The following is a 144,179-nucleotide window of genomic DNA, read 5'->3' as shown; positions in this document are numbered from 1 at the left end:
TTCCACTCGCAGAAGGCCTAATGAAATGAAAACAGTAATTGCCATGCCAAAAATATTGGTAAGTGTTAAAATTGACACCGGGAAAATGAAACACTTTGCTTAATTTTTGATAACAGTACATGTTGAGACATGACATGCCTGGCATTTCGATCGACACAAAACCTTGTGTTTTGGGTTTCTTTTTTTTTGTTTTTTGTTTTTTGGTTTTTTTTAGCTCAAACACATTTCCTGTGTTCGCACTCTGCTTTGCAATGTGATTTCCTGAAGTTTGGCCTGGCTCCAGCTGATTGCAGAGGACCACAGGCCCAAGTTCTTTTCCTTTCTTCCTGTACGTCGCCTGAACTCCAGAGTTTTGCTTTGTTGGTGTCTCTCCTTTTAAATGCGCGCCTAATACCGTGATGCGGAATCCCATTGCTGAAAAAATGTCAGCTCTCTTCCCAAGAGAATCAACCTGCCACGCACAGAAAGACTCAGGACCCACAGAGATCTGTTAAGCCACGTGTTACACTGTTGTTCCTATGATATCTGACCCTGCATGAGGCAAATGTGAAGTGGGGACCGTTTTACATTTTGTCTGATGTTTTTGGGCAATCAAAACATTGCCTAGTCGAAGGGCTTACAATTTCTATTTTAATACACCCCACCCCCCGTAATATATTCACTTTTCTGCAAACAAAAGGAACGGCACAGATTTCAGCAGGTCGACATTCTGAAAGGGCCCTCTCCTCAGAGCGCTGAAATCAGCACCATTTGAACAAAGCAGGCTGTCCTTTTAAGAAAAATCCCTCTATAGAAATGCTGTAATTTCCCTGTTACAAAGGAGCCTTTTTCCAAGCACGTAAAGTGCCAGTTTGTTCAGTGTGACCTCTGCTTTCATTCTATCAAGGTTGTATCTGATTACAATATAAGACAGATGAAGGGGATGCCGTTCCAGGCAAAGAAGAAGAAAAAGTTTTAGTCTTGGGTCACTTGCGGAAGTGGTTCATCACTTTTTTTGGCCATGTTTTCAGTGACGTTCTGGGCTGGTGCTCCTAGGTCAGTCCAAAAGGTCCGTCTGGGATGTATTTGCAGGTGCTTTGATGTGCTTATTGGAAGCTGACCCACATGGCCGAATGCTGGGTTGCACGGCTGCTTCCCTTCTGGGACACAGGCTGGTACACTCGGCTTGCGCCTCTGGGTCATTTGGTTGCCTAAGCCTGCGCTGGCCCAGAGACCAAACCCCGCAGGAGGTGCTGTGGCTTCTGAGGGAGCTTCATAAACTGTAGAGGACAGCACAAATCTTTTTTACGTATCCCTGGAGACAGAAAACCATGTTGGTTTTAAACCTCAGAGCCACGTTTTAAAATCTGGCCCCATCACATAGTCATTCTTGCTAGCATCCTGTATTCATCGCATTAATGTGGGCTAATGAGTTCCTCAGCCTGTTCCGTCATCCACCTCCCAGCGCTGTCGAGGGTTAAATGAGATGATGTGCGTCATTCTCCAGGCAAGGTGCCCAGGACGTAGCAAGTGCTCAAGAAACGTCAGGCATGCTTATTATTCTTAGTTGCGGTGCTTTTAAGAAGGAGACAAAGCCCTGAGAGTTCTTGCCTCCCTGAGAACCGTGGGAGAGACTATGGCATGCAGTAATAGAGATGACGGGGACAGTGGAGTTAGACTTGTATCCTGTTCCCAGTTCTGAGACCTTGGCCAGAGCCCCTTATCTTTCTGTCATCGAGTTTCCCAAGTATTGAAATAGAGATAATACTTTCTGCTTCCTTGTGCCTGGCCTATAGGATGATCCGTAAATGTTTTGCGAGTGCGGGGATGAGATAACAAATGGAAAGCACACGGAATGGAGCAGATGCTTTAAAAATGTCATATTGTGCTCAGGGGCTGGATTATTCCCATCTCAATGGGAGATGGGGATCGCCTCAGCTCTACCTCGAAAGCACAACCCAGCCTCACTGCTGTACCTCTCGCCCAAACCCTCAGCCCCTGTTGGGAACAGCCCATGCCTCTCCAGCGTCCCTGCGGGCATTCAGCTCCACCAGCCATTCCCTGTCCAGCAGTCTAGAAGGATCTTTCTAAAAATATGGAGTAAATCATGTTACTGCCCTGCTTGAACTCTCCAGTAGCTTCTCACCGTCCTCAGAATGAAGCCATGGTCCCCACACCATCCTGGTCCCACTCCTTCTCATCTGGCAACATTGCTGTTCTTGCTGTGCCACTACCTCATCAAGGACCCGGCTGTTTCCTCTCCCTGAACTTTTCTTCACCCAGACCTTTCCCTCTCTCTTCATTCAGGATTCAGCCTTCTTCCTTTGTTTTTTTATTTATTTATTTTGAGGGAGACAGTGAGCAAGGGGAGGAAAGAGAGAGGGAGAGAGAGAATCCCAAGCAGGCTCCCCATTATCAGCACCGAGCCTAACGTGGGGCTCGATCCCACAAACTGTGAGATCATGACCTGAGCTGAAACCAAGAGTTGGATGTTTAACCGACGGAGCCACCAAGACGTCCCTCTTCCTTCCGGTTTCAATTCTCAAATCCTCCCTCAGCGAGGCTCCCTGACCACCTCACTTCCCCTCTGTCCCTGTTCAACTTTGGACCGCCACCACCTTGTTTTCTCCATGGCAGTAGTTGCGCCCTCCCCTCTCCTCCTTGTTACCTTCATTCTTGTCTATCTCCCATGAATTCAACCTCTCTGAGATCAGGTGCCTTGTGGTCACCTTTGTGTTAGAGAGCTTAGTACAGGTCTTGGTATACAGTAAGTGCTCAATCAATGTTGGCATAATGAGTACAGATTGCTTACTCTGTGGCAGGCACTGTTTAAGCTGTCTGCAATTCAGAGATGAATGGCTGTTTTATTCCCCAAACAGATAAATATTGCGAGAGAAATAAGCATAGGATATCATGGAGAACAAAGGAAAGACAAAATCATCTAAATAAGTTGGGGTGGTGGGGGCATGGCACAATCTTCACAGGGTGGCCAAACCCCTGGATCTTGAAGACTATGTGCCAGAAGATAATGCCCCACTCCCCACCAGGTGCAAATAGATTACCTATGAAACACTGTGCTCCTTTCTTTTCTTTCCCTGTGCAAAGAAAGCCCTGAACCTTCCACCTCTAACCCCAGGCCTTTGAATTCAGGAGGAGACCATGGGTGGTGGGTTTGAAGGAACAGAGAGGTCGGCTGGGGGGCCAGCGCCTCGGGATTAACTATTTTTGCCATGAGGGGATGACCCCCATGTCAGAGCCCACCAGCCTCATAGCACTGCCAGGAGGGGGACGCTTGGTGAGAGGCTCTCACAGCAAACATCAGAAATCTTGCTGTGAAAAACACTGTGACAAGTTTTATGAAGCACTGAGGGATATTCCTGAGTTTCTCAAGAGAGACAATTGTTCCCATAGTCATCAAAGCGCCTTGGCAAGCAAGGACAGTAAATGTCATAAAAGGGGAGCAGTTTGTTGGAGCTCATAAAGGAGAAGGGTGATTATCTGGATACAGTCCTTCGTAAAACCCTTCAACAAGTAGAGGGAGGGAAACAGGGTCAGCAGAAGATGGCTCCATCATGCTTGCTAACCTAGACAAGATCAGTAGGCTGAGGGACAACAGGACTATGTCTCTGTTCTAGTGACTAAAGGAAGGCCCTGGGGGAGTGTCTCTCAATTTAGAGTCATCCCAAGACAAATTCCACGAATGGAAAACTTACTGGACTAGGGTCAAGAGATCTGGTTCTCTGGGTCTGGGTTTTTTATTTTTGCTTTTGTTTTTGTTTTTATTTGAGTTACTGCCGTGTGGCTTGAAATAATATTCAATGCATTAGTCAGGGTACTTAACTCTAGATGCTATAACAAACAGTTTCCATAATCTTGGCTTCCTAACACATTCAATGTTTGTCTCTCCGACATCACCATGCCACGTGGGTCAGCAGAGGACTTTCTCCCTATGGTCATTCAGGGACCCAGGCTAATGGGCGTACTATTCCTAGTACATGATTCTCAAGGTCATCCTAGGTATTAATCTCCAACCACAGTTGGGAAAGAAAGGACATAGAAGACCACGTGAGATATGAGGGATCTCGGAACGTATGAACTAAAATTACACACTATGTCTTTCCCCTGATGTATAATGGTGGAATAGGGACAGAACCTCCACAGTAAAATTTCCCATTCCCAAAAGGAGGGGAAAGGAGGCACATAATAGTGGCTGATCCATACCAAAGTAGAAATCCTGTAGAGTAGACATTGTGAGCCTTCCTTGCCCTAGCAGAGGAAGAGATTCCCAAGACTTTTATTCTGCTCTTTGGGCAGAACCAACATGTCCATTTTCCTCAGTGGCCCTAGCTTTAAACCTCTGGGGGAATCTTTCCTTCTTCATCTTCTTCTGTGAGCACTTTTAAAGTAGGTGCTGAGGAGAAGCTGTCCTTGGGGCCGCACAGTTTTTGGAGGCTGCTGTTAGCTCATGGAAAGAGAGAGGACTGAAGGTTGTTTTAAGTTTCAAATCGTCAGCGATCTTTTTAGTCTGAAATTGTGGTTTCTTTGGCAATATAATCCTCCCCAAACCGTAGCAGACTTCTGATCTTTTGGCTTCCAGTCAGTCCCGCGAGCCAATAACAATATCCCAAAATGTTTCCTGATCATACTTTTTAAAAAAATTTTTTTAATGTTTATTTATTTTTGAGAAGAGAAAGACAGAGCATGAGCGGGGGGAGGAGAGAAAGAGGGAGACACAGAATCCGAAACAGGCTCCAGGCTCTGAGCTGTCAGCACAGAGCCTGACGCGGGGCTCGAACTCACGGACCGCAAGATCATGACCTGAGCCGAAGTCAGATGCTTAACCGACTGAGCCACCCAGGAGCCCCTCCTGAGCATATTTTTCAAATCTACTTCATTTTTTTGCTTCTTCATCCCCATGCCTTTCTCTCTCAGCTTCATGGTACCTGAGGCCGTTGGGGTTAAGCGGGAAGACTCCATTCTTAATCTCATCTTTGTTGCAAGGGTTTGCTTATTTAGATACAAGGCTTTCTAAATCTCTCTTTCTACCATCTGGAACCTAGAGTCAGTCAGCTTTTCTGATCCTCCAAGGTCCCGCATTTTGGACTCTCTCTATTCTCTTTTATTTTTGCTTATAAACCAGCTAATGGTCCCCTGAGTACATCTTGTTTTTGTAATGCCTTGTCAAGCAGCCAATATTTGCCAAGCACTCCCAACATTCGATTTTCCACCGGAGATGAGGCCATTACTACCTTCAGATATAATCCATGTCCGACATCCTGTTCCTGGGATCCATCCCCGCAGCACATACTGAGGTAGGGTATGCTTCAGAGAAAGATAAATCCTTCCAGGTGTTCTGAGCAGGAGGGGATTTAATACAGGCAATTAGAATCTGGCTGAGTCATTGCAAGTGCTAGGGAGGAAAGGTCAGGGAATCCACTACACCCTCACCCAAACCCTAGGAGGGGGAGACAGGCAGTAAATTGCAATTGTATTTATTTATTTACAATTACGATGCACATCATCTAAGGAGTTCTGGAGTGCTCTGACAGTGTACTGCTGGGTAACCTACTGTAATCTGAGACATGAGGAATACACTCCTCTTATTTCCTTTGCTCAGGCTTCAGTGGGAGAAGAGACTAGCATTCTACATTTTCCCAACACAAGGGTATTGTGAAGATTGGCTCTTGTAAGCCATACTGATTAGATAGATTCTGGGTAGCAAGAATTCCAGATAACAACAAAGGATTTTGATTAAAGTACAGTATCTGGGCTCCAAACTAATCAATAGGATGTTTTATCCTCCATTACTTCCAAGATAAAATCTGAACTCTTTAGCATGACACACGAGGGTGTTCATGATCTGACTTCTTACCTCTTGTCTCTTCTGTTGTTGGGTACCACGCCCACATTCTGGAACTGTCCTACAAAGTTAATCTTCATTCTATGAACTTGGCACATGTTCTCCCTCCTCCTTGCTAGGCTGTGTCCTTGACTCAGAATGTCCTCCTGTGGATTTCCCCTCTAATCTGAAGAGATATTTAAAAATATTTTGAACAAAGTCAAGTTGGACATCAAACTTATAAAAAATTGTTTGATGTAGTAAAAATAGTGCTGTGGGATCAATTTATTTCACTGGCTTCACTGGTGAATTCTACAAACATTTAAGGAAAAAAATGATACTAATTCTTCATAATCTCCTCTAGAAAATAAAGCAGAGAGGGGCTCCCACGTGGCTCAGTCAGTTAAGTGTCCGACTTTGTACCAGGTCATGATTTCACAGTTTGTGGGTTCAAGTCCCGCATCAGGCTGTATGCTGACAGCTTGGAGCCTGGAGCCTGCTTTGGATTCTGTGTCTCCCTCTCCCTCTGCCCCTCCCCTGCTCATGCTCTGTCTCTCTCTGTCTTTCAAAAATAAATAAATGTTAAAAAATTTTAAAGAAAGCAGAGAGAACATTCCTAACTCATTCTACAAGGGCAAAACTACCCTAATGCCAAAATCAATTTAAGAAATTACAACGAAAGAGAGCTGTAGCTCAATATCTCTCATGAACATAGATATAAAAATCTTCAACAACATATTAGCAAACAGTATCCCATAATGTATGAACAGAATTATATACCACGACCAAGTGGGATTTCTTTCAGGTTTTACGTCTCAAAAACAATCAATGTCAACCACCATACCACCAGGCTAAAGGTGAAAACTCATATGACCACATTAATTTATGCAGGAAAAGCTTTTGATGGTACCCATTCGTGATGAAAACTCTCAGCGATCTAGGAACAAAATGGAACTTCCTCAACTCGATCATGAACGACTGCAAACACCTACAGCTAACATTTTACATAATGGTGTGAAACTAGATGCTTCTTCTCTAGATTGGGAACAAGGCAAGCCAGCCTCTCTTGCCTCTCCCATTCAGCCTCACACCAGACTTGCTAGAGCTGGCAGTGCAGGCTAGTGCAATAAGACAAAACAGATGGGAAGAAAAGGAAATCGAAGGTACACAGATTGAGAAGGAAGAAATAAAACTGGCTTTGTTCACGGATACCATGTTCGTTGATGTAGAAACTGTTTAAAATAGCAAAAAAAAAAAAAAAAATCCTGGAAATAATAAGTGATTGCAGCAAGCTTGCAGGATACAGATTAATATAAAAAGTGAATGGCTTTCCTACGTACTAACATTGACCAATGGGAATTTATAATTGAAAAGATTAGGATTTATAGTAGCAACAGCAGAATGAGGTACCGGGGTATGTACAAAACCTGTGTGTGGAAAACTACGAAACGGTGATGAAAGAAATCAAAGAAGATCTAAATAAATGGAGAGATATTCCATATTCGTAGGGAAGACTCAATATTAACATGTTAACGCAATGTTAAGATGTCAATTCTTTACAACTTGTTCTGTAGATCAACACAACCTAATAAAAATGTCAGTAAGATATTTTGTAGATTGTCAATGAAATGATTCCAACGTTGATGTGGAAAGGCAACAGACCAAAAATAGCCAACAAAATACTCAAGACAAAGAGAAAAGATGGTGGACAAAGAATACCCAATTTCAAGACAAACTACAAAGCTGCAGTGATCAAAGAGCAAGGTATTGGTGAAAGGTTGACACGTTAGTCAACAGAACAGAGTAGAGCCAGAAATGCACCAACACAAATGTAGTTAACTGATCTTTGACAAAGGAGCAAGGGGAAATCAATGGAGACGGGATAATCGTTTCGAGAAATGGTGCTGGAAAAACTGGATGTTTACATGCAACAGAATAATAACAACATACAAATAGGTCTTACATCTTTCATAAAAATAAACTCAAAATGGATCATAGAACTAAATGTAAATGCAAAACTATAAAACTTCTAGAAGGACGTATGGGAATCTACATTTACTTTGCTCTGTGGAAGACACCGTTAAGATTTTGAAAAGCCAAGCCATGTACTTATAAAGCACCTAATGAATAAAGGATTTATATCCAAAACATACAAATAACTCATAACTCAACAATGCAAAAACAAACAACTTAATGAATGGGCAAACGACCCAATAGCTAAAGAACAAACAACCCAATTAAAAAAACGGACAAAGGATTTGAGTAGACATTTCTCCAAAGAAGGTATACAAATGGCCAACCAGCACATAAAAAGATGACCCACATCATTAATCATTAGGGAAATATAAATCAAAACCATAGTGACGTACCATCTCACACTTGTTAGGATGGGTACTATCAACAAATGGAAAATAACAAGTATTGGACAGCATGTGGAGATATTGGAACCCTTGTGCACTGTTGACGGACATGTAAAGTGGTGCAGTCAGTATGAAAAACAGTATGGAAGCTCCTTACTATATAAAATATAGAATTACCATATGATCTAGCAATTCCACTTCTGGGTATATACCCCAAAATATTGGAAGCAGAGACTTGAAGAGATATACACTCATGTTTATTAAAGCATTATCTGCAATAGCCAAAAGGTGGAAGCAATCCAAATGCCCATTAATAGATGAATGGGTTAAAAAAAAATAGTACAGACACGAAATGAAATATTATTCAGCCTTAAAGAGGAAAGAAATTCTGACATACGTTACACTATGTATTAACCTTAAAGACTTATGCTTTATTAACCTTAGTTTCTGCTGAGTGACATAAGCTAGACATAAAAATACATACAAGGATATTCTATGGTTCCACATATATGTGGTTCCTGAAATAGTCAAATTCACAGAGACAGAAAATAGATTGATGGTGACTGGAGGCTGTGGGGAGGAGGGATTGCAGAGATACTGTTAAATGGGTGAAGAGCTTTGTTTTGGGTGGTGAAAAATGTTTTGGAGATGGATATTGGTAATGGCTGCACAAGAATGTGAATGTACACTGAAAAAAGTGGTTAAGATAGTAAACTTTATGTCGTGCATATTTTATCACGGTTCTTAAAAAGGGCAAAAGATCTGAACGTACTTCACCAAAGAAGATACACAGAAGGCGAATAAACACGTGGGAAAATTGTCAACGTCATCTGTCATTAGCAAATTACAAATCAAATCAATAAGCAGACACTATTACACACCTATTAGAGCGATTAAAACTGAAAACTATAGGGTAGTACTAACCAGTATACCTACCACCTGATCTTGGCTGCTAAGACCATTGTCTAGTTAAAGGAACCAAGGTTCCCCAGGGCAAGAGGTGATTCTAAGACTGGAGCGTGAGATATACAAGACAAGCTTTGTAGTGCCATGAAGTGTTTCTTGAAAAGTCACAACGATGGAGGGGATTCTATCAAAAGGACATAGGAGCCAACCGAAGGAACTCCCAATGGCCAAAGCTGGGGCAATTCAAGCAAAAAATTAAAGTGCCATTGGGATTAAAACCCAAATTGCAAATTAAATATTCATGGGTCATACTGATATAAATAAATGGTTGAATAAATAAATAAGTGGGGGAGAATAGACAATTCTTCAGTGCAAACGAATTCCAAATAATTTATGTAGATACTCTGCCCTCAAGGAGTAGAGCGCAGTGCCTCCCTCCTTAAATGGCTTTCTTCTTAAAAGCACAAAATGGAAAGGAGGAAAAGAGAGTAACTTTGCAGTTGTAAGCCTGACAAACACTAGCTCAGCCAGAAGATCAAGGTTAACATTAAAAGTGATGTCATGTTGCTAGTGTGTAACCTTGATATAATATAAAATTGGCACTTTTCCTCTTTAGCATTTCTTCCAAAAACCCATAACCAAGATGTAATCATAGGAAAAATATCAAACAAATTCCAGTTAAAAGAATCCTACAAAATACCTGATCAGTATTCATCAAAACTGTCATGGTCATTAAAGACAAGGAACATCCAAGAAACTGTCACAGCCAAGAGGTGCCTCAGGAGACATGATGAGCAAAAGTAATGTGGGATCCTGCGTGCGATCCTGGAAGAGAAAAAGTTCATTAGGTCAGACCCACAATTATGTGGTCAATTAATCTTCAACAAAACAGGAAGGGATATCCAAGGAGAAAAAGACAGCCTCTTCAACAGATGATATGGGGAAAACTGGACGGTGACACCACACACACAAGTAAATTCAAAATGGATGAAGGACCTAAATGTGAGACCCAAAACCATCCTAGAGAAGAGCACAGGCAGTAACTTTTTTGACATTGGCCATAGCAACTTCTTTCTAGATTATGTCTCTGATGGCAAGGAAAACAAAGGCAAAAATAAACTATTGGGACTTCATCAAATAAAAATCTTCTTCACAGTGAAGGAAATAATCAACAAAATTAAAAGGCAATCTACGGAATGGGAGAAGATATTTGCAAATGACATATTTGATAAAGGGTTAGCATCTAAAATATGTAAAAATCTTATACAACTCAACACTCAAAAACACAAATAACCCCCCCCCCCCCAAAATGGGAAGACAACATGAACAGGCATTTCTCCTAAGAAGACATCCAGATGGCCAACAGACACGTGAAAAGATGCTCAACATCACTAGTGGTCAGGGAAATGCAAATCAAAGCTGCAAAGAAATATCACCTCACACCCGTCAGAATGGCTAAGATCAACAACACAAGAAACAACAGGTGTTGGCGAGGAGTGGACAAAATGGAACACTCAGGCACTGTTTGGCAGGGATGGAAATTCATGCAGCCACTATGGAAGACAGTAGGGAGAGTACTCAAAAAGTTAAAATGAGAATGATCCACGGGGCACCTGAGTGGCTCAGTTGATTGAATGTCTGACTCTTGATTTTTGACTCGGGTCATGATCTCACAGTTTGTGGGATCGGCCCCTGTGTATGCCTCTGCCCCGACAGCATGGAGCCTGCTTGGGATTTTCTCTCCCTCTCTCTCTGCCCCTCTCCCACTTGTGCATACATTCTTGCTCTCTCTGTCTCTCTGTCTCTCTCTCTCAAAATAGATAAACATTTAAAAAAAATCAAAAAATGATCCAGCAATTGTATTACTGGGTATCTATCCAAAGAATACAGGAACATTAATTCAAAGGGATATTTGCACCCCTCTGTTTACAGCAGCATTATTTACAATAGCCAAACTATGGAAGTAACCCGGTGTCCATCAACAGATGAATGGATAAAGAAAAGGTGGTGTATGTACATATGTATGTATGTATGTATATTTGTACATATGTATATATACAATGAAATATTATTCGGCCATAAAAAAGAATGAAATCTTGCCATTTGCCATGACATGGATGGAGTTAGACAGTATTATGCTAAGTGAAATAAGTCACTCAGAGAAAGACAAATATCATATTATTTCACTCATATGTGGAATTTAAGAAACAAAACAAACATGTAAAGGGAAAAAGGAAGAGACTGAGAAATCAAGAAACAGACTCTTAACTATAGACAAACTGAGGTTGGGGAGGGAATGGGTAATATAGGTGATAGGGACTACCTCACTTGTGATGAGCAGCGGGTGATGAATGAAATTGCTGAATCACTATATTGTACACCTGAAACTAATATAACACTGTGTGTTAAATAACTGGAATTAAAATAAGAACTTAAATAAACACCACACGAAATGATTATTGATACAGTGGCAAAAAAAAAAAAAACCCTAAGAAATCTAAATAAGGTGTGGACTTTAGTCAATGACAATGTAAAAACATTGGTTTAATTGTAACAAATGTAATATTACTAATGTAATGCATTAGTAGTAGGGAAATTGAATGTAGGGTATGTGGGAACTTTCCATATTATCTTCACAATTTTTCTGTAAATCTAAAAGTGTTCTAAATTTAAAATTGTAATTAAAATGGGAAAAATGCGGGTTCCTGGCTTGCTCAGTCGGTTGAGACTCCTGATTGGGCTCAGGTCATGATTTCGGGGTCATAGGATAGAGCCCCCATGTTACATTCTGCACTGGGCACAGAGCCTACTTAAGACTCCCTCTCCATCTTTCTCTCTGCTACTCTGTCACTTGTTCTCTGTCTGTCTCTCACAAAAACTTTCAAAAAATAAAAAGGGAAAAGTAGCTTATATTTGACAAGTTACACAATAAATAAAGTTGAAGACAATCAAATTGCTGGAATAGATTACTATAAATATTTTCGTGAACATTCGGAAAACAGAAAGATCTTTTGTTTAATCATTTAGAAAACCAAGAAGTATAATAGAAAAATGGGCAGAATAGGAGAAACACATATGGCCAGAAAACACATAGAAAAATACTCAACTTCTCTAACTACTGAAGAAGTTCAAATGGAAATGAGTTAACATTTTTCACCTCTCAGTTTGGCAAAGATGAAAGATTGATAAATCCTGGGCTGGGAAGATATATGGAGAGACGCGCTTTCATACATTGTTGATGGGGGATGAGTTGGTTAAGACTTTTTAGAAGGAAATGGGACAATAGCCATCAAACTTTAAAATGTCCCCTTGGCTTAAGAATTCTGCTTCTCTGAAAACATTCCAAATAGAGATTCATTCTTGGGCACAAATATGTGAATTCTAGATATTAACTAGAAATTTATTTTTAACGTTGGAAAGTGGAAACAACCTAAATGCCCGATCAAAGGGAAGTGGTTGTCTCATATGAGGACTTTAAGAGACGAAACAGATGAACATAAGGGAAGGGAAACAAAAATAATATAAATAATAAATAATATAAAATATTATAAATAAAATAAATAAAATAATATAATAAAATAAATATAATAAAATAATAAAATAAATAAAATAATATAAAATAATAATAAATAAAATAATAAAATAATATGAAATAATAAATAATATAAAAACAGGGAGGGGGACAAAACAGAAGAGACTCTTAAATATGGAGAACAAACAGAGGGTTCCTGGACGGGTTGTGGGAGGGGGGATGGGCTAAATGGGGAAGGGGCATTAAGGAATCTGAAATCATTGTTGCACTAGATGCTAACTAATTCAGGGGTACATTTAAAAAAATTAAATTAAAAAAATAAAAATAAAAATAAAACACACATACACACACTCACACACACACACACGCAAAGGGAAGTTGTTCTACAAACCATGGCATGTTCGAGAAAAACTCTGCATCTGAGAAAAAGGAGTCAGGCACTGCATGGAACTATGGCTAAGTCTTATTTTAAGACAGCAATTTATAGAGTGACAACTATGTTGTTATCTCCTGTGTATGCACACACAGATTGTGGGTGTTTGAGGGCCAGGAGAAAGACTTCGAGAACATACAACAACACCCGGGGAGGGAACAGGGTCCAAGGGACTTTCTTGCCCTTTGCTATGTATTTTCGTATGGCTGGACATTCCCCCAATGAAAATGTACTCATGTTTCTCGTGATACTAAGAATAAAGACAAACGAGAAGAAAGACGAAAAGCACGTAGGCCAGACCATGGTGATTTCATTCTGTCTGAAGTTACCTGGAAGCCTCTCCTATTCCCCCAGACCTTCCTGCCCCAGGTTTTAGAAGCCACCAAGGTCTGAAGCACAGCCTACCTTTGTTATCATGGCTTACTGGGAGGGTTGACCGTTCAGCTCTCAAAAGTGTATCTCGGGGACCAATAGCGATAACCCCCGTATAAAGCCAGTGTCGCTCAAGATCCAGAGATTTGTACATATGGGAGCTCACACGCCCATACACACATTCAGAGGAACCCACAAGATATATGCATTATTAACATACCTCCTGCTGATGACACGCCTCGGCGTGCTAGCAACGGTAACACAAACCACAGCGGACTGTCAGAGCTTTCAGAAGATCCACAATTATCAAGAGACTGTTTACGGGACAAGTTTTCTTTCTGCCCACACAGGATTTGTTGACGGCTTCCTTCTGTTACAGCTCATTGTATTAACAGAGTGATTTTTCTACGGTGCCATGTGGGATGTATCAGTCAGCTAATGCTACAAAATAACGCCACCCCACCCCATAGCTCTGTGGCTTAAAACTACAGGCGCTGATGTTTCCCACGAGCCTGTGGATCAGCCGGGCCGTTCTGCTAACCCAGCCAGGCTTGGCTGATCTTGGCTGGGCTCACTCCTGTGTCTGCGGTCAGCGGACCGGTCCCACGGAGACGGCGGATTTAGGATAGAGAAGCCAGTTTTTGCAACTGAAAGTACAGGTAACTCGCTTACAGGAGCAACCGATAATCTTTTGGTATAAATTGTGTTCCAAGCAATTACTTGGCCCATGCAATCCTAACCTACAAGGTTTTCAGGTAGAATGATCTAGCTCTGCTCATTTTTCTTACATCCCTCCAGAGAGCCAGCTGGCAGAAACAGGAGCCTTTGCCCGAACAAAGTTTTCCAACATCCCAAGGGCCATAGAAAGTCACGTGGATGTGCCCTTCTTTGAGAATGGGAGGGAGCCGCAAGTTACCGGGCAAAGGTCGTAGACAGAGGGAGGTCGTTACACAGGCCTTGGATGCTGCAGAAACATAGGATTCGCAGGAACTTCTCCCAAGGATTCGGGAGATAATCCTGGAGAACAGCTCTGTCTCCGATCACCTGCAAAGTCTAAGTGAAACAGGCTTTACTACCCAGCGCAGAGCCTGCTACGGAGAAAGGCATAGATAAATGTTTGTGACTTGAACTTAAGGCTGAGTCTAAATAGGGTCTGTTTGGGGGCCAAGTGTGTGTGTGTGTTTTTTTTTAATTTGAAAAAGATGCATAAAAGAAGCATCCAGGAATATATGCACACCCCCACAGCGCTCAGTGTCTGTGCAGCGGAGATGGGTGTAGGAAGGGTCTAGACTGGTGTGTCAAGTCTTACTGCCCAAAGGCGATCTCCATCTTTCCAGCCACTTGCCAAGCTGGTTTTCCCCTTACCAGTCCGCGTGCTCTTTGACAAGTCGCAGGACCTCTCAGGGAGGTCCTTTTAGTCTGTAAAACGAGGTGTGTGGAAAGGACCGAAGGCTCCCCAAGTTCACTGCAAAACACTTCTGTGACACTTTGTTCCCTGCAAAACACTTTGTTCGCTGCAAAACACTTTCTGTGACAAACGTTTGCATGAAAGGAATTAAAATATTGCTCTGCTCAGATCAAGTGGTCCTTGAGAAAACTTGGTGGATTCCGGCTGCTCCTCAAAGCATTCCAATGCCTGGAAGTATCTGGACCAGATGGTGTTTATATGCTCTCGGAACACTGAGAATTACAGAAATGACATGCTAGATCGGACTCTTATCTGCAAGTTTACCTCCTACAAAAATTTCTGCTGACCTGCAGGGAAATGAGAAAATCAGGGCCAAATCAGGATAGTTCTTACGAATGGCACTCCCAACCCTGAAGTTGTGCAGCGCACAACCTGTACAGTCATTCACGGCTGTTCTCAATGGGTTGCGCATTTGTCTAAGGCCTTCCCCTTGCCTGTTTTGCAGGGAGCATCCTTTATCTGATGTTGAGGTCTTTCTACTTTGGGAGGCTTTTGAGAGAATGCCGAAATAGGCTTTCTCTGTGATATTGTATGGAAGAGTTTTTTAACTGTTTTTTTTTTTAATGTTCTCAATTTACAAAACACAGAATTGGCCACCCTATGTTTGTCTTCAAAATATTCTCCAAAAGTTTACTGATACATTGAATTCCAAATTCTGGGAACCGATGGGTGGGAAATGGGACTCCTTCCTTTCCACGGTGTCCCTAGTGGAGGGTGCTCAGGCTACAGACGCCTGGACTGTGAAGTGGCTGTAAGTGGAACAGGAACCAGACTGGCTCTTGTCTGTACTTCCAGAACAATCGTGGGGTGGGGATATATTTAGAGTAAAAAGATCTTTACCCTGAAGGGCGGAGTCTTGATTCTGATTCTAGCCTTGCCACTTAGTAGGTCATGTAACTGGTCCTCAGTTTACAAACCAAAACAGGAAAAGACCAGCTTCTACTACACAGGTATGGTGAGGGTCAAACTGATGAATGTAAGTGCCCGTTGAAACTTAAAACATCCTAGAAATGTGAGTTAAGACCCAACTGTTAAAAATAGCAATGCTGATAGTGTTGAGATCGTTACTATTTGGGTCCTTGCTGTGGGCTCCAGTGTCACCTGCGGCGGGAGGCCCCTGGGGAGCCGCTCTCCACTGAGCCATATCTGTCTCCGAGACCCACTCTGTGCCCTTGTACCTCCTTCTGCAAAGTCAAATGTTAATATGCCCGGCTCCTTTGTGCTCCTTGTTAATAGAAGTCCTTGTCTTTCAACAGTGGCCTTGCTCGCTGTCATCAGAAAGGGACATGCGGGGCCGTTTTGCATTACTCCGAGTGACAGGCGGAAAGCACGTCCCTCCCCTCCCTAGCCTTGGATTTGAGTGGGAAGAGCTCAAAACATGAGCTTCAGGACCTGTCCCCGCAGCTCCATCCTGCATCTCATGATGGCCCAGGACGCGTATGCCAGACAAATGAATGAAACGAATGATGGTGGTGGTAATGACCAAGACCGCTTTGTGCTGGGAGTTCTCTGCTAATTCACTTACTTCTTACCCCAGCTCTATGAGGCAGGAACTTCATTATCCCCATGTTACAGGTGAGGAAATGAGATGCCATGAGATCCAAAGCTAAGAAGCTTTGGAGCTGAGATTTCAACACAAACATTCTCTGGGTCCCAAATGTGAGCATTCGGAGCCATTCAACTATGATGCTGCCTCATTAAAAGAGAGAGAGAGAGAGAGAGAGAGAGCAAGGATTTTGAAGTGGATGGATTGCACGTCCCCTCTCTTAATCCCGATCCTGCCTCATCAAATATCTCACAGTACCCTGAACGTATTTCCTCCCTCACACCCCCTAGTCTTTGTACATTCCTTTCCCTTCGTCCGGAGATCAGTCCAATTTCACTTGGGTGAATTCTGACCCTTTTCATGACTCAGCTCAAAGGTCCTTTCCTCCAGAGAACCAGAACAGCCTTCCAAGAACACTTCCTCCCCTGGGTGCCCACATCCTCCTGAGATTTGGGTCTTACAGCTCAACACAGCACCCTGTCATGCCTGCTCCTATATCCGGGGGATGTTTGTCATTCCCAGACTTGGAGCCAGGCTCCCTGGAATCACATCCTGGCTCTACCACCTGCTGGCAGTGTGACCTTGGGGAGCTGACCTGAACTCCTTTGCCTCAGTGTTTTTATCTGTGAAATGGGGCTGATAACGTTCTGAGACGTAGATGAGCCCATTTCACTAAAGGACTTGAAACAGCGTCTGGAACATCGCAAGGGTTTCACACCTCTTCACCACTAAACTCCCAACTCTTTAGAGCTGAAACCACATCTTTTTCTTCAGTCCCCAGTGTTGGCATAGTATCTGGCATCTAGGCACTCAGTGAATATTTGTGGACTAACTGAATAACGTAGCAGCTCTTGGGAGAAGGCACGGGGACTCACGGGCACAACTACCAGACCGAGATAAAATTCCTCCCCAAAGGCAGGAAAGGGTGCAGAGTTCACACGTCCCTGTGGAATGCCAGGCAAGTGGGGCGGGGTGGGAAAGAGTAGTGGGCGACGTCATGGAAGAGAGTAACGATACTACACGTTCTTACAGGTAAAGTGATGGCGGCCGGAAAGAATGGGTATAGCTGCTGAAGTCCAATATGGTGTGGGGGGAGGGGGTCCGGGTCTGGGGGGAGGGAGGCCTGGGTGGCTGGAGGCGAGCTTATGACCCTAAGGAATTAGCAGTTGTTAGAGACGGATTACTTGTGTCTCTCCAAGACTCGTGTAGTGAAACCCCAGCTCCCAATTCGATGGTGTTTGGGAGTGGGTGGGGCCTTTGGGAGGTGATTGGGTCATGACCAGGGGCCCTGGTCTGATGGGATCGGAGCCCCAGGAAGGGCACGTGAGGGTACAGTGAGGAGGAAGGTGTCTACAAGCCAGGAAGAGAGTTCTCACTAGAGCCTGACACGCTGGCCTCTGATCTCAGACTTCCAGCCTCCAGAACGGTGAGAAAGCTCTGTGTTACGTCTGCTACCCGGTCTCTGGTATTTTGTTAGGCAGCCTGACCTGGCTAAAGCAGCAGCCCGGTCTCTTTTGTCTTCCTGTACCATGCTTTTCTTCTCTCAGCAGCATGGACTGCAAGAACATAAGTCATTGATTCAGTCCCTTGGGGAAGGACAGTTAGGGAGTTTCCAGTGCGCTTGCTTTTACAAAACCCGTGACAACGGACTTCTATGTGTGTCTTCTATGCCCACACTGAAGTGTTTCTCTGGAGAGCACACCCTTGAGGGGATGGCTGGGAGTGGCTTATGCCTATGCCTTATTAGCCGTTGCCAAATGTCTCCGCAAAGTTGGTGGCACCGATGTGCACTCCCAAGCTGGGAGGTTTTTCCTGTGTCTTTGAACGCCGATGTTCTGTGAATTTAGCATCTCCTCCCTTCCCCGTAAATGTCCTGCATTCTCCTAGAAGGAGGCAAAGCACCTTGGGACGTGGGGAGGATGCAGCTGTACATTAAAAGTCGGGCTGTTTACCACAGTCCGGAGAAGGACGGTCAAGGCTAACGAAAAAGTTTTGTTTCTAGCCCCGTTCCTTTGGGCAGGTCCTCACCTCTCAGTGCCTGGGCAAGTTGGGCAGTCTGGTTTGAATTAAGTACTGGGGGCCGTATGAGATGCAAGGAGTTGCTGGCCGGTGGACCACATAGCCACTGACTCTCTGCCACGTGCCAGCAGCTCCACAGAGCAATGGGGACACACAGGTGACACCATCCCTGACCCCTCTCTCTAGCAGTTGAAGAGCAGTTAGACAAACCCTAGAGGTAGGTGATTGCTATTGTGGGCTTGGTGGTTCAGAGAGGCTCCCAGAAACTCCAGGCTCCCTTACTTTTCCATCCCATCATGAGTCTGTTCATTTTCATGCTTGTCACCTCATGGTTGCAAAGTGGCTGATGCACCTCCAGGCATCACACCATGTTTAAGGCAACAAAAAGGGAGCAGTAGCAATTCCAAATGGTGATGTCCTCTTCATCAGGAAAGCAAAAGCTTTTTTTTAGACGTGCCCAGCAGTCTTCCCTCTGTATTCTGTCGGACGGCACCACATCTCATTGTCACTCCTAGCTGCAAGAGAGGCTGGGAAAGTATCTGGCTCTCCAGCCTCCACAGTGGAGGATGGTAAGAAAAAGCAGTAAGGGAGGGCGTGGAGCACAGATAGGAACAGCTATTAGGCTGGCCGGAGCACACTGCCCGGCGTATATGGTGTGATAGCATCTGAACTTTTTCTCTGCAGCAATTACTACAACGGAATTTAGAGATGACTGTATTGCATTTTAAGAAGCCGGATGCTTCTCTATGTTTTAATACTGGATAATCCACGAGGGTAAGACTGTCTCTGCACTCCCATATACCCTAGCTCAGTCCGTGCCCCAAATTATGTGGTTAACGAATGTCTTCTCTGAGTTACGGGGCACCTCTTACCTTCTGTCCACTCTTTTTCAGATCCCACACCCACTAAGTTCTCCTTAGCTCTCTCTTGAGGCCTCATCCCAGGTGTATACACCACCCTTGTCCCCGCTCCCATCGACTCTTTGCTCCAGGCTACCTTCTAAGAACAGTCACCTATGACCCTTTAATGGGGAGGGAGAGTGGACTGTGGCCGGCCCACATACTACCTGAGAAGCTAGAAGGCGATTTGGTTTCCCTAACTTTGACTTAGTCAAGGGCAAGCTGGGAGCCTGCAGGGGACAGTGGAGAGGTGATGTCTGCAGTCCGGGAGAGCGCAGACTCACCTGTCCCTGGGGTGTGGAGAGAAGAGGTTGTCAGAGTTGAGGATCTTGGCCGTGATTGAGGAGCCGTGAGTTTAAGTCCAGCAGGAGACCAAGTTTAAGAGCAATCTGGTCATAAATAGGCTAGAGGTATGGGCACTTGTCCAGAACACTGTCTCTACTTTGCAGGCCAGGATTGCTTGGAACAAGAGGGAATCAAGCTGGGTTAGAGGGCCAGGAACAGCTCAGAGGACACTTTACATGGTCTCTGCTCTCATGAGGCTTAAGGTAAATGAGAAAAAGGCTGAACAATGCTAATCGTGCAAGGAGGGCCATATAGTGTGCTATGGGCACCCATGGTAGTGAGATCCTTTAGCACTGGTATTTTCTCCTTGGACAGAGGGAGCGGGAAGGGCAGGCTTTCTGAGAACTTGGGGACCAGTGACTCTACGAGGAGAATTCAAGGTGAGGAACCTCACATCATCAGAGTGGAGCCCCATCCACTCAGGTTTCTCTGAGCAGTTTTGCCAGAGTAAGAGCTCGTCTTGGCTCAGGTGGAGGGTTCTGGTCAGGCTCTGTCATGCACCCCTTCCACGTCTTGACCTGAATCGTCATCTCTGTCCAGAGACATTAATAACTGTGGCAAAGCCTCAGTAAAATTGATGAGTAGCAGAAATTGATGAGCCGATCCTAAAATGCCCACGGAAAGGCCAAGTTTCCAGAATAGCCAGAACAATCTAAGACGGAAAATGAATGTCTACGAAGGACTTTCCACTTACTCACTGGAAATCTATGGCAATAGAGGGAGCGTGCCCATACCTCTAGCCTATTTTTAACCAGATTGCTCTTAAACTTGGTCTCCTGCTGCACTTAAACTCATGGCTCCTCAATCACGGCCAAGATCCTCAACTCTGACAACCTCTTCTCTCCACACCCCAGGGACAGGTGAGTCTGCGCTCTCCCGGACTGCAGACATCACCTCTCCACTGTCCCCTGCAGGCTCCCAGCTTGCCCTTGACTAAGTCAAAGTTAGGGAAACCAGATCGCCTTCTAGCTTCTCAGGCAGTATGTGGGCCGGCCACAGTCCACTCTCCCTCCCCATTAAAGGGTCTATTCCATATAGATCAGTGGGATAGAACTGAAAGTAGAAAAATAATCCTCTATATTTACGGTTAACTGATTTGTGACAAGAAAGCCAAAACAATTCCATGGGAGAAAGAATAGTCTTTCAAAAACCAAATGGCACTGAGACAACTGGCTACCCATATACAAAAGAATGAATTTGGACCCCCTACCTCACACAATATATAAAAATCAACTCAAAATGAATCATAGACTGAAAACGAATCACAGATCAAACAGTAAAAGCTCAAACTGTAAAGCTTTTAGAGGAAAACATAGGGGTAAATCTTTGCGATCTTGGAATAGGCAATGGTTTCTTAGACAAAGGCACAGTGGGGAAAAAAAAAAAGAAAAAAATAGAAACATTAGACTTAATTAAAATTAAAAACTCATGCAAAGGACACTGCCAAGAAAGAAAATTCCACGCGCAGAAAGGAAAAATATTGCAAATTATAAAACTGCTAAGAATCTAGTGTTCAGAATACATAAACAACTCTTATAACTCTTACATCATGACAGATACCTGGTTTTTTGTTTTGTTTTGTTTTGTTTTGTTTTGTTTTGTTTTGTTTTTTGTTTTTTTAATGGACAGGGGCTCCCAGGTGGTTCAGTTGTTTAAAACATCCTACTTTTAATTTTGGATCAGGTCATGATCTCACAATTAATGAGATTAAGCCCCCATCAGGCTCTGTGCTGACAGCATGGAGCCTGATTGGGATTCTCTCTCCTTCTCTCTCTGCCCCGTCTCCACTCACACTTGCTGTGGTCTCTCTTAAAATAAAAAAAAATAAATAAAAAATAAACTTTAAAATGGACAAAGGATTTAAATGGACAGTTCTGCAAAGAAGATATACAAATGATCAATAAACAGATGAGAGGTGCCTGGGTGGCTCAGTTGGTTAAGCATCCGACCTTGGCCCAGGTCATGATCTCATGGTTCATGGTTTTAAGCCTCGCATCAGGCTCTGTCAGGCTGTATGCTGACAGCTCAGAGCCTGGAGCCTGCTTCGGAATCTGTGTCTCTCTCCCTCTCTGCCCCTCCTCCGTTTGTGCTGTGTTCCTGTCTCTCAAGGATAAGTACATGTTAAGAAAAAATTAAACGTATGAAAAGATGCTTCCCATCATCAGCCATTAGGGAAATGCAAATCAAATCACAATGCAATTTCACTGCACACCCTGTAGTGTGCTGTTGTGAACTGAATGCTTGTGTTCCCCCTAAATTGATAGGTTGAAGCCCAATCCCCAGTTGGATGGTATTATGAGGTGAGGCTTTTGGAGATAATTAAGTTAATCACGAGGGTGGAGCTCTCATGAGCGGGATTAGTGTCCTTATAAGAAGAGACACGAAGACATGATCTCTCTCTTTACCATGTAAGGGCACAAGAAAGCAGCTGTCTGCAAACCAGGAAGAGAACCCTCTCCAGACACTGAATCTGTTAGCACCTTGATCTTAGACTTTGCAGCAACTAGAACGAAGAGAAATAAATGTGTGTTGCTTAAGACCCAAGCCTATGGTGTTTTTGATGTAGCAGCCCTCCTGAACTAAAGCAGATGGGCCAAAATACACAGACAACAAGTGTTGAGAACGTAGAGAAATTGCTAGTGAGAAAATAAAATGGTGCATCCACTTTGTAAAGCAATGTGGCAATGCTTCATATAGTCAAACACAGACTTACCATGTGACCCAGCAATTCTATTCTTAGGCAGATACTCAAAAGAATTAAAACAAGTGTCCAAACAAAAATTTGTACATGAACGTTCACAGCACTGTTGCTCGTAATAGCCAAAAAGTGGAAACAACCCAACTAGTGAGTGGATAAACAAATGTGGTATGTCCATACAAAGGAATAATGTTCAGCCATAGAAAGGAACATAGTAAGGGCACAATGTAGACGAGCCTGGAAAGCATTATACGAATTGAAAGAAGTCAGACCCCAAGGTCCTCATGTTTTATGCTTCCATTTATACAAAATGTTCGGAATAGGCAAATCTATAGAACCAGAAAGCAGATGAGTGATTGTCAGGGGAAGAGGGAGGGAGAATTGTAGACTGACTGCTCATAGGTGCCACATTTTTTACAGAGTGGTGGCAATATTCTCGAATTAGATAATGGTGATGGGTGCACCATTCCATGAATGTGCTAAAACCCACTGAATTGTACAACTTAAAGGGATGCGTTTTATGGTATGTGAATTATATCTTTATAACAACAACAGGAAGAATACAAAGACAGAATAGGCCAGAGGTTCCCTGAAGCCTGGATTTGTTCAATTTTCAATGTTTCAAAAGAATTTGGGGTCCGAGGAGGTTTGCCACTTAAAGGAATTTTTACTAAATAAGATGTTAAATGAAAAACAAACAAACTCTGCTACCTACTGCCACACTAATTTTGTTTTGGGAAGAATATTCTGATTTCCCACATCAGAGAGTGAGAAGGACATAGTCTTAGAATAAAGCTCGGTTCTTTAAATTGACTCAACTTGGCTTTACAAAAAACATGCTACATTCATGTATTCATTCCAAAAATGCTGGTGGAGAATTTAGCCTGCATCAGGCACCACGCTCGGCTTTGGGCAGGGCTGATCTCCCGCTGGAACCCACTGGTACCTGGTCAGCGGACTGACCATCATCCACTCTGAACGGGCAGTGACCTGCCGTACCATAGTTTGAAAGTCATCCCTCACGCGGCACCTGCAGCGGAGAACCAAACAAACACACTTCTGCCCTCGTGGAAAATATAGGCTTGTAGGGAGCCGTGCACAGAAATTTAAAATTAAATATTTGGACGGATGCTCTGAAGGGCAGGAAGCGGAATAATGGAGGATACGCTCATGGTGTCACGGGTGCTTTTTCTCATTTCACCTTGGGCTGGTGAAAGCCCCACGGATCTGCACCGATCGGGTTCCGGGAAACACGGGCGCCGGGGACAGGGCTCCCTGAGAAACGTGTGAGGTGACAAGTGTTAGATGAGAAGGTAGGGTGCCGGCGGAAGTTGTTCGCACGGCGGCGCGGAGGTGTCTCCGTCCGGTGCCGCCTGCTTGGGCAAACTTTCAACGTGAGAAGCCAATCTGGTGGGAACAGTTGGACAAGAAGGTGTGATCTGTGAGCTTGTTACATTACTTGTCACTCTCCCAGGGAAGCCAAGAGACCTTGCATAACAGCCTTCCTTTTTATCCAGCCGGAATCTTCCAGGCAGCCATGTGTTCCTCCAGAGACAGTGGGAGGCAGAGGAAGAGGGAGAGAAAGGGATGTGGGCAGGTCGCCTCCCGGGTCAGGTGCCCCACCAGCACCTCTCCCGAGCACGACTCCCCGAGCTCCTTCTGATGGCCTCGGAGAGTAGGCTGGGCTGGGCTGGGCTACGGAGCCGTAAAGAGATTGATTTGGCTTCCTTGTGGGAGCCTAGGCCTGGGGCTGCTTCGCGAGCCAAGAGGAAAGCTAAGAGCTGAAAGAGTGAACGAAGGCCAGGTCTGCGAGGCGAGCCAAGTTTCCAGTTTTTGGTTAAGCACAGAGGGACACCACTTTCTTGTAGGTGGGCGTGTCAGAGGCTGAACCAAGGGTCAGGTGGATAGGTCTCGTTCTCATTTTATAGATGATTCAATAAATTGACCCTCTACCCAGTCATCTTTGCAGATCTGATACAATCCAGCAAAAAAAAAAAAAAAAAAAAAAAAAAAAAAAAAAATTGGTTGACACTGTAAAAAAAAAAAACCATAAAACACAAATAACCAAACTTGAATGTTTGTCCAAATTAAAAAGAGAGTTCCTTGGGCCAGGGGTGGGGGGTGGGTAACCGTGTCCTTTGGACCAAATCCAACCCACAGACTATTTTGTAGAGTGTGTGACTGGAGCCCAGGCGACTATGTGGCCTTTTGCAGCATGAGTTTGCAGAGCCTTCTGCTCTAGGCCTTTGGTCCACTTAACTTCATCCAACTAGACATCTTCATCCATTCCAGCAACAAATGCCGATACGAAGCGTGCCGGGGCCTGGGAAGGGAGAGCCGGAGGATCCCATTCTTCCCTCCGGAGGGCTCTCGCTTTTGCTGGGTAGGTGGGAGTTCCCATGGAAATGGTCGGCGGGACAAGCTTCTGGATGGAGGTGCCAGCAGGGTGCCTGCGCAGGTGAGCTGCGGCGGGAGGTCGAGGGGGAGTTCAGGCAGAGGAAACCCCAGCCGTCGTCAAGGTGAGAGGTCAGGAACGTGGCCGGACATGGCGGGCGAAATCAGGGGCGGGGAGCCTCGAGGACCCGGACAGGGCAAGGCGAGGAGGGGCGGGATGAGCGTCACCAGCAAAACCCCAGGAGCGTCAGAGGGCCCGTGCGACGTCCAGGGATGGCACGCGGGGATGTGGGGAGACCGTCACATGGGCCAGTGGGAAACAGCCCCAGGCAGCGAGCCTGACGGTGCCTGGAAGGACTTGGGGGCCCATCCTCAGCAGACTGACTCGGCTCACAAGGCCTGGACCCCAGCGGAGGGTCCCAGGGAGGGTCCCAGGAGGGTCCCAGGAGGGTCCCTCGCTGCCAAGCGGTGCCCCAGTCTCGCATTCCCCTGTCCGAAGTACAGAGTGTTTGCAGGGATGACCTTGGGGGCGACTGACGGCCCCTCTCCGTCTCTCTTGCTCTTGCTTGCCCCTTATCATGGCAGGGGCCTCTGAGACAGAACCTGACACCTCGGGGCCCCCGATGTTCTCCTCACCCTCTGCCAGGGCTGACATAAGCCCCCCAGCTCTGCTCCCCCTCATCATGCTAATCAGTCCAGTGAGGCAGCGTCACTTCTCACCAGGCATTTCCGTCACCTTCTGGCCAGTTCAACAAGGATTCATTCTTACCCCCATGTTTTCCAAACTTCCCTGAGGATAAGCATCACCTGGGGGGGCTGTAATAATGAACAGACTAGTCGAAACTAGAAGACTTTGGGAGCCCAGCCAAGACCCCACCCCTCCCCGCCCGTGATCTGTAGGTTTAAGGAGTGCCTTGGATGATTTTTATGTGCAGGGAGCTTGGGGAACACTGGGCCCCAGTAGTTAGGAAGGCGGGTTCTTTAAAGCAACCCCTGGCTAGGGTCAGATCCGGGCTTGACCACTTTCTTACTCTGCAACCCTGCATGAATTAGGGAACCAAACTAAGCATTAGCCCACCCCCCACTCCACCCCCACCATAGAATGAGGTTAAGTACAGTGTCTTTCCCTTCAGCTTGTTTTGAAGATAAAATGAACCGTGTTTATCCAACGCCTAGCAGAGTATGAGGCATACAGCAGCACCTCGGTAAATGTTAGCATTTATTTATTTTTTTAACATTTTATTTATTTTTGAGACAGGGAGAGACAGAGCATGAACAGGGGAGGGTCAGAGAGAGGGAGACACAGAATCTGAAACAGGCTCCAGGCTCTGAACTGTCAGCCCAGAGCCCGACGCAGGGCTCGAACTCACGGACCGCGAGATCATGACCTGAGCCGAAGTCGGACGCTCAACCGACTGAGCCACCCAGGCGCCCCGAATGTTAGCATTTAGACGTTTGCTAATGAATTCGGGAAGAGCTGTAGACATTGAGCGCCAGGTGCCACTCCCTGTGCTAAGTGCTGGGTAGTGAGAAGTAACTAACATGGGTTTTTTGTCTCCACCATCCCTTCTCCCAGCCATCCTGTGATGAAGGCAGTGATCTTTCTAAAACGCGCCTCTGGCTGCTCCTGCCGACAACCTCCCTGTGGCTCTGGCCACGCTCGCGTCCGCAGTCTCCTCTCCTCCCTGGCCTGTCAAAAGGTCTTAACATTTTCTTGCTTGCATGCTTTTTGTCCTGCTTCCAGACCTTTTCTCCTGCGGTTGCTTTTACCTGGAACATTCACACCTGCTTTGCTTTCCCTACTCACCAGGTTATCAAGGGCTAATGTTCCACTTGGCTATTCCCTCCCCGTGACGAGAGCCCTCTTCTGAAGCTGGGAGAGTTTCCTGGGCAGAACATGGGAGGAAGGACCGTCCCGGAGCACAGCAGGCTGCATGCCAAGGCAGGTAGGGGGACAATGGTGTCCTTTGATGGAAAGAAGATACTTTGGGGAAAGAGATAGAAACATCCCAGTGTGGCATTCCCAGAGAGGAAAGATACCTCCCTACCTGACAGTGGGGTCCCTGGTGTCAAAGAGAAGCACACTGGACCCTTGTTGAAGGTGGCAAGACAGACTTTGCTCAGACCACGGCAGGAGGGGAGCAAGACTCCGGGCTGAACTGAACTCAACTCCAACTAAGACAATGGAGATGAGGCTTCTCAAGGGACAGCAGAGGTGGGGAGCGGTGGGGGATGCGGGAAACACAAGAGCAGACACGGAGGGACTAGCAGGGCTATGGGGAAGTGGAAAATCATAGAAGGCAGCTGAGAATCACTGAGCATGGTTTGGCAATGACAACATACATGTAGTGGTTTAGCAGCATTGATTCAGCTTAGAGACACCTGTAGGGGCCCAGTTCCGGGCCGGTGGGAGCCAGGCTAAAGCTTGGTCAGGTCTCTTAGCACAGTGTTCTGGCAAGTTCTTTGTGCCTCGAGAGAGTCACAGTCAAACAGAGTTCTTCCCACATTCTCTGTGGGTCCAGAGCTAAGAAACAAAGCCACCGGGGGGGGGGGGATGTCACCCCGGCTTCTACCTGGGATCAGAAACTAAAAGGAGATGGAGTGAGCCTGAGTTAGAGAGGAGAAGAGGCACCTACAGCATGGATGTGCTTGCGGGGACCACCTCCCCGGGAGCAAAATCTCGGAGCCAGGAATGATTGGACCGGGTGGGGCATCGTTAAGCCCTGCCACTTACTCTAGCGTGTGATTTTCCCATCCCCGAGTTTCCCCTATAATCGGCAGGTATTGGGATAGCGCAGGAATTCTGTAGAAACACACAACCCCCAGCTCTCAGTGGCTCACACAACAAGGTTCACTTCTCGCTCCCCACCTCTGCTGGGGCAGCTGTGACCTTGTTCTGGCTGTGGCCTCTCCTGCACTTGGACTTTGCTCTGGGACCGGGATGAAGGGACGGTGCTTCTCGGGGGTTCCAGAAGAAGTGGAGCAGGTTCCCCCCTCCCACATTCCCCTGGCCACAGCCGTCCCATGGCCAGCGCTGATGTGACACAACAGGTGACTTCTCTTGCTCTGCTTTTGCATGACGTGCAGCTGTGTTCAGCTACTACAGTTCGAGGTCAGATATCATAGCTCTGCTTTTGGAGGGCTGGGAGGGGATTTGGGGCTTGGTGACCGTATGGCCACAGGGCTCATTGGCGTGCCTGTGTCTACAACAGATGTAGCCCTGAAGCACTGGGTCAGCCACGGTGTGAGGCACGGGAAACTAAACCTCACATGTCACCAGAGAATCCAGACTTCCGATGCAAGGTGGCCTGAGGAAGATGTCTACTCCCTGGGGTTTCCCTTGTATCTTCCTCTCCTCCTGTTCCTCTTCCTTTTCCCTCCAACCCCTACCCTTGAGTCTCTCACTTTCCCTTTCTCTTCTTTCTCCCTCCCTTCTCCCCTATTCTTTTTTTATTCCTTAAAAATGGAGGTCCAAACAAGTTAGTTGACTTGCCTAAGGTGAGCGTTGGGAACTAGTGTTCCTACACCAGGTCTGGAGTCTTCAACCTGTTTCGTGTGGCTGCAATTTGAAGAACGTTAAGCAAAATCATAAAGTAAAAAACCCCTTTTGCAAAAGTCAAAAATCAAAACATCTGCCCGGCTAATACTTTTAAGTTGCATTTCAATGCATTCGTTTGATTCTGAGTGAAGCTCACCTGGGCCGGGTTATCTCTGATGTTCAAAGGTCTCAATCACGAGGCCAAGGCCCTCGCTGGAAATCCCACCTGGCTGGGCCGTCATTCCACAGGCAGCCGTTTCACCCAGTGAAGGCATTAGCCATGTTTGATGTTTGCTAAAGGCACTTTGTGTCACAGAAGCAGTTACTGTAAAACAATCACAATTTCTGTGGGATTCAGGGGAAAATAATTTGAGAAAAATTGCTCACGGTGCATTCATTAATCGTGTGTATGTTTTAGGGGCCAACGGTCAAAGGAACAAAATGACAGCCCTTCCTTACCACAAAATGCCCTTTCTTTCAATTAAGTCACTCCTGTTGTTCTTAACGAATGTAAAGAGAGGTTGTTTTAGAAAAGATCCTGAGTTGTGATGGATAAGAATTGATTGGTGCCACCAGCTGGCTTTCCATTCAGAGGCTGCCCGGAGGGGGCAGAGAGTGCCCTGGGATCAGGCAGATGTGGTGGCACCATAGACTGGCTATGCGACCTTGGGCACCTCTCTCACCCACTGTGCCCTGGCTCCTAAGGATAAGAAAACTACCTCGAGGGCTCTTGTAAGAAACAAGGGGACCATTTATCTGAAGGCTTAGCACACATCTGTCTCCTCCTGCATGGTCAACACAATGGGCGAGCATCCAGGCTCATAATAGCCACCTCCTAATAGCCCCATCATGCTTGCCTCCTGTGCGCCTGGGACTTTATACGCATTATTTCTTATCTTTATAACAACCCTGCAAGGAAGAAAGAATGGGAGGAAAGTATGCAGTAAGTTAATTTCCACATTAGAGCCTATAATACCTCGTTGAGAGACACGAGTAACAGCCCAGAGTCATCAGCACCAATTAATTTGTGTTGTTGAGTCTTGGAGTCAGGAGGGGCCTTAAATATCTTCTTGTCTCACCACCAACGGGTGCACAAAACCCCTCCACTACCACCAGCACCATGAATGCTCTTAGGGTTCAAGCAATTGCTCCAGCAGCCTGTTTTATTGTTGAATATTTTTGACTATTAGAAAACCTCCTCACATAATGAGCCAAAGTCTGCTGTCCCGCACCTTCCATTTTCGATTGTTGGGTTTATGCAGAGAAAGTCAAAATCATGTTTGGGCTGAGTTTATGTAGTGAGCTGCTAGGTGATGCGTGGCTTGAACCAAATAGCAGGTTTGGCCTCTTTCTCTTGAATTTCAATATCTTGAATGCACTCAGAGTCTGGGGTCACTTCATTTCCATTCTTAGCTAAGGGCTACACATTGGTAAGGAGTGCTTTACAGGGTAGGCTCTGACATCACACAATCCAGGCTCCAATCCCAGCTCTGCTGCTTGCTGGCTGAGGAACCATGGGACAAGACACTTGGCCTCTCTTACCCTCATCTTCTTCACCTACAAAACGGAGATGATGCTAATAATACCTATCTGGGAGGGTTGTTGTAAGAATTAAATGAGCTCATGGGGCGCCTGGGGGGCCCAGTCAGTTAAGTGTCTGACTTAGGGCCAGGTCCTGATCTCACAGTTCATGGGTTCAAGCCCCACGTTAGGCCCTGTGCTGACAGCTCAGAGCCTGGAGCCTGCTTCAGATTCTCTGTCTCCTCTCTCTCTGCCCCTCCTCCGCTAGCACTCTGTCTCTCTCTCAAAAATAAATACACATTAAAAAAAATAAAAAAAAAAGAAAAGAAATGAATAAACTTTATAAGAAAAGAATGAAATGAGCTCATATATGTATACTCTCCTTCAACACCTACCATGTGGTAGGGAGAATGTTAGGGGCCTTAGAGATACCTATTTTAGATTACAATCACCTGCACATCCGTACACAGCCATTTATAATCTGTCCCCTATGAGGGTCTTAATTTGGGTACCTCCAGAGAAGGAAGCCATATATATATACCACTAAAGGGTATATATATATTTTTAATTTTTCAGTGTTCATTTTTGTGAGAGGAAGATAGACAAAACACAAGTGGGGGAGGGGCAGAGAGAGAGGGAGACACAGAATCCAAAGCAGGCTCCAGGCTCCGAGCCGACAGCAGAGCGCCCGATGCGGGGATTGAACTCATGAACCGTGAGATCATGACCTGAGCTGAAGTCAGATGCTCAACTGACTGAGCCACCCAGGCACCCCTAGAGGGTATATTTTTAAGCCAAGTGCCACAGAAGGACCTGGAGCTTGACTCCATGGCTAACCTCTGGGAAATGGTGAAGGACATATGGCTCACCATCATCCCACCCAAGGGTCAAGTGAACTGGGACATTTATACACCAGATCCCAGCAGGCACTGGTCAGACCAGCCTTCCAAAGTCCTAGAAAAAGCCATCAGCTCAAATACTGGCAGTTGGATATTGTCTTCTATGCCCTCGCCATTGTCCTGTTACCCCCTCTTGGGCTCTTCAGTTGGGGCCTGGATAATTAGACTGGCCATAGACAGATTAACAAGAGACAAAGAATGGGACAAACACTAGTTGTTTCTATTATCTATTGCTGTGTAATAAACTAGCCCAAAACATAGAGGCTTAAAACAGCAACCATTTTGTCATTTCTCAGTATTATGTGGATCGAGCTCAGTCAATGAGCTCAGTGGGTCAGTTCCTCTCCGTGCAATGCCAGCTGGGACTATATTCAGAAGGGAGTTCAACTGGGCTGGCACATCCAAGAATACCAGCCCTAATTCAGTTCTGGAGGAGATTTACACAGGGTGAAGATATTGGGAGGCAGTGAGCATTGGGGGCCCTCTCTGAAGACTTGCTGTTACACTGGGCAATGATGGGATTTGACAGACTGGTTTCAGGGAAATTATGACGGTCCTTTACACTGGAACCACTTTCAAGTCGGAGTCAGGAAGGAGGTTCTACTCCCCGGTGACCATGAAGGTGGGTGCCAGTAGTCATGGACTTGCCTCCAGTAGACAGGGTGATGTCCTTCTTCTCCGTGTTCTCATTACTCTGCTTGGTGTCCATTGAAAAAGAATGTTTCATGAAAAGCTGAATTCATCACAAAAACATTTCTTCAAGATAATGTCTGCTTCAAGGAGGAATTGGCATTTGTCAAATACTGTCAGGGGGCTAAGCATTTACATGCAGTACTTAATTTAATTCCCATTCTATGAGGCAGTGCTGTTTAATCCCCATTTGATAGGTGGATGTTGAAGCTCAGAGAGGCTGAGTGGCTTGTTTCAGGTAACACAGCTAACAGCGTCTCAGCTAAGATCACAACGATTCTCTGCTTTTAGGTTCTAGCACTTTTTCCAACTGGACATTTCTTCCTTTATGTTACTTGTGGTAATTGAAATAGTAGAATAGATGCAAAATGACTTTTTTTAAATGTAGAAATAATTTAACAGAAATCACCCTTAGAATGAAAATATAGGTCTACCTGGGGTGCCTGGGTGGCTCGGTGGGCTGAGTGTCCGACTTTGGCCTGGGTCATGATCTCGCAATTCGTGGGTTCGGGCCCCGCGTTGGGCTCTGGGCCGATAGCTCAGAGCCTGGAGCCTGCTTCGGATTCCGTGTCTTCCTCTCTCTCTGCCCCTCCCCTGCTCATGCTTTGTCTCTCTCTGCCTCTCAAAAATAAATGTGAAAAAAAAATTGAAAAAAAAAGAAAGAAAGTATAGGTCTATCAGATTCCCTCTTTGTGATTGAAAAGAAAGCATAGCAGGAGTAACAGAAAGAAAGCTAGAAAGGCATGAGGTTGAAGATGTGCCAGTTGATGCCAAGATTCGGGGAGATGTGACTCTCAAAGTCCGTGGTCTGAACGAATGAATGAATGGAATCCATAGAGGCCAAAAGAATATCAGTTTCTACCTCTTGGGGACTTCCCTTTCCACGCTTCCCTACATTAGAGTGTGCCCCAATTTTATACACCCACAGAGACACCTATGTCCAGCACCTATCCTTGACAAGTCATTGGCCTTTTGCTCGTCTGTCTCCCCTAACTTCATGTGGGCAGCAACCCTGAACTATCGGTTTCTCTGGCCCCGGCACCTAGCATGGTGCTTGGCAGTAATAGGTTGCCAATTCATTATTAGATGAACAAATGAATGCACCATCTGGCTTTGAAACGGGCTTTGAAGATTTTTTTCACGGACACTCCCAGATCAAGTGAAAATTAAGGCATTAAAAAAATTTCTTAAGGAAGAATGTATGTGGCTTTCCCCCCAGCCATAGGGACAGAGCTCTACTCACATGAAGTTCCCATCTAGCTGTTTCCATCTAGCTGCCACATGGAAATGGGTCCAAATGCTAACTTGGGGGCTGGCCTGTGTGCCTCTACCTGTAGAAAGATCAGTTCATCTTGCTAAGAAACAAGTCTGTGGCTCAACTGGAATAATCATGCACAGCTTCACAGCATGCTTTTTTGCCTGATGACTTTTCTAAATTCTGTTTTCGTCTTATTATTTCAGCTTATTTTCTCTTTGCCCCAGTTTTCTAATTTATTTTTATTTTTTATCTTGCTGTGCTATATGTAAGGACTTCGTTGGATTCTTTTCAGAATGAGGTTAGGCTTAAACAAACACACAACAAACAGTATGTGTCCTTGTGAATTCACAATGACAAGCATTGATGTGTTGTCAGCTTTCTTATCATTGTGTCCTTTCCACCCCCCTTGGAGACGTTAGTTAACCTACTCTTGTCATTCCAGATAAATCTTTACACCAGTGATTGCCATGGTAGGTTTTAAAATCTCCTGACTTGACACCAGCCAGGAGGTAGCTTATGAAAACACTAGAAAATGTCACCAGGAGGTCTGTGTTCCAGCTTTGGAAAGCTTCTAGTCCCAGAACTGTTTAGCTATGGATTCAACTAAGGGACCAAGAGTCTTCTCTTCACCAAGAACTTCAAAACTATTTGGAATTTTCTATAGAACTTCAAAATACCATCGTTTTTCGTTTTAGAATTTCATTCGAACCAAAGTCATAAACATCATTTATAAACATCAAACATTTAAGAATTTTCCTCTCTCGGGGACCGCACTGTTACACCCCCATCATGGAAGAACGGGTTTGCGCATTCCACGATCAAAGAGTGTCAGCTTGTCGAACACAAAAAGAATTAAGAAGAGATTCCTTACTTCTCAAGGGATCTTGTCTCCCCAGAATCTCTCTTTTCCTCTTATTCAGACCCTTAGTCTATTTAACACCCTTGTGACAGCCCCGCCCTCCCCACCTCTCAAGGTGTTCAGCTGCTGTCCTGGACTGTCATTTATTTAGCCAGCTGAGAGTAGGGTGGCGGTCTCCAAGCCCCCAGGTGTAGAAGGGGGTGCCCACCCTTGGTCTGGTTCTGGACCAACAAGTTAAAAGGCCATCAGAACTTCATAACACCAAAATTTACCCTCTTCCAGCATTGCCCTTTCTGACACTAAAAGTTCTTCTGTCTCCTATAGTTCTAATAAACTTTGTACCTGCCAAGTAACAGGAAATGTGGAGAGGAGAAGAGAAGGGAAAAAAAATCCATATTGAATATTTAATTTCCTTATCTCCTGGATTTTGTATATTATTATGAGATTTTTAATTAAAAGCTCATCTCAGATTCAATTTCTCTATTAAAAGGGGTAAAGGCAGATGTGAAGGGCAGAAAATATGACTTAAGTTTATGAAAATCTGGCTTTCATTAACAATTCCCTTTTCAAGTAAAAGATGCTAACGCCACACATCAGATAGCTGTGGCTTTTTGCATTCCAGGCAATTTCCTAAGAAGAGATTCGTCTGGCAAGGAACTGAGTTAGACAGTTAAATATTTTGAAAGAAAGGAGGAAACCCGAACCCTTTGGTGCTCCGGTGCCCCCCGCTAGAGTGGTGGCAGGAATTTCGCCCTGTCCTGGGTATATGTGAGGGTGCCCCACAAGTCTTCCCACTGGGGCTCTTACCCATCCCCACTGGGGTGGAAACTCTCACTCACTGGAGTTTTCACTTAGGGGTCTCTACTGGGCACTACAACTCTGGAAGCAACAGTCTTTCTTGGGTCCAATGTCTTTTGGGGAAAAGGAAGGAACCTCTTCCTTTTGACCCAAAACCTCAAGATAGGTGGTTCTGTGATGTTTAATGGAAGCTGCCCGCAGTCTTGAGTAACAAGGGAATTACCATTCAAAGTACTTATACAGGGTAAAACCGCTCTCATACTCTGCAAGAAGAGCCTCTCCCCAGGCTGGTCCTGTAGGAAGTGCCTTGTAACCAGTCCTGGCTCCCTAAGCATCAATCAGCCTTCCCTTCCACACCACATTGGTGAGACACTGAAAACATCCTGTCCCCCATGGCACAAGGCCCCTCTCCTCCCTGGTCTAAGGTCTGCCTTCGGATGCCTCTCTCTGTTTCCAGATTTGCTCTTTCCAGAGGAAGCCCCCTCCCTCCTGGAAGCCCGCCCTCCTTATTATGAGAGTTGGCCTCATGCTGTTTCTTTCAGCAGGACAATCCCACCAGAAGGCTGTCGTCTAAATGCAGGGCAACACGTCTGGCTGGTGACCTTCCTTCTGGAACTGCCGACTCTATTTTACCATGTATGGGACATTAGCAATCTCATATGGATTTATCACACATTCTCCTTTAGCTGGACATGGTGGTCAGGCCCACATATCATTTTTGCATCTTTAGGGTCTCAATTCCTGGTGTCCTGTGAGAAGAGAACCACACTGACATCCTTATATATACACGTCTAAGAACAAATGAAACATTTCCATTCTAAAGCCCATAGAGAAGAAAACTTTTGTTAGCAAACACGAGTTGCAGACATTCACCTCTGCCCATGATATGAGCACCTCTTCATAGGTAGTCAGCTGCTTAAAACTCAGCATCTTAAAAACTCCCCATCTCAGAAGAGGGTCTTTGCTCTACATATACCCACTGTGGGCAGCAAGGAAGGAGGGGGTGAGTTTGAAGGACAGCAACGCCTCTCTTCCCACCTGAAAGGTGGTATTCCTACAACAAAAGAATGGTCTGCTCCAAGGGTGAAATCAATTAACCACCTATTATCACATAGAGAATTTCTTAAAGCTTTGAAGTGAGAGATTTCAAAGACTTAGGGTGACGATTTAGGGAAGTTCAACATAATAGATGTCTCTTACTCTTATGCCATAATCTCCGCAAGAGATTTCCTCCTCTGCAAGAGATTTCCACCCAAGCCCTAGCCTCACAGTGGAGTTCAGCCCTGAGAAGTGGGGTGGGGCCATGCAGACAGGGCTTTCCCCCGTGTTAGTGCAGGCTGCTATAACAGAAAACCACAGACAGGGTGGCTAAAGTAACAAACATTTATTTCTGGAGCCTGGAAGTCTGAGATCAGGGTTCCAGGCTGGTCAGGTTCTTGGTGAATGCCCTCTTCCAGGTTTAGAGATGAAAACCTGCTTGATGTGTCATCACATGGCGGCAGGGGGGGGGGGGGGCGGAGAGAGAGCATGCCGGATGGTTTCTCCATCTCCTTATAGGACTGCCAGTTCATTGTGGGGGCGTCACCCCATGACTTCATCTAAACCCAATCACCTCCTGAAGACCCCACTCCAAATACCATCACCCTGGTATTGAATTAATACCAGTATTGAATACACACATGTATTGAATTAAGGCTTCAATACATGGATTTGGGGGGACACAAACATTCAGTCCATAGCACCTCCTCCTTGATATTACTCAAGGTTACTACTGATTCCTCTCTATCTCCCTCCCCTCCATTCCCTTCTGTGTGTGTGTGTGTGTGTGTGTGTGTGTGTGTATGTGTGTGTGTGTGTAACTGTGTGTGTGAATAAGAGCAAACTGAATATAAATTTCATCAAGCATCCAGGTGTTTTTAGAAATCTGTCATCACATACTTCATTGAAAGATATTTTCAGCCAACACCTGGTTTTTGTTGCCATATCGACTCAGGGTAAGGTGAACCAAATATTTAGAACTGGAAGGGAACATTTTGTTCCTAACCCTTTGAGTCAATTCAAGATTATTTGCTACATATAATGTCTCCATCTTCTTTGTTCCCTGGCTCCCAGCCTCTCAAAGTCACCTCCGGCCCTGGCCTTAGCAGCTTGGGTGGTGCCATGCAGGTTCAAGTGCCGTGCACACTGGTCTCTCCCCGACTTAGGCTCAGGTCATGAATCTTTCTCATCTACTCTGATTCCCCAATTCTGGTGTGTTCTACTCAGCAAGTCCCCTTCTACAACCTGAAAACTCAGTGTTGTTACCACCCCCAGGGGCAACTCTCAACAGTGGGATGTCCTACTTCTTCCGGTTGGTCTTTGGCTGAAAAGCCCTGAGAGGCATTATGGGTGCTCTTCAGAAGTGCCCAGGAAGGATGGAGCCACAGGTGCCCACAGCCATGAGCTCAGTAACACTTATGTTGGTTTTTCCTCACCTGAGGATATCAGGGCCTTCAAAAGATTCAATAAATATCTATCCCCTACGAGTAAAAGTACCAGGATTCAAACTCAGGATTCTTTCTCTAGGACAGTACTCGTCCATCCATACCTTTAGCAGAAACCAAAGGGGATTGGTGCTAATTGTCACACGGCCCTGTACTGAACATGTTCCAGGCTCTACATCTAGTACGCTCTGGGCATCATTGCTCTATTTCTCACACGAACCCATGAAGAAGGTTGATTAAACCCATTTTAAAGATTAAGTGTAAAGATGGGAAGGTGTTTGCAAAACTAAAAGGTTTAGTTTTAAACTAAACATTTAGTCTAAAACTCAAGTGTCTGAGACTCAAACTCAGGTCTGGTGGTCTGCAGGATCTTGCATTTTCTACTCAGTTGTTTTTTTTTTTAAATTCACTAGTTATAATTTGGTCGTTATCAAGAACCATAATATGACACTGCTGATCTTTCTCCTACTATAAACAATTGTTTTATTGTGTATTCCAAATTTCATTCTTGTGTATTATCATAATGATGTGCTTATTACATGCCAAGTGTTTTGCTCAGTGTTTACCCTGAATTTTTCCTCTTGATTCCCACGGCGATTCTAGAAGATAAATGCCATTATTGGCCAAACTTAGCAGATCAGAAGATTTAAGTGCAGAGTATTTAAGTCACTTGCCCAAGGTTATCTCTGATTCTAAACCATATCTTCTTATCCTTTTATCTCCCTCTTTCCATTTTCCTGAGTCCCATTGTTTGGGTCCGAATCAGATCTGAGCAGGGAGAGTTATGGAGGGCACCTAGTGCATTTTGTTACGTAGACAGTTGTAGTTGGAGGTGACACCTATTAGAAGAGAAACATATTGTCTGGATGGAATATTTTTTTTTTGGTTGTTCAACGAGAATTACAAAATTGTGAAAATAAGACATCTGGCCATTTCACCTTGTTGACAAGTTTGCGGGCATGATGGATGACTCCGGCTCTGGCCCCAACATGCACATGTGCAGATACTGTAAGTCGTTTTATAGTCCATACATCTCGATTAAACCCCCGACACTGTTGATATACTTGGTGAATAAATATCAAGCACAAAGGCTCAGCGAGGGGAGCAAACACAGGGATGTAATTTGAGTTGACGTAAGTGAATTAGGCAGATGTCTCAAGAAGGGGACTCTCTCTGACAGGCTCATAGGAATTGGAAAATGAAACACGGAACAGGGACTCCCCAAGGCCTCCGAAGACTTACAAGGCAAGGGGGACTCTGTGGTTGAAGAAGGAATGTGAGGTAGATGATCCAGCTCCGATGTGTCTCATACTGACTCTGGTTCTCGTTTCTTCATACACCAAACATCCATTGAGCACCTACCCTGTGCTTGATTCTGTGCTGGGCCTGGAGGGTACACATTTGGAGAAGGCACAATCCCTGCCAGTAAGACGGGAAACACAAAAATGAAGGCCAACCCAAATACTATCACAGGGACACAACCAAGATGGTGAAAGGGAAATTAGGGCAGCTTCTTTTAGGTGAGGAGATTTGTGCCTTGAAGAGTAGCCAAGATGAGCCAATGAGAGAGAAGAGGAAGGGCATTCTGGGTAAAGACAACAGCACACAATGGCCTAGGAGGCATGAGTACCTTGGAGGGTCTCAGGCTTTAGGGCTCATGGAGGCAACAGGACTCATGAGGCAGAGGGAGGAAGGCAGGATCCAGACTGTGGGGCTCCCAGGTATTCTAAGGAATGTGGACTTTATCAGACAGGACTTTTTTTTCCCCCACCTTCTTTATACACACAGACATCAAAATGACACGTTCTCCTTCAACACTGTCGAAAATTGCAAGATGAATGATGCATTGTTTCTAAAATAAAATGGAAGCAATGTTGCAAAGCATGGTTTTGATTTCCCAGACATTGTTTTGAAAACCACTGTGAAAGGCCACAGAGAGGCACTGAGGGTTTTGAGCAAAGATGGGTATGTGTGCTGAGGCTCTCTCAGCTGCTCTGGAGCGAGTGCCTGCCTGCAGCTTGCCAGCCCAAGAAGACTAGGGCGGTTATATACCCTGGGCTGAAAGCTTGTGTCCCTGAAAAATTCATGTGTTGAAACCCAGTGTGACGATATTTGGAGATGAGGGGGTCTTTGGGAGGTGATTCGATGATGAGGGAAAAGCTCTCGTGAATAGGATCAGTGCCGTTATGAGAGAGACCCCTCACCTCTTCCACCACGTGAGGACACAGTGAGAAGACAGCTGTCCACGAACCAGGAAGCTGGCTGTTACCAGACAGGGAATCTGCTGGCACCATGATCTTGGACTTGCCAGCCTCCAGAACTGTGAGGAACACATGTTTCCTGTTTATAAGCCACCCACTGGCTTATAGCATTTTCATTATAGCAGTCTGAAGGAACTGAGGCGTTGCGACAGCAGAGATAGAAAAGGGAGAGGCTAGCGTGGTGAGGCCTGATGGGGAGAGAAGAGGCCACCGCATACGCCGGTCTGGGCTCAGGTTAACTCCTCTCTTAAACCCACTAGAGATTGTTTAGTAAAATGGATTGGACACAGAGCACACCCACTCTTAGGAAGACTAACGGGCACTAAACAAATCACAGGGATAGACGAGTAGGTATCAGTAGAGTAAGTTATAAGGAGAAAACTTGCTTCCTATCCAGGCACCCAGGTTACAAGTGGATTTGTGGGTTCTGGCCTTTGATTTTTCTCTCTCCAGGAGGAAGATGACCATTGGAAAATGAACTATTCTCAGGAATTTGTTTTGTGGACACTCATCCATTTAATTTGGATCACTCGGGCAAGTGACTTAAACACTCTGAATTTAAATTTTCAGATATGCCGAGTTTGGCCAGGAATGTGTGTGTGTGTGTGTGTGTGTGTGTGTGTGTCTGTGTAGCATGCACCAGGATAGTGAAAGCAGAGAATCTGCACTAAAGTTGCCCGTGGGTCTAGTTGGTTTGTACTCAGCAGGAACTGAGTACAAGAAAGAAGCGTTGTAATACAAGTAGGACCCGGACAGGCCAGAGAAGAGTACAAGCCCTCCTTCCATTTTCTAGAAACTGTATTTCTGTTGGGAAATGGTCATATCTGATTCCTGGTACAGCCCTTGGCAGGAAATGGTGGTGTTTTCAAGTGAAGTCATTAACAGAAATCCAATAGCGAGGGATTTCCAGTGAAGAAGATAATACAGGAACTACTTATGCCTGATGACTAAGCATGCTCCATAGTATGGGACCCTCTCTTAGCTTGCCACAAAAAAAAATATCACACACTGGGTGGTTTAAACTCAGAACTGCACTTTCTCATTGTTCTGGAGGCTACAAGTCTAAGATCCAGATGTTGCCAGGTTTGGCTTCTTCTATAAGCCTCTCTCCGTGGCCGGTGGAGGGCTGCCTTACTCCCGTGTCCTCGCATGGTCTTTCCATAGTGTCTGTGCCCTGGTCTCCTCTCCTCATAAAGACAGTGGTCCCATTGGATCCATGACCTAATTTAATTTTCATGACCACTTTGAAGAGTCTATCTCCAAATACAGTCACATTCTGAGGCCCTGGGATTAGGAATTCAACACGTGAATTTTGAAGGGACACAACGCAGCCTACGGAAGATCCATATTGTGAGCACCCCGAAGTTGTGGAAGAAGATCACTGCTTTGACTGGTCCAGTATCAGACATTTGCGAAAGGCAAGCCGGAGTGGTGGTATCAATATAGCTGGAAAGGGGCACCACTCTGGGTGTCTTGATTGACACTTGCTAGGCTGTGGGCTTGGTTAATGCTCTGGTGTCCCGCATCCGGGCTCCCATGGAGGCCATTTTTACTCTTAGTTGTTGTAGCTGTGAGGAGACTTTGACCTCAGTGTGGTCAGTCAGGCCATCCATCTCGACGGTGGAAAGAAGCTCTGTCAAGGCACCCTGAGCTCACATGAATGCCTTTGCCACCCGAGTTGTCTTCCTTATCGACTGAACGTCAAGTGAGCTAAAATCTAAAGTTGTTCTCTTCACTTACTTCTGAGTTGTATCTCCCCTAGGCTTTACGGTGGTATTTTGGGACTCCTTTTCTTCCTCCATCTTTTCCTTTCTTCCAGAACCTACTACGTGCAGGCATTGGGCTAAGCAACCATCTGCCGCTTACAGCATCTCCAACAGAATACTATTCAGCCTCTGCTCCCTCTATCCCTCGATATAGAATGGTGGAGATATTTGCTTTCCTCCAACTCCCAGTCACCGGTTCTCGTTCTGCAGCTTGAGGAAATCAGAGTCACGATGGCCTCCTCCCATGGTCCTTTCAGGATGTGAAGTAGAATTTCGTATTCTATTGACATCACTGTGCAGTTTCTTCTAAGGCCTCCCGTCCCTTCCTCTCTTGTCCCTGCTATCCTTTCTTCCATCCTTCTATCAGTCCTTCTTCACACGTTCATTAAGCAGCTTTTGTGCCAGAAACTTAGACTACAGCGTGAAATAGCATTTCGTTCAACCAGAAACTCCGTGAGCACAGGAGCCATATCTAGCTTGGTGGCCACGGTACCCCCCGGGCCTTGCATTGTGCCCAACCCATACAGAGGCTTAGTTAACAAGGATCATTGGAAGCCGAAAAGAAGGCAGGCAGGCAATGTCTGCCCTCCAGGAGATTACTGTGCAGAAAGGGAGCAGTAGGAGAACAGACGATTCTATAAAGGGTGGCAGGTTTGCAACGGAGGTGTGGACAGAGGACAGCAGAATACCAGGGGAAACACATGTGGCTCTTCCTGGGGAAGTCAGGAAGGGCTTTGCAGGGGAGGTGGGTCCTTGGACCGTTTCGTGAACAACTCAAGGTTGGCCAGAGGGAAGAGTGGGGTGTCAGCAAAGGAAGTAGCTTGTGGAAAGCCACAGAGACTGGCAATGACGCCAGGTAGTGAGAAACTGTGAGCACATCAGCCTTAACCGAGCCCTGCTCCGTGCCGGGACTGCTCCGTGTGCTCGGGTCTCAGCGATGGCGAAGTGCCTGTCGCCACCTGAGTGTTTTGATTCCGAAAGCAGGAGATGATCAAGAAAACGCAAGTTGTGCTCCCACCTAGACTTTGATCTGTTAATGACTTGTTATTCGTTACTCTTCCATTTAAAAGGCACAGTCAACCACACAGCTACTGAGTAATGCATTGTAAAATGGCAGGTGAAAAAATAATTACATGTTCCTGAAATTGCCTGGTGGTTATCCTTGAAATATCCAATCATTCCGATGAATCAGTTGGTAATAGAACTTTTCTTTTTTAATTTCGTGATAATGTTCCAATTTACTAGTCACGAAACTCCTGATATCACTGCAGTCCCAGCAGGGTAGATATTTTAAGCAGTTTTGACAATATAATTATGGTTATTACGTGGCTATTTGTTTCCCATCAACTCAATAATAACACCTTGTCCCGAGAATCTAGGTTTCTGGAAAGAATCTCAAAGCGCTTTACCAATAAGCATTATTTTTCACGAGGGGTTCGCTCAAAGGCCCCCAGGCTGAGGGACGCACGTTCCTGGTTGAGCACGAAGCCCCGTGGTGGTTAAGGGGACCCTGGTCCCGGTGCGGCCCTCAGGAGGAGAGAGTCATCAGACTACATCAGCTTGGCCTCGCCAAAGGGCCTGGTGTCTGGGGGTCTGAGGGCATGAGATGCTGCCCCCACAAAGGCCAGGAATTGGGGCCCCTCCTATTTCTGGGAGGCCCGTTCTTAGAACCTGACGGTAGTGTAATAGCTAGTTAGGTCCCTGTAAGTCTGCTGTGTCCCAACACCTCAGAATGGGACAGAAGCGCATGCCGAATACATTACTTTGGCAGTCAGACAACCAACCAAAATAACGCTTATTTGAAATGCATGGCTTCCCCAGCAACTGAGGGGGCACGAAGTAAAAGCAACCGAACATCTGTCGAGTAAACAGGAACAAACGCCATGAGGGATAGAAAGAAGCGTGAGTTTCACATTGCTTCGTCTTTCCGGGGGAAGCCAAGATGCAACCAGATTTATAAAACTAGTCTCTTTGGCTTATAAATCGCTTCAGGGGCGCCTGGGTGGCTCAGTCGGTTAAGCCTCTGACTTCGGCTCAGGCCATGATCTTGCGGTTCATGAGTTCAAGCCCCGCGTCGGGGTCTGTGCTGACAGCTCAGAGCCTGGAGCCTGTTTCGGATTCTGTGTCTCCCTCTCTCTCTGCTCCTCCCCTGCTCACACTCTGTCTCTCTCTCAAAAATAAATAAAGATCAAATATATATATATATATATATATATATATATATATATATTGCTTCAAATGACAATTAAAACATGAAGGTCTGAGTACATAGCCTGGCAGTTAGTAGGCCAGCGAGGAAACTGTGTCTTCTTTCCTCTGGGCAATGCCTGAGCTCCGTCTTCCTGGAAAGACAGCTGAGGCACGGCCTGGGTGCTGATGTTCATTCAGGGATAAAATACCAGGACAGCAAGAGGAAGGTGTTTTAATTTTTTTTTTAATGTTTATTTATTTTTGAGGGAGACAGAGAGCTTGAGCGGGGGAGGGGCAGAGAGAGAGAGGGAGACACAGACCCCAAAGCGGGCTCCAGGCTCCGAGCTGTCAGCACAAAGCCTGACGTGGGGCTCGAACCCACGGAGGGTGAGAACATGACCTGAGCCGGAGTCAGACGCCCGAACGACTGAGCCACCCAGGCGCCCCAAGAGGAAAGTGTTTTAAAATGTAAGTTTTCTTGTTCTTCAAGCACGGTGGGGCGAACAGAGCTGGAGAGGGCTGCCGGAGTTTGTTGCTCACGGTTCTCAAGGAGAGAGAACACGCCATGCGAAGCAGGGTCACACAGGGATGATCAGGAAGCAGAGGGAGATGGGGAAACGGAGCGGGAGCCCTCGTCGTGGTGTCTGTGGGAGGGAACGGGTGACGTGGGGGGTAAGCAGGCTGAAGATTGGCTAGCTGGACTAATGTCCGAGGGCCCCGGGGCCTAAGCGAGCAGGCGCTGTCTGGGCCCTGAGCCTGGGGCGATCGGGGCAGGTGGGCAGCGGCCAGAGTGTGAGAGCCTGATAGAGACAGAGGGGAGGCAGGGCGGGCTCTGGATTGGTCGGTGTGGGCACGAAAGACGCGCTCACCCAGGAGTCATTTAGCGTCTCTAAGGGCAGGCCAGCCCTGGGACGGTCAGTCCCTCCAGGCTAAGCAAGGCTCCAGATGGCACAGCATCAGAAACACGGGGCTAATACAGCCAGAAGCAGGCTACTGAGACAAGGCCAGGTACAGCGTGGCCCCTGCTGGGGCAGCTATTATATTTTCACAGGAAAACGCAGCTGCGCTCTTGGTGGTGTGGGTCATCCCTGCCCACTGTGGACGGGGAGGGCTCATTGAGGGTGGAAGAGGAGAAGGATTTCTTTGCCAGCAACTTCCTGACCACATCCTAAACAAGGGCACCCCCTGGGTATAAACTCCAGGTCCCATCACAAGGTAACAACGGGCAGAGGACAAGAGGCTGGCAGTCAGGAGGCAGTCACGTCTGCTCCAAGTTCAGAACTACTCCCCCACCCCCACCCCACCCCCACCAAGAAAAAAGAAGCTGCTGTGGGCTGAGTTACGATCCTCTCCAAATTCGTACGTTAACATCCTAACCTCCAGTGTCTCAGAATGTGACTGTATTGGGAGACAGAGTCTTTAAAGAAGTAATTATATTCCAATGAGGTCATCAGGCTGGGTCCCAATCCAGGATGGCTGAAGGCCTTATCAGTGGAGATTAGGATACCGATGGACACAGTGGGAAGGCCACGTGAGGAAACAGGGCGAACACCAGCCCATGGGGCGCCTATGGGGCTCAGTCTTTTAAACGTCTGACTCTTGATCTCGGCTCAGGCCGTGATCTCGCGGTTTGTGGGTTCGAGCCCCGCATCGGGCTCTGTGCTGGCCGTGGGGAGCCTGCTTGGGATTCTCTCTCTGCCCCTCCCTCTCTCTCTTTCTCAAAATAAATAAGTAAACTTAAAAAAAAAAAAAAAAGGAAGGAGAAAAGGAAACCAGCTCTGCCAGCACTTTGATCTTAGACTTTTAGCATCCCGAACGGCAAGAAAATAAATTAGTCGTGTAGCTGCCCAATGTGTGGTACTCTGTTACGGCAACACCAGCAAACACACACACAAGTCACCATACAAAGCTGTTCACAAGGTAGGCAACTGAGCAAATTTGGTACGTGGAAATAGTGAGCTACTGTGCCGCCACTAAAGTAAAAATTCTTTGGAGTACACACACAATTGCACACACCGACTGATGGTGAGTAAAGAAGGCAGAAGGGAAAAGAGAATGCACGTGTGGATTACAACTAGGTAACATAAATGTCAATTTGCAAGTCTACAAAGATCGGGGGAGATTTTGGAGTGATGGGAAGTTAGTTCTCTTTTCCCATGACATTGTTTTAATTAGACGAACTGTATGCTACAATTAAATATATATTACGCTCTTTTAAAATTTTTTTCCTTTGGCCCTCTATTTCACATAGCTTAAGTGGGAGACAAATATGTTTGATTAAGTCATACAACCTAGCTGTTTGTTTGTTCACATGAAAAGTGAATACTTTGGTGTGTTGAGAAGGATTCTGAGGCTCCGTCTAGATTTTATAGACTGGCAATTTTCTGTGAGTGGCACAGGAGGGGTAAAGGACAGCACACACTTGCCCCGAGGGATCTCCAGAGGCCTGGGGAGACTTTTTTTTTTTAATGTTTTTTTTTACATTTATTTATTTTTGAGAAACAGAGTGAGACAAAGTGTGAGCTGGGGAGGGGCAGAGAGAGAAGGAGACACAGAATCGGAAGCAGGCTCCAGGCTCTGAGCTGTCAGCACAGAGCCCGACGCGGGGCTCGAGCTCACAAACCACCAGATCATGACCTGAGCCGAAGTCGGATGCTCATCGGACTGAGCCACCCAGGTGCCCCTCGGGCAGATTTTTTAAGGTTTATTTATTTATTTTGAGAGAGAGAGAGAGAGAAAGAGAGAGAGAGCGCGCACACGAGCATGAGTTGGGAGAAGGGCAGAGAGGAAGAGAGAAAGAATCTCAAGCAGGTTCCACATTGTCAGCCTAGAGACTGACTCCGGGCTTGAACCCAGGAACCGCCAGATCATGACCTGAGCCCAGATCAAGAGCCGCATGTTTAACTGACTGAGCCACCGGGGTGCCTCAAGGCCTGTTCACATTTAACTCTGTGACGCTAAGATCGCATCTGTGAGTCTTTGGATGTTACAGTAGATTTGAGCTCTATGCTGCTTATTGGCCACATAAACAAAGAGGGTACTTCCATCTGTGTCACAGAAATGCCCACATCCTAATTCCCGGGCGTATCTGCCCGGAGTTCTTAGATAAACCACATTGATCACCCGAGCAAACAACCCGCAGCCTTTTCATTAACTGGACTTTGTTTCTCATTTAGGTTTAAATCTATCCGTCCTCTCTCAGGGGTTGGGTTCTCTCCTCACCAGGCTTCCACTGCTTCCTGGTCGATCTTATGCAGTTTAGCCCATGTTTTCCAAAGTAAAGTCCATGCTGTAAAAACAAGCAAAGAGCCAATCTGGGACCTCACACCCAGCTCTCACCGAAATGTGTTTCCTGAGTTGTCTTTTTAAAACCACAAGTCAGTCTATTATCTCTGTTGCCATTTGCTGTTTGCATCTGGTCCTCATGTATCAGCCTCCAGGAAAGGTAGGCAGGGTCAAGCCACCATTCCCAAGCTACACGGGGGTTTGGTGACTCCAGGGGTCACACAACGACGTGCCCACCTGGGCTGGGGTCTGGCTGACTACAACTTCCGACTCTTTGCAGTGCACACGGGACAGCTCAGGAAGTCCCTTCTAAGTGGCAGGACCTGGGCCGACTCCGGTCCCAGGTTGGTCCCAGTGAGCTCCTTATAGTAAGTAGTCTGGGTTTCGCCCTCCACTGTTGGAAGCCTGAGCCCCTGCATCCGAGGAGTTTGGGGACTGGTGCTTTCCCAGGAAGTGAGACCTGCCAGTGCTAAAACGGGGAACGTCCCCGACAAAGAAGGACAAGTTGGTCACCCTCCCTGGGAAGGACATCAGCACACTTCCGGTGGGGAGGTGTCAGGGTCGAGCAGGTCCACGTACTTCCGGTGGGGAGGTCGGGGGGCGGGCAGGTCCGCATATTTCCTGTGGGGAGGAGATGGCAGGTAGGGTGAGCTTGCAGTCCTGCCAACCATTTAGAGACCCCGAGTCCCACCCTCTGGGTTCACGGTAGAGGCCCCTGATGCTCTGGGGGCAGGGCCTCCTCCACATGTCCCAGCTCCCCAGTGGCGGACACAGGATCCAGCCCAGGGCTCCTGACCCCCATTCCCTGTGCCAATGGCAGCTTTCATACGATGTGGTCACTTCGCACTTAGGTCTCCCAGCCCTGTGAGGTAGACATTCTTCTCAAACGCATCCACACTCAAATTATGATGAAATGGAGGCTTGGAGAGGTGATAGAAAGTGCCCAAGGTCACACTGCTTACTCATCAGCTGGATTTATCTTCTCCTCGATTATCCACGTGGGCTCAGTGTAACGCCAGGTGTCCTTAGGGGGAGACAGGGACAAACAGGGAGGGTGTGACTACATTTCAAGGCGTCCATGGTGTCACGCTGCATTGGCAGCCATGAAGAGGGAGAAGAGGAACCATAAGCCAGGAAATGGGGTGGTTTCTAAGGCTGAAAAGGTGAGGAAACAGATTCTTCCCTAGAGCTTCTGGGGGGGAACACCTCTCTGCCAACATCTTGACCGTAGCCCAGCGAGACCCATGTCAGATCGCTAACCTCCCGAACTATAAGATAATAAATTTGCATTGCGTCAAGTCACTGAATTTGGCACTGACAGCATCTGTCACGCTGGGTAAGTAGCAGTGTGTGCAAGAAAGGGAAAGCCAAAATCTTTACATCCCCGAGCATCGGTCTAGGTCACAGCGAATCCTTATGGAATGAAGGAGCAAATGAGTGATGGATGAGTCCATTAATACGTCCTGTGATGCTTTACCTGTTCCTGAGGTGGAAGAGAACACAGACAGCCCAAGCCAGAGCTACCTCTCTATCTCTGTCTCTATTTATACCGCAGCTGTCCCTATGTCATATCTGTCTATATCATACCCATATGTGTACCTATCTATATAGAGATGTGGATAAATAGTAAAAATAATAGATATATGTGCATACAACTACGGCCTTGGCACTAGACGTATATTATTTAGTTTAACTTCCACAACAACATTGTGGAAGAATGAATTTCCCCGCATCTACTGATATGGAAACTGAGACCAGGAGAAGGCCAACTTGCTCAAGCTTGCCCAGTTGGTTGGAAGACAGAAGAACAACAGTTGACTGCAGCCTAGCTGTACTGTCCAGCCGGGCCCCCCTCTGGCTGCATCCGTCCCTGTTCCCTCTCTGGATTACCCAACCACTTGAGCCAGACCATCAGACCGACTGGAGTTTTGAAGAATTCTTCCGGAAAAGTTCTCACACCTCATATTTTTATAGAGACTTGGGGGAATGATTCTCGCAAGTGACTTGTCAACCTCGATAGCTAAATAGCATTTGCAACAATCCCAGTTGGAAGGGAAACAAGTTTATTTTATGTGAGGACTAAATTTCTAAGCAGGGATCTCATGAAAACATGCCCACCACACAACTGATTAAAGAATGCAGTATGAAAGTTGTACCTACTTGAATGAATCAAGCGTAAATGAAGGGAATGAGGATTTATTCCAGAGAGGGAGAGAGAGAGAGAGAGAGAGAGAGAGAGAGAGAGAGAGAGAGATTGATTCTGTTGAAAGAAGAGGGCCTGGTGCTGGAGAGTTATTTAAAGTCATGGGTATCTGCGGGCAGATTCTTATTAAAAGGTTTTGAGGATGGGGGAAAACATAGCACTATTTTTCCCTAAAGGTTGAAAGAGGATTAAGAGGAAAGAAATTTTTGCTTGGGAAGATCCATTTCACACAAGATGCAGGGAAAGAAGAATCTAGTTGCCGCAGAGTCGTATTGGGTATCTGTTGGCAATTGAAGGCTGTTCTTGACCTCCAGAGCATCTTTCCCCAGCTGAAGCAGGTGGAGACAGGTCAGCCACTGAAGGAACATCAGTGCAGGAGGATTCACCAAGGACAGATGTTCCCATAGCTGGGCCTGCCTGCCATACCAGAAGACCCTAAAATCCAGCTAGTGTTTATTACTCAGTTCCTGTTGTCCAGAGCTGGTGCTAGAAGCTTTCAAATACATAATTTCTGTAATCATATCAGCAACCCTCTTAGGTGAGCATCATCATTCCCATTTTGAGGCAGTACGCTCAGAGAAGTTTAGTGCTGTGGTAAACTCCAAAGATACCCACGTCTAATCCCTGGAACCTGTGAATATTACCTAATATGGCAAAAAGGACTTCGAAAATGTGATGAAGTTAAGGATTTTAGGTGGGGAGATTATCCTGGATTGTCTAGGTGGTCCCTAAATATAATCGCCGGGTCTTTTTAAGAGGGAGTTGGAGGGAGATCTGACAAGAGAAGCAGCAGGATGAATGCAAGGAAAACAGCTCTAGAAGCTGGAAAGGCAAGGGAACAGGTGCTTCCCTAGCCTCTGGACACTTAGATTTCAGCCCAGTAAAGCTGATTTCAAGCCTCCAACCTCCAGATCTGTAAAGAATCAGTATGTGTTGTTTCAAACTACCAACTCTGTGGCAACTTGTTATAGCGGCCATTGGGAACTCTTATGAGCGTCTCATCCCATGACACCTCATCCAATGACAGAGAACAGCAGGGTCTTGAGCCCTGACGTGTTAACTCCCGTTCTAGGACCACTCCCACCGCAGCCCACTGCTTCTCGCTGTGCTCTGTGCCGCTGTCATTCCCGCCTCTCACACAACAGTCCCCACACTTGAGCGTGCATCAAATCTCCCGGGCCCCTTGCAATACAATGCAGGGTCCCCGGGCCTGAAGGCTGACCTATTTCTCTATTTCATTTATTTGTACTTTTATTTGTTTAATTTCTATTTATTTATTTTGAGAGAGAGGGAGAGAGGGTGTGTACAAGCAAGGGAAGGGCGGAGAGAAAGGGTGAGAGAGAATCCTGAGTGGGCTCCACACTGTCAGTGCAGAGCCCGACATGGGGCTCGATCTCACAAACTGTGAGATCATGACCGGAGCTGAAAACGAGAGTCAGGTACTCCACCCACTGAGCCACCCAGGTGCCTCAGTCTCCCCATTTTAAAATAGGTGAATCGATGGAGGTTCTGTGAACCAATTTGGGAATCGTGGTTCTAGCACTTTTTATTTCCGAAATGTGTTTGATGGACACATTCACAGGGAGAAAACGCAAAGTCGGCGTTATAGCTTCCTTTGGACGCATGAACATTTGAAGGGAGCACAGACCTCCGGAGAGGCTGCTACATGGAGGGCACTTTATATCTAGCATCACAGTTACCTTCACAGCACTCCGAGAAGGGAGGTGGTGTTCCCTATTACTGATGAGGAGACCAAGGCTCATTCAGGTGACCTGTGACAAAGACCCTCTCCTTGACCGAATTTTGGACAGGCATCTCCGAGCCTGGTTAGGCCCCATCCTTGGGCATGCCTTCAAGAGTCTGATTTTGACAAGAATCCTGCCCGGAAAGTTTGCTAGAATCCCCTGTTCTCCATGTTTGATTCCCCCCTAAGTGTCTGAACCCCTCCCATCCCCCAAGTAATGTCTGATCACCCTGGCCTGCCTTCAGCAAGAATCCTATCAGCTGGTTAGCAAGAATTACCCGACTCTTTTAATGATTTTTCCATCGACTGATCCCCGGCCTCCCCCACTTTTCGGCTACAAAATCCCTACTTTTCCTTTTGTATTCAGAGACAAGCCCAATTTCTCTCCCCTACTGCAAAACCCCATTTCAGTGGTCCCTATAGCTATTGAGATAGTCCTAAATATAGGACAGCCTTAGCATTGTAACAAATGTCACGAGCAATTTTGCCTTCATACTGGCTGCGTTAGTTTCCTGTGGCTGCTGTAACAAAGCACAAATTGGGGAGATTACAAAAAAACGTCGTGGCTCACAGTTCTGAAGGCTAGCAGTCCTAAGTCAGGGCGTCGCTGGGACCTCCGCCCGCTGAAATCTGTAAGGGAGAAGACTTGCCTCTTCTGGCTTCTAGTTTATGTCGGTGATCCTTGGCATTCCTCGGCATCACTCTGACCTCGTTGTCACAGGGTCGTCCTTTTCCTGTGTGGCTCCGCATCTCTTCTCTGTTTCTTGTAAGGACACCAGTCATACTGGATCAAGGGCCCCCGCCCCTCCACTTCTGTATGACCTCATCTACATCAATTAATTACATCTGCAAAGACCCTGTGTCCAAACAAGGTCATACAGAAACACTGGGGGTTAGAACTTCTGTGTGTCTTTTGGGAGGGATACAATCCAACCCGTCACTCTTGCCAAAGTCATTTAGCTAGTAAATGGCAGTGATGGGCTCAAATACAGATCTGACACTTCTCCCTTCACCAGACTTGACAGTCTCTTTGTGAGTTAAGGGTGCAAATGAGGCTCATGGCTCTTCAGTCCCTCCCCAAGTGTTTTCCAGCAGACTTCCCGGTACCTGAAGCGTCCCGGGTACCTTCACTTGGGAACACTATTTTGCTTCACTGAACTCAAGTTGGAGGGAGCTCTCATTTGCAAGTCTCTTATCCCCACTCCCAAAGGCTTAGACGCTTTATTTCTATTCCATTCAGCCTGAAATTGTTCTCCAATGTGCAGAGGAAGGGGCCTTTTCTTCAAACGGATCGGTTTCTACCTGGAAATTGTTACATCAATTGCCCTTTCAGACAATCTCTGCTGTGAATTAACTCTTCCTGCCTTGGCCCATCTTTTTATTGCGTTGTTGGCATTTTTCTTATTAATTAGTAAAAGCTCTTTCTATATTAATCCTTCCCTGTCATGAGAGTTGCAGATACCTCCCCCATTCTCTCATATATCTCTTGTCTTTGTTTTATACTCTCTTGTCATACAGAAGTCTTAACTCTTCTGGGGTCTATGTGGATTCTTTCATTTCTTACAGTTTTAGGGCTTTCTGCCTTGCTCGAAAAGTCCTCTAAGACCCCTTGTGACACGTGTGTCCTCCTTAATTTCTCATTGTTTTTGATTGCTTTGCATTGTTTTCACCGTTATGCTGAAACTGAATACGCAAGTGATCGGGATATTGCTGATTCCAGTCACTGTATCAATCGTGCTGAAGTCTGTTTCCTTGAACTGTGCACTCCTGCATCATTTCTGGGTTTCACAGAAGTTTTTATGCCGTTGAATCCACAATACTGACCACCTAGGTGTTGTTGCAACTCTGGGAAGATTGAAGTGAAATGTGCTGGGCCAGAAGAGAAAAGCAATCATCATTCTTCTTTTTCCTACTCATACTTCCCTCTGGTAAAGCTTGGGATGCACTGTTTGCTAAGTCTATACAATTATATACACACACACATGCGTATTTATGCCGGTACGTGTCAGGGACCGCTACGTGTTTGCCAAAACACACACTTCTCCCACACCAGAGGGAGGGAGATAAGCCCCATGAAGATTTTGGTGACTGCCGCATTGGTGAAATTGGGTGAAATTTGTCTAATCGTCTGGGGCATGTCAGGATGTGTCCTTCGAGGTACAGGGTAAGTGGTTACACTTTGAGCTCCCTACACATAAAAGATGGACACCGTGTTTGGTGGGCCTCTTTGGATTTGGAAGGCAGCACATACCACATTTGGGAATGTAGCTCCAACAGTTTGTTGAAGACTTGGAAGCCTCCAGGTTTTGACCGGAGCCAAAAGAGGGTTCTCTGCAACAGGTTCAAGCTTCAGTAAAAACGGAGCCATGTGACCAGGCATATCGCATGGTGCCAGATCTACCCAGGTAGATAAAGATGTTGTGTGGATCACCTGGAAATCTCAACAGAGAACCGCAGAGAAGTTTTCTAGGTTTCTGGATCAAAGACATGCTTCTATCATAGACAAGTATGTGTTGTTCAAAGAGCAGGTCCTTCCATGTTACTGGGTCTTAATGAAGGCTGAGTGTCTGACCGCAGGATGTCAGGTGACTCTGCAATTGATCACAGGACATCAGGTGGTGCAATGCCCATCACGATCCGGTTACTGTTAGAGCCACCAGGTTATGAGGTTAGGCAAGCACAGTAATAATTCGCCGTGGGATAAAAATGGCCCATGCTAGATCAAGCCCAGGCACGTCTGGAAGGCATGGGTGAATTATGTGAATAGATGACCCAGACCCAGACCCCTGCCACCTCTGTTGCACCAACACTCTCCCACCACTCTCCCACCCATGGCCTCTTACAAGGCCCCTCATGACAGCGATGAAGAGTGAAAATCCCAGCCCGGGTTCTTGAATGCTCCAGCTCAACTTGTCAGCGTGCTGACCATTCTCCAGGCCCACTCACGGGAGTCCAGGAAAGACCGAGGTAGGAAAACATCTCAGTGCACAGGGTCTTGAGCAGACCTAATCATCCACTTTGAGTGGAGATAAAAGGGGTCCGCGGAAAGGATGTGTATAGTAGTGAGTGGCTTAACTGCTTGGGCAGAGACCAAGATGGGAGACAAGAGAGTTTAGGGAAGAAGCCTGCGGATAGACATACAGGAGTAGATGTGAAATGCATTGGTCCTCTTGGCCCTGTTACCATCAGTTCTAGAAAATCTCTGGAACAACTTTTTTTCTTCTTACACCTCTCCAACTCTTGGCTCTACTGGACTATGGTCTTAGATTCCAGGAGAAGGGAGTATGTGCTAAGCAACATGTTAAGGGTCCTACTAAGCCAAAGATTATGGTTGCTCTCTGGTTATGGGGGTTCGCATACTGATATACCACAGGCCAAAAAAAGGAAAATGTTTGCTCTCTCTATTTAAGAGTCTCTTATGGTTTGCCTCCCTCTCTGTTTTTATCTTAGTTTCCCTTCCCTTCCCTTATGTTCCTCCGTTGAGTCTCTCAAATTCCACATGAGTGAAATCATATGATATCTGTCTTATTTCGCTTAGCATAATACACTCTAGTTCTACCTGCGTTGCTACGAAAGGCAAGAATTCATTTTTTCATTGCCTAGTAGTATTCCATTACATGTGTATACTACATATTCTTTATCCATTAATGGGATCAGAGAGGCCTAAGTATGGAACTCAGCAGACTCACCGAGGTCCTTCCTGGTGCTTCCATGCCCATTGGTAACTGAGAACGGCAATTCATCAGCCATGGCATGACAGGTGCATTGTAACTAGGGGCTCAGATACCTCAGTGATGAAGCTCTGAGTTAACCCACTGGGAAAGCATCTTGCACCAGCAGAAGTATTGGCCAAGGCAGAGGACAATCTCGAATGACCAGTGAGGAGGGAGATGACCACTATGCAGGGATATACCACGTGCAGAGTCAATGGCAGAACCAAGTAGACTTCCTGTGTGGAGAGAGTGGATCTGAGTGGTGCAGAGGGTGGGCTGGAGCAGATGTCCAGCTCGTGTCCTCTTTGGGTGACTCAGAGGCATACAAAGCTCTATGGACAAATCTCATACCTGCAAAACCTTCTTCCTTTAGCATCTGCCTCTGTACAGGAGAGCTTTCTCTGGCTATGGGAACCTTCTAGGCTCAATCTGGCTGTACATGTCAGGAAATTAATGTCCCCCAGAAGCAGCCATCAAGTAACAGTGGGTGGAAGTTAGTGAGGTGTGCTCTGTGTTGTCTCTCAGAGGGCTTGCAGCAGGCTGAGCTCCCAAAGCCGGCAATAGTAACCCACTCAAATGCACACTCTTTATCGCCTTTTCTCCATTCCCTTCATGTTCCATCACTGTGCTTCCCAGGGTCTCCTTCCACACACACTCTACGCACCAAACCCTAAACTCAAGGAATCCCAGCTAAGACATTTAGTCAATGGACAAGAAATACTAGTTTTTCTCCAGTACATGTTCCAGGGATTTATTCTAGCTCATTTATTTAGAATAGATTTAGAAACAAAGACAAGTTGATTACATTTCAGATGCTACCAAATTCTAAACCACAACGAGTATCGGAGAGGCTAAAAGAACAGAGAAGAATGAGTTTTTGGAAGCAAATGAGATGAGATTTAATATAGATAAATGTAACATAATGCACCTGGGGAAAGTCATAATCAGCATTAATTTAAAGAGGAAGCCTGCAATTTGCAAAACATACCGACAAAAAGCTGGGGATAATAATGTATAATAAATGACGAATTGAGAAATGCACTTCTTCTTGGAAAAATAAAGTCCACCATCTTGCAAGCTGTCAGTAAGACGTGATCAGACATGATTTTGTCATTCCACAGCCTTTCCTGAGACAGAGCTAGAAATCACAGGTGGGTTGGCCAAGGTAGAGAAGGGAAGCCAAGTTACGGAATGAGACATGGGATTCAACGGAGTCTGTGAGAGGTTCTGGACTTACGGGGTGGAGATCAAAAGCTGTGGAAGCAGTCCCACATCAGATGAGGCGTTTGCTCAAGATCAGAGGTCAACAGCAGGTGCACAGCCGGCAGGGGTCAGGGCAGCCGACCAGCGGCATCAGTAATAGAGACATTGAGGTGACTCTGGCTTCACACTGGAGGCTTTCTTCGCTGAGCGTAGGAGTAGGAACGAATCCCAGGAGACGCGGTGTCCCTCTCCCCGCGGTCTTCAGCATCTGCAGTGAAGGCACACCCTAGAAGGGAACCAACAGACGGGTGCCACGGACAGTGACAGAAGCTGATCATTCCTTACGCTGCCTCATGTCCGTTGAGGTTTTGTTCTGCCTCGAGTAACAGAAAGCTGGACACAGTGCCTTATATAAGTAAGTACGTACCTCGCTTTTTGTGTGAAACACGATGTCTGGGGCTCGCCCATTGCCGGAATTGGAGAGGAGCACAGGGAGGCCATATGCATACTTCTCTTTCACTAGATGGAGAGGGGTGAGTGGAACGGAAGGAATTATATGAACAAAGGCACAGAAACATGTAATAGAATTAGAGGTCCGAGCCCGGTTTTGTTTGGGAGGAGCAGGAGGAGGTCTAGTGAGATACTCCCTGTTCCCAGCATCCATGGCAGCTGGGCGTCGCCAGGTCACAAGTTTTGATCTGTAAAAATTAATCAGAAATCTTTCCTCTGGGAATAATTGTATCTAATGAAAGGTAAGTGAGCATGTTCCCTCTATCCCTTTTTCCTGGCTTATATGAGAGCGTGATGCCTACCGTGGAGGCAGCCGTCTCGTGACCACGAAGGAAAGACTGAGACAAGCTCAGAAACCTCTATCTTTCAGATTTCAACCCATTCAAAGGGGTTTCCCTGACCACCTCCATGTAGACCCCTTCCCTCTCTGCTTTATCTCTTCCTTTGTTTAGTTCCTGCACTGAATTTCTTTTTTTTCTATAATATAATTTATTGGCAAATTGGCTTCCATACAACACCCAGTGCTCATCCCAACAGGTGCCCTCCTCCGTGCCCATCACCTACTTTCCCCTCTCCCCCACCCCCCCATCCACCCCCAGTTTGTTCTCAGTATCCAAGGGTCTCTTATGGTTTGCCTCCCTCCCTCTCTGGAACTTTTTTTTTTTTTTTTTGCATTGAATTTCTTCCAACCAGCAACGATTTCATCTGTTTTCGGTACACTTGTTGTGTTCATATTTTTCTCTCTTCCAGTAAAGTGTAAGCCTCAGCTTGAGGTCAGGGGTGGAGTTAGGCACAGAGCAGAGCCCAATAATCATCTGATGTTAAATATTCTAACTCCTAGAAGACAGGACCTCTCATTTCTGAGCCCCTTCTTTCTTGGTTCAGCACCGAGGACTGCCTGTCTTGTCCGGAAGCCAGCTTTTCTGACCTGCCTTTGCCCCTGAGCAGCTGTGACCTCCAGGTTTCTAACCAATCAGTAGGGCGGAGGGACCCAATTGTCTCCCTGAGGTTTTTTTTTTTTTTTTTTTTTTTTTTGGAATCAAATAACTGCTACACTGATCTCTGACATCGCTGGGGCTTCCTCTGATTGTAGAGTTGTTAAAGCCTTTTTGATTATGACTCCCTCAGCAATAATAAATTTTATATCACAACTCACTGTAGGTACTTAATCAGGAACTGTAGTATCTTATATGAAACAAACAAACACTAACTTGTTTTCAGACCCTACTAATGGTTGGTAACCTGAAGTTTGAAAGGCTCTTGAGTTAAGATATTTTGTCCCACGCAATCCCCTATTACACTATGCCTTACTTGGGAAGCTAGTTTTATTAGTGATGGTAATGATGATAACAAAGAATAACAAAGAATACGTAACAATACAATTAAGTAGGAAATCGAACACATACACAGCCCTTCAGAGCACACCGAATGCCATCACACAGAGCATCTCATGTATTTCTATTGTATCAACTCTCCTGAGGATAAACCCACTTTTCCCAGGAGGAAACTAGCTCCGAGGGCAATAACATATCTGGGACCACTTTGCAAGCTAGTGCGGCAGCCAGGGCTCAAGCCAGGATTTCAAACTGCTCGTTCGGACCTCTTTCTCCTCGTTAAATGACGATGGAAGATACAGACAATGCAGATGAACCATCTGTTGCTCTGCCAGAGACGCCTGGCCTTCCACACGGCACAAACCAGACCTTCCTTAGACCCACTCGCATGTCTCCTCCGGGGCAGAATTAATCAGTCCTGTCTTTGCATTCCTGCCGCACGTTATTCTGACTTTGATGATAGCTCTTTCTCATGCCCCGTTAATGTGTGCTTTCCCTGCATAATGTGATGCTTGGATACAGTGGGTGGTCATTAATTCATTTACAAAGTAACATTCCTTGTACTCTATGTTCTACATCTTGGCTGTGCTCTGAGTACTTACTGAATAGCAAGCTGAAATACCCGGGAATGCATCAGTATTCCTCCTCATCTGCCAATTTTGTGGGAGGAATCAGAACACACACTCCCCAGGGACAGTGTCAGAAGATGGGGTTCTTCCAGCGGTTTGATGACTTTTGTGGGACCCATAAGGGCCGTGGTATCCACAGGAAGTGTTGTTCATCCCTGCACACGGTTGCATAAGGAACGAACAGTGGCCTACGAGTAGACTTGTGTAGTCAGGTAGACTGCAGACAGTGTGATGCTCAGTGAGGGCATCACCTGGGGACAGAGAAAGGGCAGGATTTTTATATATGTGCCGGTGAAGACTTACAAAATGCAGAAAGCGTTACTCTGTGTCTTGAGCAGCAGGGATCGGATTGCATGGAGCATGCAGGGTTCTTTGGGTGATATTAATTGATACAAGGTCAAGAGTGAGGATTCTGGAGTTAGAGCACCCTGTGTTAGGGCTGGTCCCTTCTTTAACCTTCCCTCCCTCCCCCCTCTCCATTAATCATAAGTCTGACTCAGTGCTGGTTAAACGGCCAAGTCCTTGTGCTTCGTGGGGCTTATATTACAGTAGGAGAGAACAGATAACAAGTATATAAAAAAATATACAGTAATTTCAGGTATAGATCATTGCTATGCAGAAAGTAGAGCAGGGTAATGAGATGGAAGGTAACTGGGTGTCAGAAGGGGCTTCGTTGGGGCGCCTGGGTGGCTCAGTTGGTTGAGCGTCCGACTTCCGCTCAGGTCATGATCTCACGGTTGGTGCATTCGAGCTCCGAGTCGGGCTCTGTACTGGCAGCTCAGAGCCTGGAGCCTGACTTCTGTGTCTCCCTCTCTCTCTGCCCCTCCCTCACTTGCACTCTCTCTCTCTCTCTCTCTCTCTCTCAAAACTAAACATAAAATTAAAAAAAATTTTTTAATATCTTATTTTGCTTACCTTTCATATATCAGGTGGTCTGGATTCTTAGCTGGGATCTTTAAAGGTTGTACTCAAGGAAAATCAGGGAGCGCAACAGAGGTAGTCTACAGCAATTATGTGGGAGAAAAAAGGGAAGATTTTATGCAAGTGTCTGGCCTCTTAACCAGGCTGCATGTGCAATCATCTTCATCTTCTTTAATTGCTTAAATTATGACGTGTACTAAAAAGTCCTGTGCATGATAAACAATAACCCTCCAACCCCATATATGCTTCATAGATTATTCAAAAGTAAAGGAAATAAAATATAAAATGGAAGCCCATATTCATTTTCCTTCTCTCCCAAGAAAATGAAGATCTAAAACTTGTGCACATCTTATCTGACCATGCTTTTGCATTTTGCCCATACACACATAGCTCTGTAAGCAGTATATATATATATATACACACACACACACACACATACATATATATATGTATATATATATACACACATACATATATATGTGTATATATATATACACATACATATATATATACATATATATGTGTGTGTATATATATATATATATATATATATATATATAATTTTTGTGTATCCTGTGGTGTTTGCCTGGGTTTTGGTGGTTTTATACAAATGAACATTTTTGGAATTTGGTCCCCTCCTTCTCCATTACGTGAAAAAATGTTGCGTTCGCTCATTTTGATCGCTGAGCAAGTATCCTGCAAATACATCACCATCCATCCATTTCTCTTGATGGACAGCTGGGTTCTTTCCTTCCTGCTCATTGACTGTCACACACTATGCAGCTCCTGCATGCACCGGCCATGGGGCAGGAGAGCGGACCACGCCTGACCTCATCGTCACCGGATAATATCCGACTGCTTTCGAAGTGGCGTCCGTAATGGAGGTCACCGCTAGTGGCTGCGAAAGTTGTCACTCCTCCAGAGTCTCACGAATATTAGCCCTTCGCTTGTCTGTGGCATCTGTTGGTTTTGTTTTACCTCTCTCCTTTCTGGTGGGATGTACCCCTTTCCAGATGCCCATCTGGCCAAGTCGTCCCGGCCGGGCTTTTCTGACATGCAGCCAAATGCCATTCCTAACAGAGGCAGGCATGTTTGGCCAGCGTTGACTGGCTTGCCAGGAATCACACTGGGGCTCAGAGAGAGGGAACTGGGGGGGGGGGCGGGGAGTGGAGGAGAGGAGGGGGGCGCCTCAAAGGACAAACTTCATCAACTTCACGTTTTCCCAGGGATGCTAAAGAATGTTCTAACTCAATTTAATGCCCAACTGGCCAAGCTCAACCCTAACAAAACTATATTTGTCCAAATTTAGATCTGTTCTGCCGACCCGTGGCTCCTCCCCACTGCCCACCTCCATGTGCTGTGCATGGAGGGACTCTCTGGGCATCTTGCCCAAGACCTTCCAGAGAGTCAGTCTGGACTTAAGGGAATCCTCGATGCAGGGGGCACCTGGGTGGTTCAGTCAGTTAAGCGTCCAACTCTTATTTTGGCCCAGGTCATGATCTCACAGTTCATGAGTTCAAGCCCTGCATCAGGCTCTGTGCTGACAGCACAGGGCCTGCTTGGGATTCTCTCTCTCCTCTCTCTCTCTCTCTGTGCCTCCCCCACTTGTGCTCGCTTTCTCTCTCAAAATAAATAAAGATTTAAAAAATAGAAACCTCAGGGAACCTGGGTGGCTCAGTCGTTTAAGCGTCTGACTTCAGCTGAGGTCATGATCTCACAGTCCGTGAGTTCGAGCCCCGCGTCAGGCTCTGTGCTGACAGCTCAGAGCCTGGAGCCTGCTTCGGATTCTGTGTCTCCCTCTGTCTCTGCTCGTGCTCTGTTTCTTTCTCTGAAAAACAAATAAAAATTTTAAAAAAAATTTAAAAAGAAAGCTCTATGCAGTTGGAATCCTGCAAATCTTTATCACGTGCCCACGACGAACGGCTCACTGTGTTTTCCATCAAATCGGACGTATGCCCTTTGAGAGCCAATTAACAAAGTGATTTTAAAAAGAAACAGATGTGTCACTGCCCACCTTTCTCTCCTGAGGACCCCACACCCGATCAAGTGACAGTTGTTTCTCAGCTTCCCAGCCAGAGTTGACTTTAACGCCCCACCGACAGATTCACCGGGGGAGGTCTGGGGGTCTGCCACCTGTGGCCCGACCACGTGGCCGTACCTTTGCTGGGGATCCCCCGCAGGTGCCCTCCGGCCTCTCCCTGCACATCATGGGGAGAGCTCCTGCCGTGGGCTTCAACCACATTTGGTCATTAAAAAAAAACACAGATGGCATTGTGGTTCCAGGCTAATTGCAGCATATTTATCTGATAATCGATTCTCATTATGCGCTCGTCAAACGCTTATGGAAACAAGTGGTGGCCCCATCCCTACGCCTGTCAGGTCTGGTTGATAAAAATGGGCCAAAACAACCCTCAAAAACTAAAGAGAGGGAAATTGCTGGGCTGAGAGGAGTCTTGGGACCAGGAGGCGGGAGGTAAAGAGGAAGGAGTGTTTCCAAGTAGGTCGTCAAGACGGCTCCAGGCCTGACTGGCTGTGCTTAACCCCGGGGACGTTCTACCTCTGCTCAGGGCCTGGGGCTCCCCCGACCCGGGTGGCTGAGCAGAGAAGAGCTGCCTGTCCGGTCTCCGGCCCTCCTGGTGCCCTGCCTCAGTGAACTTCCTCGGATGGGCCTCGCTCTCTGCCTCGGGGCCTCACACATGCCGTTGAACTGCTTCTGCTCCGGCTGCCATGCTGCCCGGGTCTCCCCACCGTGCAGTCGGATAGGATCCAGGCGTCAAGAACACAGGCTGAAGACAGGCTACGCAGGTTCGATCCCAGGCCCTTCCCCTATCTGCTTCGGCCCTGCACAGATGGCCTGTCGCTTCCCAGTCTGGGTGGACACCAGTAAAACAAGGGAGGGGAGGAGCATTGGTTCTGCACGCTCACCTGAGGGCCCATGCACGGTGCCCGCCTCCACCCAGGCTCTCAGTCAGTGTCAGCAAATCACAGTCACGGTGCCTTTGACACCTGCTCGTCTCTCTCCTTTCACTGGCTCGAGAGCGGAGACGCTTGGCTCCCAGAATACCTCAGCATCTCACACCCAGGACACGCTTAATAAACTTGCTTTGGGTGAGTATGTTGATGGAAATTGCCCCTGAGAACCAAGGACAGAGTCCTTGGTTGAAATCGTGAATGATTCATTCTCAAGAGGAGAGTGGAAGGCGGGGGAGGGGGCATAGGTAATTTATAGCACCGTAGTCCATATTATCATACAATTTTATGTTTAGAAAGTGACTATAAAATTGGAGGGCAATACAAGCCACAGTCAAAACAAATCACGGAGAGACTCTTTGTGGCCAATGGGCGAGGTTTTAAAGAAATATCATAGATTCCATAAACCTCATCAACTGTGTCCACTTCCATATTTTCCATGGAAAAAGTGAGACTCTGACAGGTTCCCTAGTGTGCTGAGGGGGTCTGTGGCTGGCAGCTGTCACCCCTGAAACCAGTCCCCTCTGTCCATTCCTCTGTCCAACATCATTTAGCAATAGTATGTGCTCTGGTCTCTGTCCTCAGGGAGCCCCCCCTTTCTGGGGGGAGGGGAGTGGAAGCAGCAGCTCTAGCCGGTGAGCAGTCCGTGGGGGCACGCAGGAGGCCACCGGAGCACTGGGGAGGGAGGTCTACTGTCTGCACACCGAGAATGAGTGGGGCATGTCCTCTGACGGGGGAGCGGGGCACAGCAGGTGGAGATTCCGCGCATGGGCACAGAAGCGTCAAAGCAAAAGGGTATGTTTAGGAACCGTGACTCCTCTGGCATTTTCTGGTGCCCACTCTGCCTGGCTTGTTCTGTGTGTGCTGTGTTCAGCACCATGTTAAGTTGGAAGCCCTGTGAGGACTAAGCCTGGCCTGGCCTCCTGTTTTCTGTACCAGGCCAGGTGAGTGCTGACATCCCTGGCCAAAAGAAGGCCCTGGCTCCCTGTCAGGTGACAGTCCCACAACCCAAAAGGATTTTTAGAGCCCACTCCCGGGTTCGTGTCTTCAATTTTATGGGTTGGCGGATTAATTTATGGAAGCATTCATTCATCAAATGTTTATTTTTGTCATCATTCCAGACTGGAGGTTGGAAACCAGAAGTATTACCAATAATCAGGGGATGACAGTCTCTGGAGGAGCAGAAACCCAACAAGTGCAGGAGGAAAATCACAAACAGAACACCAAAATAGCTCTAAAATTCCAAAATGATTTTCATTTACACTAGTTGCCTTGATTCTTCCACCGTCCAAGTGACTTAGTTATTATAACGATTGAAGTTTTGCAGAAGAAGCACCTGATCTTCAGAGAGGTCAACTAACCTCCCAGGATCACACAGCTATTGATTAGTTAGGAGAAGTGAAAATTAAACGCAGGTCCCTTGAACTCAAACCTGTGCTGTCGTTCCATTAAAAGATCTCTCTACATAAATAAAAATGTAAAAAAAAGTTTCTTTTAAAAAGGGGCGCCTGGGGGCGCCTGGGTGGCGCAGTCGGTTAAGCGTCCGACTTCAGCCAGGTCACGATCTCGCGGTCCGTGGGTTCGAGCCCCGCGTCGGGCTCTGGGCTGATGGCTCGGAGCCTGGAGCCTGTTTCCGATTCTGTGTCTCCCTCTCTCTCTGCCCCTCCCCCGTTCATGCTCTGTCTCTCTCTGTCCCAAAAATAAATAAACGTTGAAAAAAAAAAAAAATTAAAAAAAAAAAAAAAAAAAAAAAGGGGCGCCTGGATGGCTCAGTCGGTTAAGCGTCCAACTTCGGCTCAGGTCATGATCTCGCGGTCCGTGAGTTCGAGCCCCGCGTCGGACTCTGTGCTGACAGCTCAGAGCCTGGAGCCTGCTTCAGATTCTGGGTCTCTGTCTCTCTCTGCCCCTCCCCCACGTGTGCTCTGTCTCTCAAAAATAAATTAAAATGTAAAAAAAAAAAATTTTCTTTTTTAAAGATCTGTCTACGGTTGAAAGAGCCAGGGCCACCAGCCGGCTAGCAGTGACCCTTACTGCCATTTGAAAAGGGCAAAACCACCCAGAAACCAACTTCCCATCTGGTTTTTCCTCTCACATTAGGCAGAATGCAGAATAAGCCAGTTCTTGGAATTCTGTGATGACCTCTCAGCCCTGCACGTCGATCGGGGAAGTTTTGAGTATTTGCTTCCCAATCTACCTCCTGAGCACATGGATAAATGACAAGGTTTTCCAATCAGCAGGTCATAAACACGCCAGGGGACACAGGGATACTGGGGGACCAAGAATGAGAGAGTAGGTGGAGGCAGCCCCCGGGACAGCGAGGCGCTCGGGGCAGCACTTTCCTGACGAATTCCGGGTCGGTGGCCCTGTGCCTCCTTCCCTCCTTCACACTCCCGTGGGGCGTAACTGTGTGAAATGCTGCTTCTTGGGCTGTGGCAACAGGAGTCCCTGTCCCCGTGGATAGTGGGCACTGGGGCCTTGGGGTCCTGTCTGGGAGGTCCCTGTTGGGCAGAACTTCCTGAATCCAGCTGGCCCCAGGCTCTGCAGGCTTCTGACCTGTGTCCATGCACTGCCCCCCACCCCCCACCCCCGCCCTCTGTGCCCTCCTGCCCTTCCCTCCTCCCCACTGCCTCTCCCAGGATGGCAAGCAGCCTGGCCCCAGACAACTGCCTGTCCCCTGCTGCCCTCAAGGGGAGGGCCACAGGCGCTCCAGGACCACAGGGTCTCACTTCCCGATGAGGAAAGAGGGTGTGGACGAGAGAAGAGACAAACAAGGGGTGGAGAAGGACAAGCCCCGCGGAAGGTTGAACCCCGGATTTTGCTTTGTGCTGCTGACCCACCTGGACTCCAGATCCCTATCCTCATCCTGCTGGAAGTCCTTGTACTTGACCTGAAGGCAGAACTCGGGCTCTAAGGAAGGACAAGGATCCCCAAGCTCCTCTCGTGTGCCAGGCACTGTGCTAGGGCCAGAAGCGAGATTCATAGACTCCTCAGAAAGACACCAAACAAGCTCTTACTGTGCCCATTGTACAGATGAAGGAGGAAGATGTGAGGCACGCACATCTGAGTGCTGGGCCGCGTTCAGATCCCGGTCTCCTCCAAGTACACATTCAATGCCCTCTTGTCCCAGAGCTGGGGCCCTCTGACTAGGGAATCCCCATTTCTCGAGGACAGGTTTGGGGGCTCTTTCCTGATGCCGGTACATGGCCCCTTGTCCCTTCTGTCGTCTGCACCAGGTGTGAGAGCCTGACCGAGGGGCCGTGAGGCACGAGAAGCCCGGAAGGACCCTGGGCTGTGGGTGGATTTTGCTGCTTTGTTGTGAACTCTGGAAGACAAGCCAGTAGTTAGGGTCAGAGCCTGGAGGTGACCGCGGGCGTACCCGGGCATCGGGCACCTGGGGGCCAACCCCGCCGCAGTCAGGCAGGTGATGCGGTCACTTTCACGGCCAAGCCTGCATGACGCGCCTGGAGCTCAGGCTCAGACCCTCGCCAAGGAAGAGTGGGCACGACCACAGGGGCTCCAGCAGCCGGCAGCAGCCGCCGAGCGGATTCCAACTTGATCCACAGCTAGGAATCCTGAGCACCGCCTTCACACCCGCCTCCCATTCAGGCCTCAGACCTTCCCTGGGCCATCGGTGCTGTCACGTTTCCATTGTGCGAGCCGGGACTGAGTGGCTTACCCTGGACCATTCGCCAAAAAGTGCAGACGTGGGACACCCACCCAACTTGCTGGGAGAGCACAGCCACTCTCCTCCCAGACAGGCCTCCTCGAGGCTCATGAGTTTGCTTCCTCAACTCGCGGGCTTTTCTCGTCCTAAAGGTAGCCCACAGTCCACCAGAATCAGATCGGCACACAAAATCAGTCATCAGCCGCCATGCATTCTGGAAGTCCTGGGGGATTGGTACTATTCCTGCTGTGAGGGGCACGGGGTACCAAGGAAGGCCCTGAGCCTGTCCTTCGGGTACTCGCGTGCGGGAGCTGAGGCTGGCCTGAGGGAGAACCAGGAGAGATTTACGAGACATACCTATGGCATGCAGGGGCACTATGGCTGGCCTGCCACCCCTCGCCCTTCAGTCCCCATTAGCCTTCCCCTGAAGCTACGCCATCCCAGTTATCAACAAATGCTAAGTAAAAGTCGCATCAGAACAAGGCTCTTAGACCCAGCTTCCTACCAGAGTCAAATCCCACATGGCCCTGTCCAAGGCCAAGTTCCCCTGATGTGGGATATAATGCCAAGTGTCTCATTTGGGAGCTAATCCAAGGAAGTATTTATGGAGGGAGGAGACAGACAAGGGAAGGGAGCCAATCATGGTACATCAGTGAGCAACGGAAGCTGAATCTCGAGGGGGACCCCAGGAGACAGCGTGGAATGCGCCTCAGCAATGTCCCCGGGGGTGGGGGGGGCGCAGCTGGGGCATTTATGCACGAATTCCATTGTCACTGGTGAATGCTGTTCCTGGAAATCTCCTCTGTGATCCTGTCGGTCCCAAGGGGACCATGCTCACGGACCAGAGGAAGCTCTCAGGCAGAGTCTCGGATGCAGGAGACAAGGAGCCCCTCTGGGGAAGATGAGTTTTAAGGGAATATGCACTCAAGAGTGCCTGTGGCAGTCTTCCCCGTAGAAATGCTGGAGTCACCTGATGGACTGCCAAAGGGGAGGGGTCCAGAGAGGCCAGGGTCGTATCGTAGCCTTACCGCTAATGAGCAGGTAACCTTGCATAGGTTGCTTTCCTTCTCATCGTTAATTGCTCCATCCAGAAATGGGGTAGAAAAGTCCCTTTATACTTATCAGGATCTCGAGAAGAGTAAGTAAAATACTACACATAAAGTGTTTGACTCCCCTGGTGCACTCAGCAAATGCTAGCTGTTGGTAGATATCATGTCGCATAAACCATAAATCACCTAGGAATTTGGAAAAGTGAGAGAGCTGTGTGGCATGGGAGATTATTACAGATGAGAATCAGAGGAAAGTTGGGGTGGATATAAAATGAAAAAATCAACATCCCAGAAAATGTGGAGGCGTGGAATAGAACAGTCTCTAAGCCTGCCCCCCTACCATCTTCCTTATGTGCATGGTCTTGTTGCCATCACGGGGCCAGGCCCTTTCACGTCCAGCATCACCTCGACACCTCTGCACTGAACTCTTCCTTCCTTGTTAGACATGTTTTTTTTTTTTTTTACATTTATTCATTTTTAAGAGAGACAGAGAGACAGACAGACAGAGCGTGAGCAAGGGAGGGGCAGAGAGAGAGGGAGTCACAGAATCCAAAGCAGGCTCCAGGCTCTGAGCAGTCAGCACAGAGCCCAACGCGGGGCTCGAACCACCAACCACGAGATCATGACCTGAGCAGAAGTTGGGTGTTTAACCCACTGAGCCACCCAGGTGTCCCTGTCCTTACTCATTTTTAATTGGATTCTTTTTCTTTTTGATTTATGTGAGCTCTTTATATATTTGGTCTAATGTTATTTGAATTTGATTAACTAGAGAGATTGTACATTTTCCAAGCATTTATTTACTGGTTACAGTAAGTGAAAGAATTTGGATGGAGGCATGAGGGTGAGGGTATCTTAAGTAACACCAGAGCAAAGAGGAAGGTGCCAGTGTGGACGTTTGTATAAAGAGATATCATCCAAGGGTCCTTTCATCTTAAAAAATTGTTGAGCACATTTCCTGTGCTCACAGACACGAGCTACATAGACACGAAATAGTGCACATGATAGAAATAATCTCTGTCTTTTTGGAACACACTTCTGAGAGAGATTTACAATGTTTATTTTTGAGAGAGAGAGAGAGAGAGAGATCAGGAGAGGGGCAGAGAGAGAGGGAGACAGAATCTGAAGCAGGCTCCGGCTCCAGGCTCTGAGCTGTCAGCACACAGCCTGACTCAGGACTGGAACTCATGAACCACGTGATGATGACCTGAGCCAAAGTCGGACACTTAACCCACGGAGCCACCCAGGCGCCCCTCTGAGGGACATTTATAGAGTAAACACCACATGTGTATGAGTTGGGATCTGTGCCAGCCTGGAAAACCAACAGGACGCAGAGTTAGGCAGTCCTAACTCCCCCACGGCGCGATCTCATTTCAGAAGTGATTCAGGGTGGGTGTCCCAAACGCTGACCCCGAGGGGAGCATTCGTATCGTGAAGTATTTCCAGGGCACCCTTGGTGGTGGAGTGAGGAAGGCGGCGGTGGGCAGAGACGAAAAGGAAACCAAGCAAGTGAGCGAATTCAAGCAAAGTCCCAAGGAGAGGACCGCGGCTCCGTCACCAGGGGAGCTCTGGAGACAGTGTAGGGGCAGAACTGCCCACATCAGCAGCAGAAGAGCAGAAGCATTTGTATTCCGGCACCCTTCCCACATTAAGGGCCGTGCCCAGGGAGCATAAATGCCCGGGCACTTTCGGCTGTCCTTGCATTCCGGCAAAGCAGCTTCTGGGAGACCCAGGGTGGCCGGCCAATGGAGAGACTCCCATGCCAGCTGTTGGGAATGAAAGCAAAAAATGCTGGAGGGCTCTGATCTGAGGGGAGGTGGGCACGTGAGCACCGAGCGTATCTGCGGCAGATGGGTGGACCACAGAAGGCTCCTCAGAAGAGGGGACATTTAAAGACGAGGAGGAGCAGGGGAGAGTCTCACCAGCAGAGGAAGCCAGGCACCTGAAAGCCATCAGAGCCTCAGGACTCTCCAGACACCGACAGAGCCATGGGCAATGGCGGATTGGGAATGAGCCTTGGTCAAGTCCGCTTTAGCCTTCTTGTTCTACGAAGAGGAGGGGCAGGTAGGAGGAGGCTCAGACACCCTGAACAACCTGCCCAGGCTCACAGTGCCAGCAAGGTCCCAGAGAGCCCAGGGCAGACCTCAGGGCTGAGGGGCCTGAGGAGGTGGGAGGTGCAGGATGCAGGTTAGACCACTCCGTCTGTGGGCTCTTGAGGGACCGGAGAGGCAATCCAGGCAGGCTAGTAAAAGAATGAGCGGGACCATCCCGACCTCTGTCTCTCCCACCCCAGACCCGGGGAGCCTCCTGGGCTTGCTACCGTTCCTTCTCAGAGCAGAAAAGCCTCTCAAGTACACGGATGCATCTGAACAGACACAGTTATAAATAAAGTGACAGATACCATAGCAACAGAGAAAGCAAAATGAAACACATCATCTTATTGTAAAGGGCAAAGCCCATGCTATATATACAAGTGAACATCTCCGTTCTTTTCCAGCGCCTTCCTGCACAAATATCCCAGGCTTCATCCGCAACAGGCCCGCTCCTCAACCGAAGCAATTCTGATGCACAATTTATACATGTCTTTGTACATGTCTATTTGTGTGCTCAAGTGTTTAGCTATATAAAAGTGCTTAGAGCTATGTATATACAGATACGCGTTAGATTATAGATGCACATATTGTATAGCTGCAAAATACTAAGATATACGGGTGTGGGCTCTGTGACGGATACATTTTCCAAAGATGGCAACAGCAATATCTCGCATCCCACGCGTTTGTCTACAATGAAACTTTGACACTCCTCTTCTGACCCCGGACGGTCTATGTCCCCTCCCCTGGAATCAGAAAGGGTTTATTCGAGCTTCCCCCGGTAGAGACCATGAGAGCGAACTCACACCCATGTGCGAGTTCTGTGAAGAGACTGGAGAAGCCTGAGATTGGAGAAACTGATTGCACCAGTTTCTCTTAGGACACTGGCTCTGGGGAAAGCCAGCGCCCACATAAAAAGTCCAATTACCCTGAGAGCATCATGCTGGAGAGGCCATGTACTGACGCTTCGGTGAAGAGTTGTGGCTGAGCCCAGCCACACAGCAAGACCAGACATGTGAGGGCGGCTATCGTGGATGCTCCAAAGCACTGCATCCAGCTGCCAGCCGAGCACCAAGATCGACCTCAGGCAGTGCCGCAGAGAACGAAGAAACAGCCCTGTCCTGCCCGAATTTGGGACGCACTGAATTCATGAGACGTGATAAAACGGTTCTTATTGAAGCCACTAAGTTTGGACCACATGAGATAATCAGAATAGCTCCCATAGAAACACCAAGATCGTCACCATTGACTGAGCACCCCGCCTGTGGTACGCTCTATGCTGAGACTTGATATTCACCGTCTCGTTTTATCCTCAAGCCAACGTCATAAAGTAATAACCGTAATTCCCACTTTCCAGATGAGGACGCTGAAGCCGAAGGGGTTCAGGGACCTGTCCAAGGTCTCGGGCAGGAACCCTCGCTCCTGACCACTAACTAGCTAACTACGCTGTCTCGCTACATAGATTTGATTGGCGTATCATTTCAGCCTTTTCCTGTACAGACTCGCTCACACTTATAAATAGATGTTTTTTTTCAGAGAAGTAGGTTTCTATGATGCATACTCTTGTGTAACTTGCCATTTTCATGTTAACATATTTCAGTTAACATATTTCCCAGTCGATACATACAGATCTATATTACCATAGTCAATGGCCACAGCCCAATGCATCAGAGGATTTACAAATACATGTAATACATCACCTAGAGATGGATATATATGTTTTTTAATTCTTTTTTTTTTTTTTTACTGTTACAAATGATGCTTTGGAGAATGGTTTCGTACAAATATCTTTGTGCCCTGGTATCATTATTTTCCTAGAACAAATTCCTACACATCAATGGATTGAGCTCTGTAGAGGTCATGCCTAAATTTCTATACTTGCATATCTGAGCGCCTACTTATCCAAGACCTTAACAATCCAGAGCCTCTCCATCGTTTTTAATTTCTGCCATCAGCACACTTCCAGGGGTGGTTGAAAAGTCCTGTGGGAGCTGGTTTGAGAACTCATCCTTCCCTCTTCTCAGTGTTAAAACTTACATTTCAGTCGACGCTGTAGAGGGGGCAAGGTGATGGTCTGCACTCCTTCTCAGACTAAGCTACGGTTGAGCCCCAGCCCTACCACCTGCTGTTATTGTAGGCCTGAACAAGTCATTCCACCTTCCTGAGCCAGTTTCCTTATCTGTAAAATGGGAATAAAAATAGAAGCTCCCCATAGGATTTGTGTGGGGGTTTTATAGGCTAAAGCATGCAGCCTTAAATCAGACGCAAAGATACATTATCCCATATTATGCCGTGTCAGAGAATAGCCTCTCAGCCTATCAAAACGTAGAGCTTCTGAAGTTCTAGAAAAAGAGAAGCAGTCTCTGGTTTGGAAGCAGGTGGATCCAGAAGCGTCTCTGGAGTTAACTCTCCTTGTTTCCCTCCATAGTTTTGGATACTATCCCTGATACCCACCAAGAGTCCAAGGAGGCGGTAACCCCTTGTAGCTTGTCAGCTGATGATAGTTGGCAAGTTGGAAAATTAAAAAATTATATGAGTTTTATTACAACAAGATAGGGGTTGGAGGATGGACGTCATCTGTGTGAGCAAACCTGGGCCTCCTCATCTATCTCCCTTTGAACGGAACGGAAGCACCTCAAGTAAGTCTCTCTCCCTCTCTTGGGCAACCACACTGAGGAGCCGGGAGTGGAAGCTTGAGGTGACAGGGTAAAGGGTCTCCCCTGACACTCTAGGGGCCTTCGTGTCCTCCCTGTTGGTTGGGGGGTCCATCAAAGGGTGCAACTCGCATTCAGAGGAGAGACCCAGGACGCTGCCCTCACCTTCATAGGCTCCCTCCACAGACTTGCCCTGTTTTCTTCTTCCTCCTGGGAGTGCTCTTGGCTGTTTAGCTTTTGCCAAAAAAAGACCCAAAATAGGGTTCCCTGAATTCTAGGTTGAACAATCACAGCCTATTTGCTCACTTACACCCAGTGTGTTGTCCAGTGGAAACACCCAGAGGTCCCCCGCTGCGATTCAGTGGCCGTGCAAGGATCCTCTAAGGAAGGAGACTTGGACATTGGACCCCTGGGGCCAGCCTGCCTGGACTTGCTCTGCAAGGCCCCTCATAGACTGGTTACAGTCTCTTGAAGACTGTCAAAGTAATTCAAACCCAACGATCTTCCTAAATATATCTTCCCACTTAAGGAGTCTAAAGAGTTAACAAGATAATAATACCAATGCCAGGCTTTCTCAACCATCGTCCAGACAACCACTCTAGAAACCTCCATCCTCTGTACTAGTTATCTGGCATTCCCAGGACCCAGTTCCTAATCCAGACCAATGTCACTGTCGTCAAAGATAAAGAGAGTCTCAGGAACATCTTAGGGCAGGGAGAGAAACACTTGGTTTCTGGACACCAGCTAGTCGAAGGCAGTTGTCCAGATTTCTCAGCTGTGAACGAAGCACTCCCACAACATCAGGAGGTTAACTGGGGGGCCTCTTGAAGTGTATCTCCTTATCTCTCAGGAGGTGCCGTGGAGCTATTTCCATCTCCTTGTAAAGTTGAGACATTGCAGCGGTGACCTTATGTTATACTTTTATTATTTTATTTTTTGCAGATGACCCCCCAAGACTCTCCTCTTCCTCAGGCTACATTCAGACCCTTTTGAAGTCCATGCCCCCTGTCGGTGCCGGGTTGACCCTGGCTCCCCCTGCCGCGAGGAGCGTGAGCTCTGTCCACCGCCACATGCCCCAGCTTCGGTGGCCGCTGCCCTGGCCCCTGGCCATGGCATCATTTTTGTCTGTGACACAGGCCTTTTGTTGCAGCTGGAGGAGCATCTTTAGCAGATTCCCGAGGCGAAGATGCCATTGAGGCTTCTGAAGCTCCGACCCTGCGGGCCTCCTGAGTTCCCATCACTTTGCCTCGGCCTTACCCCCGGAGCCTTGCTTTCCCGGGCTTTGAGGTTATTCAGGCCTGGGTAATTAGTATGACTTGAGTAGCAGCTAAATAGGTCCCTCTGTCATACATTTCCTTGCAGTCACTGCACGTGCCCCCAGTGGTCCCCTCTCCTTTTGTTTCTAAACTCATTTCAAAATCACTTAGCTGACTCTTTAACATAGCATTTGAACTTGTTTCTTAAATAGTCTCCTCTCCTTTTTCCCCCTGGCTGAGTCCCTTCTCTCTTTTTTCATTTGCTCTCTTACTGACAAGGGGATCTGTTTCTCTAACACCGCCCAGACTGTATCATGTGAGTACGGCACAGCAAAATGGATGATATCAAGAAGACCTCCACCTTCTAGAAGCATCCATCATTAAAGCAAATCTTGACCACCTGTGTCCCTCTCAGCTGTACATTCCCCCACCCCACCCAGGGATGATTCCTCCATCAGGCCAATCTCTAGCTCAAGCCCTGACTTCACCTCCTGTTCCCCTGTCTTCCTTGGGTCCCAATTCCATAAATTATTTGAGTGTATCTGCCAGGGCACATTTTTCCTGTTTCCCTTGGAGCTTACATAATACCACCAACCTTCTCAGGTGACCCCTTTCATATCTGTCTAGACATGTGTGACCATTTGGCCTGGCTGTCCCGGAGTCCAAGAAGGGACTGTCTAGTCGTTCCAATTATAATGTCCACCTGTGGTTCTGAGATTGAGCTTCTACATGTTTTCTCGGCCTGGACACTTCACCCTAATCTGCTCTCTCAGTTCTTGACTCTTTCTTGCTACATTAGACTTATTTGGCTCCTACCATTTTCTTATGATCCCACAGCAGCTAACACACTTCTTTCCTGTTGGCCCTGTCACCAAGGATGGCTGGGCGCAGGTATGTCTTTGCTTCCTTTTCACATCTGCCCAGCACATCCTCTGAGATCTCACTTACCTTCTTGGCTGTGTGGACTGGACCCAGATCTCAGCCCCGCCAGAGGAAACCAGCCTTCTCCCTGGGCTCTATCATCACCTTGACCTCATTCACTTTTCTTTCTTGCTTTGATAATATATCGGAAGCACATTTTCAACCAGTTTAGTTTTTTTGCAATTGTTGAGGTAAACCACAACTTAGAGAGCTCTGGATACACAACTTTTACATATCTTTTTTGTCCATCGCATTTGTAAGACTTACTACACTGGTTTCTCATTCAACATGAGAAGTTGACGTTCACTTGTCATGTTACATGGGACCCTTCTACTTTCTTTGTTCCTGATGACACCCACCACCTTGTAGTGGATAAAGCAGCAACCAGGGTCCCCGAAACCTAAGGTTGTGGCCTGACCTAATGTATCGGCATCCGGGAAAACTGGTCCTAAGCTCAGGTGGCTGACCCACTCATGCGAGGCACGCCCATTTTAAGGTCTGACCTTCGTACATTGGTGCCTCTGAGCCCATGTGGAATGTAGCTGCTTTTCAATTTCAAGTCCTGGCTTACAGTCCCCACTGAGACACACAGTAAAAGAAGCTGAAAATTATTCCTCCCACTTGCAACTAAAAAGCCCCTGAACCAAAACCCTGTCTGTTCTGTTCCCCAATCCTAAAAGACTCTTTTCCTCCTGTAGGCTGATGCTTGCCTCAGTGGCACTTGCTCAAGTCCGAATCAGCTAGCAAAACCCGAGGCCGAGGCTGACGGTGGTCTGGGTATGTTGTCATTTAACAGACATTCACACAGCCACAGTGGAAAGGCTGCAAGCCACAGGTGAAATCCCTGTAGGACCAGAGCTTCCTGAAGCACGTTGGCCGTGCTGGAAGCAATGTCTGAGCTATTCTGGGCTCCGAATGACAAGCGCAATGCTCACTTCTGAAAGTTCCAGGCAAACCCTTTAATATGTGGGATTTTTGAGGCGGGCAATAAGTAACAGCTATGCACCCTCAGAGTTGGAATAAATTGAGAAATGACACATAGGAGTCAGAGAAATGGAAATAACATATCAGCTCTGTAACTGAACTGGCTGGTCTGGAGACTGTAGCTTGGGTGAACCACCACAAACTTGAGCTTCCCACCTGCCCTCCTTCGCCACATCTAACCCGGCCAGCTCAGCCTTCAGGCCACCCCACCACAGGGGCGGAGGCGCCTGCTACTTCTCTGAATTTATCACATGGATAAGCAGAAGTGTGTCTCCTGAGGCTGCCAGGAGGCTCAGTGACGTCTCCCCATCTCACTCATCAGATCACTGACTTCTCCTGAGTTCCCTTGGGGAGACGCTTGGGGTTGGGAAAGGGTCATAAAGATGCCTCAAGTAGAAACTCAAAGACCCAGAGTAAGTGTTCCAGTATCAGTCTTAAGGGAATGTTCTGTCTTCAATGCTCTAGTTTCCACCTGGATAAAACTCCGGTCCTGTACTCAGAGCTTGGCTGAGCCGCAAAGAATGTTCCCGAAACCACCAGTGAATAGTAAGGTGAACAAGAATCAAAGAAACCAAAAGAATTCAGGAAGTATATGAAAACTCTGACTCACATGCCTGGACTTTTGCTCAAGCCACCTCTGTCCTGTTGCATTCTGCTGGAGAGGTGCCTGCCCACAAGCTCCAAAGAATTGGTCCATCTCTTTGGGAAAATCAAGATGGAAAAAGCCTGGGAGTGGAAGAGTAGTCATCTAGGACAGGGTCAAAGGTGCAGAGCTCAGAACCAGAAGGAACTCTAGTGTGGCCTCATCAGGATAGAATAGGGGATGGCATAGGAAGGGGAACAGGGTTTCAGGTTGATGACTCCAATTTCTGCCAGAGAAGAGGGCTTGTTTTCATTGGCCAGGATGGGCATAATAGTGGGTTTGTTGGACTTGTTTAAAAAAATCTTTGTTTTGCAGATGAGGACATGGAGATCCCTGGAGGTAAAGAAAGTTGGTCAAGGTCCCATAGCCGCGGAGCTAGGATTCGAACCCCTGTCTCCTGACCCTTAAGCCCTTGTTCTTTAATAACAGGAGGCATCTTTTGACCAAACTGGGCAAAGTCCCCATGACTCTTCTACATCTCTCCATCACACAGAGAAGTGCCAGGGGCAGCCTTGGTCTCCTAAAAGACTCCCTGGTTGACATGCAAATCTACTCCCACCCCAACCTTGAGTGGCATTACAAGTACTTAAAGAACACAGGCACATATACACAAATCCTCCCCCATGTTTGGAGTAGGTAAGAATTCTTTGGGCATAAACCAAAAGGGAATAAACAAATATATGACATATCACATCATCAGAGATGGGAAGGCAAATTCTGAGTTGGACTGGAGAACAAAATCTTAGAACAGAAAGCAAAGCTGCTTGAAGAAAATGTCATAAAAACAGCATCCACCCACTGCTTGCTGCTTCCACTCTCCTTCCTTGTCAGCTCTGGCCAGCTGGTACCTCTCTCAGCGCCACCTGCCATGGCTTCAAGGCCTGTTTGCAGTTCTCTGTCAAAGTCTCCCCTCGGTCCCTCTGCCCTGTGCCTGGGAGACTAAGCCTTCGACACTGCTCTTTTCCTGATATTCTTTTGACTGACCCTCCTTGTTATTCATGCCTTGAGTTTAAATATATCCTCTGAGTGGACATCACTGTCTGTCCAGAAACATTCTATGACATAGTAGTCTACAATTATTTTTTTTGGCGGGGGGGGGGGGGGGGAGAGGTGGGCATATAGAAGAAGTGGCAATCCCCAGGGGTTAACATAATTGCCCTGTGTCAGATAATTCTCCATCACTGACACTGTTGCTGAAATGGCTTGAGGGGGATGATCCCAGCCATCTTCAAGGGCATCCTTGTGAGTGGTCCGTGACCCATGATGCTCTGGCATAGACTTGAACTCGATGAACATCTGTGCTCATGAGTGCCAATGTGTAGACAGTCTTCATGCGGTGTGCTCCAACTATGACCAGCCAGAGGCTCAGGAAACATGTTTACTTTTGTCCCAATGTTGAGAGCAATAGGTCAGATGTTTGATGACTATAGCAAAATTCTAAAAGACAGCATCAGACTGTAATGATGGACTCACACCAGCAGCATTACATTTAATGGAGAAATAAGGGTAATCCAGTGTGCTGAATGAATTCTCAAAAAATTGGTGGCACAGGTAAGGGACAGGGGAGATGTGGTTTAATAGCAACCTGGATGCAAAGCATTTTAAAACATTTTTTTAAATCACAGAGTTTGGAAAATTACTTTTCAAAAATTTTACCAATGTACCTCTCCACCAGCTTCAGGACTTTTGATCTGGCAGAACATTCTAGAGGATAATCCTAAGTAAATAATAATAGATTTTGACAGAGATGTGTATATGTGAAAGTATTAAACTAGTGCAGCATTAAAATAGTGAAAATGGAAATACTTTTCGTGTCCAATAATAGAAAGAGTCAATGGAATATTAGGTATTCATTAAATGTAATTTTGCAAGTATACATACTGACAGCATAATCTTTCCATTTTACAATGCTTTCTTCTAATTCAAGGTTTGCCTCTAATGACAATATTTTAGGCTTCCTGGAAATACTGCAGAGAAAATTAAGGGGGTAAATCATATCCGTCAGTCAATCACTTTCTCGATCTCTAAGGTTATCGTGTGAAGTGACCCAGGGTTTCTGAAGGAGGTAAAGACAAGGAAAGGGAACCTAGGAGTAAGCAGAGTCTTGGGTCAAACCTCAGCCATCTGGGTAGGGTACCACCTGACCCTCATAAATGTTGGGCTGACCATGCCATTTCCATGGTCAGTGACTCCTAGGGAGAAAGATGCTCTGAGACACCATCTTCTTTAATATTTATCCCTCACGTTTCTGCAATATAGAAATCGCTTAAGAAACTGTCCATTTTCCAGACACTGTTATTTGCAGCTTGCATCAATGAATTGGTGCACCGGTCACTTTCCCTGTATCCATTTGCAGCACCACTGCAGACCAGGTTCCCCACTTTCCTCTTGATCTGTCTTGTGGTCATCTGCAGACCCACTTATGGAAAAGGAGGCTAGGATGATAAATTCCCATTGCTTCATTTCCTAGGCATGTAAGGTAAATGCAGTCCACAAAGGCATCAAGACTCTATTGACAAAACACCAACACGTTCCTGGAGCACGGTCAGCTAAGGGATGCATTCAATCCTAGAACCAGGCTTACAGTCACAAGAAATCAAAATATTTTCCAGGTGAAAAGGAGAGCTTTGGAGTCATATACTATGAGGTTACCTAAGGGACTATTTAGGAATGGTTAAGAGCTGAGGCTTGGGGTCTGGCTAGAACTTGTTTGAATCGAAGCTGTACCACTCATCAACTGTGTAGCCTTAGACGAGAACTGTACCAGCAGCAGACAAGTCCCAAATACACATGGTGAGAGACAGTGATGGCATATTGAGAGTCAAGTAGGAAAATCCCTATTTTGGTAAGGGGAACCTCAAGTCTCCCATGGTAGAACCATCACTCACTGATGAGTAGCCCTTTGGCCATGGGGCTATTTCCACTGGAATGTCCAACTTATCTCCTCCCTCCATGGAAATCACTGTTCTGCATCATTTTTTGGTCCCCCTCCACTATTACACTTACCTGTTTTGTGCTCCATTTCCTAAAAGTCCCAATTACTGGTCAAAACTAAGAAACCATTAATTTCTTCTTCATTCAACCCGCAAACACTTGCTGAATTCCTACCATGTGCCAGGCATTATGGTCAGTGCTAGAGACATAAGATGATCAGATATGGTCCTTTTTCTGTATAGTCTGACAGCTCTGTAAACAAAAAGGTACAAGATGTGTGCCTGTGGACAGGCAGAACGGGGCATAAACAGGTATGGGGGGAGGTTGTTGGGAGGTTGTCGGGAGGCTGTCGGGAAAGTCACCAATTAGGAAGGGAAGCATGAGCACACCTTTCTCCCCAGCAGATCCTAAACTCTCAGGAGGAAGTACCCGTGTTTGTCTTGTTCAATATTGTGCCCCTGATTCCTGGGATAAACCTTGACATACAGTAGATGGTTAATAAATATTTGTTTAATGAATATGTGAAGTGTTTCCAAGTCTGGATAGAGAAGGAAGAAAGATTTATTTTCTATTTCTATGCTTATTTCTACTTCTATGCTATTTTTAAAGCATAAGGAAACACTGGGGTATTTGGGAATCTCTGAAGAGCTCAAGGTAACCTAACAATGAGGTATGAGGTGGATAGGAAACAGTGAACAGTAAAGCTGAGGAGGTGACCATAATTTCTGTGCTATGTTGAAGTGATTAGATTTTACCCTAAGGACAATGGTATCTAGGGGGAAAATTTGACCAAGGAAGAGAAATGATCAACTCTGCATTTTAGAAAGGGGCACAGAGATAGCAGGATGCCTGTTGGGTAGGAAGATGGGAAACCATTTGGGGAGGGTCTGGTAATAAGGTTTAGATTGGATGGAGGTTGGGTTCGAGCGATGAGAAAGGTTGGCTGGACCTTCTACCTCGTGTGGGATCAAGAGAAGAACAGGAGCCAGTGGTCATTTTGGACAGCTGGTGAATGTCTGCTCTGGTGCTGAGAACAGAACTCTGGGTGGACAGACAAGGCTCCTCTTCTCGGGGAGAGGACTGCCTGGTCTGGGCTCTGGGTGGCACACAGTGGGCGTCTGGTAAATTCTACATCAAGGGAGACACAGGGAGAATGAGAGCAACAAGCAGGGACACCCAACCCAGTCTCTGCGGGGCCGAATTCCTGCAGAAAACCGAACTTCACCTTCAGCCTGAAAGATGGGGAAATATCCATGAGGAGAGGTGTTGAGAGAAGGGAAGACGCAGGCGTGCCCACAGCCACAGAGGCGAGAAAGAGCAGGGAGTGTTTGAGAACCTGAAAGAAGGTGACTGTGCTGAGTGAGGAGGGACCAGTGGGAGCCGTGGGACATGTGGGACCTGTTCCCGAAGGGTCTTCCGTGAAGGGACGCTGAGAAGCGTGGGCTTTGACCTAAGCTCAATGGGAAGCCCTTGAAATGTCTTGAAGGAAAGGGCGACGGGATCAGATTTGTATTCCAGATCCTTCACTTTGCTGCTGTGAGGAGAGTGTGTTGGGGAGTCTTGAGACTCGACTGGTGGATGGACAGTGCTCCGGGTGACAGGGGACAGAGGTCTGGGTTAGGTTCACAGCCTGGAAATGCACAGAAGTGGAGTGGCACTTCTGCAGCATCCACAGGAGCTGGTAGTCAATATGCGAGAGGGGAAAAGGGAAAGAGGGTCACCTTTGAAGGCCAGACTTTGAAGAAGAATAACCAGATGACGAATACTGGCGACTTCCTCTCGGCTGGCGTACAATGGAGGAAGCTCAAGTTCTGTTGAGTGTGTGTGTGTGTGTGTGTGTGTACATGTACGTGCGTCTATGAACATGTCCACGTGGGTACGAATGCAATGGGAACACCACAGTGTTTGGTTGAGGACAATCTGAATCTGAAGCCATCAGGTGGCCTGAATCACGAGCATCAGCCCAGACTGGAGACCTAGCTTTGTGACCCAGTGGGACAGAGACATAGGTAGGGCCATGACAGGGGAAGACCACTGGAGCGGAAGGAGAATAAAGACCGAGGAACAGGAGAGAAATGGAGATGGAGAAGGTGAGTCACGACAAAACCCATGAAGAATCTGTAATTCCTGTCCTGGGACATTTCCCTTGATCACGTCTGCAAGAGCATCCTCGGAAGAGCCCGGACATCCATGGTCTTCAACCTTGATAACTGGGGTGGGCTTGGGGGGACAGGGGTATGGGCGGAGGGTGCAAATTGGTGAGAGAAGTTATTTTTACAATGCTCCAAGGGATGAAACTCGGAGATGCGTGTCCCTTTTTCAAACCATAACAACAGTCACTGCCGGTTCCAGGGGTCACATCGAGGGCTCAGAACTCCAGTCCAGGGTATCTTCTGCTCCCCCTCCCCCATGGATTTAGGCCTGGGGTGGGGAGTGGGTGTGTAGGGAGGAAGGGCTCAAAGGAAACACACAGGCACATGGCACCAGACTGAAGGTCTGGGAAAAGAAAGTTCTTCGGGAAAAGTTTGCATCTTGGCTTTGCTTCTTGCTTTTTTCAGTATGACTCAATTTTGGTGAGAAATAAACGTTTTGGCTGCTCCTCAAGAACAGAGCCTGTTGTCGATGAGAACTTGGGACAGCGTGCTCTCCTTCTCTCTAAAGACCCGCTGTCCTCTCTTCCCCAATCCGTCTGCTCTGGCTCAGGAAGGAACCCTGAGCCCGACACATATGTGTCAGATATGCGGACTGTGTCTGCCACAGCCAGCCATCTGCAGGACGCCGGGTCTGCCAGCTTGTCACCAGCAGGGAAATCCATTTCACAGCCTCTCCCACTTACCGGTTGCAAGTTCTCTTTGTTCTGATTAAGCTTTCTTGGGGGGGGAGGGGGGTTAGTATCACCAAGCCAGCCGTATCTCTAAAGTTAAGGTTAAAAATTCCTATTTCACAAACGATCCCCTTGGTGTGACAGTTGAGTATTTACTAAGGATAGAGCCCACAGTCTATCACGGGTGAGAAGACGTTTTGTAAGTCAGGGCTTTCACCTGGGGGGTTCAAAATTAACAATGTCTGATGTCAGAGATTCTGGTCTAATTGGTAGACGGCATGGCCCGGGCATCAGGATTCTTTAAAGTGCCCCTTCGGTGACTTTAATGTGCACTCCACTCGGAAAGCCACTGGTTCAGAAAAGTGCTTCTCACACTTAAATTTGCATACAGATCACCCGGGCATCTTGTTGAAATGAAGCTTCTGATCCAGAGGCCCTGGGGTCAGCTTGCGATTCCGAATTTCTACTAAGCTCCTCGGTGATGCCGCTGCAGCTGGTCTGCAGACCACGCTGAGCCGTAAGGCTCCAGATTAGAATGTCCTTCAGCCTGGAATATAGTCCCCATCCTGTCTGCTCAGAGAACAAACTCAAGTCTCCGCTTAAGTGTCCCTGCCTCTCAAAGGCCTTCTTAACTTTGTGTGCCATTTTCTTGCCCTCCGTGGAAGTGAGCACTCCTTTCTCTGTGCCCGTACTCGAGTGGCACAGCCCTTGGTCCTCCCTCTTTCCAGACACTGAGTGTCTTGAGATCCATAGGAGCTCTTGCTGCCTTCTGCGTCTCCTACATAGTCAGGGCCAATAACCATTTACCGAATGAATGGGTATGACTCGCTTGCTCTCATTACCAGGCCTTATTTTTCTTCATACCTGTTCTAGTTATTTACGTATTTATCTTTGTGTTCGCTGCTCTACCCACATGACCTGACACGTGATATGTGCTTCATAAATACTTGTTGAATGACTGAGTGAGTGTTAGACAAGGCGCCACATCCCATGTAAGGCAATGTCCAACCACAGATGGTGAGGCGCTTGTCATTTACTGGGCTGGAGAAGATGGGACAGTGTAGTAGGGCCGGGAAGTCAGCCGATGCAGAAAACTTGAGGCCCACCTGTGCCTTTTGAGAGCTGTCCACGTTGTGTTTGGCACATAGTTGGCCCCCAATATACCTTAAAAATCACTCCTGAGGCACCTGGGTGGCTCAGCTGCTTAAGCGTCCGACTCTTGGTTCTGGCTCCGGTCATGATCTCGAAGTTCGTGAAATCGAGCCCCGCATCCGGCTCTGTGCTGACGGTGCAGAGCCTGCCTGGGATTCTCTCCGCCCCTCCTTTGCTTGTGCCGTCTCTATCTCTCTCAAAATAAATAATCGTTTCTAAAACAATGACTCTGGTGAACTTCCAGTAATGTGTCTCTGCTTCAGAATAAGCCTTCGATGCTTTTGAAACCTTGAGTTCAGCATAATACGTTACTACACCCACTGAACATTCATCTACCACCCATTCCCCTTCCACCCACCCATATGAATATTTTGGCAAATGTTCAACAATGACATTTCTTTTAATTAGGCAAGGGAGTCCGCTAATATTCTTTGTTCAATGGTGAAACGTAACAAATGTATAAGAGAAATATCCCTCTCCTGGCTGAGTGAAAAACAGAAACTCCAAGAGCAATCAGGAAAGCATGCTTGAAAGGTCAAAGACACAGAAACCACTCTACTGTTGCCTGTATTTTCCCATTAGCCTTAGCAGAGACGTGCATTTCCTTCTTGGTCTGTTATGAACCAGAGTCACTCAGAAATGAGATGCCTTGCTCATGACAGAACTCATGTTGGAGTTTCCCTGGGCAGGGTGGGAGGGGTGGGAAGCAGAGAAAGGAAAGAGTACCACTTCCCCCAGGGCAGACCCAAGGTAGGGCCCTGCTGAGATATTGACTAGATGGTTCTACAGAGACCTGCCAAAAATAGGACGGGAGATAATGGACATGGACAAGGCTTAGCCAGACAATCATTCTGTATTGCTCACTGGCCCAAAATTGTTCCCTGAGATGTGCTTTCCAGCTATTTGTACAGATTTCTATGATCTTAACAGATTGCTCCTGGGTAGAAAATAGCTTGACTTCCCCAAGCTCTGACAACCCTTAATTCGTCCTCGTTAATTCTTTTGTAGCCTGTGTGGATTCCAGAGGGAAACACACTTATCCGGCTGTCTGGCTGGGTGGCTGATTTCCTCGGGATTGCCCAAGATGCTCTACTCAGGGAATCTTAATGCACGGCATGGGTGGAGGCAGCGACATTCGCTTCTCAATGGTGCTCAGCCTCTGGAAAACAGCAAAGCCATGCTGACGATGTCTCCAAGGAATGGCCAGTCCACCTGGTTTCACCCACAGAAGCCCATGGAGGAGAAACGGGAAGAGCAGAGGCGAGCCTTGTGGGGCTAGAGGATTTCGCACTTCCCGAGGTCACGAGACCGATGCTGCCCCTACCTCCATTCTTCCCCTCTCCCACCATCCACCCAATGTCTCTGTATACTTCCTAACAATTCCAAAAGGCTTTATTTTAAGGAGTTGCTTGCTTGATCCTTCTGACTGCTGAGACAGAGAAACTGAAAACCTACCCTTCCTCTCTCGCTAACCACTGACCAAGCCTGGCTAAGCCCCTTCGCTCCTCTGTCCTGCTGTTGGCTCATCTCCACCAGGAGAAGGGACACAAAGAGAGAGAGGAGGGACACAAAACAGCGATTACAAGCACGCACTGCCTTCGTGCCAGCCCAACCTCTTAGGAGCGTAGGTGACTTCCGGGAGTTTCTCAACCTCGCTTTTCCCATCTGTACAATGAGGCTCTCCGTAGGAGCCGCTTCATAAGGTTGTTGTAAAGATAAATGCGTCAATATGTGTAAAGTGCTCAGAACAATGCCTGGTGCGTGGTAAGCGCGATGCAAACATTTGCTATTTTTAAGAACAGAGGATCCCTATTTAAGTAAGTTTCCTCCTAGATTTAAAGAATGAGTCCTCACCTTGGTGAATATTTTTGGCTGCCCACTAACATTGTTCATTTCCCTGTTTTCCCTTTCCCCGAAGCCCCTAAATATCCTTTGGAGAAACGCCCTCAAGCTCTCCCCCTGTGTGACAATGGAGTACTGTTATAGACCGCGTGGGCTCTACTCCAATGACAGGGCAACGGTTCATTCAGTGAATCCGTTTAAAATAAATTTTAAAAAATATATATATTTGGCCAAAGCATTCTGAGTAAACTTAAAAACAATACCCCCCTCCAACTTTTTTTCAGGGTCTTTCTAATACACTGTCCGAGATGTGCCACATCAGAAAAGATCCTTGTGTTGCCACCCGCAGTTTTAGTCCGTTTCGCTTTCAAAAAAACAAAAACAAAAAAGAAACATGAGACCAAAATCTGAACACACAGGATTTCTGGAGGACGTAATGATAATCTCTTTCATTCATAAAGCAACTTACAAAGGGACTCCATATTCATTCACTGATTTTATTCTCACGATAACATTCAGGGGTCCTCTTTTTAGGAGAAAATACTGAGCCTCTGGACGATAACCCAAGATACTCAGAAGCCTAGTGGCCCATCTCGCTGGAGGGAAATGTGTGACCAGAATCTGCAACTGTGCTTTCTGAGCCAGCACAGTAACCTCTCCTTTTTGTTGAAACACTCTCTTCTTCGGGTTTCCAGGAAACTCACACTCTTCTTGTTCTCCTCCCGGTGACCACTCCCTCTCCAGCCCTTTTCTCAATCCTGTTCCTTTTTCCAATCTCTGAAGTTGGGAGCCAAGGATTGCGTTGTTCCTCTTCTCCCTGCATGAGGTAAATATCTACTTTCCTTCCTAGAATCCATGGAATTTTAAGTCTCCTTTTGATTTCAATAGTGTATGGCCAGGTTTCAAACACAGGAGTGAGAGAACAATTAAAGGTTAAGACAAGTTAAGGGTTAAAATTGAGACCTTCTGAGAGTAATGGCTGCCTCCTCTGTCCCCATCTGGTTGCTTTCTGATGATGGGGATGGAGTGAATAGGGTCCCATTTGGGGGTGCATCAGAGTGGCATAGTGGGGAATCTCCACTATGACTCTCACTAGCACTAGCATTGCAAACTTAGGCCGGTTAGTCAATCACTTTGAGCCCTTGGCTCTCTTTTCTTCCCCACCAGAAGCAGCGCTTTTGAGAGCTACGTGTTTAATGCATGGAAAGCACCAATAAACAGCATCTGGCACAAGATGGGCTTTTGTGAAATGTTATTTTCTCTTCCCTTTCCCTGCCCAGTTGAGCACCTTTATTTAATCCTTCCACTACCCAGCATAAAACTATCAACTCCTTTTGGGGCAAGGATCCTGTTTTATTAATCTTTACATTTCACCACCCCTCTATTCTAGCGTATTGCTTTCTCACAGTGATGATTCAATTAAGTATCTATTGGATTACGTGGACTTGAACTTTGACACGCTGTAGGACAAGACATAAAACTAAATCATATTAAAATATAGTTGAAAATAACGAAAAAATATCAATACAGAAGAACCAGAATGATAAAGAGAGATGGGCCTGGGAGTTCAATGCGTGGTGTTTGTCAACGGCTCTGCATGGGTGAGCGGTAACGAGGAGCAAGGACTTTGCAGCAAGACAGCTGGGTTTGGAGTCAGATGAGCCCAGTATCCAACAGAGTACCTGCTGCACAATAAAAGTTCACATAATAACCACTTAATGAAGCTTTTTTAATGTTTTAATGTATTTGAATCCTAATTATATCCCTTACAAGCAAGGGTGTTACTTCTCTGAGACTAAGATTTATTAATCCATAAAATGGGAATAATAATGTGGATGCAATAAATTAAGGTGAATAAGGAAAGTGACCCAGTCCCTAGCACGCGGTCTGTGTGTTACACGTCATAGGTATTATTGCTGCCGAGTTTTTGCTTTGCCTTGGGCAAACTGGGATTGCTGTTTGGGACTACGGTTCGCAAATATTCCTGGATGTTGACAATCACATCCCATGGCACACTGGGTAGCTTTCAGGGTACTGAAGCTAGAGAAAATGGTGGCAGTTGTGGGATCAACAGTGGGACACAAATAAGACCAGCTCTAAAGCCTACAAGCAGTGTGACGTTAAGCAATTCACCTTACCTTTCTGATCCTTCGTGTCTATACGTATATGGAGTGTTGTCATGTAGGATCTTCTCCATTTCTGAAAACTCTCTCAGTAGGACTAATTGACCTTGAAGGGTCCCTCCATTCTTACAAGTGAATGATTAGAAGAGAAGGCCACATTTCTCTACATATTGGCCAGTGAAATTTATATGTGTTTGGGAGGTGAAGGTGGTACTGGGAAGGGAGTGATCATGATAGGGAGGGTGTGGGGGGGGTGTAGAAACACCATCTACCAAACCAAGAATCTGGGAGTCAGCCTTCACACATTTTATATATCCCATCCCCAAATTCCCGTCAGAACTGTGCTCTTAGCTCTGCTTTCCCAATAAGAAAACTAAAATGGAAAGATGTAAATGAGCTTGCATAACCTCCCAGAAGGGAACCCTTTTGTGCTTCTGTGCTGGCCCTTCCTCAACGCAGCCTCTCTCATCCGCAACTGCCTAGATCATACATTCAAATGGGGTGACTGTTGTCTGGGCCTCCAGTCCAAGCTCCATGATGCTGAAAATCAGATCGTTTTATTTCCCTGCAGGAGCCTAGACTGCCCAGAGGGAAAAGTCCAACTTAGCATGGCTTCCAAGACTCCGCATGGTCTGTCTCACCTGCCTCCTGCCCACCTGTATCTTCAGCTGTCACCCTTGTGCTGTATTTATGGACCACCTCTCCATCCCAGACACTCTCCTAAACTGCTTCTTGACAGTAAGATGTGTCCCTGCCCCTCATTTGTAATGTAGGAGGGCTAGGCACACCATCATCAGCCACTCACACAGGTTATCTGTCTGGTCAACAATCCATAAACTACCTCTCTCCTCTTCCTCATCTTCCTCTTAACAATAGCTAATATTAATTAATCACTAATGATTGCAAAAGTGAACTATTGGGCCATCATCATCAAGATAAAAAGCTTCTACGCAGCGAAAGGAAACAATCAACAATATTAAAAGGCAACCAACGGAATGGGAGATGACATTTTCAAATGACATAGTAGATAAAGGGTTAGTATCCAAAATCTGTAAAGAACTTATCAAACTTAACACCCCAAAAGCAGATAATCCAGTGAAGAAATGGGCAAAGGATATGAACAGACACTTTTCTGAAGAAGACATCCAGATGGCTAACAGACACATGAAAAGATGCTCCACATCACTCAGCATCAGGGAATACAAATCAAAACCACAATGAGATACCACCTCACACCTGTCAGAATGGCTAAAATTAACAATTCAGGAAACAACAGATGTTGGCGAGGATGCGGAGAAAGGAGAACACTTTTGCACTGCTGATAGGAATGAAAACTGGAGAAGCCACTCGGGAAAATAGTATGGATGCTCCTCAAAAAATTAAAAATAGAACTACCCTACGACCCAGCAATGGCACTACTAGGTATTTGTCCACTGATTCTAAGGGGCATATGCACACCAATGCTTATAACAGTGCTATCAACAATAGGCAAATCGCCCAAATGTCCATCGACTGACAAGTGGATAAAGAAGATGTGGTTTATATGTACAATGGAATATTAATTGGAGATCAAAAGAATGAAGTCTTGCCATTTGCAACGACGTGGATGGAACTAGAATGTATTATGCTAAGTGAAATAAGTCAGTCAGAGAAAGATAAATATCATATGATTTCACTCATATGTGGAATTTAAGAAACAAAACAGATGAACACAAGTGAAAGGAAGGAAAACTAAGATGAAAATAGAGAGGGAGATGAACCCTAGGAGACTCTTCAATACAGAGAACAAACTTAGGGCTGCTGGAGGGGTGTTGGGTGAGGGCATGGGCTAGAAGGGTGATGGGCATTAAGGAGGGCACTTGTTGCAATGAGCACTGGGTGTTATATGTAAGAGATGAATCACTGGTTTCTATTCCTAAAATCACCATTGCACTATGTGTTAACTAACTCAGATTTAAATCTTTAAAAAAAGGAAGAAAAAAAATCACTAATGATAAAGGCACTATTCTAATCACTGTAAATAGTTTGGTTTCACTTAAGCCTTCCCACAAGCCTATGACATAGGCATTTTTATTTCAACTTTCCAGATAAGAAACTGTCTCACAGAGAGTTTAAGTGACCTGCCCAAGATCACATAGCTAGGAAGTGGCAGGGTCAGGATTTGTGCACCGGAAGTGAGCCTGGATTTTTTTTTAATATTTCTGTTTATTTTTGAGAGAGAGAGAGAGAGAGAGAGAGCAGGGGAGGGGCAGAGAGAGAGGGAGACACAGAATCCGAAGCAGGCTCCAGGCTCTGAGCTGTCAGCACAGAGCCCGATGCGGGGCTCGAACCCATGAACAGTGAGATCATGACCTGAGATGAAGTTGGACACTTAAGCAGCTGAGCACCCAGATGCCCCAAGCCTGGATTCTTAACCACTGTGTGCTACTCCTCCAGTGCGTGGTTACAGTTGGTGATAGGGTCCATAATGGAAAGGCTTGAGCCACTGTCAGCGTGTTTCTGGTGAGGGGTGCTTGGAGAAGCTGCCCTGAGGAGGCGGTATGGGAGCTGTGATCTTTCCACCAACTGCCCACTCCCTCCCCCACCAGTGGGCACACCGGCCCCTCCAGGGATGAAACCCTCCTGCTCCTTGCTCCCATCTTTCCAGATGCCATTTCCTCTGCGTAGAAGTTCTGCCTCTCTTCATCAGGCTAACGTCTGCTCTTACTCTCATTTGCCAAGCAATTACTGGGCCAGCTACTGTGTCAGCCACTCTGGAGTCTTAGTCCACAGAGATAAATAGACTCGACCTCTGCCCTGTGGTGCTCACCATCTGGAGGCAAGACGGACGTGCAAATATGCACCGAACGGGTGAGAGCCCTGGCATCATGGGGTGTGCAAGAAAAGGGTGCAAGGGAAGAGAAACATAGCCTGCTTGTTTCATAAAACATTGTCACCATCTTTCAGTATAAAAATACTCTATAGAGTATATATTTTTAGGCCAAGATCAGTTTCAGATCAGCAATCTGAAAGCCTCTAGTTACTCTTCTCAGTGCAATAACTTCTGTATTCGCATCTCTTCCAAGCTTCCTCCTCTCTCACGTCCTCCTCCTTCCCCTTCCCTCTTTCCTTCCTAATCATCCCTCAGAGATGACATGAATGCCTCCTTTCCTTCCTCCATGCCGGGCACTATGCCCATTGCTCATCCTTCAAAATTCAGTTCGGGGCCTCCTCCAAAATATCCTTGTTGAACTGTAAGGTTCTTAAGAAAGTTGAGTAGGGTCCGCTACTCTCTGTTCCCACTGTCTCCCATGAGAGCTGATTGAGACCACGATGGGGAAGCGTGTTTTCTGTTCCCCACCAGACAGTGCACTCTGCACAGAGAGTTTGAGGCAGTACCTGCCAACAGGGGCTCAGTATAGGTGCTCAGTAACTATTTGTTTTTTGTACACTAAATTTCATTCAGGAAGTAACCATGATGGATACTACAGGAATCATGCAGACAAAATGAGCTTGATTGTACAACTGAAGTTCTCTGGCAACCTGAGATTCTGCAAGATGTTCTGAGCTCTGTAAATCCTGTGGCTACTGATATAGGGCAGCGTGCATGCCTAATTCCTTGAGGCACAGCCTATCTCTTGTGATAGTGGGCATCTCTTCTAATCCCTTTACTTAAGACTCGTGTAGAATCTCTGATTTGGGCAAAGATTCTTTATGGCCCTGGTCTTCCAGAGTATTTGAATCTCAGGTTTTTACCTGAACACATGGCCACACAGAGTAAAATCTGCATCTCTAAGCCTCTCTTTCAGCCAGATGTCGCTGTCCTTAAAACTAAGAGGCATTCCCCTTACTTACCTCTCCCCTACCTCAGTCTTCTTGCTGGATGTAATATCCACTCATCCATGTGGTGGGATTTCCATTCAGAAAAAGGCCGTTCCCAAGAGATGGTAGAGAAACAAGACAGGAACTTGAGTCTCTGGGAGCTTAGAGTGCCTCCTGGCCTTGAAATACTTACCTCCAGACCTAAATGAGAGAAAGACGGAAGGAGATCTCCATCTTGTTGAAGACACTGATATTCTGGGGTTCTGCTACATGCAGCCATATGTGACCTTGACAGTGTACTGATCTTCCTTTTGTAGAAACAGAGATCGTCAGAGGTACATGGGACTCTCATTGTATTAACCTAATACAATGTTTATTAACATTTTTGGAGTCAAGAATTTTTAAATTAGATGAAAGCTAACTACTCCGAAATAAGATAAAATGCCTGTCCATAGTGGACCATGGCCCTTATGTCTAAACATTTGGTTGCAAACCCTCATTTTAACTACAGACAAGCTGTGCTTCAGACAGACTCCAAAATTGATGGAGGGCCACATGATAAAGTGGACCAGGTTCCAGGATTTCTTGACCTTAAGCTGGTACTTTTTCCTCTAAGAGCCACCCTCTGGATTATATGGGCAATGCTCTTGTGGCAGTCATGTGATGGGGCTTCAGAGATATTTTAGGTTTCTTGGTAAATATTGATGATTTCACCTTCTTAATTGATTCAATAATCCATTGATTCATTCATCTACTTAAGAAGCAATTACTGAGCACCTTACAGGGTCAGGCACAGGGCAATGTATCGTTATACCCAGTGAACAAAGCACAGATATCGCTCCTATCCTTACAGGGCTTGCATCCAGTGGATGAGTCAGACATTAAACAAGTCAAAGCGCAAATTCATTTATAATAACAAATTGGGATGAGTGCCCTGAAAGGGGTGATTGATATGGTAGCAGAGAACAATAGGACAGCAACTTGGAATCAAGGAGACCACTTCGTGGAGCTGAACTTTAAGCTGAGATGAAAGATGGGAAGGAACCAAACATGGGAAGAGTAAAGTTGGGTGTATTCTAGATGGAGGGAACAACCCATGCAAACATCCTGAAAAGTAAAGAGCTAGAATACTAAAGAACTAGAAGAAAATTCAGTATGGTGAGGCTAAGTAACTAGGGAAGAATTTGAAATGTAGGCCAGGGCAAGACCATGTAGGTCCATGTGGCCCCTTGATGGCTTGCCAACAAATCTGGGCCTTTATCTTAATTACAATCAGAAGGCGTAGGAAGGCTTTCTCCTAGAGGGAGAAGGGATGTGATTCTGGGTTTTCCAAGGACCACTATGGCTGCTAAGTGAAAATGACCTGGGATTTGAGAGCATCTAGTTACAGCCCATTTCACTGGGCAGATGGATCTGAAATGTATTTGGGGTGTAGGATGGATCTTGGTTTGGGGTGGAGTGTGAAGAAGAGGGACAGACCAGAGAAGAGCCAATGGGTCTCTTGTAAACCTTGAAGGATTCCTCTCGGGAATTCTCCAGAAAAGGGAGCCTGGATATATTCTAGTGGTGACAGAAGAGCCTTCTCAACAGCTGTTGACCTGCTCACTGTTACCGATGCAAAAGCAAAACAAGGTTAAATTCCAGATTGCTTCAGTGGGCTAGAAGACACTTCATAAGGAAACAGCTGGAAATTACACATTCAGAATGGGGTTGGAAAGGATTTCATTCATTTCTTTTTGATAAAATTACCACACGTAACTCACTAACTTGATTTGGAAGAAAATAAAAGGTGTGCTGCAGTTTTTGACTTATGCTTTCATGAACTGACTACATTTCTACAAGGAAATTTAGAACTTTAATTCAAAAACATTTCAGAAAACACTTCTACTTAATTACTCATGATAAGTCTGTTTATACGGCAATAACTTAGGGTTTTAGAACTCAAAATAAGTGACAATTGATCGCTTGTCTGTCTTGAGGCAACAAGTGGGAGATGTGGTGATGATTGCCTGTCATCATCTTTTTTTCCAGTTGGGAAAGCTGAGTCCTTCCCTGACTGAGTCCGGGTCTCAGAAGCCTGCTACAAAATCAAAACTCCCTCCACCCTCCCTGCCACTCCAGCAGGACATACAGGGAAACAAACATCAAGCACATAGAAAAGCCAAGTAATTCCACATATGTTATCTATGTTAATTTTCACAGCAACCTGGGTAGGTTTTTAATAATGTTTATTTATTTATTTTGAGGGAGAGAGAGCAGGGGAGAGACAGAGAGAGGGGGAGAAAGAAAATCCCAAGCAGGCCCCGCACTGTCAACACAGAGCCCAACATGGAACTCAATCTCACAAACCATGAGATCATGACCTGACCCAAAATCAAGAGTTGAAGGCTTAACCGACTGAGCCACACAGGTGCCCCTGGGTAGTTTTTTTGTTTTGTTTTTTTTAATCTTTACTTTACATCTGAGGAAAAAGAGGCTCAGAGAAACTGAAGGAGATATGAAAGGGCCCACAAGGAGTAAGTGGAGGACAGGAGAGTTGTATCTTGAAAATCCATGCTGTGGATCACATCACTCTCACGCGGTGAGACCTCATGCAGCTTCCAGTTTAACTCATTTCTCAAGTGTTTCTCAGTTCTAGACATAAAAGTATAATGCTAAATATTCTCAGAAAGTCAACTATCCCCAGCAAACCTCAGTTCTTAAATAGTTCAGACAACTTTGTATTCTATATGGCAGATCTATTGGCCCCAACTTTCATCCTTTTGTTCATGCCCTTTTCCATGTGACTTAAAAGTTCTTCCCAGTGGAAGCAGAGTAAATACACCCTTTGACTTTGGGCTCAGCCATGTGACCTGCTTTGGCCAATGAAATAGTCACATTCATGAAGCAAGAAAATACAATGAAATGCCTTCATGTGCTTCTAGCATTACCTGAGAAGAATGGCCCCTGAGTAGCCACTTCTCCTGAGCCTAGATCCCCAACATAAACCAAGGTGGCACAGACCTCCCTCTAACTTGCGGTGAGAAGCCCAAACCATTTGACATGCAGCCTGAGGCAGAGACACCCAATCCATCCCAGCCAAGATCAACCAATTCTCCACTGACCTGTAGACTAAGTGGCTGTTGTATGGCTTAGAGTTTGAGGGTTACTTATCCTGTACCATTTTGGGGACAATAATCGATTTTATCTCTGCCAGTTGCTTTTCCCTTCTAGATATTCTGCTTTGTAAAATATCTGTAGCCAGCAAGCGCTGTTTGAGCACTAGCTATGTAAAAATCAATACAACGTTCAAACAGTGGCTTTGGGAGATCCAAAGAAGATTAAAGCACAAGGGTCCTTCAAGAGAGCTCATGGTCTAATGGGAGAAGATAAGGTAAAAGATACCAAACACATAGGGTAGGTAAAGCAGAGATGGGAAAGGAACCACTGAGTATGGGTTGATTATAGAACTTACCAGTTTCAAGGGCCCACATTAGAAGAAGGTGACATCCTTAAAAGCTGATCCAGGTGTGTCATCAATGGGAAAATGTTAAGCAGGCTATCTGGCCAGGAGACGGCTACTAGAGATGCCCTGCACTAATTTACTAGTGTCTTAAGATAACATTAGTGAAAATTTACTCCATTCCATGTTCCCTCCTAAGAAGCTTCCAACATTGCCAATTTAATCCCTTAAGGTAAATATAATTATTGCTTCCCATTTCATAGATTAAGAAACTGGGACAGAATCACTGACTTGTTCTAAATCACACATCTACCGAGCAGGGATAAAACGTTACTGTGGCGGCCGGTCTCCAAGATGGCCTCCATTCCTGCCTCCCAGTGTTTGCCCTGGCACAGCCCCTCCCACTTGTACCAGGGTGGTTCTGGGTGACCCACTGAACACTGCAGAAGTGATGGCGGGTCACTTCTGAGTTTGGGGTATAGCAAACATGATGATTTCCATTTTGGTCTGGTGTTCTTTCCCTTGGACTGTTGTGTGGACTCCCAGCAGTCTGAAGAGGCCCACGTGGCAAGGAATGAGGCCTCCTGCCAACAACCGGTGAGGAACTGAGGTCAGTCAACAACCACGGAATGAATTTGGGAGAGGCCCCTCCAGCCTTCAGATAACTCACCACCACTGAGGATGTTAAGTGCAACCTTATGAGACACTCTGAGCTACAGCCACCCAGCTAAGCCATTCCCAACTTCCTGGCCCACGGAAAATAAGAGGGAATAACATTTGTTGTTTTAAGTCCGTTCTGTAGTACTTTCTTATACAGCAATAGATCGTACAAATGGCCACTTTTTCCAAAGTCTCTAGGGTGGGGCACTGCTTTAACAGTTTATAATAATAATTTTTTAAATAAATGTAAATATTTCTGTCACCTTCACAGTTTATAAACAGCATGCTCGCTTTGCTCATCTGATAGAGGAATTCATTCTTTTTACTCCACAATGCGCTGACTCACTTCGGGGAGGCAAAATTCCCAGTTGCTAACTTTTTGCCTGCTATTCATTAAGGCACGGCAGAAAAACCTGTGGTCAATGGAGTCAGACAGACTGGATTATCTCAAATATAGTGATATTCACGTATAGAGAAATGAGTAGAATCTTAAAGATGCAGTTCGATGAGTCTTGACAAACGCATTCTCCCACGTAACAAAAACCAGCAGTAATAACACACAATCTTTTTTATCACCCCGGAAATTTCTGTCATAACTCTTCCCATTCAATCCCCACTGCCCCTCGAGACGAGTGTTCTTATTTCAGTCGTCGTGGATTAACTTTGCCTGCCCTGGAGTTTCATGTAAGTGAATCATACAGAATGTATTCAGTGTAGTTAATTTCTCTTGGTACAATGTTCTTAAAATTCGTTCATGCTGCTGTGGATAACAATACATAGCATTTATTGCTAATTAATATTTCCCTGAAATAATATATAATACAATATAATACACTTACACATTCTCCTTTGATGGGGTTGTTTCCAGATTGAGGATATTAAACTAAGCTGTTACAAACATTTAGACAAATCTTTTCCCGGACATATATTTTTATTTATCTTAGATAAAATACCATGAACAAATTCACTGGGTTATAGAATAGACGTATAACTTTGTAAGAAACTGTCAGTTTTCCAAAGCATTTGTGTCATCACATTCCCACCTGCAGTACATAAGGATTCTGGTGGCTTTACGCCTAGCCAATATTTGGTGTTATTATTTAAATTTCAACCATTCTTGTGGATCTGTAGTGGTATTTCATTGTGGTTTTAATTTGCATTTCCCCGATGACTAAGGATGCTGAGCTCTTTCCATAAGCTCATTACACATTAATACATCTTCTTTTGTGAAGTGTCTGTTCAAGTCTTTGGTCTATTTTTATGACTACTTAAAAAATTATTGACTTAAAGGGTTTTTTTATATTACGGATATGGGTCTTTTGTCAGATATATGCACTGTGAATAATTTCCCCCAGTCTGTGCCTTGCCTTTTCATTTTCTTAATAGGCTTTTTTTTTAAAATGACTAGGAATCTCTAATTTTCATAAAGTCCACTTTATCAATTTTTTCATATTTTTGTGTCTTTTCTAAGAAATCCTTGCCATGCTAAAGTTTGAATATAATCTCCTTTTTCTTAAAGAAGATTAATAGTAACTGTCTTATATATGTATGTCCATGATCTCTCTTAAATTATTTTTTGTGCTCGATTAGGCAAGTATTAGAATCGCTTTTTTCTCCTCATATGTTGAATAAAATTTTCTTTTTTTTTTGTTAAATTGCTATCATGCTTTTTTTTTAATCAATTCATCCAAATGTCCAAATGTGTAGGTCTATCTCTAGATTCTCTAATTCTGTTCTATCGATTTATTTGTCTGTCCTTAAGCTAATGCTACACTGTATTGACTGTTGTTGCTTTATAGTAAACCTAGCAATCAGATAGTATGTCTTCCAAATTTTCCTCTTTAAGATTATTTTGTTTTCTAGGTCTTTCACATTAGCACGTAAGTTTCAGAATAAAAATGTCTATTTCTAAAAAATCTTATGTAACTTTCATTAAATTATGCTTTTCAAGAAATTATTCCATTTCCTCTAAGTTATGGAATTTATTATCTCTCTAACACCCTTAAGATCTATTATGCTTTGCCTTCTATGCCATAGAATAGGAAAGCTCAGGTTTGCTAAACTTTGGGGATCTATAAGAGTTGATATTTCACCAAATTTGCCACATTTGGGTCCTGTTATTTTTTTTTAAGTTTATTTATGTTTGAGAGAGAGAGGGAGAGCACCAGCAGAGGACCTGCAGAGAGAGAGGGGCACAGAGGATCTGAAGCAGGCTCCAGGCTCCGAGCTGTCAGCACAGAGCCAGATGCGGGGCTCAAACTCACAAACCACAAGACCATGACCTGAGCCGAAGTCAGAGGCTTAACATACTGAGCCACCCAGGTGCCCTGTGGGATTATTCTTTTAAATATTTTCTCTGCTGTATTTTCTCTATCCTGTCATTTGGGGACCTCAATTATACATATGCTGGACACTAATGTTATCCTACATGCCACTGAGGCTGTATCCCCTTTCTCAAGCTTTCCCTCTTGTATTCTTCAGACTGTATCACTTCCATTGATCTATCTCAAGTTTATTGATCCTTTCTTTAACCATCTCTAGCATACTAAGTCAATAAATACATTTTATTGAAGTGTTATTATAATTTTCAGTTTTAGAATTTCCAAAGCAGAGAGCCAGGTCAGCCATGAGGCTTGTCTTGCACGATTCTCTTTAATGAAGGATCACGGTCCAGTGCTGCTTGATGTCCAATGTCCCAAAAGACTTGCTTCATATATTTGTATTTTTTTTTTTATCGTTTGGTGCAGGAAGGTAAGTTTGTACTAGTTATTCCGCTATGGGCCAGTGTCAGCCTTACTTCTGATGTTTTGTCCTGACACTCTGTCGCTGTGTGGCCTTGGACAAGTTAATTCATCTTCTGTGTGTTTGTGTGTTTACAAATGAGGATCGTAATACTTAGACTATAAGCCCAATGATGATAGCTGCCTTGCCCGTTTTGCTCATTTCTGAATCCCCAATGACTACCAATGCCTAACACGCTGAAAGCACTCAATGTACATTCATTATTTAGCTGTAATCACTCATTCATTCATTCACTCATTTATTCATTCAAAACATGTTGCCAAGTAAAAATCCACTACACAGAGATGTCATGAAGAATAAATCAAGGCATCTGTGTAATGTGATTAGTACAAAACTTGGCTCTGAGTAAGGATCAGGATATTATAGATATTTAACATAAATGACGGCTGAAATGAATTACAGTTCTAGGTCTTAGGATCTACAGATATTCCATGTGAGCAAAAAAAAAAAAAATTAAAATCTGTAGAATCTTAGGAAAAATGCATAAATATGCCTTATGTTAGAACTTCACTGAGTGGCTTCTAAATGCCACTGTCGATCTGAAAAGGGGTGGGGTCAGCGCGTCCTCACCGCAGATCCTATGCCTGGAGCATTCGTGAGCCCTATGTGCCAGTTCATTGGCAAAGCATTGGTTGGCTGATTGGCTGGTTGAGCTGGAGGTATTAGCCCTGTCACCCGGTGGGGTGGACAGGCTGGCTGAGCTTGCTTGGCTGAATCTCTGCATCATTCCCTGAGGATGGTGTCATTGCCGACAGGAATGAGTCTCTGGGCTCAAATAACTTGTAAACAAGCCATGATTTCTGGCCCAGCATGAGCTACAACTGCAGTGGGGCAGCCAGGAGAGTGGGGAACAAGAGGCAACCAGATTTATGAAGGTCTAGGGTGAGGCATAAGCCTCTGTTCTCTGGAAATGCAATGGTCACCTGATCACCAGTCTCTGTTACGCATTCTGCTCCACTTTCCAAAGTGCTTCTCACATCTGTGAGCTTCTTTGACCCTTATGGCGTCCCCTGAATGGATGAGAGGCAGGAGTGCATGTGCCCCCTTTACAGGTATGGAAACAGCCCGGGAATGATCATGTGACTTGGCAAGGCCACACAGCTGGGACATCTGAAGGCCAGGCTTGGAATCCTGTTGGAGAGGACAAGTACTTTTTTTCGAGGTCCCAAAACAGTGGCTTCCAAATGGTAGTCGTTTCAGGGTGTGCTGCTAAAAAGTGAGACAGATGTTTGGGGATACAGCATGTCTCTCTGTCTCCACACAGAGTCCTTAGCACTTCAGAGCTCAGCAAGACATCAGACATCAACAGGTCCAGCTGCCTTTTTCTGTAGATGCTGACGTGGAATCTCAGAATGGCCGAGCCACTCACTGAGGCTCAACGACAAGTCCTCAGGACAACGGATGTGACCGCACTTCTCTCCCTGTTACACTGCATCGTTTTTGTAAAAGCTTCTCTGGCTTACAGAATCAAAGAAAACAAGACAATGGCAGCTTTGGGACCTGGGAAGAGCACAGGCCCTGACTCCACTAAGAGGCTGTGGATCGGTTGGACAGGTCACCATCAAAGAGAGCCTTTACGAAGAAGGTGAGTCGAGACACCCAATCAGTAACACGGTTTTGTTAGTTTCTTTAACCTTAAGCGAGTCAAGCTGTATTGATTAGAACCAGTTGGGAAATGAATTACTGAGGCTGATCTATAAAGAAATTCAATCTGGAGATAGAGCAAACTGCCGTCAGGATTCCTTATTAGGCACTCCGCACCACACGCCAAATAAAGCAAATAAACAGACGCACACAAAGGGCAAACTTTTTCGTGGGTTGAAAATGACACTGTGATTGGGGAATACAGGGCCAGCTAATACCACAGTAATTGACCATTTTTTAATAACCAACAAATCGATCCCTCCCTAACAAAGCTTCCGAGAAGTGAGAAGAGGAAGGGCTGTATTAACAGAGAGGGATGGAAATGAAATTAAGCCCCTAGCGTGGCTTTTTCAGTATCCATAAAATGGGAGTATGATTCTGTCAGCAACTGCATTCTACAGAGAATCCAACATGGTTACTTCATTTAATTAGGGGGAGCAGAGTGTGTGGGGAGAGAGGGAGTCTTCTGGGCAGTGGGAAGCCAGCAAAGATATCGAACCTTCCATTCCAAAAATTGCTTAGCAAAAGCAATTTTAATTGCTGCCTTTGTTATAAAAGATTAAAGGTGGTTATGTCCCCATGTACCTCACTTTAAACAATCGATACGCTCCTGAATAGTTATGTGCAAATCAAATTTTTGTAAATCAAATCCAATTTTAAATGCCTTTAGAGAGCTTGCTGTTTCAAGGAACCTCTCTGGTGAATCCTTTTTTAAGGGCTAAAGCCATCCCCTAACTTATTGGGCTGGAAGGCTATGATAAATTGGGCCAATAGAATTTTGTCCCCTCTCCTCTATTTGAAAATAGGATGGGAATCAGATGACCGAAAGATATACTTTCACAGCTAATGGTACCTCCTATGATGGGTTAATTTAGTAAATGCTAAGATTACCCCTTGTATTTTCCGTGTTTTGGTTATGACATTGAGCAATGATGACTAGGGTTTAGCATTAGGACAATGAGACTCTGAGAAGGAATCAAAACTGGTTACTTGGGGGCGCCTGGGTGGCTTAGTCAGGTACCCACCAGACTTCGGCTCAGGTCATGATCTCACCAGGCATGGGTTTGAACCCCACGTTGGGCTCTGTGCTGACAGCGCACAGCCTGGAGCCTGCTTTGGATTCTGTGTCTCCCTCTCTCTTTGCCCCTCCCTTGCTTGCACTCTGTCTCTCTCTCTCTCTCAAAAAAATAAAAAATAAAAAATTTTAAATGGTCAATTGGAAGGAGATTTAAGAACTATCTAGTCGAAGGGCGCCTGGGTGGCTCAGTTAGTTAAGCGTCCAACTTTGGGTCAGGTCACGATCTCACAGTTCGGGAGTTTGAGCCCCATATTGGGCTCTGCGCTGAGCCTGCTTGGGATTCTCTCTCTCTCTTCGCCTCTCTCTCTCTCTCTGCCCCTCCTCCGCTTGCTCTCTCTCTCAAAAATAAATAAATAAACTGAAAAAAAGAGAGAAGTATCTAGTCCAAACTTCAAAACAGAGATTTCTCTTTGAAGCATTCCAGAATGAAGACTATTTAGGCTTTGATTAGACACTGCTTGAATGTGCTGCGATGTTCATTCGTAAGTGTATTCATTATTTAGTGAGCATTAACTATGTGAGGAACTAGGTTCTGGGAGACAGGGGAAGAAAACCAGAGAGAGCACTCACCTTCTACGGAATTTAATTTACCTGGGCAGGTATTAAATACAGAGTAACACAAATAACTGAGGCAGTGTCATTCTCATCAACACTATGAAGATTGGACACAGGACGCTATGAAAGTGGTCAAGGAAAATTGACCTGAGGAAGTTGCATTTAATCTAAGATCTACAGGATGAACAGGGGCTGAAGCAAAAGTAACAACTGGAGAGCACTATGTGCAGAATCGACACACTCCAAATTGTGGCTTGAATGAAGCCTCTTTCTATGATGTGAAAGCAGATTGGAGCAGGGCAAGAATGAAAACAGAGACCTGGGCTCAGGGTAAAAGATGCTGTGGGCTTGGGCCAAGTGCTAGAAGTGGGGCATGAGTGATGGCCCCAACACATTAAAGGGAGTAGGATCAATATGATGGAGGGGGGTGATTCTACAGGGGGATCAAGCAAAGCAAAGAGCCAGGGAGAGTCAGGGATGACCTCTGCATTTCTGGATTGGGTAACTGGAACGATGGTGATGTCATCTACTGACACCAAGAACATTGGTGGAAGAGTAGCTTGGGGACAAGAGATTTGGTGCAATGGTTTTGGGGTGTGTTGAGCTAGAGGTGACATCCGTGGAGACGTCAAGCGGGCAGTTTAGTAACTGAGTCTGGGACTCGATGACCTTCACCAGCGTGGCAGACTAGACCGTCCTGCAGCAATGCAGGACGCCTCCTGCAACGCCTCCCCAGGACTCGCTGGGGCATTCAAGGACACGGTTTCAATTTCTAGGAAGGTGAAGTGGTGGGGGCACTGATATACAAGTCCAGCAGACAAACCATGACCGGAACATGTAAGCTAAACCTAGACAGGAATTGAGTGATGAGAATGGGGACACAGGTCATAGGAATGTTGCAGGGGATCCCTTGTTAGTGTTACCACTCAATATTTGTGGCTGTTCTTGGGTCATTGAGACAAAGAAAGCGGTAGCCAGGCGAGTCCTTTGGCCAGCTTTGTGGTAGGAGGCAATGTGATATCAAGGCCAGTGCTCGGGAGTCAACTTCTGCAAAACATTTGAACCCCAAGTCCATTTGATCACCGCAGAGAGGCGTGCACCAGGCCAGCCAGCTGCAGCATTTGATGGAGCCTCTCGCTTCTCCCACATTGGCCGCTGGTTCCTTTGTGTGGAGAGATGAGAAAAGTGAACTGGGGACAAGTTGTGTCTTGTTTATCATCTCCCCACATTCACCTTTTTTATTATCTTGGGGTGTCTTCTGGTAGCCTTATCTCCTTCTTGATATGCCGAAGTCTAAGTCAACAGCTCATAGAAAGGAGTCTTGGTTTCAGCCCATCTCTTCCAGGTGCACCTGATGCAAGTCTACTGAGAAATAACTTCAACTATTTGATTAGGATCAGGAATGGAGTCAGTCCCAGGGTTGCATCCATTGGGAGAGAATGGTTCTCCTTCCTCCAGGTGGCCAATGTGACAGAGGTTAAGCATGGAACTGTTAGTGGGTACCTTTGCCATCACATCAGGAGAGGGTGCCTGACAGTGAAGCCAAAAGAGAGAAATGCAGGGACCTCGACATGGGGGTGAGAGAAAGCAAACAGCCAGTGGAGAGAGACCTATATCTGGTGACATCCTTTGAAGTACTTGATTTAACTGTTTCTGAAGTACCTCTACTCTTGGCTTCTAATTCACATAGACCCCTATATTGTATTCTCAGTCTAAACAAGTTTGGGTAGGCAATTTGGTCACTTAGAACAGAGAAAACTGGCCAATTCCATACCCACAGTTTGATTGCTCTTACTTCAGCGATGTGCCTGTCCCTTGGAACACTCCTTGTCTAATTTTCAGGAATGGAGTCTATAGATCATGTGGTCACACTGAAGTTTGGAGGCAGAGAAAAATGAGTTACTGTAATCGGCATTCCCAACAAAATGACGCGGAAGGGAGAAAGGCAATGCGAGGGAAGGTGTGCCACTACCAGAATTCTGGAAATTAGGGAATGCTGAGCAGATGCCCTTACCCAATCTGGGTGCCTCTTTCTGCGGAAACACAGGACTTTTTTTCTGGTCTGCTTCCTCCCTAGAGATGGGAACACCAAAATTATACAGGCTATTTAGCCCAAAGGGAACATAGGCTACTACCCACAAATTCAAGATTTTCCAGGCACTGAAAGGTCCTCTTCAGGGGAGATAAGACATGGGGGGAAATGTTTAATTGGCTTTGACACATCTAAGGCTTTTAGTGGTCTGATCTCCAGAAAAAAAAAAGGTCCTCACATATGTTTGCGTGGTCCCTTCAAAGCTCCACGACAATCTGAACTGAGACAAAAACCCAGAGATATACCAGCTCAATATACGAATTTGGTAGACCTTCTTAGAACCATTCCACCAGAGGCAATATTGGCTCTTGAAGCTGGTGCCTGGGCTGCATGTTTAGATGAGGGGAAGCGAGACGTGGCAATCGCCGTGGGGAGAGGAAGAAAGGTAGAGCCTGGCAGCCAAGTAACATCTGGCAGAGGAAACAGGGAGCCCGCATCTTACGGTCCAAAACTACTGCCCCATTGTGGTCATCCCTTGTATATTATCTGTCATGAAGAATGCAAATGGTAATATCCATTGTAGAAGAGCCCGCAGTAAAGCCAGGTTCTCCAGTGTATCGTGTCTCCCTTCCTTTCTGTCACTTGTCTTTATCACATCTTACCAGAGCTATTTCTGTCTATGGGGAGTTAGCAGGAAGATCACATATTGTACAGAGAGCGGGTGTTAAATTTATGCAAAGGGAAAGAATGTGTTATGGCAAAAATTATTTATTGCGTGGCATCTCCCTTGAGGGTTAGTCTCTTGTTAGAGTTTTCAGGACAGCGGCTCTATATTTGTCACATGGTAGAGCCACACTCCTGCCTGCCTCCGGCTGTCAGCACCAAGAGCATTTATGTAAAATTGTGATGCAAACCTACACCTTTAGGAAGCACGATCTGGTCCAACATCAAGTATCTTGTCTGGGAGCCATTTATGTTTGGAGAGTGAGTCTTCACCCAGTGAGAAGAAGGAAAGACAGGAACAGAAGTGTGTTGGATAGACTGGAATTGGGCCACGTTTTGGCATAACAACTTGAACTAGTGGGATATTTTATGGAACTCTGAGCATTCTAGAAGGTGGCGTGTCATGGGGTAGCATCAAGCGTCCGTCGGACGTAAAGCTGGATTCTGTTTCTACCATTTACTAGCTCTGGTTCTCAGGAGGAGGTAGTTGACGTCTCTGAGCCTTCATCTTCTTGACCGTGTCATGAGGAGCAAGTGAAATAGAGTAGACACCCAGTGGTAGGTGCTAAAATAACATTCTTCTCCTCCCTTTCTGCAAAACTAGACATCAGTTCAGGGTTTTTCTAAGAAGCTCTGTTCTCTGGGTCCCATGGGTGGTATTCTCTAGGATTGGGGTGACAAATGCTTGGTATGCAGCTTCCTTCTTGCTTTTTTGTTTGTTTCTTTGTTTCATCTATTTATTTTGTGAGAGAGAGCATGCGCACGCACAAGCATGGGAGGGGCAGAGAGAGAGGAGAGGGAGAGCATCCCCAGCAGGCTCCTCACTGTCAGTGCAGAGCCCGATGTGGGGCTCGAACTCATGAACCGTGAGATCATGACCTGAGCTGGATCAAGAGTCAGATACTTAACTGACTGAGCCACCCAGGTTCCCTCTTCTAATTTTATTTTATTTTATTTTATTTTTTTAAAACACTTTTTTTAATGTTTTTATTTATTTTTGAGACAGAGAGAGACAGAGCATGAGCAGGGGAGGGGCAGAGAGAGAGGGAGACACAGAATCCAAAGCAGGCCCCAGGCTCTGAGCCGTCAGCACAGAGCCCAACGTGGGGCTCGAACTCACAGACTGTGAGATCATGACCTGAGCCGAAGTCGGATGCTTAACCCACTGAGCCACCCAGACTCCCCTTCTTACTTTCTTTTAAAAGACATTGCTTATAGATGATGCCACTCTTTCTTTCTTAAGGATCCCTCAGGATCCTTCTCAACATACCCTCCATGTGGTCATTTATAAAAAAAATTTTAAAAGATCAGAGTTGACACACAAAGTAAAATATTTTTTCCATCTGTGATCCAGATCACGTCCCTGAATTACTCTGTTGATCATCGCACCCAGTGCGCACAGATGGTTTTGATGTACATTAAATGCACAAATAGACCTCCAGGTGCTTGAAGGACACAGGGATTCTGGAAGAGGTGCCAACATATTCTTCTTGTTCTTGCTTCAGTGTTGAATCATAGAATTTCTATCTCACTTTTGGACATTTTGCCCCACGAGGTACATTCTTCAGACTAGAAAGGAGTCAGCCTAGGCTCAGTTTCTCATATGCATCTAGGGAACAGAGCCACGCGGAGAGGCAACGGGCGCATTAGGGGTTAAGACCTGAGCTTTATAGTCAGACGGCTCTGCGAGGTACGAGCCGTGTGAATTTTGTTAAATCGATTTAACTCTCTGAGCCTCAGTTTCCCTATCTGCACAGTTGTACCTGAGTATAATATCTGTCCCCAGGGAGGATTGTGAAATGATGCTGGTAACTAGTGGAACCGACTTCCTTTCACCAGTTGCTATTAATTATAATTATAAATTCTAATAATTATTATTAGTTGTAATTATTATCATAATAATTGTTATTATTAAATGGAACATACTCAGGGAAGGGAGGCCCCAAGAGACTCAGAACCATGTCATGGAAGAACAGAAAATGAACCGGAAATTGGAGAAACCAGAGAAGACCAAGCTGTGGAGCACATGGGGGCTGTGACACTGGGACGTATAATAAGAAATATATCTGTGGCACCCCTCCCCATTTCTGGCTCACAGTTCTTGAATTTCCTGTGAAATAAAGTTGTCTTTTGTTACGTTAAGGAGGTGACTTTTGGAAAGCCCTTAGGTGATTTAAGGATGAGTGCTGGTTGCCAGGGGAAACAACCCAGACCTTTGAGGGCTGGAACTTTCAGTCCCTCTCCCCTGTGCCCACGCCGCCCCCACCGCCCTCCAGAGAGGGCAGAAGGGCTACCGATGGAGCTCAGTTGTCAATGGCCAATGATCTAATCAATCACACCTTTGTAATGAAGCCTCCCTAAAAACCCAAAAGGACCGGGAGCTGAGAGCTTCTGGATGGGTAAACACAGGGAAATTTGGAGTGAGTGGTGGCCTCTGAGAGAGTTCAGAAGCTCCACGCCCTTTCCCCGCCTAGCCCTGTGTATCTCTTCCATCTGACTGTTCCCTGGTTATGTCCTTTCATTAAAACAAACAAACAAACAAAAAAAAAACCCCGGGTAATCTAGTAAGTAAAATGTTTCTCTGAGTTCTGTGAACGGCTCTTGTAAATTAATCTACTCAAAGAGGGGTCTTGGGGGCCTATGATTTTTTTTTAATGTTTATTTATTTTTGAGACAGAGAGAGACAGAGCATGAACGGGGGAGGGGCAGAGAGAGAGGGAGACACAGAATCGGAAGCAGGCTCCAGGCTCTGAGCCATCAGCCCAGAGCCTGACGCGGGGCTCGAACTCACGAACCGTGAGATCGCCACCTGAGCTGAAGTCGGACGCTCAACCGACTGAGCCACCCAGGCGCCCCTAGGGAGCCTATGATTTACAGCCAGTTGGTCGGAAGTACGGGTAACAATCTGGACTTGCAAAGACGGCCTGAAGTAGGTGGGGGGAAGGGGCACTCTTGTAGGACTGAGCTTGGTTTTGGTTTTTTCTTTTAATATTTATTTATTTAGTGTGTGTGTGTGTGTGTGAGAGAGAGAGAGAGAGAGAGAGAGAATCCCAAGCAGGCTCCGTGCTGTCAGCGCAGAGCCCGACGTGGGGCTCAATCTCAGTAACCAGGAGATCATGACCTGAGCTGAAAAAAAGAGTTGGACGCTTAACCAACTGAATTACCCACGTGCTCCAGTGCTGAGCTGTTTACTTGTGGCCTCTGATGCCATCTCCGGTGAGAGTCAGAATTGACTTGGATTACAGGACACACAGAGAGTGTCCCAGGCATTGCTTGTCAGTGTTGGGAACCCCTGAACACATTTTGGAATTGGTACCTGTCTTCAAGCATCTTCAAGTATTTCTGACAGATGCAGTAACTATCTTCAAATATTTTTGACAGATTTGACTCTATGGTATTGATTTTCTAATATTGATTCTATTCCTGAATATTGGCTATCACTCTCCATAGAAAGGTCACAGTTTCTCAGCCTCTTCAATAAGCAGCCGAGTCACGAGACTTGTGCTGATCAATGAAATGCGAGAGAACGGGGTGATGACCACGACTGAACCGTGAGAACCGTGTGTGGCTCCCGCCATCACACTCTCTCCTTGGCCCCAGAACAAAGAGTGTGCTCCTTCAGCCTGGAAACGACGAACGAAGAGCAGAGACTCAGCTCAACTGGAACTGACAGGTACACGAGCAAGAAAGAAAATGTTTGTTATAAACCACTGAAATCTGGGAGCCCTTTGTTACTGCAGCATCAGTTAGCCAGGTCAAGACATTTTCTTTGTCACCTTAAGGGGTAGCGTTAGTACTAATGGGTAGAGGATGAAACATTTCCTTTCAATGTAAAAAAGAACTTCCTGTCAATAAAAGCCGTCTAAAAATAGAGAGGGACTGCCGTGGTGGGTGATGAATCCCTTAATAATGGAAGTATTCAAACCAAGTTGAATAGTTACTTGTTTCCAATATTAAACAGGGTTGAAACAAACGGTCTTCTAAAGGTCAATAGTTCTTGGTATTTCTGGAGAAAAGAGCTCTGGAATCAAACAGATGTCTTGATTCCAGGCTTACCAGAAATCTTAATACGTTGATATTTGCTGTGCCTCTGTAAAAAGATATAGCACATACAGTGTTTTCCAAACTTATCTGACCAGAGAATCCTCCTCACCCCTACCCTTCACCAATCCCCCAAGAAACCTTATGGTAAAAATGGGTTTTTGATGCACATTTTGGGAAATCATGGATTGACAGCTTCGTGACTGTCATTGTTTGGGACCAGATAGCATTTGAGATTTGTTACAGCACTAAGGTACCATGAATTAGTCATGATGTAAGCCCCCGAGGAGAATACCAAAGATTTGCTTGCAGCATGGGGTGCAGTTAAAGTGAAGGACTTGGCATGAAGATTGAGTCAATCCGAAGGCCTTGAGAAGGTTATCTAACCCTTCGTGCTCAGGATTTATGTTCTGGGAATTTGTGTCTTATCCACTCTGGAAAGTTCACAGTTATATCTTTAAATATTGCCTTTCCCCCAATCCCGCCGTATTCTATTTCTACAATCCCTAGCAGTTAAAGGATGGGTTTTGTCATTCCATGCAATGTGTCTCCTTACGTTTCTTTCATATGTTTGGTCTCTGGACTCCAGGACTTACCTCCTGTGCCTAGATGAGATTGGAATCCAAGCCTACAAACATACAGGCATTTTTCTGCCTACAATACTGTCCCCTACCCACCAGGGTTTCCATGGTTTGAGATTTTACACTTCACCACTCTGGCTTTCAATTCTCTCTTTGTTTCTGGCACTTGGTGATTCTCGTAACTTGAAAACGAAGCTATGTGCACGTGTTTTTGCTTTTCAAATTATTACAGTTTGGCCATCATTTCTGTTTGTATGTCGTATGCAGGTAGCTCAAAGTGGTCTAGATTATTGCAGACTGCCAAGTAGCCAGTGTCTGAATAATGTTTAGATACACATCCCGGTCTCATCCTCTACAAGACTGATATAACAATTTCTACCTCACTGGCCAGTGTGAAGATAAAAGACACAATGCGTCTAATGCACTGAACGTAGTGTCAGCCATATAGTAAATGCTCAATAAATATCAGACATCGTTATTGCTGTTGTTGAAACAAGGCATATGCATTTGGAAAGGTAATTATAAATATCTCAGAGAATCCTAGAAAGGGACCATGATGGGTCTTTCTGGCTAACATTTCTGGGCTGTTTACATGAGGACATAGAGGACTTCTGGGAAGACTCTTTAATGGAGCTTGAAATTGACAATCTGCCCTATGCAAGTGGATGTGGAGTTTCAGATCACAGGGAAACACAACAAAGTCCCCTTCATTGAGCTCTCCGGGGTGCCCTGGTGGGCTTAGAGTTCTCCTAGAGGAAACAACTAAGGTATTTGGCCTTCCCTCCTAATTGGACTCACTGCGTGAGAAGAGGGACCTTTGTGATCCAGCATCGTGCTGGGTGCTCCCCACCTACACCTCAGGGACTTGACCCAGTCAGTACCTTTGAGACAAGAATGCACCTGGTAACAACTGTTGTAGTAATAACAATAGCTCACGTTCCCTGAGTTCTCGCCTTGAGCTAGATAGGCTTTGCTCCAAGACCTTTTCACACATTATCTATTCAGTCTTTTCAGGAACCTGAGTTAGGTACCACTATTATAATGCCTGTTTTGAGGTTGCAGAAGCCAATTGTGTTGCCACACTGGGGAAGGGTGAGAAATGAAAGAATTGGTTCATCCTGCCTAGAAGCTGACTAGCGGCTACAATATGGGGGGGGGGGTGTATGCTAAACAGAAATAGGTGTAAGTGATGTCAATGGGGCCATGACTGACCCCCAAGTTGTATTAATGTTAGCCCCTGCAGCACAACAGCGGCGGGGGTGGGGGGGTGGGGGGTAGGGGGTGGGAGGGTGGGGGGTGGGGATGTGAATGAACATAAGCTGAGCACTTGCTATGGATAAAACATTTTGCATATATGCCATCTACTTAGAATGAACTTTCAAACTGAACCCCTCAACAATTCTCTGAGGTAGGGATTGCTAGAACCTTCTTTAGGTGGAGGGATCATGGCTCAGCCAGGTAACTTGCCCCTGCTTGCCCCTTAGAGGCCAGAACACTGATGTCCTGACTCAAGTCGACAAAGTCTGTCTTCTCGAATCCCCTGGCCTCTGAGCCTCTGAGCCTCTGAGCGGGAGGGAGGGGGCATGGCATACGTCCACTGGCCTCTGTGACTGCAGAGGGGAACTTAAATGCCCCAGAGGAGAATGTACGACATATGGGTTGTCTCCCTGAAAAAGGACACTTGAGGGATTTGGGCTTGGGAACTTTGCTGGTAACAATCGAGTATAGAAGGAACGTGGGAGCAGAGAAACAACAAAGGAGACCAGGTACGTGGGGGGAAGGACTGATGTTTTCCATGAGAGGCTTTAGAGCCCTAAAGACCAATGGGTCTTCCTGCCCCTGAGAAGGAAATCAAAACCCTTGCCTGGAGTAGCGGAAGTGTGTTTTCCAGAACGCCCTTTGCCCCGGGGATCTGGTTTGAGCGGCACAGCGAGAAGTTGAGGGTGGAAGGAAAGCAGTTATGACTCTCAGGAGGCGGTCGTGGTCGTACCTGGCAATGAACAGACACACGATGGCTGCTGGCAATTGAACGGGCCTGCATCATCTTCCCAGCTGCTGACCTCAACCTGGGCACTCAGGCAACTCCGCAGGGGACAGCAGTTAAACCAACTCAGTGGGTCCCCAGAGGTGGCAGGTCCCAGGTACCTGTCCCCAGCTCCCCCTTCGGAGTTCCCATTAGAGGCCTGGTGGGCTCGTGATCTGGGCTTCCCCACCAGCTCTGACATGTCCACCTTGCCTGTGGCTTCTGTGACTGTTTCTCTGGTCCTTCAGTGTTCTCCTTCTAGGCAGTCACTTCCCAGTGCCTCCCACAGGTGTTTAAGGGCTGAATCATGCAACCAGTCCTTATTTCCGTGACATTGGCGGGAGCTCTACTGCCCTGACTGAACCCTGGAGGCGCACCTGGCCCACCCTCCCTCTATTCCACTCTCCCTAGACCGTGCCAAGGTCTTTCCCAGATTAAAGGCTTTCAGGCTGATGTGTTTTTACTGAACACCCCGTGGGCTTGTTCCACTGGGAGCAAGAAGATGGCAAGAGTTTGGCCAAAGAAGGGATCCTTCTTTCCATCCTTTGGATCTCAGCCTAAACAGCCCATCTGCCTGCCGCCCTTCCTCACCCCCCTCATCTAAGCAAGTTTCTCCTACTTCCTGTCACAGTGTTCCAGCTCTTTCCTACCATTGAAGTCCATCGATGCATCTTTTTGCTTACGTGTGCTTTCAAATCATCTGATTTCATGCACCCGAATGTGAGACCCGTGTAGACGTGCACCATTTGCCCTTGTATGAGCCACCGGCAGGGAGTCTGACACAGTGTAAGGTTCTCCGAAATGGTTGAGGAACAAAACCAGGCCACCGAACGGACTTCAGGTGTCACGGCATGTTGTTGTCTTGGTCGTGATGATGGTGGCTCCAGTGATGGAATGGGTGGGTAGGATTGGATTAGAATCTTCTCCACTTTTCTGTGGTTTTCATGGCCTGAGCTCTCAAAACGGAAAAGAAGAAATTTTTACTGAGAAATGCAAAGGATTTAAGAGAAAAGAACTGCCCTGTTTGTATGACAGAGGCAAGATAAAGTTGAAGGATCTGGTAACTTGTGGCAGAGACGTGATGGGACTCCAGGAGCCTGGGGGTAGCAGGACGAGACAGGGAAGAAGGGAAGGAACCCCCAGGGATCCTGTGGAGGAGGGCAGAATTTGGGAAAGATAAACGTCTAGCAGGGGATATATATTTTTTCTGAATTTTGCTGAGGGTGGTGCTATGTGAATGTTCTCCATTCTGGAACTGTCAGTTAATCCACATCACTCGCTAATGCTTTGGTACAGGTGGATTCTTTGGGGGGAATTGAACAGCTGATGCCTGCAGCCAGGTGGGTAATGAAATAAACTGTGGGACAGTCAATGTGGGCAGAGGACTTGAAGGATGGGCATCCAACTGACCTGTGGTTTATGCTCCGTGACGCTATGTGCCAGGGAGGAGTTTAGAGACCTCACACAGAGACACATGGAGACTTCTGTTCTCACAATCCACCAAGAAAGCAAATTAATGAGGGTTACCCATTGCTTTCCCATTCTGAGCACCCTACGTACTCTGAATCTCTGAACCGGAAGAAGCCTGAGAGGCGGGAGTCATCAGATTCCATTGGTAGGAGTAAGAACCAAAGACTCTTTTCCCTTGCCCCTGTTATTGGTGTCCACAACTTCTTGGTGGTTCTCCTCGGACCAACGTTTCAGGGAGCATCCAAATGCAAGCTTTGAGATTAGAAGCCAGCCGCCACGCAAAGAGCTTGCTCTAGATTCCTGACTTATCAGGGACCGTCTAGAGAGAAAGAGATGCCTGGTAGAGATGAAACAAGGCTCCCAACTAATAGCCAGACCAGGACCCCAGACACGTGAGAGAGGCCATCTTGGATGCTCCAGCCCCAGTCGAATTGCTGAGCCAACACCGTGTGGAGCAGAGACGAACCATCACCTCTGAGCCTGGCCTGAACTCCTGACCCACAGACGCATGGGGGAAGAACATGGCTGATGTTTTCAATAAGCAAAACCAAAAAATCACACAACAATACAACAACTTCCATAAGGTGATACATGCCTTTTCCTTAGGCATCGTTTATTCTTCGGAGTTCCATCATATCAACTTGTTTTGCTATTATTCGCCTCTTGCCTTCTGTGAGGAGGGCTTTGAAAAATTTACTGGAAATTGAGTGTGCTGTTCAGTGAGAGCCCAGTTAATCAAGAGTTTATAGGTTCCTTCTGATAACGAGCTTAAGGAAATTCAAATAACAAAAGACCAACTCCGGAGAGTTGACCTAGATAATGGAACCAGCTGCTGACCGGGGTCTCTCTCCTCTTTCCCCCAGAGGATAATTAGCACTGAAAGTTGTGAAGTGCCCTTCACACAAGGATGCCAGGCAAGAACATTCCTCAAGACACCACAGAGGAGGTGGTCTCTAAGGAAGTCCAATTAAAAACATGTTTGGTTGTAAAAGCGGCCAAGATTTAGTCATTAAGATGCCTGTCGGCACTTACAACTTTGCCTTCATAACGTATTCTTCATCAGGAAGATTGCTCTCGGCATCGAGGACTTCAGGTTACAGGTGACCTTCAGGTGCAAATATCTTGAGATGTGTGGCACACGGGGGGTCATCCAGGGTAGCGATTCAAAGCTGGAAGGAAGCCTACGGAGCTGGCACTAATATAGTGAGGCGGAAACACAATGACTAAAACACTTCATGCCAAAAAGCTTATTTTTCATAGAATTACAAAGCATATTTGCACTGGAAGGAATTTTTGATATTATTGATTCAGCGATCCCCAGTCTATTTCTGTCATGGTTCCTTGGAGCACAGTATGGAGAAAGGTTACCACCTGGGCTTGGTGAGAAAGACTGCTCTGACCGAACAACAATGCCTGTCTTTGCCACAAGCGGACAAACGGAAGAACCCGTGCCAAGCATCAACCATATTTTATCTCGTACCAACTCTACAAAGGGGCAAACGGAAGCCCAGCTTGGGGAAAGGACTTGCCAGAGGTCACGAGGGAAACTAGTGGGAGGCCCAGGTCTTGTCTAAAGGACCCGCCTCAATTTGTTGCATTATTTCTCCCATTCCCATTTGTCAAGGGGTTCAGGTTCATGACCCTGCACTTGCCTGTTACACTGAGATTGATTTCCCTGGCTTCGATTTATGGCACATTTTAAGAATTTCCACTCCGAGTCTCCCCTCAAGTCCTGGTGCTCAGGGAAGACAGCTCACCTTTCTTCCATCCTTGGTTCCCTTCTTCCTTGGCCAGAACCTCATCAGGATTTTGAAAAGGGAGCTTGGATAAGTCTCCATTTGAGGCCATTTCATCTACACGCTTAGAGTTCACATTTCTGGAAGCATCGTCCATCATCTCCAGAAATGTGCATGTAATATACAGTGTTGGACTCTTGTCTCTAGATGTATTTGGTCACCTACAGGATTCAGAGGAGCTTCCAGACTCAGAAACACTTCAGATTGCCCTGCCTCGAGTCAAGTGGTCTCCTCCACTGAGTCGTGGGCTCAGCCATTGGTGGTCCCACCTGGACCAGACCGAGTGTGAGGACATTAAACCAGTCTCTGCTGTTTCAGGAACTCTAGGCAGTGTTGGGAGAAGGAAACGTTCTTGCCTCTTTTCCAGTCTGAACTCCAAACTACCGAGCAGATTCAACTGACATTCTATCTCTGGGCTGTTGACTCACTCTCAACCTTTGGGAACCTGCTTCTCATTATAGATGGAAATACTCTGGCTGAAGAGAGGACACCCCGTGAGCTGCTTGACTTAGCAACCTTCCTTAGGAAAAAAAATAACCTTTCCTTTCTCTCCGCTCCTTCAGCCTGCCGGCCTGGTCCCTTGCACGCATTTTAAGTTCTTGCAACAGAGTGCTTTTCGGTCCTGACACACACAGACACACTCCCACACACCCGTGCACACACGGACACGCACGCGTGTGGTGCGCTTCTGTGTGTACTAGAAACATCATAGAATAAAGCATCCCCAGTCATTCTCCACCTCATCACTGGTTGATTTCTTCGGAGCATTTGTCACTGATGTTTGTGGGCGGGAGGGCAGGGGCTGTTAGGACAGAGGCTGGCGGGTACTGAACAGGGCATGTCAACTGATAAAGGCAGCAGAGCTACGTGGGGTGGGGATTGGGAAGCGTGGTCCCTTCCCTCGTTGCCATAGATCCAAGGGACCGTGTTAGCTTGAACCCTTAGATTCGATCGAAGCAGCTCCGTTAACAAAAAAGAAACCGAGGCTTCGAAATTTCGTTACTTGTCCCAAACCACACACCTGTGTGACAAAGCCAGGGTCGGTCCGGGCTGTCGTTGGAATCCCATCGCTGTTTCAACCGACAGGTTTACCTTCTTGACCTCTTCTCAGGATGGAAATGTAATGAACGCGGGCCAAGGGTAACCTACAGTTAATCATGTTATAATTAATGGGTAATTGATTAAGAGCCTATGAATGAAGATTTGCTATTAACGTAGAGTGACGAACTGTATTAGCATTCGAGATACGAGTTGTGAGTGAAATAGTTATGGTGATTAAAATGATCATAGGAACAAGTTGGAGGCTGATGCCTACATTTCCCAAAGTGTGTCTTTACAGACGTTCCACGGAAAAAGGGTCCTGTGGGTCAAGTAAGTTTGGAAAAATTCTGAGTCTTTCCTGGAACTCCACATCCTTCATGAGCACATTAAAAGGCTCTGAGAAAGAAGAAGAAAGGAAACGTGCTTGTTTCTCTGTTTCTATTTGCCCACCAAACCTTCTCCGGGGATGGCGCCTGTGGAAACTGGGGAGAAGCGTTTGCAAGTATTTGTAAAACAAACTTTGTAACAGATCAGTAACAAGTTACCCAGCCTGCCCTAAGTAAGTAAGCAGAGCAATCTGAGGCTGTCAGGGTCCCCTGAGGCTCTCTGTCTGTTTAGGCTGTGTTCTTTAGATGCTAAAGAGAACCTCACACCCCCTACCCCCCACCCCCCACCCCCGCCGGGGTCACAGCCCTTTCCTCTGCTGGCGCCAGAAACATTCAGCGTTTTGTGCTTTGGACCTTCAGATTCTGCATCAGATCTGTTTATTCAGTAAACCGTTTACTCAACACCTACCACCTGCCAGCCCCCGTTCAAGGGACTTGGTACCAAGCACTGACTAAAGGCAAATGAGTTTCTGCCTTCATGGAAGCTGATATAGAAGGACAATGAAAAGGGAACATGAAAAGTAACAAAATTGCCTAGTATGTTCAAAGACCATAAGCTCTATAGAAAAAAAAAAAACAAAAACCAAACAGGATAAGGGGGACTAGGAGAGCCAGCGATATAGGGGTGATTGTTTTTTTACATAGGAACTGAGAGGGCCTCTGTGAGAAGGTGATTTCTGAACAGGAGATTGGAGGAGGGGGCAGGACAGGCCCACACGTGTGAGGGAAGAGCATGGAGCTGGTGGAGAGAACAGCCAGTGCAAAGGCCCTGAGGCAAAGTAAGAGTGCAGGAGAGTGTGCCAGAGATGTGTCAGAGCGGTGAGAGAGGCTAGTGACTGGGGAGAAGGTGTGTTTGCCCTCCCAGGGGCCTCGAGAGCAGAGCAAAAGAATCAGCATGTAGAAGAGAACACAGAGGGCTTATTCCTTCTAATCTATGGAACACCCATCAGAATCAACGTAAGAAAATAGAAACTGGTGATTTTCCACAAAGAGATCTAACACGGGCATTCATCACACCGCTGCCCGGAGAGCTGGGAACGCAGGATCCCTAATCAGCAACAGCGGGAGGCCGTGCCCAACCCCAGGCTGGAGGGACAAAGGGGGGCAAGCAGTGCAATGGGTCACGGGGGCGGGGCTCACCAGGCCAAACTGGAAGTGCCGAAGATCCTTCTGGAAAGAGCTAGAGCCACAGAAGAGCAGCATCCTGTGCCAGACAGCTGTCCCGGGCTTCTCCCTTCCTTCTGCCCCTCAGTCTCCTGTCAAGGGCTACCATTAGCCAGACTCCACTTGAACACTGCAGGGGGAGATGTACCTGCAGGGTAAACCCTCCTGTAAATAGTGCACAGCTGGGTATTCCAGTGATCTCTTGCCGTAAAGCAAAGCATCCCCAAATTCTGGGGCTTCAAACACACCCGCTGTCCTTGCTCATTCTTCTACAACGTGGGCAGAGCTCGGCCAGCACAGCTTGTTGCTAAGCCAGCAAGTTGAAGCTGGGACAGGAGCTGGCTGGCAGACCGGTGCTGGACGGCGGCTGGGAGCCCAGCTAATGCTGTCTGCCTGGGGGCCTTGGTTCTCCTTGTCTCCGGGTCTCTTGGTTTTCCTCCATGAGGCCTCTCTGGACGGCTAACTTGGACTTTCTCACAGCATGGTGGTCTTGGGACAGACAGACTTCTTCCGTGGCAGCTGGATACCAAGAGGTGACAACAGAAGTGCCAGGCTGGTCCCTAGACTTTGTACCGTATCACACCCACCACCTTCTGTTGGTTAAATTCAGAGGGGGGGGGGGCATGCAAGGTGTAGGTACGATTCGCTAGAGAACCACCGAAGTCCCATTTACCACCTCTGGGGACAGGTTTCAGACCGAAACCATCCAGCTGTTATTCAACGCTCATTTTCACATTGCTGTCTGGTTTTCACTATCGCATGATAGCATTTTCCCCTCGTGTTGGACAGAAGCATAACACTTGGTTTAACAAGAAGGCACTCTCATGTTCTCCCTAATAAGAGGGGGTGGGAGGGACACAAAGTTCTGCCAGTCATCCAATCCCAGGTCTGGTCATGGTCGCCAGCTCTGAACATGGCTTCTCCTGGTCCGGGGACTTAAAAACTGGGTTCTAAAAGTTAAGCATCAACCACTATCTTCACACAAAACGGTAGGGAGAAGGGAAAGGAAAGAGCTAGAACCACAGAAAGCTTATTATATACCTAGCGAAGATCTGCCTAGCTGCTTGGGTTCACGTTTCTGTAATTGAGCACCAGGCTGGTACTGACATTTATAATGTTGCTAAAATGCTGTTGACATTTATCATTTCCTTCTTCAACACACCCATTCTGTGTGCCCCTTGCCTTCAACGAACACTTCAGCTGGCCCTTCTCTGAGAAAGGTGGACCCAAATTTTCATCCCCGAATGTCTGAATCTTTAGCGAGCCTTGCTTTCTTGGTTGCTAATGATTTTTACTACTGGGTATGGAAGCTCATAGAAGCATCCCAGTGAATCCCCGGGGCACCAGCCAGAGTGCCCCCTGCCCCCATTTTGTAACAAACACCCAATCAGGATCCACCATCCATCCAGTAGAGGCACGCCCTTCTCAGCCTGTTGGTTTTATGGCAAGAGGAACCTCGAACAGCCATTTGGCAATCTCAACTTCCAGTTTAATGAGAGCAAGGTTATGTCCTCTGGAAGACATCGTTCCCTGGGACTCAATGGGAACTAAGACCCCTGGATCGGTGGTTGAGGGCACAGGACACAGAGACCCTGGGAGCAGGTCATACAGTTCAAAAGCGAGAAAGTCACTGCCAATCCCGTCCCTTGCTTCCCAGATCGGTGCATTCTGGTTCTGGGAGAAACAACCCCAGTCATTTGTCATTGGTTCAAAGCCTATGTCTCATCCCTGGGAGAATGATAGAAACCGAGGCCACCCTTGGTACTGTAAAAGAATGGGGGTGTTGACTTGATGGCATGACTGGTCATCTCTTCAAAAAGCAGAATGAGTTTTGAGAACAATTTCAGATTATGATCTACGTACTCAGATACCTGAGTAAGACACCGTTCCAGAGGCTAGAAGGTGAACCTCCCTCTGGTTACAAGAACCGAACTACTCAGGGTTTAAACAGAGACTACGTTGCACACTTACAACGCCAGGAATTGCTGCAGAGAATTAGCTACACAGATGAAGGAAGAGGTGAAAAGGCAAGCAGGTGACGCTGAGGTGGCCCCTGCTTGAGCCGCAGCGGGAAGCCCCCAGGTGGAGGGACCCAGAGCAGAAACGGCCTGGGGTCTGGGGACAACTAGTGAGATGAGAACCACCCAGGACCTGGGCTGCGACAGCTGGAGCACAGAGGAGGCACAGACACTACAGGGTCCCCACCCAGGCAGAGGGGAAGACACAGGTCTCCCTGCCACTCCCTCCCACTACGCTGCAGCGTCCTAACAGTCGGTGCCTCCTCCTGCCCAGAAGTACATGGAAGCCACGGAGTCAGGGGCCTGAGAAACAGGATGTAGGTCAGGCTCCTCTCTGTGTAGAGCACAGCAGTGGAAATGTCAGGAAAAAAAAAATCTGGGGGGCAGAGGGACCAAGACCAGCCCAGGGGAAGGCTCCTGGGTGGGCAGATGCGGCTGAAGTGACAGGTGTGGGGGGAGGGGGTGTCTGGGGAAGTTCTTTCTACCCTCACTATTCCCAGTGAATGGGGAGCACACTGTCCACTGAGAGCGAGAACGGGGAGGGGCTTTGGGCTTGAGGCAGAGAGAAGTGTGAGGTGATTGGCTAGGAGGGGAGAATGCAAATACTGGGGAAGTTTCCTGGCGTCCCTAAAGGGCCACCTGAGGTCGATGGTCATGGATTTAAGTAAGACCAGTCAGTGCAGCTGTGGGATTGTCTCCAAGCAGACCCCACTGGGTGCCGGTGACGGGGATAAGGGCATAACTGCATTACCAGTTATGCTGCTTCCAAGTGAATACAGCGAAGGGAGGGGGGGGGGGGGGACAAGGAAATCAAAAATGTAAGAAGAATTACGATGATCAGTGTGCAATTTCAGCCGGGAAAGAAGGGGCAGGAGGAAACCAGTGAGGTGGGAAATGTGTTCACATGGAACAGAGTTCCTTCTGGAAAGCTGCTGTCATTGGGCGTTTAGGAACGAGCTGGAAGGTGGTCAGAGGCTGGAATATATCCAGGAAGTTCGTGGGTGAGTAAAGTTCCAGTATATGCCCTGGGCGTGAGTGGCTCAGTTGAGGCGTCAGACGAGATCACAGGAGGAGTGGGGTTCGAGGAGCACCTTAAGTCAGGGCTCCCGGACTGAACAGCAATTCAGAACAGAATACCACCTGAGCAAGACATCTCTTACGAGATATCGCTTGTATTCTTCCCTGTCTTTCAGTAACTGTGCCTGGTGTCCCTTTGCCGGGATGAGTCCCGCTGCCATCTCAGAGTGGGTGGTCCCGGTGGATCCCTCACTCGCATGCAGGGAACAGGGGGCATGGGCCCACAGACCCCCCTGGTCCTCTTCCTGCCCCCCTGGGTCCTGCTAGGTGCTCATCTGTGTGCCTCCTCTGCTCCCTACAGGCTTTCCTCTACTGTCCTCAAACAAGGCAGCATCTCAGCATCTCCTGGGCCTGAGGGTCACCCTCCACACTGAGCTGGCCCACAGGTATCCGAAGGCCTTGTGCATGGTGAGCTGGGGGGAGAGTCACATCTTGGAGGGAGCTTGCTGAAGGTGCATGAAGCCTGTGGGACCCACAAGAGCTGTGCTTCCTCTGATTCCTGTCAGGGATGTAGGAGTGAAGACAGTGACATTTGAAAAACTTGCAAACCTGAAGCTTCCGTGAAGACGCAGTCCTAGAATTCTGTGTTTCTCGGACATCTGGTTTCTATGGCAGTAAAGTACATCTAGTCTCTTCTCCTGCCTTGCTTTCAATGTTAACAATACTTTACTGAGGCCTTTTTCTTGTGATAAAGAGGAGTAGATATTTGTGATAAGTGTCAGGTGTCTTCCGTGTGGCAGGTACTATTCTGAGCCTGTGGCCCTAAACAAAGCCAATGTGTGCCCTGTTCTCATGACTTTTAAATTCAGACACGGGTCTGACAGGTTGGGAAACGGTAAACAAATACACAAATAAATATACAGCAATGTTTCAGTAAGTGTGGAAACAAAATGGAACAGGGCCAAGAGTTAGAAGTGGGTATGGCGGGTAGATGGTGTTCCTCAGCATCTCCTGTTGGCAGTTCAGCAGACCCAACACGGGAGAAGCCCAGCACTTCCCTTGGGTTTCATGAGTAACGATGACCTGCAAACATGGACCCACACCCTCACCCACCACAACCAACTGGCCTCCGCATCCATTGTATGCTACACCTAAGTATTTTATTTTATTTTTTTAAGTCTATTTATTTATTTTGAGACAGAGAGAGAGGGCATGTCCACATGTGGGGGAAGGGAAGAGAGAGAGGGAGAGAAAGAGAATCCCAAACAGGCTCTACGCTGTCAGCACAGAACCCGAGCAGGGCTCAAACCCACAAACTGCGAGATCATGACCTGAGCTGAGGTCGGACGCTTAATTTACTGAGCCACACAGGCACCCCTACATCTAAGTATTTTTAGTACTTTCCGTCCTCCCCAACTCCTGAATGTGCCTTAGTCAAGGCTTTCCCAGGCATGACTCACGAGGATGATTACAAAAGCCACAACTCCCACCTCCTCCTTACCCCCACCCACACAAAGTCCATCTTCCCTGCTATCCGAATGACTTTCAGAAGCAGAAGCCTGCCACCACTGACTCCTAGCACTCAGGGTTGACAGAGGGACCCCACTCACCCTCCAACCTTCTCTTCCCCCAGCTCCCAGGAGCTCTCTGGGGTGGTTGTTTGTGGTTTATCTGCTTCTTCGGGCAATAATGCCCTCCTTCTCCCTGGAGGACCACCTTCCCAACTCTCACATTCTACTTCACATCTTTGTCTACTTCACAATACTCGTCAAACTGAAAATAAGAGACAACACATGTACATGCTGCAGGGCTCACAAAGTGTGGTCTCTGCTGAGACGTGTGTATATCTCTGGGTTAGGTAGCTGGCTTCTTTTTACTGCTGAGTATTATTCCGCTGTCAGGCTGCATCACTTTGTTTATTCATTCTCCAGTTGTTGAAGAGTATTTGAGTTACTTCTAGATTTGGGTAATCAGGAATAAACTGCCATAAATACTTGTATACAGTTTTTGTGTGAACCTAAGTCTTTATTTTTCTGGGGTCGATATCTAGGAGTAGGATTGCTGGGTCATATGGAAAGTACACATTTCACTTGATACGAAACTGCCACACTGTTTTCCAAAATGGCTGTGCTACTTTGCATCCCACATGCACAATTTCTGTAAGTATAAAGTTTCCACATGTACAAATTCCCTCACGTATACAATTTCCAGGTGTGGTGCACCTTCACTAACACTTGATACTTTTTTTTTTTTTTTTTAGCCATTGCAGTAGGTGTTGTGTATAGTATCGATTCCATTGTTATCCCTAATATCTCTCCATGCCAGCTCCCTTCCCATTTGCAGACGGCTACCGTCTTGCTGTGTCTGCCCATGACCTCTTCTCTATGTGCCACAAGGAGAGCAAGACGAGGAGAGTGGGAGGGAGCTCTCCTGTTTCTTCTGACAAGGGCCCTAATCCCATCCTGGGGTCCCCACCCTCATGACCTCATCTAACCCTAATTCCCTCCCAAAGACCCCATCTCCAAACACTAAGACATTTGGGTTAGACCTTCAGCATATGAATGGGGGGGGGGGGGAGTCAGTTTATAGCAACACAGATGAGATCAGCGGAGAGGGGTGTGGATCTAGCAGCTGAGCACAGATTTGTGGAGACTCACACTATAGGACAGGCCAAGAGCCCGGGGAAAACAATGACCCAATGAGGAGAAGGCTCTTCTCAGACCCGCAGCTGGAGGCTCATTCCTCCCCTTGAGCCTCTCCTTTCAAGGCTGAACTGTAATCTTCGTGGCCTATGGTCGTCCAGCCAGGATGGTCCGACAAATGGAAATAAAAGGGAAATGAACATGGATGTGGGTATTGGAGAGAACACTGGGGCTGTACCACCTGGCGGCTGTCTTAGGGCCAGTTGTCTAGATCTCCGGGCTCCTAAGTGTGAACACCTGTAAGACAGGACACAATCAGACACACTTCACAGAGCGATTTTCAGAAGAAGGCCAGGTTCTTCTTAGAAAGAGCATTCCCTGGGGCGCCTGGGTGGCTCAGTCGGTTGAACGTCCGACTTCGGCTCAGGTCATCCATCATCTTGCGGTCCGTGAGTTCGAGCCCCGAGTCGGGCTCTGTGCTGACAGCTCGGAGCCGGGAGCCTGCTTCGGATTCTGTGTCTCCTTCTGTCTCTGCCCCTCCCCCACTTGTGCTCTGTCTCCCTCCTTCTCTCAAAAATAAATAAACGTAAAAAAAAAAATTTGAAAGAGAACTTCCTTAGTTAAAACTCTTGAACAATGAAGAGAGGGAAGAAGGGGCCAGGGAACAGGAAAAGAAGGACAGACGCAGGAAGAAAGGAATCAGGATCTGGCCACTTTAGCTATATAGATGGAGTTTAACTGGCCTATCAATTTCTATACTGCAATTACCCCCGGGCTCCCCCAGATTAATCTGTAACGGAAATAACACTTGCTGTAGGTTGGAAGGACCAGAATTCAAGTCTTGGCGCTCCGCTTCTAAGGGTAAGTTCTGAGGCCTTAGACGAGGCGTTACGTTCTCTGCCCTTGAGTTTCCACGCTTATGTGTGTGGGTGTTTCTTCCTCCCTCTTAGATTTCTGTGCAAATTGAAAGAGGTTATGTATGTCCAAGTGCCTTGTAAAGCCGGAAAAAAGTGTAAGGGATTAATTATCATTCCTGTTACTATCACTGTCACCATTTTGGACTTTGATTCCAGTTCCTTCCTTCCTTTGTCTTCTGAGACGCTCCCCACTCTGCCCAGAAGAACTCATTCATTAGGCACTGAGGCTAATTCCCATATGGACAAAGGATGCCCAGCTTCCAGATCGGCTAAATTAGAAACGTTTAAATTTTTCATCTATTCCCTTGTCTGCTCTTTGGTCAATAGCTTATTCTGACAACTTCATTACCTCCTAATTACTCCAAGTTCCTTTGCTCGTTTTCTGTGTGTGATAAAAAAAAAAAACAAAAAAAACACACGCCCAAGAAAGGGATTTGACAGGCCATGTCACTCGACTCCTGATTGACAACCCCGACTTCCCCGCTTACTCCAAGGGGATTTTCTTTTTCTTTGTGGGGAATATATTTGCAGAAGCCCTTCTGGTGCCTTGCTTGATGATCCCCAGCTCTCCTTCTCTGCACACTTTCCCTTCCGCTGTGAGATGTGAGCGATAAGGCACATCCCCTTCCCTCTCGCCAGAGCCGATTTATCCTCTGCCTATAAATCTTTGAGCAGCCCTTCCGGAAGCCGTATCAGATGTGCCTTAATCTCTGTATTGCTCATTTCTTAAAGGAATTTTAATCTATTGGGCTTTAATTATATGTCCCTTAGAAAGCGCCAGTCTTTTCTTAGCAAGCCATTTTATTCTTGCAATTTGATAACCACTTTTCCTCTCGCTTTCTCCTGAGGCTATACTTAGAAAATTGGAGGTGGAAGGGACCTTCGAGGTCACCCAGCCCCCCGTGGTCCCCAAACCTGGCATCTCACGCCAGTCCCTGGGCTTCTTGTTAAATACCCAGATTCCCAGCTGACTCTTCTCAGAGTCAGTGCTCCGGCAGGTGCATGTTTAAGAAGCCATGTGGGTGATCTAATGAACCGGTGACTGAAGGAGTCACACGTCTGGTCCACGGGTTTCAAGTTAGCGATGGCTTCGGGTGGAAGGAAAGCAAAGAACTTGGAATTTCGGGGACATGGGTCCCAACTGTCAGCTTTTCACACCAGCGAAGCACCCTGGGTTAAGTTCCCCATCCTCTGTGGTTTGAGTTTTCTGACACGTAACATGGCGGCGGGGGGTGGGGGGTGGGGGGTCATCGTGCCATAGAAAATAGTTTGAGGCTTAAAGTGGGGAAACACATTCACATTCCTGCATCTGGTAGGAACCGGATCCCTGTCGTTTCTCCCAGGATCTCTGCTGTTTTCCATATTGTGCAGCCTCAGGAAACTGGAGCATTTATTCTTATCAATGCCCCCTTGGTTGCTATTAATGAAGCTCCTAACTGAATCCTCACAGGCCGCTACAAGGCAGTATTGTTACTTACCGTCTCTTATTTACGGGGGAAGAAAACATTGTAGCTGAGTTCCGCAAAGTATCACCCTCCAGTGGTGGTGTTGGAATTTGAACACAGAAGGCCTGACTCCACGGAGGCCTTCACGCCCTCCCATGTTCCCATCTGGCGGATGACACTCTTACTAAATCCCTTTCCAGAACTCCATGTGGCAAGGAGCCGAACGCGTTCCGTTTAAGGAGGCCCTCACTCTCCCCGCACAACCGGCCTTGCACGGCCCCAAGAGTGAGGGCCTCCTTAACTGTTGGCCCTCGGAGCCTCTCCTCATCCACCTTGGCCAGGCCCTGGCGGGATCCGCTGGGCTCCCCTGTGCAGGAAGGCGTCACTGGAGTGGGGAGTAGGTGGGACGCTGCTGGCCTCTTCTGCGGTCTTCCCTCCCAAAGGGACATGCAGTGGGGACACTTATTCCCGATATACTAAAGGACAGACTCCCAGGAACCCTGAGGAGCACCCGGGCCCTGGGCTGCTCGTCCCTCAATGCACACACACACTTCGAGCCAAGATCTAGCACTTTGGTTAGCTTCAGGATAATGACCCTTCCCCAACTTCCCTGAGTCTCAAAACTGGCCAGAGGACAGAAGGAAACTGAGGCAGGATGGGCCCTCAGCTGGAAGCCAAGTGGGCTAGCTCTGGAGAGAGGAGCACGGTGAGGACAGCAGTCTGTCCTCACGGTCTGATTCGTCATCTCCTGCCTCAATATGAGCTACGGCTCATTCTGAGCCCCCCAAAACAGCCCAGTGAGAATGGCACTAAGAATACCATTTTACAGATGGTAAAAGAGAGGGTCAGAGAAAGGGTCTGCTTAGAACTAGAAAAGAAGGGGTAGAAAATGAGTCTTTATCAGGAACCTACCACGTGTTACGTATAGCCTCCAGAATATTTAATGTAATTTAGTTCTCACGGGAAACCCGTGAAGTCGGAAAATGCATCCTCTAGACAAGTGCAGGGGGCACTGAGGTTTAAGGAGAACGTTGAGCTTGCTTACCACATGGGATCCAGGAGGCAAACCACATTGGCTGGCTCCAACGCTGTGCTTTCTCTTCCCACGCAGCCTTCAGCGGCCCTCTGTGGCTCCCAGGTGCCCTCTGTTGAGGAGGACACTGAGAGGGCATCTGGGCTCGATTAGTGATGTCTGCCACAGTATCGCGGGGCCGGAGGGAAACGACCCAAACCGCAGTGCTTTCCAGGAAACTAACCCGACCCAGTGGATCAGGAAGGCGTAGGCCCAGAACATGGGCACAATGTCTTCTGAAACAACACTCCACACCTGCCTCACTGTTTCACTGAACGTTTTCCGCGAGCTTTGTCTTGGGTGTTTCTGTAGCGGCAGTGCCGGCTGTCACCAAAGTGGCGATGGGTCAACTGCATTCATGATCTGCACTGATGCATTTGTATCCACCGGCTGCACAGTGCAGAGGTGAGAGAATCTGCCCATTTTCACAGGTGAAGACACCAAGACAGAGAGTCACAGGCAGAGCTAGCCAGCAGGGAGCCTGGGACCCACATCCAGAGCACTGAAGCAGGCTGCAGGGAGGGGGCGGGAGGGAGGGAGAAGTGACAGTTGTTTCAGTGAGGGAGGCAGTGGGGCAATGAAACCGCCTCAGGTCTGTTTGTTCACACTTCCCTCCAAATAAGGGCTGTGTGCGTCTGGGCACATAAACAACTAAATAAACTGCCTCTGGCAGGCCCAGAGTGGAGTAGCAGTGTGAGAAATCTGTCTCGCTGAGATCCTTGGCCTCCCGGAAGATCGGAGAATGGGTAGAAAGCACAGGCAAAGAACCTCTCAGGCTGAGGCATGGACCCAGGGAGCGAGATTGGTCTTTTTCCAGAAGCTGACTCTCTGTGAGCCCGTCCTCCAGACTCCCCCTCTCCTCTTCTGCTCTTTCCTGTTTATCGGCGCTTGATCCTGAACAAGCTTTTAATTCTACAGAGAGAAAAACTTAAGATGCCAACCTCCCTGAGAGGCGGGCAATGATAGGTCAACTTCATACTAAGGTGTAAATGACTGATAGGGGCAACTCACATCTGAAGCTCTTAATTTAATATTTTTAGAGCAACAACCTGTGCAGAGCACTGCTTCGGCACCTGCCATGGATAAATTCCACGTCCCCAAGGGCTTTACAAATCCAGGGAGCATGCTCTGAGTACGTTGTCGCCTTTCCGCTGTCCCTGCCCTTTGTACTGGGTTGTGAAATCTCGTGCTTCATTTTCTTGGAGCGCATGCTCTGTGCCCATTGCTGGCACAGCAATGAGGGAAGGTTCTGTTCTGTCTGGAGCTCACAGTCTCACCTGGGAGGTGGCGAAGGGAGAAAGATCACCGTGGTGCAGTGTGAGAGATGAGCTAACTAACGGGCACACCAAGAAGACAGGAGGGCAGGTGAAGCTGCCTGGGGGGTGGGGGGAGACAAGAAGGGCTTAAGAGGGGAGCAGACCCCTAATTGGAATGTGAAGGACAAAGGCAAGATAGATACAGGCGCTGGAGAGGGAGAGCATCAGAGATTGGGAGCAGTTTATGTGAAGAGATGAGCTGCCTTCTTTTTTTAAATCAAACAACGACCTTTGTCCATGTGGCCAGAGAATAAAATCAGAGAAGAAAGAGGTTGGTGAAATAGACAAGCTCATCCTGGGACCTAGAGTCTGGCTGAGAAGTTTGAGTCACAGGGAGCCGCTAAAGGTTTTGAGGCTGAAGAATGCGAGGCAATATGAGTTTTGCTCCGGCTGGGGGTGTGGCCGTTGGATTATTGTTCCAGACTCTTCACTTTTTTCCTGTAGCATAATGCTATATCCACGCCATTAGAATGATGCTTTTTTGTTATGCCGCTTGGCAGCCTCTCCCTCCAGGGTGGGGCTTCTTAACCTCATTACCATTGGCATTTTGTACTGGATCGTTCTTTGCTTCGGAGGCATCCTGTGTACGGCAGGATGTTAGCTGTATCCTCGATCTCTCCTCACTGGATGCCAACAATAACGCCCCTCACCCCCTGTCCCTGTCCCAGCTGTGAGAACCAAAAATACCTTGGACATTGCAAAGTGGCCCTGGGAGGCAGAATCACCCACTGTGTCCTCCTAGTTAAGAACTACCATTCCGGGGGCACCTGGCTGGCTCAGTCGGTGGACCGTGTGACTCTTGATCTCTGGGTTGTGGGTTCAAGCCCCATCTGGGGTGTAGAGATTAGGGGTACCTGGACGGCTTGGTCAGTGGAAGTGTTTGACTCTTGATTTCAGCTCAGGTCATGCTCTCACGGTTCGCGAGTTCGAGCCCCACGTCTTGGGGGGCTTGGGATTCTCTCTCCCTCTCTCTCCCTGGCCCTCCCCCACTGACAGTCTCTCCCTCCCTCTACACACACACACACACACACACACACACACACATAATCTTTAAAACACTGTTTTTAATCAAAAAAATCTTAAAAAAAAAAAAAGGAGAAGACAGAATATACAGCTCTGGCCGACTGACCCATGTGCCCTGACACACACACACACACACACAGTTGTTAGTTCTGTAGCACTGTTGTAGCAAAAACCTGGCTAATACACGGAAGGAGTAAGTCTAGGTGCAAGGGGATCCGCGTAGATGCGTTTAACTCCAAAGCCGGTTCTCCAGAAAACTCTCTCTGGATAGATGGACGTGGGGAGACGGCAGAACTAGGGTGAGTGGGGAAATGTGATGGGGGGGGGGGTCCGTGTCTCTAAAGCTTCAGATGAAAGGAATTGGTTCCCCGTCCTCAACTTGGCCACTTGACCTTAGGCAAATCACTCCACCTTTTTAAAGCCCTCTTTCCCGGTATGGAAGCAGCCCTCCATGATGCCTGTAGGAGCCTCAGGCTCTGGTTAGCACAGCAGCGTTAGGTTCACGAACCTAAGCCACCTCCCCACCTCCCCAGGCCCATCGTCTCTCTGTTCATTGTGCTCCAACCACAAAGGTCCTCTTCCTCAGACGAGGCAAGCTCTTTCCCCCTTTGCCTCGAAGGTATTCCCTCCGATGGCGCCTAGTTAAGAACTACTGGACTTCTCCCCCATAGCACCATTTATGTTCCTTCCCTGTACCAAATAGACGTCATTAATACACGTTTTATTCTGTGGCTATTTCAGTAATGTCTGGCCCTTCCACCATATTGCAAAGCTACGTGGAGGCCATATCTGTCTTGTTCACTGTTGCATTCTCGATGCTTAGGGTGGTGCCTGGCACTTAGTGGGTGCTCAGCTTTGTTGAGTGACTGACAAGTGCATGAGTAGATGAAGGGACGAGCTAGGTGAGAGGTGGGGGGAGCTGCATTCCCGGGAGGGTGAAGGCCTGGAGACGCCATATTGTAAGGTCTTCTGTGATCGGCCCAGCAACAAAGTGCCATAATTGCCCTGGGCTCTTAGGCGAACGTGACTGGATGGGGTCTTAGAAGATCCCCGCTTTGACCTCCCCATGTTGTTAGTGTGGGAGCCGGAGCTCAGAGACGGCCGATCCCGAGCCCAGCGCCTCACCAGGGCCACAGTCTGCGCTCCTGAGTCTTGGCCAGAATTTCCCACCACGCCTCACCGCATTGGGAAGCAGAGAATAAAGCCCGCTGGCTGTAAGTGACCTCTCCGGCAGCTCAACAGCAGCAGAGAAGAAATGGTTTCAGAAGCCAATATCTATCTGTAAAGAGGAAAACAGAGGGGGAAAAAAAAAACCCTTGAGGGCTGAGTGCTTGGCCAAGAGAAAATTAAAGGAAAATTAAAGCAGCCGCAAACTGCTGGCAAGGAAAGAAGGGAGTGTGTAGGCACTGTCCCGAACAGGACAAGATTCTAGCAGCTGCGACCAGGTCAATGTCCTCCTCAAGAATCAGCCGTGGCTCCCCATTGCCGGGAGGATAAAAGTAGAGAACCCAAATACTTGAGTGAGAAGCTTGTCCAGTGGGTACATATATAGCTCGATCCAGCATTGAATTTTAAAATATTATTTTTAAAGTGCCGAAAGAAATGTGTAGCTGTTATAAAAAAATAAATACTACTGAAATAAAAATTTCAAACCAGCCTCTACTATCTTCTAAGCCACGCCCTGACCAAAAGATAACTACTATAAAGGTCTCGTGTGATTCCTTGCTGAAAATTGTCAAGGTATTTACAAATATTATGCTTTTAAATGATTTCCAGAGATTGTACTCTTCAAATTGTTCACAGACTTACTTTGTTTTTTTCTATAATATATATTTAGTGATCCTTCCATCTCGGCAAATAGGGATCTAGCTCATTCTCTGTAAACAGCTGCATAAAATTTTACAGAGGGGAGGCAGCCCTAATTCACGTGACTCCTCTCCTCTTAGCTAACGCCTAAGTTGTTTTCAAAGTCTTAACCATTAAAATGTGGAGGTGGATATTCTTGGAAAAAAGAACGTATGCTCATAGGTGTCATTTCTGTAGAGTGCCTATACATGAAATTGCACATGCATTTCTAATTTTGATACTCTCACTGAGGGTGGAAAAGTGAAAGCTAATTACCGCTGAGCACTTACTATCTACCAGGAGCTGCTCTCAGAATCTTCCATGGATTATTACATTTATTTATCCTTTATTTTTTTTAATATTTGTTTATTGTTTAGGAGAGCGCAAGTGGGGAAGAGGCAGAAAGAGGGAGACACAGAATCCGAAGCAGGCTGCAGGCTCTGAGCTGTCAGCACAGAGCCCAACACGGGACTCAAACTCACAAACCTCAAGATGGTGACCTGAGCCGAAGTTGGACGCTCAACTGACTGAGCGACCCACGTGCCCCCTTGATTATTACATTTAATTCACATAACTCTATAATGAAGACACTCTTACAACAAAGCAAAACAGGGCACAAAGAAGGTAAGTCACTTGCCTAAAGTTACAGAGTGGGATGGGGTCCCAGGTGGTCTGGCTTCACGGCCCGGGTTCCCAACAAGTGTGAATTTTCTGTCTTTGAACGGGAATATCCATTTTTCAAACAACTTAACCAACATTAGAGGTAATTAGCTAGATTTTTTTCCTGCTAATTTAATATAAATATAAATTATACCTTTTTGGTTTCAATCTGCATTCCCTCGATATTTTGTAGGAACGAGAGCTTTTTCATACATTTATTAGCTTTTTATGTGGCGTGTTATTTGTCCTTTTATATTCTTTGCCTATTTTTTCGATGAAGATTCTTAATGGTTATAAAGAGTTCTTTGTGTGTTCCGATTATTAATCATTCATATATATTGCAAAATTTTTCTTACACTGTCACTTTTCTTTTGAATTTGTTAGGCTCTCTCTCACACACACACAAAGAAATGAAAGAAATGTTTTGCCATCAAGTATATAAAGTCTTTTCTTAATGGTGCCAAAAATTTTGATTTTCCTTAGGAAAACTTTCAACCCGAGGCAAGAAAGCTATTCTTCTACATGCACGTTTTCATTGTGTCGGGAACGAGAAAAGTGGAAATATTTGTGAACAAATGACAACCACGATCCACGGTTTTGCAAAAGGAGCCACAGTTTTCAATGTAATTGAATCTGATTTTAACTTTAACTTTGTTGTTTTTCTAACGGATTTGTCTGGTCTTTGGACAATGCCAGGCTTTGAGAAAAAACGAATTCTTATATCCCTAGGAGATGATTTTACTTCTGATAGGGCAAGCTGACCTTACGGCATTTCTTATTCTAAATAGTCTTAGCGATTCTCACCAATTTACTAGGTAGGTGAATTCTATAACCAGAATGTTGAGTCCTAGTTGTAAAAATGGGATTTCGATTCTGGCCTCTTCATTTTATAAAGGGGGACTGAGGTCAGAGAGAGGACCAGAGAGGGGTCAGAGAGCATTTATTCAAGGTCACATGTGTGTATATAATGTGCAGATCATTCATTTCCAGGACAGCCACCCTGCTGTACCTAAAGAACTCATCGTGTGCCCCCCACCCCTTACCCGCCCTGCCCTTGTCCATTGGGCAGACACCCATGGACACTTCAAGATCCCGCTCAGGCACACTTGGTCCTTGATTCCACTCCCGCTTCTCAGCTGCCCTCTGCCAATTTCCACGTGCCCAATCTGTGCCTCCATAGCATCCGACATTTCCACAAAACATAACGGGTTCCGCGCTATGCTGCCGTGACCCATTGATCATCTTGGAGAGTGGATATAATCTTGAGGCCGACTCCTGCTTCTTCCTTTTATTTACTGTCTTATTTATGGCCGTTTGAAACAAAGGAAACTTGTTTTATGAAACAGTTGTGGAGAAGCACCTGAATCCAATGGACTGATGTTAAATTCTATTCCAAGCTCAGTGGTGAAGGTCACCGTGAGGTAGAGGATGACTGTGGGTTTTGAAAATGAAGGTCCTTCTGCGAAGTCACTAACTGCGGCAGTCACTTGCTTGTTCGCAAATGTTTCCACGTCCTCTTTCTTGACACAGGGACGTTTGCTCCTCCTTGCCCTGTTGAAGTGACGCCTGGTAATTTGACCTGCTCTGACCAACAAAATGGGAGTAGACATGATGTGTGTCACTTCCAGATGGTGGTTTTAACCGCCAGCGCGGACCACGGGTTCTCCGTGTTCTGCATGAGTTAACCGTGAAAGCGTGGGTTGAGACAGAGTCTCTACTGGCCTCTCTCCCTGAGTGATCAAGAAAGAGACCACTCTCCACCCACCCATGGTGTTCATGTGGCATAAGAAAAGCAATAAACGTTTGCTGTTAACCCACTTATATTTGGGGATTGCTACCAAAGTATAGGCTATACCGAAGTATAGACATACTAGGTAATCTCACTGGTCAGTGTGGATGCTCTTTTATCAAGAAACTAGGAGCTTCTGATGACCACCCCGCTGTCCATATCATTTTGGTTCTTTCCACTACACTTCTTCAAACCTCTTTGGCTCAGATTTTCTTAAACTTCAAACAGCTTTTTACTTCCTTTATAAGCTGCGAGCCCTAAAGCCAAAGAGGCTCCTTAAAAGCAGAACAGAATGTTGGTGATTACAAAGCAATCTTCAGAGCCTGTTACAAAAATAGGACCGTAAGTTTGATTTTACACAAAACACAAATTGCACCAAATGTATTCTCCGAAGTTCAGCCAGAATGTCTAGTTGGCTGACTCTCTTCTGTCACAGGCTTGAGGGGCCCTGCCATATGCAAAATCGAAGGGAAGAAGATGGGGAGAGGTGGGGAGAGGTCAATTTGGTGTTTAAGGAGGCCACGTTCTAATTGTGCAGGCAACTTTTTAAATTTTTTTACGTGTTTATTTATTTTTAAGAGAGAATGAGTGGGAGAGAGGCAGACAGACAGATGGAATCCGAAGCAGGCTCCAGGTTCCGAGCTGTCGCACAGAGCCCAATGCGGGACTTGAACTCACAAACTGCAAGGTCATGATCTTAGCCAAAGTTGGCCACTTAACCGACTTAGCCACCCAGGCGCCCCAGTACAGGCAACTTTTTAGACGATGATGATGGACGTGATGATAAGGCTGCTAGTAGTGATTTTGTGCAGAGTCCTCCCAGGAACAGAGGAAGGTAGACCAGCCTTATCCAGAGTCACATGGACGGCTTCACAGAACAAGGGGCATTTGAGTTGGATCCGAAGAATATGCAGAGGTTCAGGAAGCATCTAAGGAGATGAACGCTGTAGACAGGGAGATCAAAATGTGGAAAAAAGATGACCAGTACCTGGTCACATCCTAAAGCTGGGGTTCAGCCACCGTGACCTACATGCACTCAGATTCCCCTGAGGCCAATCAGGTAACGTGCAGTAAGAGAAACAGGACGTGTGTAATACGCCCAGGATTGATGAGGACATTGGTGAACTGAGTCACCTCTCAGATCTAGCTCCTTCTTGCCCAATCCTAGCCCAATATTCCCATATCTTTATTTCTTTCAAAAAAAATTTAATATTATTTATTGTCAGAGTGGTTTCCATACAACACCCAGTCCCAACAGGTGCCCTCCTTGATGCCCACCACCCACTTTCCCCTCCCCCCACTCCCATCAACCCTCAGTTTGTTCTCAGTGTTTAAGAGTCCCTTCTGGTTTGCCTCTCTAACTTTTCCCCGCTACCCTTCCCCCGTGGTCTTCAGCTAAGTATCTCAAGATCCACATATGAGTGAAAACATGTGGTATCTGTCTTTCTCTGACTGACATATTTCACTTAGCATAATACCCTCCAGTTCCATCCACGTTGCCACAAATGGCCAAATTTCATTCTTTCTCATTGCCACGTAGTATTCCATTGTGTATATAAACCACATCTTCTTTATCCATTCATCAGTTGATGGACATTTAGGCTGTTTCCAGAATTTGGCTACTGTTGAAAGTGCTGCTATAAACTTTGGGGTATGTGTGCCCCTATGCATCAGCACTCCTGTGTCCCTTGGGTAAATCCCCAGCAGTGCTATTGCTGGGTCATAGGGCAGATCTATTTTTAATTTTTTGAGGAACCTCCACACTGTTTTCCAGAGTGGCTGCACCAGTTTGCATTCCCACCAACAGTGCAAGAGGGTCCCTGTTTCCCCACATCCTCGCCAGCATCTATAAAAAACATGTTTTTAGAGTACTAAGAATTCAGATTTCCATGGAAAAATCTTCTGATTTCCACTTTGTGTTCACAGGACCAGGGTTGATATTGAAAGTATCTAGCGGTTAGTATGGCAAGAATGCTTAAACATCAGATGTGCACTGTGGAGAAGCGGGAAGTCTGGCCTTTCTAGTGAATCTTGGCAGAACTTTGGCTGTGCGTGAAATACATTTGGATTGCCCCTAAGCCACCAGACGGTGAGCCCTATTATCAAACTAAGGAAAGGAGAATGAGAGGTAGGGGTGGAGAAGGTGTGAGAAGACGGCTTGGGTCTGATCACAATGGATTTTGAATAAACTGTCAATTAATGTGTTCTGTGCAAACACCCCAAAAGGCAGATGTGTAAAAAACCCCACAAATATTTATTTACTCATGATTCTGCAGGGCAGCGATTAGCCTGGGCTCACCTGGACTCACTCACACATCTCTAGTCAGCGGACAAGTCCCACCTGCCAGGGCTGATTGCTCGAGGGCCTCAGCTAAGGTATCTTGTCTCTCTCTCGTCCACGTGGTCTCTACCCTCCAGCCAGCTGGCCCGGGTTCCACACGGCACGGAGTTCCGACCAGCAGCAAGAGAACATAATTGCTACTTCCCCGTGCTTTTCAAGCCTCTCTTACGTCACATTGGCTAACACCCTGTTGGCCAACGGAAGCCACATGGCTGAGCCCAGAGCAGAATATCTGGTGGGGCAGGGAGACAAGGCCAAACAGAGAAAGCAAGAAGTTTTGTGACCACTTTTCTTTCTTTTTTTTTTTTGCTTTCTACCATATGTGCTAGGAAGATGTCACCAAGGGTTGCATTATCAAATCAGACTCTTGCAAATCAGAGAGCTTATTAAACCTTACTAAAAATTCAAATGATGTGGGTGATTGTGACACGTAGACCAAGCATGGGAAGTCCAGGATTGCCACCACTGCCTCGTGGGTTGTTCCTCATCCAATCAGACTACCGCTGACTTAACATATGGGGTCTCTAAGTGACGCAGGTGCGCCATCACTTTCCCGAAGAGGAAACTGTTGCAGCATGAAGGATCTCCATCTTATGTTCTGTTGCCTTCCTGCCACTGACATCTTCCAACAGGCTATGGTCCGGAAGTCTCTAAATTTCATCTACAAGTTTTGTTCACCATAAGCAACCTAGAGTGACTGAGTGTATCCTACTGGAAGAATTCCACTGATAAGAATTCTGCTATCATTCCACCGGTAACATACTGACAAGGTTTGACCTTGTATTTACTTCTTCTTTTCATTTTTTCTTTATTCATCTCTCCCTGGTAAAATGGATGGCCAAAAGACCAGGCAGGTGTAAAACTTTTTCTTTCCTGCCATACTTCGGATTTCAACCTTTGTATCTAATACTTATTTCTGTAATGAAGTGTTCAGATATTGGACGTCATTTACTTTTTCTTTTGGTGGGATGTGTGTGTGTGTGTGTGTGTGCATGTGCACACACACGCATATATGCTTGGGAATTACTGATCATTTATTGATAAGACTATGCATTAAGATGCATTAATTTTGGTAACTTTATCTATAGAGAGAATTCTGTTTCATTTTTCTACATAAGTATCAGTTAACCAGGAAATATTCTTTCCTGGCAGGGGGAAGGGGTTCTGTTAGAAAAAAAGTAACCTAATACTTGAAGTAGAACTTGTACCACGGGTTTCAAAAGAGTTTGCAGAATATTCTAGGCCCAGGGTACCATTTCTTTGGAAGTTCTTTGGATCGTTTGCCTTTCTGGGCCTTACCAATAAAAATGAACAATATTGTTTCTGAAACTTCTTCCACAGCTAACATTGATTTGCTGAGATATAGGGTAGTTTAATGAGTAGCACCAGATACAGGTTTAGGAAGAGTGGAATAAACTTTGACTTAGTTAAGTGTTTCTAAAGCTCTGTGAAGAATATGTTCTCTCTGGAACCCCAGAGAAACCCTAGCATGAGATTATACCTTGACCGTTGGGAACATGAGCTCTCTGGCATGGTCCTGGGAATTTCTGGAAGCTACGCTGTAATCACAAGATAGCAGAATCAGGGGTCCCTGGGTGGCTCAGTCGGTTGAACGTCTGACTTTGGCTCAGGTCATGATCTCATGGTTCACGAGTTTGAGCCCCATGTCGGGCTCTGTGCCGACAGCTCAAAGCCTGGAGCCTGCTTGAGATTCTGTGTCTCCCTCTCTCTCTGTCTCTCTGCTGCTTGTGCTCTGTCTCTGTCTCTCTCTTTCTCTCAAAAATAAATAAAGCATTAAGAAAATATAGCAGAACCTCAAGCACAACAAAAATGCTCATATCCCTTCCTCCTTTCCAACTACCTATTACTTACTGTAGTGAGATGCAAAACTGTGATGGTGCCTTAGAGTCTAAACACATCAAAAATAAGGTGGAAGCAGAAGGTCAACTGAATAGAGTAAAAAAATGGCTCTATACAAGTTCTGCAGCTGCAAGTAAAGAATAGCTACCAAACAAACAAAAGACAAAGACAAAAACATCCAAGGGTCAATTTTTGTTGCAGAAAGTACAAGATGAGTCTCTACGTTCTAATACGATGGTGTTCATGTATAGGCAATGGAGGCCAAAGCTGCAGGGTCCTCAGAGACAGACTGGTTCAGGGCTTCCTAAAGGTGGGGCATGGGTCAGACGGCACATGAGTGTATAATGTCATGTCCATGGGCGACCTTCTTATTTTCATAGCAGTGTGTTTATTTTCACGAGTGTAATAGATACTCTTGTTTTGATGTTTTGTTTCTGCACGACCCACCATTCAACCTATATTTTGCTCTTCATGCTGGGGGAATCTCTCATTTTGTGTCGTCTTGGGGAATCCCTGGACCGACTTTCCAAGGATCAGACTTTCATTCTCCAACCCTGCCCATGGTAGGCAGGATATAGGTGTGAGTCGGGTTTGACCAAGGATTTGGGTTCCAAAATCCTCTCCCCAGGGCTTTGAATTCTGGGCACATAACACAGTTCTGGCTGGGGAAGAGCTGGTGGTCATCCTCATGCAGTGGCTGAGGCAGGGCAAGGTGCTTTTTGCAGAGGCCATGATAGTTATCCTGCCATGATTCTGCTGCTGGGTCAGCTCGAGCATCCTTGATAGTGACTGCCTTCAAGTCTGACCTTCCAGCCTCCTGAAAGTTATCCGAGGCCCCAACACCCCTCCCTTGCGACCCGTCCTGGCTCGTGATGGCTGGAATTACTCTCAATCGCTTTCAACCAACGACCTTCTAACTGATACGGTGTGAAAACATGTAATTAGCACACCAAACCCATGATTTTATGGATATTATTCCTTAGAAAATGGCTAAGCTCTAAAATCGGATTGGTTTAAGTTAACTTAAAAGAAAAACATTAAATTAGAGAGCAACGTATGAACACATTAAAAAAACGATAATTAGGAAGACAAGGGGACCCCGGAGGTCCCCTGCTGGTACTGCAGCCAACCTGAAGTGGACCACCAGCCCTGACTCCATCAGTCTCCCACATCCGCTCACCTGGGAAGTTCAGAGCCAGGCTTCCACTCGCGGGGTCCTAGCCTCTCACACAGCCCAAGTGTGCTGTGTTCCAAGTTCACGGAGGCCTCGGTCAGCATCTTTCCTCATGCCAGAGGGACAAACTCTGTGTCTTTTTTCTTTTGGGTCCAATACTCGGTATCTGCAAGCCCGACAAAGTGGTGCACTCATCCCACCTAGGCCTCGTCCTTCATTGGGTCATCGGCTGATGAAGGAGACTCCTCACCGCATGGGCACGCTTAACAGATTAATTCTGACAGTTTTACTCCTCAAGAAGCAGCACACTCCAGCCTGGTAATGCGTCCGTTGGGAGAGCACCTTCCCTCTCCGGGGAGGACCCTCTGGCCTGCGGCTCAGCAGGAGAACCCTTGTTTTTCCGAAACCCTGTCATCGGCATGACATGGGAGAGCGGCTCTTAGTCTGACTAGGAAACCACGTCCTGTTTCCTTTACCTTGAAACCAATGAAAACCCGAAATAGTTTCCAGTAGTGGCTAACAGAGGCTTAGCCCTTTGCGTGAACCACCCCCCCCCCCATAACACACACTGAAGCGATGCCCGGCGGTGGTTCCCATCCTCAACCCAGCCAGTGCCACTGTCCCAACCTAGAAGGGACAGCTGTTCACGGGTGGGAGGCAGGGCTCCATGGTGGAGAAGAAATGGGGCTGGGGGGAGAGTATCCTGAGTTCTGGCCCTGGCTGCCGGCTGAGTGGGGTTTGGGAGGACAGTGGGAAGGAGAAGGGCGTTCCAGTCCACAGGAGGGCCTGTGTGGGGGCACGGAACACAGAATCCGCTGCAGGTGGCTGAGGGGCACCCGGAGGCAGGTGGCTTGGCCTCAGCTGACCCTGAGGAGTTGGAACCCACCTGGCAGGCAGTGCAGCAGCGTGAACGGAGCACAGCCCGGTAGCTCAAACCTCCTGTGCTGACGGTCCAGCTCTGCTACTTTCTGGCCGTAAATTTGGCACAACGGGACTGTTTTGACAGAGTTGTTTTGGGGGATGGGAGATGTCGAATGTAAAGACGGCGGTGCGTGGTATTTTGCTCGACTTGGAGATGTCCCACCGTCCAAAGTCACTTCTTTTAGCGAGTGGGTGCTCCTTGAAAATATCTATCGCGGCATCGAAAGATCACCTTGCTGATATACGGGCTTTGGATTTAGGGGAAACTCCTCAGAAAGGCAACCAGTTGGAAGGTCACTGTGCCTTCCTGGGTGAGCAAGAGACTCAGGTAGGGCGCTGGAGTGGGGCTGGGGGCAGAGGAGAGGAGGGACAGAAGCAAGAGGTGTTTGTTAAGCCAAGGTTGTAGAACCTGGGGTTCAGTGGAGGGGGCAGGCAGTCACAGGGCTGGTGGGTTGGAGGAGTCAGACGTTTGTGATGATTACCAGGTTTTTGCTTGGACGACGGATCGATGCTCATGCCCCCATCTGATGCAAAGATGCAAAGAAGGACTGAAGAAAGGGCAGGTTTGGATGGAAGAGCTTGGCTCTCACTTGGAGTATTAGCAAAGCTAAAACCAGAAAGTCAAAATCTAATCAAACCTCTGGGTTATTTCTCGGCACTGGGTCAAAATCCAGAGATTTGTAAATAGACAGAGGCAGTAAGTATATCATCATGAAAGGGCACTGGATTTGGACTCAGAAGACCAGGCAGGTAATCTGTGTCTACCTAATACTTGCTGTGTAATTTGGGGAAAATTACCGAGCCCTTCTGAGCTTTGGTTTCTTTATCCATAAAGCAGAGATAATGATTATCACCCCTTCTACCTCCAGTGCGTACATTCGGGGGGAGATTCTCATAAACCACTTGTCCTCCAGGCCCTTGGTCCCTAGTGCTGCAGACCCACTCAGATACGGGGCCCTTCATGTAGGGTCTCGCAACTTTGTGAGGGTGAGGGCCATGGAAGTTTCTGTGTTTTGAAAAGGCAGGCGCAGAGTTCCAAATTCTCCTGGATGCCTTCCATGACAAGGCCCTCTGAGAGACTCAGGAGCAGGGACAATGTGCTGCTTTGTGGAAACACAACACTCCCCGCCATCTGCCTGAGGCAGAGGGAAATGGAGACAATGTCCTGTTCTCAGCAGGAAGTGCTGCCATCAGGAAGAGACAGAAAAGGATCTGTTCCCCTTGAGCCTGAGAAAATGGCCACTGACAGTTCTCCTCACGTGTCCCTGAAGCCAAGATGAGAAGGAATATGGGAATTTTGGTAGGAAAGATAGAAGGAAATAAATACGGAAGCTTAGAAAGAAAGAAGGGATGACGGAAGGGAGGGTGATCAGTAAACTGGCTCTGTCTCCTTGAATTTTCAATGATCAGGGTCTAGGTGGCTTCCAGGGCACATACTAGTGACCTGCCCTTGTATTTACTTGCACCTATTTATTCTTCATGATTTCCTGCTAGTGGCATCTTTTTGAGAAGTCATTCTTCACTTCTTGGATGAGTGAGATAGTCTTCCTGGATGCTCTCATAACACTCTCTCTCTCAACATACCCTCTTCCTTCTATTTCAGTGATCTATTTATGTGCCTGCCACTCTCACAAGACTGGGCGATACGTGTCATTACCACCCCCACTCCCCCATGAATGGCCAAGATGGTTGGAACTCCGAGAAATTAAATAACTTTCCTAAGGTCACAGTACTTGTATGTGGCACATCCAAGATTTAAACCCATCTTACTTTGGTTTAATTCCAAGGCTTTTAATTTTTCCCATTTCAAACTGTTTTCTACAACAAATAGATTTCTAAAGTGCCCCTACAGGAAATGTGTTTTCCCTAAAATGAACCTCAAGCTGGACACTCAAGAGTGGTCCCAAGGGTCTTGGGGCAATGAAATATTCTGCCTTTCAAAGAGAATGATCTTATAATTCACAAGTTTGCCTTTCAATTAACTGAGGACTGTGGCTCTTTATTTAATGTTATTTCTACATAATCTAATTTCGGCTGCAGGTTAATGGACCCGTGGGGAGTTATTGCTACTTCAGTTTCAAAAGCATTCAGCAGCATTCCCAGATTATTGGTTGTTAATGGAATCACCCAGCTGTTTTGACTTTCTCCCAATCCTTCATGAGGTGACCCTAGACAAGAGGACGAAAATGGAGGCAGTGGGACTCGCTTTTTGGTCGTTGGAACTTGCTGAGTCCTCTCTCTGCCAGGCCCCCCGGCCACACTCGACACCAACTCCTAGAAAACCATATGCTCATAGCCAGACACAGCACGTCCTATGCTATTTTTCATGTAAAAACATTTCCTGAGTACCTTGTAGGTCCAAGGTGCTATGGGTACTGTTGGAAGCACAGAGATGGATCCAATATGGCAGGAAGAAACCCGTTTGGTTGGGATAATCACTAAAATCTCTGAGGTGTGGTTTCCTTATGTGCCTTATGTGCCCATCTGAACTCCCATCAAGATACACTGATTGTTCATTTATTCAGTCAAATAATATAGACTGAGACTCTACTATGGACCTGGTATTTTCCTAATAGCACCTTCTGATGATTCCAATCTTGTAGAAGCCTCTGGTCTCGTAAGGAGTACAGACCAATTAATTAATAGGCAATGACAGCTCACGGTGATGAGTCAACGATGGAGGAAGAAGAGGGGACCATGAGAACACAAAGGAGTTATTCCTGTTCAGGACTGAGGGTTCAGGCAAGTCTTCCTAGAGTGTCTCAAGGGGTAGTCTGAGTTTAGACCTGAATACGAGTAAGAAACAGCCAGGATTATCAGGAGGTGTGTGGGGGGGGGCGGGGCGGGGAGGACTGTTCCAGTCAGAGGGACCGTCATAGGCAGATCCAAAGGATGCAGATCATGTTGGGGAAAGTGTGGTGGGGAATGTCCCCAAGTAGAGTTCCGAGTAAGGATACAGGGAAGACGAATGAGGCTGGAGAAAAGAGGCACATGCAGAATGGCAGGCATCTTGTGAACTTGTAAATAGAGTGGACTTCATCCCATAGGCAACAGAGCGTGTAAGTTTTCACAGGTGAGTGACGAGCAGATTTGGACTTTAGACACATCATTGGGCTGTTCTCTGTAGATTTGATTTGGGCATTCAAAACTCAGAGACTGAGCAATTGGGCCAAAATGATGGCCAGAGCTCCTGAAGAAGCACGAAAGGTAGAGAGAAAGGGGACCAATTTAAAGGGAAATTGGGAATTGGTGCCAACAGAACATAACGTTGGATGCAAAGTGAATTCATGCAACTGCAAACATTTGACTTTTAGAAAAACACAAACTAGAAAGTCAACTTCAGCTTGCCTCAAGCCCAGATTTCCACCTTTAGTGAATTAGTGACACCTAAGTTAATGAGGTTTTTCTATATTGGAATACTAGATCAAAGCCATTCTACTCCAGAGTTTATGAATTTAATAATATTTGAAGAAGAAAGCATTTGGGAGTCTAATAGCATGAGATGGCTTTGATTGTAGGCTTTGGGGTGATTTGGGATCCAGTAGGTCATGGAAACTTTCCCCAAATGATGACAAGGTAAATGAGTGGCTTTTATTTTAATGAGAGCCATAGCTTCAGTTTCATGGGTTTATTAAATTATGTTTCACTGATGGAATATTTAATTTGCTTCAGAAAGGAAAAAAATCTTCCTTCCTCAAAGGCATGGGGACACAAAGATCAGTGGCCTTTTTCATAGGATTCCAATGGCCTCAGAGCTGTAGAGAGGCAGACTGTCTCATGGATTTTTTTTTTTTAAAGTATGAAAAGTTTTCACTCTGGTAAAGATGATGTTTCACATGTTCCGGAAATCACACCCAAGCCTTTGTACCACTGACGTGTCAGCAGAAGTGGAAGGACACGTTGTCTGGAGGCCAAGCAGCATGGTTTGGAACACCTGCTTCACCTAGACCAGATGCACAAGTTTGGAGAAATGACTTTGTCTTTCTAGTGGGTTGTCTTGTCTGTGAAATGAGAATGGTGAGATAATCCACCTCCCAGGGCAACTGCAATGCTCAAATCAAAGCATTTCCTTCCTCACTTCCCTGACACTCAATTTTGTTTTCTGCAAGATGAGGAAAATAAATCCTGTTTTGCCACTTGGCCGGTTGCTAGAGGCTCGAGAGAAGGCTGAGGCTCAGAGTGGAAAAAGCATTTGTCCAGGATCAGACTGGCAGCAGAGTAAGAGCTAAGACTGGGAGTCCTAAAGCCCAGAACCCCTGCCCTGTGCCACCCCAGTGCCCAGGCAATGGGGACACAGGGATGCACTTCAGTGGTGGAGACTCTCTGAGATCTTTCTTTCGTGCCACTGGTTAATTCAGGAAGCGCTCCGATGTGAGCTCAGAACCCTTCATGCACAAAAAGTCCTTGATTCTGAATCCCAAGCTCTTCTCCAACCACAAGCCCCCTCAACAAGGGGAATCTTGTTTTCTACCCCTTTCTCAGCAGCTCCCACCCTGTGTCCACCATCCTCTAGACACCTACCTTCCCAAGGGCCTTTGTCACACAGTGTGTTTGGGGCACTCACCTGAACATTGTCTGCTCCCCTTCGGATGCTGAATTCCCAGAGGGCAGGGACTTGGTGTTGTTTCCATCTGGAAGCCCTCCTGTCACCCAGCTCCCACCTGGCTCCTACAGGCACTCAACAGTGTGGCCAGCGTTAAATCTATCAAAAGAAATTTGACTTCCATATGGTTCACTTGTAAAACATGAAATTCACTGTCTCTGGAAAAGATGGGAGAGCATTATCCCCGGGCGGGCTGGGGCTGAGATGAGGAAGGAGACTCTTTCTAGGTCACTGACTAACACGTGTGTCACCCAGACAGTATCCTAAGAAGCCTTTAGCCACAGAGATCCCATGCCTGCTCTGCTCCCTCACTCCCTGTGACAGCTCACCCCACCATCTCCTCCACTATTCCGGTGCTCAGATCCTGACCATCAGATGTGGATTGATGGGGGCACCTGGGCAGCTCAATCGGTTGTGTGTCCATCTTTTGATTTCGGCTCAGGTCACGATCCCGGGATCGTGGGATCAAGCCCTGGACCAGGTTCCATGCTGAGCGTGGAGACTGCTTAAGATTCTCTCCGTCTCTCTGTCTTTCTCTCTCCCTCTCCCCCTATGCCCCTCTCCCCTGCTCACACTCTCCCTCTCTTAAAATAAAATAAATCTTTTAAAAAAGGCGGGTTGCTGTAGAGGGAACAAAATATTAGGGATGCGGTTGGGGATATTTAATAGATGATGGAAACAGGAGGTGCCTTGATGTGTGTCTGGAGACCTTCACTGCCCCCTGCCTGGTTCAGCCATCCATAACTTCTCACCATGTCAACAGCCTCCTAACTTTCTCTCTCTCACAGCCTGCCCAGGGTTTCCCTCTCACCTAGGTCTGTGACAGGCATGTGAGCTTTGCAGACCCAAGCTCAAATCCCCACTCTGCCACATGGCTACTGCTCTCCCCACCTGGCAGATTAGTGGCAAAGCACAGAAATAATATAGTCTGGCACAGAGCAGCCATCCAAGAAATGGCTTATGTTGTTTAAAAAAGAGGGTCCCGGGGCGCCTGGGTGGCACAGTCGGTTAAGCGTCCGACTTCAGCCAGGTCATGATCTCGCAGTCCGTGGGTTCGAGCCCCGCGTCAGGCTCTGGGCTGATGGCTCAGAGCCTGGAGCCTGTTTCCGATTCTGTGTCTCCCTCTCTCTCTGCCCCTCCCCCGTTCATGCTCTGTCTCTCTCTGTCCCAAAAATAAATAAACGTTGAAAAAAAAATTAAAAAAAAAAAGAGGGTCCCCGACTGCTCAGCCCGGTGCTCAAGGTTTGCTGCATTCAGGGTCCTGCCTCTCACTTCTCGGCATCCCACCCTCTGACTCTGTACTGCCATGAAACGAGCTCAGCCCAGGGGCTCAGTGTGCTAGCATCTCCACGTGGAAGGATGCAACCGAGTCTTTGGGACCAGGGCGGGCGGCCGGAGTGGTGCTCATCAAGCATGTCTCCAGCATTTCGGGGGACCACTTCTGACCCGTGAGCCATGAGAGAGGTGACTGGTGTCGCTCCCGGTGAAGCACGGAAACGCTGATGCCAACTTTCTGGTTCTTTTTGTCTCCACTATAAAAACTCTCCTTGGAGTGCAACCCTGAGATCCACGTGTGAAGGAAAGCTACCAGGGGGAGTCTCTAGGACTTTGCCTGACTAGGCACTCAGCCTCTGCTCTGATAAACTGCACAGATTTGGGGAATGTTTGTTACTACAGCATAACTTAAATTATTCTCACTAATACACAGGTGAAATATTTATCAAGTATATACTATTGCCGACTTCACCTTTCAGTTAGCTAACTAATGAAGCGGAGAAGTAAACAGACAATGACGACAGAGTGCTATACATGGTCGGATACCATTTTCTCTGGGCCAATAGAGCAGGAGCATTTAATATGGCGTCAGAAAAGCTTTTCTGTAGTAACATCTAAATCAGAATCTGAAGAATGAATGCTAGTTTGGGAACAAGCAGGGTTGTTTTGAGGATTTGGTGGCACGTTATATATGAAGCTCATGGTAACTCCTAATAAATAATTCCAAAGTTCACCTTAATTTTCAAGTACTTTTTACCTGGTCACCAATCCCCTAAAACAATGCAAAGTCTCTTCCTTTAATTCTTAGCACAGAAAATCCCTTCTCTATTCTGAATTCTCTCTACCTGGAATTCTAGAATATCCAGACTTACTTTAGTATAGCTATCCTGTATTTTATGGCCTTCACAGATAGTACAGACCAAGCATGAGTCATTCCCCATCTTGTGACTTAGAGGATATGTCTTAGAGACTGAGTCATAAAATCGTAAAGGCGTGGAACATTTGGATGGGAGACCAAAGGAAGAAAAAATAAAAATTCCTCTTGGCATACAAATTATCTTGAAACAAATTTGGAGCAGGATGTTGAAACTGAAGGTTCTGATAAGCACCAAGAGCTAACAGATGAGAAATTCAAAGCCAGATTCCCATGTTTGGAATGTACAAAGGAAATCTCAGAAGACCTGTCCCAGGGCTAAAGGACCCTCTTTCCCACTGAGGATTTGAAGAGGGTTAGGGAAAAGGAGGAAAATCATCAAAGAGATATTTTAGGGATATCACCATATTTTGGGGGTGCCAGCTCACGTTTGGTGAGACTCTTCAATGG

Source organism: Prionailurus viverrinus, chromosome F2 (assembly GCF_022837055.1).
Source record: "Prionailurus viverrinus isolate Anna chromosome F2, UM_Priviv_1.0, whole genome shotgun sequence".
NCBI classification, from domain to species: domain Eukaryota; kingdom Metazoa; phylum Chordata; class Mammalia; order Carnivora; family Felidae; genus Prionailurus; species Prionailurus viverrinus.
The sequence above is the reverse complement of the archived record's forward strand: the minus strand, read 5'-3'. Positions refer to the sequence as shown.